The sequence below is a fragment of the Tamandua tetradactyla genome, chromosome 14 (genome assembly GCF_023851605.1).
Source record: "Tamandua tetradactyla isolate mTamTet1 chromosome 14, mTamTet1.pri, whole genome shotgun sequence".
Taxonomy (NCBI): domain Eukaryota; kingdom Metazoa; phylum Chordata; class Mammalia; order Pilosa; family Myrmecophagidae; genus Tamandua; species Tamandua tetradactyla.
In genome coordinates this window covers 23,131,378-23,253,273 of record NC_135340.1, presented here as the reverse complement: position 1 = coordinate 23,253,273, position 121,896 = coordinate 23,131,378, and the positions used below count along the sequence as shown (strand labels likewise).

The 121,896-nt window shown below is 35.6% G+C and overlaps 1 protein-coding gene, 2 non-coding genes and 1 pseudogene across 14 annotated transcripts; 1 reads left to right on the top strand and 3 right to left on the bottom strand.

Annotated features, from left to right (window-relative positions):
- Window positions 1-341: 341 nt before the first annotated feature.
- HECTD1 (HECT domain E3 ubiquitin protein ligase 1) lies at window positions 342-108,705 on the bottom strand. Of its 12 annotated transcripts, none has more exons than XM_077127006.1 (43): window positions 108,376-108,704; window positions 106,742-107,022; window positions 94,492-94,726; window positions 86,189-86,416; window positions 85,153-85,434; window positions 84,762-85,032; window positions 83,884-83,960; window positions 83,703-83,801; window positions 68,043-68,157; window positions 65,802-65,976; window positions 53,101-53,239; window positions 52,722-52,892; window positions 46,696-46,918; window positions 45,875-46,138; window positions 45,702-45,778; window positions 41,523-41,657; window positions 40,859-41,005; window positions 39,618-39,712; window positions 37,799-37,904; window positions 35,723-35,857; window positions 35,026-35,165; window positions 34,263-34,586; window positions 33,357-33,523; window positions 33,078-33,254; window positions 29,056-29,892; window positions 28,163-28,384; window positions 22,445-22,578; window positions 21,578-21,700; window positions 20,083-20,239; window positions 17,880-18,102; window positions 16,728-16,782; window positions 16,326-16,508; window positions 15,742-15,949; window positions 15,573-15,658; window positions 15,241-15,368; window positions 13,451-13,652; window positions 11,614-11,751; window positions 10,689-11,296; window positions 9,810-9,888; window positions 9,590-9,683; window positions 3,723-3,873; window positions 1,816-1,960; window positions 342-1,708 (listed from the first exon to the last, which is right to left on the bottom strand). In XM_077127006.1, the coding sequence occupies exons 2-43, from the start codon at window positions 106,879-106,881 to the stop codon at window positions 1,571-1,573; spliced, it is 7,833 nt and encodes a 2,610-aa protein (XP_076983121.1). In that variant the 5' UTR covers window positions 106,882-107,022; window positions 108,376-108,704; the 3' UTR covers window positions 342-1,570. The 12 variants fall into 12 exon arrangements, with proteins under 12 accessions (XP_076983121.1, XP_076983123.1, XP_076983124.1 ...); XM_077127008.1 differs by having other exon boundaries at window positions 22,451-22,578; XM_077127009.1 differs by having other exon boundaries at window positions 29,056-29,751.
- Window positions 40,580-40,684, bottom strand: LOC143656615 (U6 spliceosomal RNA). Its single transcript, XR_013162531.1, has one exon. It is a non-coding gene; the product is annotated as a U6 spliceosomal RNA (small nuclear RNA).
- Window positions 56,997-57,187, bottom strand: LOC143656674 (U2 spliceosomal RNA). Its single transcript, XR_013162578.1, has one exon. It is a non-coding gene; the product is annotated as a U2 spliceosomal RNA (small nuclear RNA).
- LOC143655681 (protein MAK16 homolog pseudogene) lies at window positions 73,559-74,437 on the top strand (annotated as a pseudogene).
- Window positions 108,706-121,896: the final 13,191 nt, after the last annotated feature.

The window sequence follows — 121,896 nt, the reverse complement described above, 5'->3', positions numbered from 1 at the left end:
GGTAAATAAAAATACCTACTTAAGGCATTGACTGTACTGGGAAATATCTCTTCTAATGCAGAAAGGGAATGTACCTTTGACACTAGTAAATAATGGACAATTTCACAATATGTTTTGGATTCCTACACAGTCTAGTGCCATTTCTTTTATCTATATGCACAGATGTGGTAGATATGGTAATCCCAGGAATTTGGAAAATGGAAATAAATATAAGCCCCATCTTGAAGACCAAAAAATAGCAATCAAAATCCCGGTGATTTCTTTTCACATGGAAATTAAATAAGAAATTATTCCTTTTCATTTTGAATGACACAACATTCAAAAATGGTTCTTGTCACAGGTTTTACAATGATTATATGGATACTTTATTTAAATATGCTTATGGGTAAGCTAACTAAGATATCCATTATTGGTGGGTTCTAAGTGTACTGTTTGTTTTCTTAAAATAAAAATGGTTCTTGTATCTTAAATTTACACATCTTTGTAGATACAATAGTAAGTAGATCTGATGTTTAAAAAGTTAACACAAATACCCTGGTAGTTTCTAGGTAGACTCAAACAAAACATTTGGATCACAATTAAGTGTGTGAACATATATTAGCTTTCCAATGTCTATAATTTCCTTTACCAAGGAAAATACCAATCTCTTCATATAATAATTTCAAAAAGCTAAATCTGAATAATTCAAAATAATTAACTGGTTAAGCTCTCAGGACTGAGGAAATGGCATTGAAACAGTCACATGACACAATTTTGTACGCTGCAAACATTTTAATGATTATTGTTGAGCATACATTTTGGAAATTTTTTTTATTTCAAACTGCAACAAGTTAAATAAATGTTTATAATATACAAAGAAAATACAACCAAAAGTAAAACTTGCTTTAAGTGTGTCTTGCATCTAGACCAGTGTTGTTTTTTTTGCCTTAATATATCTTTATTTTTGAGCTGCACAAACACACTTAAGAATTTGATCTTTATAGTATGGCATTTAGGAAATAAAAATATACTCCCACCTCAAAGAAATAAAAAGGTTGTGCATGATTATATGCCAAACAAAAGAGAGAATGCTAGAATACTCTGATAGTGCAGGCATCATTAAAAAGGAAAAGAAAAAAGCTTGAGATGCTCATCAACTCTCTATGTTTTAAGGAAGCAGGATTTTTGACCAAGTAGCCTAAAAGCCAGCAAAACAGGGATCAGTGATGGCAACTGTAGTGTATGGAGTATGAAATGACAAACTTTACACAAATACACTGTTAGAAATTTACCAGTGAACACTGAAGATCTGAGAAGCTGCTCTTTGGAACAGTCAGGTAGGACCACCTTCCAGTCACATAAGCCCTTGTAGCAACACAGTGTTCTGTGCTATATACTTGCTGGCTGGATAGTTAAAGGATTTGTTTTGTCATTAGCAGCTAACAAACTTATTCCACATTTTCTTAAAGCCTCAAAGGTGGAAAAAAAGGCAAGAGTCATCAGCATGGGATCATATACTTCTTTGCACACAAACACAAAAGGCTTCACTATATTTAAAAAGTCTCTGATGTCTCCCATTGCACTTCAAAGCTCAGTTGAGATGAAAGCCTTTCTCCATTGTAGCAGCTAGCAGGCGCTCTCTCATGATTTCCTCTGAAGAATACTCTGGCAACTTAAGATAATGAACACATGTATTCACTGATGGATAGCTTGCATCAGTAGCATCAACCTACAGAAAGAAAAGTGAAAATAACAGGATCATGACTTTAAATATTTCTTTCAATCCATAAGTAACCAAACGCAATTCTGATTCGCCATTAGCTAGGGAGTTTGTACCTTGCGTACAACCGTGAGCCGGGGATGTAGGTTAGCCAGTCCACCTGGGGGCAGAGTTGAACAACCAGTGGTAAACTGTAGGAATGCTTTCCTTTCATCTGAAGACATGCCACACAAAACCCTCACAAACCTCAAGAAACCAGGGCTAAAAGAACAAAAATATAGTCATACTGAGTTGACAGCAGATTTAAATTAAAAACATTACTATGACTTTGTAAGCCTGAAATAACCCCAAACACAATACCCACATGTCAGAAGAACAGCACGGTCCAGAGAGTCATAGGGCAGTAGGAAGTGGGCTGATGCACTCTACTTTAAAAATATGCTTAAATAATAACTGCCTAAAAAAGGGAAAATGTTCTTTAAAAAAAATCTGCATTGTACCTATAAATGCTAAATACTGAAAAACACTAAGGGAATATGTGGGGTCAAATACGTAATGAAGTCAGCATATCAGAGAAGATCAAGATGCCCTTGCATTGAGTCATCAAAATATTCCCAAAGATGACCTGAAACAATGCATTTTTATTATAGTAAAATAGTTAAATACATTATGATAAATCTGTTTAATGAAATAATACATATAAATGAAATGAATTATTGCTATATACCATAGCATGGATGAATTTCATAATCATAGCGTTAAACAAAAGAAGTCAGGCCAGTAAGAGTGCACACTTATGATTTCATATATTAAAATACAAACACAAGCAAAATTAATCAGTGGATAGTGATTTAACAGCTAGAAAAGGGTATAGTTGGGAAGAGAGCTTCTGGAGTTGTTTTTGTTCTGGGTATCAATGATACAGGTGTGTTTGGTGAAAATTTCCTAAGCTGTGCATGGAATTTGTACATTTTTTGTTATATGTCCAAGTTTACTTTAAAAAAAGGTATATAAACAATGTTACTTAAATTCGAAGTAACTCATATGATACTCTCAATTTTGGGGTACACATAAGACTACCAACTATAAAAAAAAAGGTTCCTTGCCTTATTTACATTAATTTGGGAACTTTATTTTTTTATTAATAGGATAGGGCCTATAGTCTTCAAAACCAGCAGTGAACTGAAAGCCAAAAATCTGAGAAACTGTTCAGTTAGAAAGACATCACAACTGAATGCAATTTCCTGGTGTTATGGAGAAAAAAGTGCTATTAAGAATATACTGGAACAATCAATAAAACTGGAATATGGACTATAGACTAATAGCTAAAGAGTTATTGAACTTGATGGCTAATGTGGATACATGAGAGAGTATGTGTTCAGAAAATGTACACTGAAGTATTACAAAGTAAAGGGACATAACATATTCTCAAATGGTTCAGGAAGAAATAGCATGTGTGAGTACGTACATATATGAATGAAAAATATGTCTAATCATAGAAAATGTGGCAAAATGTCAAATATTGGTGAATCTGGGTAAGTGGTATATATAGGAATTCTTTCAGTGATGCTTGTAATTTTCCTCTCAGTTTGACATTATTTGAAAATAAAAAGACTAATAAAAGCAATATAGCCTAATAGTTTACAATTTGCTCAACTTAAAAAAATACTGAACAATTAAAACAAAAATAAATGACAAAAGGAAGCATCAGCCAAGATCAGCTGTCTTTTTGTTTATCCTCAGCATTATCAATGGAGATTATCATTTGCAGCATGAGATTTATCTGCTTTCTCAATGATTTTATGAATGTAATTCACTGAGTTATATATAGTTCTTTACAGAATCTGTCATTTGATTTTGGGATATAAACACTTTTTTTCCTTTTCTTTTTTCTTCAGTATCTCAGAATTTAGAATTAACAGTTATACCTCCTGTATATATGTGACTGCTGTTTAGATCTTACCATCTAGGACCCTTTATAATAAAAACAATTTTCTTGATCTTAGACAATAACAATACATACCTGTCCCGTGTATAGCCCAACTTAGGTTCAGTATAATTGATAATATCCTCAGCTGCCCAGGAGGGTGACTGATTTCCACAAAGAATCATTTGGACTTCTTCATGGCTGAAGGAACTTAATTTCTCCATTGGAAATACTTTATTAAAACCGTCTACATTATACATAAAGAAGACAAAAACCACAACTCAGTTTCTGTTATTTAAAAAATACCAAATCAAAGTATCTATTATCAAAATGGATAACATATTAATAAACATTCATAAATGCTTATACAACATGAATGAAAACAGCTGAAATAAGCACACTATTTTTTTCTATTATATGTTGAGATTTATATAGCAAACATGCAGAAAATACAGGGTTCTCATATACAACTCTTACACACACACACACACACATAGTGTGTATTAACATGGTATTTTTGTTACTATTGATGACACAGTATTAACTATAGTCCACAGCTTATATCAGCGGTAACTATTTGCATTGTACAGTCCTACTCTTTTAAAATTTTGATTCAGCAATATACAACCTAAAATTTCCCCTTTTAACAAAAATTCAAATATATAATCCAGTGATATAAATTACATTCACAATGTTGTGCTGCCATCACCACCCTCCATTACCAAAATTTTCCATCATCTCGAATAGAAACTCTGAACCAATTAAATATTAACTGCCTATTTCCCACCTCCCCCCAGCTCCTGGTAACCTGGATTCTAGTTTCTGATTCTATGAATTTACTTTTTCTAGTTATTTTATATCAGTGAGATCATACAATATTTGTCTTTTTGTCTGGCTTATTTCACACAACATAATATCATCAAGGTTCATCCATGTTTTAGGTATCAGAACTTCAGTCCTTTCTATGGCTGAATAATATTCCATTTTGTATATATAACACATTTTCTTTATCCATTCATCTATTGGTGGACACTTGGGTTGCTTCAATCTTTTGACAATTGTGAAGGATGCCGTTATGAACATAGGTGTGCAAATACCAGTTCGAGACCGCTGCTTTCAATTCTTTTAGGTATATACCTAGAAGTAGGATTGGTAGGTTATACAGTAATTCTATATTTTAACTTTTTGAGGAACCACCAAATTGTTTTCCACAGCAGCTGCACCACTATACATTCCCACCAACAACAAACGAATATTCCTATTTTTACACATCCTCTCCAACACCTGTTATTTCCTGCTTTTTTTTTTAATAGTCCCTTTTCTAGCTGGTATGAAATATCTCATTGTGGTTTTGATTTAATGTTGATGAACATCTTTTCATGTATGAACTGGCCATTTGTTTATCTTCTTTGGGGAAACGTCTATTCAAGTCTTTTGCATATTTTAATTGTGCTGTTTGTCTTCTTGTTGAATTGTAGGGTTTCTTTATATATTCTCAATATCAAATCGTTATCGGGTATTTTTCAGGCTGTCTTTTTTACTTTCATGAAGTCCTTTGATGCACAAAAGGTTTTTGTTGTTGTTAATAGAAACAAAATACTTTTTGTTATTTTTCCTGAAATAGATGGACAAGGAAGGAAATAGTGCCCAAGAGAGGAATGTCATAAATATACCTTGTGCTTTCTGCCAGGTTTTCTCTAAATAACAAACCCTCATTGGCAGAACAACTCATGCATACCAGAACTGCCTTCCAAAAGCAAGTCAGTTAATTCAGCTGATATAGTAAAATGCATTTTTTTAATCATTATCATAGAAAAGCACTCTTGAGTTTCAAGTTGTTTTTAGTAAAGTCTATTTTGCTTGCAATATCTGTATTATCCTGCTTCCTCTCCCTAAGTTCTATTCTTTATAATACAGATATGCTGTGAAGTGCCATCACCTAAGTCTTGTTTTTCCCTTTCTTCCCCTTGGCAGCACCTGGCCAATGGAAGCCATGTAGGTACATGCAGCTAGCGATATTGTGAGCAATGTAGTACAGACTTTGCATTGCAGCTGGGCTGAGAATGTCCACTTCTGGCTTCTTGTGCTTCTTTATAGACTTACTCCTGTCTTTTCCTCTTTTCCTTTACCTCGCTGTTATCAGGACAGCAGAGTGCTGAGCTGCTGGGCTGACACAGGTCAGCCCAGTATATGCCTCAGTGTTTGCACCAGTTCTCCCTTGAGTGTCTACTGCCCAAATCTAGCCACACTGCACCAGCTTGGCTGCTGCATCTTGTGTGTGCGCCAGACAACAGCTGTGGGAACTGTGATCCCTGGCTCTGCACTGGCCCACCAGTTTTTTTATTTTGATAAAGTCCCATGTATTCATTTCTCTTTTGTTGCTCATACTTTTGGTAGAAATGCTAAGAATATATGCCTAACACAAGGTCCTGTGGTTTCTTTTAGGAGTTTTATGGTTTTGGTTGTTATATTTAGGTGTTTGGTTCATTTTGAGTTGGTTTTCATATATCAGGTGAGGTAGGGATTCACTATCATTTTTTTCATATGGATATCCAGTTTGCTTGGCACCATTTATTGAGAAGTCTATTTTATTTTCCCATCGAGTGGGCTTAGTACCTTGTCAAAAATCAAATTGGCCATATATGTGAGGGTTTATTTCTAAACTCTCAAGTTGATTCCATTGGTCAATATATTTGTCCTTTGCCATGGGTTGTCTTTTTTTTTTTTACACAGGCAGGCAGTAGGAATCGAACATGGGTTTCCAGCATGGCAGGCGAGAATTCCACTGCTAAGCCACCGTGGCCCACCCTGTGCCATAGGGTTTTAATTACTGTAGCTTTGTAGTAAGTTTTTAAATTGGGATATCTTTCTTCTTTTTGAAGATGATTCAGATCTCTTATCCTTCCATATAAATTTTAAGACTGGCTTTTCTATTACTGCAAAAATAGCTTGATAGAATTTTCATTTCAAATGCACTGAATCTGCAGACTGCTTTATAGAGTTGACATCCCGTCTTCCAATTCATGAACACAGAATGTCCTTCCATTTATTTAAATCTTCTTCCATTTATTTAAATCTTCTTTGATTTATTTAAATCTTCTTTGATTTCTTCTAGCAATGTTCTCTAATTTTATGAGTGTAAGTCCTTTACATCCTTGATTATTTTAGTTTGAGCTAGGAGTTACAGTATAAAAGTCTCAGCTCAATGTCACAAATGTGCACAGAGAAAGGATATTCAGTGACTATGATCTAGAAGCCAAATTCTTATACCTGCCCAACCTGGAGCTCACCAATTCTCTGTGTCATACAAGTCAGCAAAATTGTGTTCTCAATTTCAGAACTATGGAGTGACAGTCTAATATAGCTTATTCCCATTTTTATCCAAAGCTCAGGTTCTTTCATGGTTTAATTCATCATGATCATATAGGAGTATAGTATGCAACCTTAATTCCATTTATGAATGATGAAAACGGGAATCGAAGTGCTGCAGCCTGAAAATGTTCCACCAAACTATTCTGAATTCTCCATGGGACCTATCTGGGGGACAAAATCCTTGAACATAAAATGCATTAATTTTGGAAAGCTGCGGAATTCAGCGGCATGGCCACTTTGGGCAGCTCAGCCGCATTTGGGCCACCGCGTGGAGAATGGCAAGATCGCCCTTTTTGTGCCATTCTTTGAGGAAAATAAGTTCTTCTCTAGGAGTAAAGTCTGAACCTGCCAAACAATCCCTTAAGAAGCCAAAGTTACCAGAAGGTCGTTTTGATGTACCAGAGGGTTCCTATTTGGAGAAAGAACCAATGGAAAAATTTCCAAATGATTTTAATACTGTTACCAAAGAAAAGGGTGAACCAGAACCTACTCAATATGGAGACAGAAATGAAAAGGACATTGTACTGACTTTTAAGTCACATACTCTTTTTTTGAATATGTACATCTGAAGTAATTTATTTTTTATTATTTTATTCCTTATGTAGTTTAAGGCATCTGATTTCTATAATGTGTTTAAATATATATATGATGGCTTTAGAAGAAAATATGCCACTATAATTAGGAAAGAAAATATTTCTACATTGTACATATTACTTTAAATTTAAAACTTTTGAGGTAAAGAAGTGATGATGAGAACTGCAAATTTTTACTTCATCATTTTTCAGTTTAATTTAGTAACTTGTAAAATGAAAATAAAATAATTTTTTACACAGTTGCATTTGCCAGGTACTAGATAATAATGGCTTTTTAAATGTGAGTTTTAAATAGTTGGAGAAGACAGTAAGTACAGAAACTCTTTGAACAAGGAGCTGGATTACTTGCTTTGAAACCTGACTCCACTACTTACTAGCCATGTGACCTTGGGTAAGTTACTTACCCTCTGTGTGCATCAGTATACGTATATGTAAGTTGGAAATAATAATAGTTCCCCTTCAAAGGGCAGTTTGAGAGGATTAAATAAGTAAGTATAAGTAAACCACTGGGAAAGTGCATAATATATACCTCTCATTAAATGTTAGCTATCCTTAAATCATAAATATACTTCTCTAGGTCTTTCTCTGTGGGGGAAGTTTAAGAAACAGCAGTTTGAAATACTTCAGCTGGAATTGTTTTATATGAATGCAACACTTAAAAACCATTAGTTGAAAAATAGTGATTATCTGCTTAGGTGAACTGAGCTGAAATATATGTCAGTTTGTAAAACATAAAATTCAGGTACGGAAGACAAATATGAGAAAAACAAGGGATGGAATCTGCCAGCCTAGTCAGATTTGATGACTCAAAAGCTCTTGTGTTATGGCCTCTTTTGATAACTGGGTCAGGAAAAGTCAAGTCCAGTTTACAGATCTGCAATGAAGGAAGGACAGGAACTGCTGGCCTCCCTTAGGTGTCCTTTACTACAGATCCTTGGCTTCACAGTGCAGCAGAGATTGGGCATTCAGCCCAGGCTACTCTCAAATTGCTTAGGAAGAAAGGGTTTGCAGACCCTATAGAAAAAGATGCTCTGAGCTAATAATTGTGTTATATAAATTTGTGATATTATTTGAGTAGATAGTAAGGATATCTATTTGAGAAAATAAATTTTAAAAAGAGTATATTCTACCCAGAAACATAATAACTAGTGTGTGAATAAGGACTATTCATTTGGCATTTATATCAGTTGTATTAGTGTTTATTCTAGTTGCAATTACTGTGTATGTTACTGAGTAACAACCACACTACTTAAAAAATATCCTGTACTTTAATCAGCCTCCAATTAGCTCAAATTAGTGAAGGTTTTTATTAGATTAATTTAAAAATATTACTTAGTTTGCATTGTAGTCTTGCTTCTGTTTTACACTAGTTATCACTACATGTGATAGGGAAAAGATAATTTATATACCTCAAAAGCAGATATAACAACCAGAATTATATTAAGATAATAGAATCTTTAACCTCTGTTAACAGTAATGTATTTCATGACAATTACCAAAACACTTATGGTCTTTATGTCCACCAAACATTAATGAAAAGACTTAAGGACTCTCAATTTGGTACAGAAAAGATGATGTGGGCTCCATGGAAATGTGTTGTTCAGATCTCCTCCTGCAGAAAAAACAGGTGACTGAGAACCCAGCTGCTGCCCTTTGGCATCCATTATTGTGTTCTTGCTAAGGCCACACTTCCCAACCAATGACTGAGCATACAGACTATTAATGCCAGCCCATTCCTTTGATGGGTGAACTTGGCTCAACAACTCCCCATAGGTCTGCCCAAAACTTTTTTAGGACCCTGCTGCAATCCAAGTCTTCCTACCCAATTCTCCTTTTCTTTTTTCTCCTTCACAGTTGTCAGATCCTACTTGCTCCTCCCTTTTATCATTCACGGATATCTCCCCCAATAAATTTCTTTCACATTAAAAAAAAAAGCATTAATTTCAAACATCTCAAAGTAAAAGGAGAAAAATTAAGCTAAAAGTACTTTACACTTACCTCTAAAGGCTTCCATCTGCTTCTGAATACCCATATGCATACAAAAGTCAAACATCAAATCCACATATTCTTCTGCATTATCCATTGTTATCATCTGCAAAGGATAATATTTACCAATATTATTGTTAATATCTAGGAATATTTTAGTAACACCTACTACAATTGGCGTTGTTAAAAATGTTTCTGAACTTAAAAGTATATCGAAAACAAAATATTTTACCTCATCTTCTCCACTTGGCTTGAGATCCACAGCTGTAAAACCATATATTCTTGAGGAAGGGCAGAACTGGAAATTTAAACTGGGAAGACAAAAAGGTTTACATTAACTGAGTTTCATCTACTATGGGTATTTATAAAACTGCTGCCAAAACTATGAGTCCTTACACAACCCCCAACAAATACATCTACCTTGAAACTCTAGGCACATAAACTGATAGGCCAATTGCTATAAAACCTGCCTGGCTTTGCAAAAATTATACGTGACCTTCATGAAACTACTTCCATATTTCACTTCCCAAGTAAAGCACAAAACTATAATGAACTAAAGGTATTCGCTATAAATTTATTAATTTATATTTGCTATAAATTATGGCAGCAACATTTTTACAAGATAAAAAAGAAAGCCTTGTAGTCAATCCAAAGTCACAGGAACTATGTATCAAGGTTATTATAATAACATCTATATAAGTGAACAGAATTTTATCAAAAGATTGGGAACATCTGAAGTTCGCTGATGTGGCCATTGGGGATAAGGCTTACATAAAAACCCAACTATTTTTGAACTTCGCCAAGTAGGCTATATATATTTGCCAACAATGTTTTATGTATTGTTGGCTGTGGACTTTTTTACCCAAGATATATATACATTTATCAAAATTGATACTCGGATAACTTCCCAGAGATTTCTGATAATACACTACATTCTAGCAGTCTGAGTTATTTTTATAATATTAACACAAATTCAAATAGATAATCAACATTTCCTATAGCATACTCTTTTTAACAGACTACATACTTATCTATTGCAAACAGTGGAAATAAACAAAAACTTTAGAACACATTTATCCATTAGGTTGAGGAATGTGTATATGAACCTTACCCTAAGTCCTCTATGCTAAGTGGTGGCCCAGAACCTGAGGGATTCTTCAGGACTAATTCCTGTAATTTTGTGTTCTTTTCATCTTCAGAAAGACTTTTGTTGCTTAAAATCTGGCGCCTCTTGATGGCAAGATCTTTAATTTCTTTTAAAAACCTGGCTCTGTGTGGGTTTACTAGTTCAAAGTCTTCCCAAGTTAAAATTCCATTAAACCAAGCTGGCGGTTTAGGTTTCGGAGGATCAAGAATAAACTCGGATTTTGAATCCTCTTCAAAGCTTCCTACTGAGAGTGAATCATGACCTTCTTCTGTAGAAGCTTCAGACTGACTTTCAGTACAGTGTAAGTCTCTATCACCTCGTGACTCGTAAATAAGTTTACTCATATTGCTTTTAATGTCACCCATACACATGAGTTTAAAGAAAGGTTTAGAGATAGGTAGGTCCACAAGTCTATTGTCTTGAATGCATTTGGCCAAGAAAATTCCAAGGAAATGAAAGAGTTTTGTGATTCTTTCAAGCTCATCACTATCCTGTGGGAATGGTGCTGTGAACAGTCCGCATGATCTCTGCACATAGTATCCAGGAGGTTTCAATCCACCTCCAAGATCAACCTAGTTTTATAGAAGGGGAAATGGAAATAAAATTATGCAAAAGGTAATAAATATGAAAGAACTAAGGTTATCCATTATAATTTTATTCTAAGAAAATTTAAAAATCCATAAACATCTTCCTGATATTAGCAATCTAAAAAATACTTATATACATTTTATTAGTCTTTGGTGACTGAATTTATCCTTTAAAAATATTTTAATAATATGAAGATTATTCAATAAAAGTAGAATCAGAAAATCTGGCTTGTATACTGAAACCACAACCTATTTTTAACACTTTAAACAACTGTAATTGCAACTCAAAGAAGAACTCTTACGTGACGAGATTCATCATCCGGAAAGTTATCATCACAAAGCCAAGCTCCCAAGTCGGTTCTCTGGAATTCTGCTGCGACCAAGGCATAAAACTCTAATGTGGGTCCCAAGCCAGTTCCTTCTTCACCTAAAAATTCAACCTAAAATAACAAATAAATCATGGGGGGAAATGAGCTGAAAGGCTTTAGTTTTTGTTTTAAATAATCCAAGTTTTGCCAAAATTTGTCATACCTGATCTAGAAATACACCTTTTATTATAGTGGCAATATGGTATATTATAAGCAACATAGGACTTTTTTTTTTTTGGCATGGGCAGGCACTGGGAATCAAACCCAGGTCTCCGGCATGGCAGGCAAGAATTCTGCCACTGAGCCACCACTGCACCACCCATCTACACATATTTTTAAAGTGTCCACTATTGAAGCTACTTGATTATTAGCATGAAGAGGTCAAGGTATACCTACATAGGATTTTTATTCTAGGTTTTCCAAAGAAAGGAAGAGAGCATTTGTTGTACACCATTACATACTCATGCACTGTGCTGAGCATTGTTCATGGATTAATTTACTTCTCAAAATAAGCCTGTAAAACAGTTTCACCTTTTAACATTAAAGGAAACCAAAGCTCAGCTTATTAAGAGGTTAAAACATTTGCTCAAGGAAATGATAGAGTCCAGATTTGTATTTGTGTCCCATGTGACACCAAAGCCTAAACTTTTCTCAGTTATCAGTGACTTTAGGCAATCACTTTCAAGGTTTTTATCTATAGTCCACATTGTTTCAAAATATATAGCACATGGCAAAAGAGAGAGAGAAAAACTGGATTATCTAGGTTAGAAAAATATAATAGGAAGAAGAAAATGAAGGCAAAGAAAATATTAAGTGAAAGCTACAAAGCCTTGTACATTTTCCAGAGGTATAGCATATATGGCTTTGAACCTCCTAGAGTCCAAACAGGGAAACATGATCAATTTGTGATCCAAAAGAAAAAAATCCAGCTGATTGTTTGTTATAGGGAAGATATTTCTTCCATTGTTCCCCATATAAGGAATAGTATGTCAGTGGGATATATTCAACAATGTCCACAATAACATCTCTATAGGAAATATATTGAATTTCTTACTGCCATTTGCTATAACATGAAGCACAATTTAAGTGAAACAATACTGTAACATGATAAACAGTGTGCCCCAAATGCAAATAGCTAATAGTATAGCTAAATATAAGGCTTAGAAAAAAAGAGTATCAAAAAGAATCCTTTGTGAGTACTATTTATACAAGTGAGGCTTTAAAAAAATAAAAGTGTGTCCTTCAAATACACCAAGCTCTTTCCCACCTCAAAGTGCTGCTATTTTTTGTTGCTCGGTAAAAGCGCAAGATCCCGACCCTCTGAGGAGATGTATTAACATCCTCTTATGAAAGATGGTCTTCCAGAGGAAAAGACCTCTGCATGGAGGTAGAGAAATCCCTCTTCTATTCTATCTACTGCAGTTTCTAGGCAGTGGAAGGCAGAGATTGAGAAGTGCTGTTTCTGTTCCCTAAAATAAGTCTTTTTTAAAATTTTTTATTTTTTGGTGTTCCAGCAGGCTTTTTTTGAGATAAATCAACAAAAACCAAGATTTTACCAACCATCTTTACTGAACCTTATAAATTTAGGGGAGATTCAGGCCCATATACATATACATACAATATAACACATCCCAACGAAAACAGAGCCCCACTGGAACATCTGCCAATTAACAGAAAGCCAACTTTTCCCCTTCCCCAAATGTTTTCCAAATTTTGAATTCCCACTGTTCACTTCTCAGTGGAAGAAGTAGTCTTATTTTATATGGGGTACCTCAAGAACTGATTTCCGATCTGCATGTAGCTGCATGACATTCTCTGCCCATTCCATCAGTGATTCACCACGTGGAACTTTTACTCTTTCATGCTTGAGACGGCCAACTCGAAACTCCCCAGGATCATCTCGCCTTACACTGCTTGTGGTCCTTGTTCGTTCCACAGTGGCTTCACGTCGGTTTTGTAACCACACTATTGCTCTAAGACAGAAAAATATCTATGTAGCTGTTACAAACAATACCAACCATAGAATTTAAAAATTTAAGAAATCAAAAATTCTTTTACCAGGTAATAAAATATAGCTCTCTTTTTTATCATATAAGTTGTTACTGTTAAAGAAAAACATATAAAAATGCTTTTATTATACTCTGCCTTAAACTGAGAAAGAACTGGATCTATATTTTTCATCTTTATTTTAAAAATTAACAGAGCACAATAAGGGTCTGTGGTCCAAACCCCACATAATAAAAATACAGACAAACATTTCCTAACTATCACAGAAACTTTAAAATGGTTAATCTACCTTTACTCTGATTTTAGAACATTTTCCTCTTTAAAAACGTAGAGATAATCCATCTAAGGTGGGAGAAAGAGCCTGGCCAGTTTGAAAATATTATGTACTCCCAGAAAAGCCATGCTTTAATTCTGATTCAACCTTACGGGAGGAGCTGTTTCTTTTAATCCTCCTTCAGTACTTTGGAAACTTTTAATTAGATTATCTCCATAGAGATATGGCACACCCAATTGTGGGTGTGATTTTCTGATTAGATGGAGATTTGATTTCACCCATTCCAGGTGGGTCTTGATTAGTTTCCTGGGATCCTTAAGAGGAAACATTTTGGAGAGAGTTAGAAGTTACAGAACCAATAGAAACTTCAGAGCAGAGCTGACAAAGATGCTGACACTTGGAGAACAGAGACACGGATGTCTGGAGATGCTTGGAGTCCAGAAGACATTGCCATGAGATGTTAAGCCAGAATGTGAAGAGAGCCAAGGGAAGCCAAGAGATGAAAGCCAGCCCAGGAGAAGCAAAGTGAGGAACCCCTACAGGAACAGAGGCTGAAAGCAACAGAGCTCAGGAGCAAGGGACTAGCAGATGCCAGCCCCGTGACTTCCCAGCTGACAGAGGTGTTTCAGACATATGAACATTCCTTGAACTAAGGTATCTTTCTCTGGATGCCTTAGTTTGGGCAGATGCCTTAGTTTGGGCATTTTTATAGGCACAGAACTGTAAACTTGCAACTCATTAAATTCGCTTTTTAAAAGCCATCCCATTTCTGGTTATCACATTCTGGCAGCTTACAAACTAATACAGAGCCTTGAAATAGAGACTTAAAAAAAAAAAGTTTATAACTAGGACAGTGAACAAAACAGCCAGAAATTCCTGCCTTCATTAAGTATTTACCCAATGGAGAGAGTCAAACAAAAATAAATAAAATATGTACTCTATAAGAGAAAAATAGAGTAAGATATACCTAAATGTTATCAAAGCTATTTGCAACCATTCAATCTGAGACTACAGGGAATTCCAGCTACTAATAACTTATATAAGCTACTAAAGAAAAGTACTATAAATGCTAGCTGACAAAACATTTGATTTAATCCACCCTGCTCCAAGAGGATATATACCCAACTGGAGGTAAAAACGTTTAAAATGTTAACAACCCTTTACAAGATAGAGGTTATTAAGTTCCCTCCACCAGTCTTGACAGTATAGTTGTACATTTTGAGCTTATATAATATTAAAAAATAGACTATTCTAAAAATATGAAAAGATGCACTTCCTACCTTGATGCACCAAATGCTGTACATGTGAAATAAAGCTGTCTTGTTTCAAATGGTATTAGAAAAGGGCATTTGCTAGTTAGTTGTTCACACCAGTCTGGCAGAGCTCCACTTGCCAGTGCTAATGGTTCCTACAAATTAACAGATAACAATGTTTCAGCACTATAAGGTAATTATTTACAAAAACAAAAATACACAGCTCAATACTTAGATATGTAATTAAATAAACCAAATACAAAGGACCATATGGCTCAAATTAATTCATCAGAGGGGAAGGAGAGTTTGAAAAGCCCAACAGTTACAGAATGAAGAGTTCGATTATTTGATTTTATTACCTCAATCTGCTGCAAAATTTTTGTTGTGATTTTTTTGCTAGTGAATTCATCTGGTGGAAAAGTAAACTGAGGCTGCTCATCACCTTCTGTAAAATTAATAGAATTGATAAAATATAAACTGGCTTGACTTAAAAAATGTTCCAAAAACGAAACAAGGCTTTTTACAGACCTTCTTGGGATATTCTTGAATAAGGGTCACTTGCAACTATATACAGAATTCGCAGAAGCTGAAGGACATCTTCTACTCCACAAGAGTTCTGTCCATTGCCTGCTTTGGCCTGAGGTTGTTCTTTTGTCAAATTAAGAATATCACTATTTTGAAGAGTAGAAATGGCCCCCTGGTTTAATCCAGACTTTGTTCCATGCTCACAAAAGTCCTATAGAAACAGTTTGCAAAACCGGCAATTAATCACATTTTTTAAAAAGTGAATATGTCATTCTATTAGTATTACTTTCAAAAAGTTGAAATATTTCAAATAACTGCATTCTTTTTAAATGAAAACACAGTATCCCAAGCTGAAAATCAATGCATTCTAAAACATTAAAATTCCCAAATAAAATATAGCCACTGTAAGCCATAATTAAAAGTGTGTACTTAGATCCAACAACACAAGCCATATTTGAAATTTCAGTATTGGCACATGAACAGTGTTAATTCAACCTCATTTTTAGTACCAATGAACCATTCTTCCTTAAAGATCTTAAGCACAAAGCCATTCTCAATCAAAATAATGTCTTGATGCCAATATATACCTTGTATGCAGCTATAAGCTGAGAACAATTTCTGTTTTTCCTAATACTTTTATTAGTGCCAGTTAATTTCCAGTGGCGCAGGAAAGCAGCGTCTGCATTCTTCTGCAGGTAGGTTATCAAGTCATTCTTTGGTAATTCATCAGTGCCAAGGTACTGTTCCACATGCTCTATAGACCAGCAACCCTACAATAGGAAAAACCAAATGTTGGTCTTTCCTGATTATAACACCTCAGATATTTCACATGCATTACATGAGGTATCTTTAAGGGCATGCATTTAATCTAATCAAAGTAAAGAATTTTCTGTTAGTGATTTTCCCCACAAATGGTCATTTGCAATTTGTTAGTTTTTTTAATTTCTTTTTTTTACTAAATAGCCAACCCTATTTTTAAAAAAACTTACCATTTTCCCATTTTCCTTCTCTTTGTCAGAATCCTTCATTTCTCTGTACATGATTCTAAACATGAAGATATTATTCAAGTTAATTTATAAATCAAATGATTTGTGGTTATTTCTGAGACTTCAAATCTCAGAAAGTATATACATGATGTCATTCATTAGATAACAAATACTGCACTTGAGATATTTTTAAGAAAAAATAAAAACATTAATTTATTACAGGAAAATAGCTGAAATTATTTTCCTGAGTTTTGATTTATAAATTTAGCATCATTGCAAAGAATGTACACATTAAATCTAGACCATTTAAAGATATGAAGCATTATGCTTTATCATGCACTGTGAACTTAAATTGTTAAAAAAAAATGGGATGAGAAGTGGTATGCTTCTGTGTCTAGATGGAATGAAGAATAACTGACAGTTTATGATCATGTAAGGCATTTGAAATTAATTTTTAAATTTCCAATAAAAATTGAAAGGAATGGGAATACCAGGATGACATTCTGTTCTATCTTAAAAGGACTTAGGGTACTTCTAATTGGGCATTATACAAGATTACCAACGATGTTAAGAGAACTTCAGAAAAATATATTAACAAAAGTGAAATTGCACAATGACAGTGCTGATGGTACAATAATAATAATGCTAATAATTATAGATAATACTTACTGGACACCTGCTATGTCCTAGACATTATTAAAAACTCCTGACATATATTAGTTCATAGATTCCTCACAATTTTCATTTTACATATGAAGTGAGGCACAAAACTGTTAAATAAATTTGCCTGAAGACATTGATAATTTGTTGAATGAATGAACGAACAAAGAGAGGTATAAATTCTCTTCTAAAACAAAGAATACATAAAAATTACTTAGTACTTTATGCATGATCCCAGTCAAAGAGTTCAAATTAAACTCTTTACACAATTACTATTTCTTGTAATTTTTAAAACAATTATTATTTAAGGAGCTAGTCTAGGAAGCTAATCTTTCCAGTTCTAAAATTTGATCATTCAATATCAGGAGAAACATTCTTGTCTGACAAATGTAAGAACCAAATCTTTTCTTTTCCTGCAGTCCAAAATACTGAAATGCTTTGTGGTTCACATACCATGAGAACATTTATTTAAAGCACTAAATTAAGATCTCTTACGTGTATGTTGGCTCCCAAATACGCCTAAGTTTATCTGACTTCACACTGCCATTACAGGACAACTGAAGCAATTTTTGTACATAGTAAAAGATGGTTGATCTGAAATTGGTGAGTGGTAATTCAACTTCACGAGTTGTTCCAAGACCGGTTACTTTCAAAGTAAGGGCTAATCGAGGTGATGGAGTACATTCGACTTCTTCCAAGAGCTCTGAATGAGGTGTTCCTAAAAATTTGAAAAGATCTTTTTTAAAAATTACACTAAAATGCTACTTAAAACTCTCCTGGCCTCAACACTTTTCATAGAGTATATGTGTATGATATGGATCTCTCATTTTTATGCTAATTCTATGAATAACTGAGAAACATTTTAATTCTATAAATGAGAAATTTTAAGTTATTCAAAATTCTATAACCAGAGAAAACCATATATTCTGGTCAATTTCTTTTCTTTTTTCTTTTTGAATCTTTTTTTAATTCAACATAACGACATGCAAATACAAACATTCTTACCATATGACCATTCCATTCTTGATATACAATCAATAACTCATAACATCATTAAATAGTTGTATATTTATCATTATGATAGTTTCTTAGAACATTCGAATCAATTCAGAAAAAGAAATAATCTTTTTTTCTTTTTTTACTTTGGTAAATTTTATATGTCAATCTTTTCTTAACATTGCAAGAGGGGTTATAAGGTTTCACATACATGTACAAATACAGTTAGGCTCATAATGTATTTGAATTGTGAACACTTCTTTATGATCTTGTTAAGTTTACATATCATATATTTTCACATATCATGATACAGAGTCTTGTACAATATGATTTTATTCACTGTGTAGCATATTTCTACATCTTAAATTGAACCATATCCCTGACATAACTGAGGTCATTTCCAATTTGACGAAAATACAAATACTCTGTTGCCATCATTGTCTACATACCTGGACGCATAGCAAATATTTCTTTAGTATAAAATATTGGATCCAAAGTTATGAAATATATTGCTCTCTACATATCAAGCAACATGCTAAGCACTTTATATATTTCACCTCACTTAATCCTTATAACTATCTTGTGGTAACAGCAAGTACTATTCTCCCCATGTAAGAGATGAGGAAATTCAGGTTCAGAGAGCTCAGGTCCCTTGCCTAGGGTATTAGTTTCCTACTGCTGCTGCAACAGATTACCACAAACTGGGTGGTTTAAAACAACACAATTATGTTATCTCCCAATTCTACAGGTTAGAACTCTAAAATGGGTTGGCCTGGCTGCCTCTTCCTGGAGGCTACAGGGAAAAATCTGTTGCTTGCCTTTTATAGCTTCTAGAAGCTGCCCACATTCCTTGGCTCCTGGCTCCTATTACTGACCTCTGCTTCCGCTGTTAACATCATCTCTGACTCTTGACTCTTCTGCCTTTCTCTTTAGGGTACACTTGTGATTATATTGGGCCCACCCAGAGTGTCTAAGAAAATCTCCCCATCTTAAGACACTTAATCATATCTGCAAAGTCTTTTGTCATGTTAAAATAACATATTCACAGTCATAAATTCTTGAGATTAGGACACAGGAATCTTGGAGCCATTATTCTGCCTACCACACCCAATAGGAGAGTTGAAAATTATGGAGTTGGGACATACACCAAAGTACAGCGACTCCTGAGGCCACAAGTGAAACCATTAGGCAGTCTTTCAAATTAAAAGTTGAACAGAAATAACTCCTTAGCAAGTATGATTCAACAGAAAATACAATAAAATTTTCCACATTTGCATGAGGCCTTGCTTTAAAAACTGCACAAATACAAAACACATGGTGTTTTTCTTTAAATACCATCCTTTGCTTCTTTTAATACCATAATCTGCTATATTTAGTTTGTCTGGGTTGATAGTTTTGGTAATGGATGGTAGTGATGGTTGCACAATATTATAAATGTTTATTTATCCCACTGAATATCTTTAGAAATTATTAAAATGGCAACTTTATGTTATATGTATGTTAAAATAATAATTTTTTTTAAAAAAACCTGTGTCTTTTTTCCTAGGAACTTGTGACTGATAAACAGCTCTTCCTGAAAACTTTCCCTTATAACCTACATACACAACCCTTATTTATCTAACTTTCACTTACTGTTCTAAAAATAAGAAATAATTGTATTACTTGGGATCTATTAAAATTTAATGACTAAAATATATTGTACCTGGAGGTGGAATTTCAAGATCAGTTGTCTGTTGAACATTAGTACGACCAGGTCTAGGATCAAAAGCTGGAACCAAAGCAGAAAATTGTCGCTTTAGCACATAATCATCATCCCATGTTCTCCGGCGCCCTCCTTTAGTTTCATATTCTTCTTCTTCCTATTGAAATAAAATTCCACATAAAGTCATTAAAAGATAAAGATTTTATATTTTAATGATAAATTTACAAATGAAAATGAAATTTGTAAAAGTGATATGCTAGCTATAAAATTAGGTACATGTTAAATAGTTCTCCATAAATGTTGTACTTCCTTATTTAGCTGTATTTCTTAAGCACAAAATGAGCAAACAAATGCATATGGATCCTTAAATTTCTTAACAAATTAAGTTTATCAAAAGTAGATTGCACTGTTGGTGGTTATATGAATCTACATATGTGATCAAATGTCAAAGAACTATACATACAGAGTCCACCATGCCAGATTCCTGCTTTTGATATCATATTGTATATAAGATACAACCACTGGGATAAATTGGGTGAAGGGCACACAGGACTTCTCTGTACTATCTTTGCAAATTCTTGTGGACTTATAATTATTTTTAAATAAAAAGTTCATTTAGAAAATGTAAGATGTATTAAATATTGAATTACATACAAAATGATATGTCTGGGAATTTCTTTAAATTACTAAGGGGTAGAGAGGTCAAATGATTGACAAAGCATTGATAATTGTTAGAGTCAAATGGTGGGTTCTTGGCAGTTCATTACACTATTCTATACTATTCTTTCTACTTCTGAGCATGTTCGAAATTTTCCATAAAAAGTTTTTCTAGGGAATATTCTATTCTCTCCCTCTTTCTAACAATAAGAGATCAATGAATTAGAAATCTGTAAATTCCTGATGTAATAATTTTTAAGTAATAATATTTACATATATATGTAAGCACATATAATACACACCCTCATGGTTTCAACACTTTACATCTGATACCTATGGAGCCAGAATATCTGGGTTGAATCCAGGATCCAAAATGACTGTGTGACCTTTAGCAAATACTTCTGAAAAATGGACCTAATAAAAACCCTAAATGGGTTGCTGTTGAAAATATGACTGCCACTTAGTGATCAGTAAGTATTAGCTAATAAACTACTCCTCCTCCTCTTCTACCTGTACGATTACTACTACTACTACTACCACCACTATAATCTTAGTTAACAACTATTAAACATTCTGGTCTATCCTTACTTCTACTCAAAGGAGACAAAGAGGTTTAAAGTAAGAAACTCCCGCATGCATTCTGCCATAGCAACTACTGATAGAGTCTATTTGGAATATGGAACCCAAGCAGATGGTGAACTTTTGTTTTTATATCTATTTGGTAGCTCACTCCTCTTTCAAACTCCTCCAACTCATATGGTTCTAGGCATTTTGGTGGGTATTTTACTGTAAAAGAGAGAAAAATACTCCTTAGGGAAGACAGACAGAAGCATATTACCTGCTCCCCAATAGGGCGGCTCCCTGCTCCAGTAGGGACCTGTGGTAGCTGAGAGGTGACAGCATGGTGTGTTACATCAGAGCGGGAGCTGGCTCGACGTTGCAGGGATGGACGTCTCAGAATCTGAAATTTTTAAAAGGAAAAAGACACATTTAATTATTTGGTACATGTCTCTACTGAGCATTGCCCTGAAACCACCAGCCCATATTAATAAAGTTGCCAGGGAAAACCTTCAATTTCATTAGCCATCTTATACTAACCTCCTTCACAAGAAATACAATAATGTGCTATGGGTTTTCTAATAGTAAACATTAAAAGCATTTGTTGGATTTGTTCATTCTGTTAAAACATTGCCAAATTATTTTAATCTAGTAGTATTTCATAAAGAGAAACTAAAAATTTAAAGAGAATTACAATATAAAGTATTTTCAGGCACAGGGTTTAATTTGAAGACAATTATAGTGGGTTAAACATTGGGAGTTCTGGATCAAAGCTTGGGTCCCAACTTTTCTACTTAACTAGTAGATAAATATACCTCTACCTCAGATCTCCGTGTAAAGAATGAGATAATAATGTATACTGCTTACCAAATAAGAACTAAAAAATCACTAACTATAATTATTGTTCAAAAACCATAAAAGTGACATTCTTTAGGATCAGTGCAATTCTCTAATAGTTTTAAATGTTAAACAATGGCTTGTGACATATTTTAATATTTTTCAAACATGACACTTTTTTTAAAAAGAGTCTAAAATTCTCAGATTAAAAGTGTTTTTAACTATATTTTTAAAAAAGGTGCCATTATGTCCTTGCATCAAACTTCAATTCAATTATCTTAGTGAAGAGAATGGGGGACTCTCTCTCTACCATAACCTCCTCGTATTCTTGGTCCTCCTGATTGTCATCTTCATTCTCATCATCTTCTTCATCTGGCTCAGGCAAGTCCTCATCATCATCTAGCTCAGCTAACAGAGTACTGGCACGGCAGCTATCAAGAAAATCTACAAAACAAAACCACACACGTTACTGTGGACCCAATTAACAAAGCATGACAAACTAACACTACTTTATTAGTTTTACAAGTATAAAAAAGTTTTAAAACTACAATCGGTGATGCCATCCTTCTATTACCACACAAACAGGATACTATAAAGTATTACAGAAAACAAAGGATAACAGACGACAAAAAGCTTAATGTGAATCTATAGAATTATAATGCAAAAAGGTCAACCATACGGGCTATGCTAAAAATAATAATTACCCCATCATCATTCTCTGCGTAAGCCACAGGAGGCATAAATATTGTGGAAAGACAATACTTTGGAGTCATTCACTGGGTCTACAAGTATCTACTGAGTACCTACTATGGGCCAAGAACTATATTAGGTGCAGGTATAGCTGTGAACAAAACAGACATGGTCTAAGGTCCCATGGAGTTTACAGGGGAGAGAGGTATTTAACAAGTAAACAAATGAACATATAAATAGAAACTATGAAAGGAGGAAAAAAAAAATTAAGTCAATATGTGAGACCTGGGTTTAACTTCTAACTCTGCCAAACACTATTATACAACCTCGTCGATTACTTAATGATAATGACAACTTAATGATCATTTCCATGGGATTATAGAATGACAGTGTAGCATCCTTCATATTATCCAAACTATCTGAAAAATAAGGAAATTCAAGAAACCTGACTCTTTATTTCCCTCCTTCTTAGTGTCTTTCCCCATCATAGCCAATGAAGACCAGGTCAAATTTAGATTGTTCCACATAAATGGAGATGCTGACAAGCTGTTCCTCACAAGAACTTAAAAAAAGAAGAGGAATAATGGGATTAAAACAGGAGAAATTTTTACTGTATTGGAGGAAAAAAAGCATCTAACATAACACCAACTATGCACAATGGATAAAAGATAGGAAATACTACATATTCCAAAAGAACACCTAACCTAGAAGACAATTTAAAATTATTTAGATACTTTTGAAGGAGTTCTTTGAAGCAGATGTTTTAAATCATTACATAAAACTAACTAAATATTCACTGCTGTTTATTGGACAGCCATTAGAAGAAAGAAGTCTATTTAATTAGTTTCTAAGGTACACATTATTTTTTGTTTTATTTTTTATACTCCCCAGTTTATTATGAAAACAACCTTTTCTGATATATAGCCAAGTGAATTTGAAATTACAGTTATCTCAAAGTACACAGTAATTACCTATAAATGAACAGTGATAAAACAATACAACATATTATTTAAGGATACTGACATGATAGGATTCTCTTTTCAAAACTCCCCCCCCCTTCCTAACTTTTAACATACAAGTGTGCACTCTGGGTGTGTGAATCAAAATACTTCTAATCAAGACTGTCAACTACTATGACTAGGGGGATATGTAACTCAATAAAAGGTCCTGGGGTGAAAAAACTCAGTACTATAGGTGAATAGAAGACATTTGTTCATCAAGTTATACATAGCTTAACAAAGAGTTATGTTATTGGAAAGTCTCAATGGGCTCAGATATTAACTTGGACCTGAAAATGATGTTTCAATTATTTATTAATACCATAATTAAGCATATAAGGTACTATCACTGGATAGTACTTTAAGGTTAAACACTGAAAAGAAATCGTTACAAAACATTATATTCTGTTGTTTACTATTTTGTTTTTTCCCCTATTTTTGTAATTGGAGCAAGAGAAGAGGTCCAATTTGATTAAGAACATTTAATGTACCCCATAAGGTATCTGAATCAAAGAATTTTATTAATTCTCCTGTAAACACAACACTGATTTCCAGCTACAATTTATTTTTTAAGATTAGAAGCAAAAAGTCAATTGAAAAAAAAATTGTGGCCTTGAGCTATGAAACATTACACTTTTACAACACAGACTGACTGAAAAACTTAGAACATCACCATAAAGATGTTAATCAAATTAACCTTCAGCAATAAATGGATGGAGCTTTATTTACTGTGACTTCTCCATAAACGCTGTGCAGCACCTAACACACCGCTGGTACACAGTCTCAAAGTTGGGCTGATTCCCACAATAGGGATCTTCAATAATAAAGTTGTTTTTGTGGATCACAGCTCCCAAGCAGTTCAATTTTTGCACTACCTTTTCTATTCAAATCTCTCAGATGAGGTACACGTTTTTAATACTTTAATGCTCTGAAATGAGGATGTGTCTTATCAGCAATGGCAAATCAGTCTGACTTTTTTTTTAAACTGACATAAAACATTGGTATGTTCAATGGCTTCTTAGATTGAATGGATGAAATATATTACTCCGTACCACATATAAGATATAAATTTCCTGACGTTTAGGCAGTGGTCACTATGGACATAATGTGGTGGTAGAAAAATCAATTCCATATTTGGTGTATTTTGTAAGAAAATAATCTAACTTTATAAATCGAAATTTTATCTCTGTTATATTCACAAGTTTTGTTCTTACACATCTTCCCTTACTACATAAAAGAGATCTTTCTTTCACAGATTTGACAATATCACAGAATCAAATTATGCCTTTTATCACTTTTTTTTTTGGCATGGGCAGGTTCCAGGAATTGAACCTCAGTCTCCAGCATGGCAGGTGAGAATTCTGCCACTGAGACATGACTGTACCACCCTTAATCTGCCTTTTAAAACTGAACGTGGTAAAAGTTTGCATAGAAAGAAGTTTTCTTTTAAACTTGATGTTAATCTGATCCTTCATAATGGCAGTCATAAAGAGGCCTCCAGTTTTAAGAATGTAGAAAATGGAATTTTCATTACCAAAACTAATCTTTAAAAGCTAACCAATAGGCTTAGCCCTTGATTTTGGGGTTCACCCCTATGAAACTTATTCTTGCAAAGGAGAAGCTAAGGCTACTTACAAGTATGCTTAAGAGTCACCCACAAAGAATCTCTCTTGTTGCTCAGATGTGGCCTAAATCAACTCTGCAGGTAAACGCACTGCCTCCCCCCAACAGAACTCCCAGGATGAGCTGGGACCTGGCACCATGGGACTGAGAAAGCCTGCTTGACCAATAAGGGGAAGAGAGAAATGACCAATAAGGGGAAGAGAGAAATGGGACAAAGAGAAATGAGACAAAACAAAATTTCAGTGGCTGAGAGATTTCAAACAGAGTCTGGAGGTTATTTTAATGCATTATATAGATAACCCTTTTTAGTTTAAGATGTACTGAAGTGGCTGGAGGGAAATACCTGAAACAGTTGGTCTGTGTAGCCTTGATTCTTAAAGATGATTGTGTAATAATAAAGCTTTTACAATGTGACTGTGATTTGAAAACCTTGTGTCTAACACTCCTTTTATCCAGGATATGGAAGATGAATAAGAAAATATGGACAAAAAATTAAAAAAAAAAATAATAAAATGGGTAAAAGGCTAGGTACTATTGGTGGTCAATGAGAGGAAGGGGTAAAGGATATGGGATATATGAGGTTTTTTTCTTTTTTATTTCTTTTTCTGGAGTGATACAAATGTCCTAAAAATGATCATGGTGATGGATACATAACTATGTCAATTATGTGAGGATGCTGTGAGCCACTGATTGTACACCTTGTATGGACTATATGTGTGTGAAGATTTCTCAATAAAAATTAAAAATAATTTTAAAACAGCTAATCAGCAGCCCTAACTTTTTATACTCTTTCCCACTAGCATAACAACAACCTCCTTAAACTTCACTTCATCAAGAACTAAAGTTTGAAGTTAACACATATAACAAATGAGTAGGAAGGAGCAGAGGGGCCCCCATAAGAAATACTAAAGTGAAAAATAACTTGTTCAATGAATTTACAATAACTGATATTGTATTATAATCATAAACACTTTACTACACACATTTAAAGGGAAAAGTAGAAGTAGAGAAATCAGATCACATTCTTAACTTGGCTCAGGAGGGGTCACATTCTCAGAAAAAAAGAAGAAAACATGTTAAAAGGGACATCCATAAAATAGTAGTTTAGAATATATTTTCATACAAATTTTCTTTGAAACTACCAAAAAGAATATTTATAAAACACAAGCAATATGATCAAGTTGTATGTTAAATGAAATTCCAAAACAATGCTGATGGGAAAGCAACCTTTCTGGAAGGTATTTCAGCAGTTACTCTTAGGAATTCATCCTAAGGAAATATACAAAAATATAACTCAAGGGTGTATATTTGTAACAATATTTATAGTAATGAAAAATTTGTAACTTAAATATCCAAAATTTATTAAATACGAAAATATATAGTCTAACAGTGGAATATTCTGCAGCCATTACAAATGTTGTAGAAATCTATCTAATACCGTGAAAGTATTTTCACAATGTGAGTGAAAACAACTGACTAAAAGTATATAATGCACTTTTGTTCAGGGAAAAAAAAAGTTAAATATATACTTGACCAGGCAATTTCACTTCTAGGTTTATCCAAAAGAAATGAAAACAGAGAATCAAAAAGATACTTGTATACCAATATCCACAGCAGTATTACTCAGAGGCCAAAAGGTAGAAACAACCCAAAATGTCCGTTGACAGATGGATTTTACATATACACAATGGAATACCACTCAGTCGTTAAAAAAAAGTGAAGTTCAGATATATACTACAACATGGATGAACCTTGAAAACATTATGCTAAGTGAAATAAGCCAAACACAAAAGCACAAATACTTTATGATACTACTTAGAGTCAGTGTCTAGAAAAAGCAAATTCACAGAGACAGAAAGTAAATTAGAGGTCACCAAGGGCTGGCAGGAGGAGGAATGGGAAGTTACTTCTTGAAGGGTATACAGTTTCTGTTTGGGTTGATGAAAGTAAGTCTTGGTAACAGATGGTGGTGATAATAGCAAAACATTGTAGGTGTATTATTAATGCCACTGAACTGTACATTAGAAATGATTAAATGGCAAATTTTATGTTATGTATGTTACCATAAAACTAAAAAAAAAAAACAAAAACATATACATCAAATGACATCAATTTATGGAACAGTAACTATCTAATAGTGAATAGACAGTCACTATTTCAGAGACAGTGACTATTTCTGGAAAGCAGGAATTAGAAGATTTTTATTTCACATTTTCTATAAAGAATAAGTATTACTTTCTAATAGGATTAGAACCCAATTTTAATTGAATTAACTGGTTTTATAACTCTGATTATAGCATCAAGCCGTGATGATATAACTTCCTAAGTAAAAATTAATTTGAAAAACTCAGATTACATAATTAAGGATTTCCAAAAGGTCTTGGTAACAGTGTACAGGAAAATCACTTTACAAAGCTTTTTCATCTATTATATTTCTATTTTTCTCTAACAAAGGTGTCAAATATCCTTTTAATTATGGTTCTTTCAATAAACCTTTATTAATGCCAAAGGGTAAAACAGAATGACACGTAAAAGTTCCTACATCTTTTTTTATTAATAATCAATTTCTTAATAGTTCCTCATATCATTGTGTGTTTTTCCATTTTACATGTGATAACATATTTGTAAGAAGAGGGAATCTTTTCTAATCAAAAGTTAAAAAATATCCCAAAAGAAAATATAAAAGAATCTATATATTTTAATTTTAAACAACTTACCATATAAGGAATACTCTGCTTCTTGACCTGTGTCACTCTCACTGGAGGTTGATGTTAGGCTGGTGGTTAAAGTATTACTTAATGACTGGCCAACTGACAAAACTGTTGTTGCTGTAGCTACATTGCTGCTGCTAGTAACACTGGATGTTGACATGGTCACTGTTGATGTAGTACCAGGTGTGGTCAAATTAGGGAAACTCTGAGCACCCATAAGAGGAGAAGCTAAAGATAAAAAAAAAAAAAAAAAAAAGACCAAATCAGTACAAATATGATTGCATGAACAATAGAAAAACCAGGTTTTATATATATATAAAAAAGAATAAAGCCATGACACATACTAATAATGAAAAGGTTGAAAAGCAACAACTTTGTGAACCCATTTGAAATCCAACTAAAAATTCTTGTTTTTATGTTTTTTCAAAAAATTAATCCTAACAGTCAATGAAAACATTCCCAAGAATATTTTCCAAGGGTATTAATTTAACCCATTAATAGCTCAAATTAGAATTAAATAACCTTAAAAAGCTAAAATCAGTTTAGGACCTAAGAGTTATGACAATGTGATGCTCTGATTTCAATGGACTATGAAAACATTTAATAGTCATTTATTCCCATAAACTTTGCTCAAGCATTTATCATGGAGGAATGAAAAACAGAAGTGCTGTATTGTTTTATACTTTCAGAGTTAGAGGTTCTTTCCCACGCCTGATCTGAATTCTTAATATATTATGATTCTATAGAACTCAACTTCATATTCCTCATGTGCTATATTTATCATCGTTATAGCTAACTTGGTCAATGATCTCAAGCCAGAACCCACTGGCTGCGAGATTCTACTTTGCATTCCGTCAAGTGGAAAAAGCATTGGGTTCCATAAGGAAAAGCTCACTTACTTGCTGTGCTCATCACATTCCTCCCCAAAGTATTAGTGTTGTTATCACTGCTGCTTCGGCTTAGATTCATGTTGTTCGTGGCATTAGTCCGTGCTATGTTTGCCACTCTCCTTACAAAACTCTCCAAGCTAGATGTTTCTCTTGAGGAAAGGTTAGGTACACTTGCACTAGAGCTCATGGGGGCCCCGGCAGCCAACAAAGAACTCACTGACAGTCTGTTACTTGCTGAAGAGCTAAGGGGTCGTTGTGAAGCTGCTTCTTTATTAGTTAATTCAGATACTGAACTAACATCAGGAGAGCTAACACTAACAATTCCCATGGATATTGCACTAGACTCCCCAGGAGTACGAACAGAACTATCAGGGCCTAACTTTCTTTCAGCATTTTCACTTCCCGCTTCCGCTGTTAAGGTGCTGGTGCTTGCACTGGAAGATGACCCTACTTCTGCTTGAGGGACGCTTTCAGCAGATGAAAGAACAACAATTGGTTCATGAACATCAGCTCCTGAAACTATACTGTGTTCCATTACAATTTCTGATCTCCGTTCCGTTTTGGTCGAACCCAAGCTGATGTCGCTGCTACTGGCCACGCTACACACAGAACTGCTGCTTCCTTTTCTACTTGAGGAGCCTGCAGCAGCAGAGGTCTTGTCTGGACAGTTGTTTTTCACCAAGCTGCTCCATGACTGCGTTGTGCCTGAAACAGTGGATGAAACAGGTTTGGGTGATGCCACTGTATCAGGGTCGTACCCTGGTGCAAGCTTGAGGTCAAATTTTCCTTCTGCGCCCATACGGTAAGAGTTTGAGCCACCAGCATCCCAGGTGACATCAATCCAGCCTGGAAAGGGACAGGAGTTTGTGAGACCCAGCAGAAGCAGATAGGAGCGTGTCAGAAAGTAGCTCCACATATGGGATCAGGTTTTCATCAGTGTGGTCTGTCTTTCTGAATTTCTAGTCATTTAAGGTCTGCAACTAAAAGTAAATGTAAATGAAACGTTCTGTGACTACGTAGATTAGGCTAGTTATCTGAGAGCCAGTATTATTTGAATCACCAGTTACACAAAGTTTCTGGGAAACTTTTAAAATTCCACTTTGGATTTCCCTTATTCTGAACTTTTCACTCTGGTAAAATCTAAAAACAATGTAAGGGTCATGTTTACATCTATTGGGTTATAAAAAGCATCTTTTAAACAGAAAAAGTGTTTAAATATTTTTTTAAAGGCTGAAACAAGTAGCAAAATATTGCAACTTCAACAAATAAAGGTGGAACCAAAGCCAAAGTTTTTAAATTGCTAAATATGATTATGTGGTCAGATGGCCTTTCTAGACACCAAAACAAAACAAAACTGGTCACAGTTAATTTCTAAGTTTGAGCTAAACCCTTTAATTGACAACAAAATTATGTATTGTTGTAGAAATTTTAAGTCAATAGCTCAAATAAAGCATTAAGTTTTATTAAAGCAAACATATGGCATTTTGAATATGTTCTCAAAGTTCAATGGTTAATTGATTCATTATGATTAAATTTAATAAATATAAATAAGCACAATCAATTCTAAAAATAAATTTTAAAAAGCATGCTATGTTCTTTATAAGAACCAATATGCTAAAATGAACAAGCCATTATAATGAAAATCAAGATTTACTTATATTTGAAAAATATTTTTTGTTACTTCCCAAAGTAACAAAATATATTTGCCTACTAGAAAGGAAATCAATAGGAATTTTATCATCTTATTTTAGCTTTATAAGCTTACTAATTCAAATAGAAAAGGAAACAAAATGTAATAAAAAACATTTTGTAAAATATTAAAGGGCTACATGAGGTTTAAGATATTTTATTCAAATACACAAATACACACACACACTAACAAGCGAAGTTCATTTATGTATACACTGAGGCTCAGAGGGATATAAGTAATATTAAATTACCTGTGGGAATTATCTGCACATGAGTTCTTTGAGAGGAAAACTGACTGCCCAAAAACTATAAAGGAGCTTAGATGAGATTTCAATTGCCTCAAATTTATTCTGAATGCTGAAATAACCTCTGAAGAACCAACTTTTAACTATCTCTTCTGCTACATAAAAAGTGTGAGAAAAGGCAAGGTTCAAAAACATATTCCATTCCCAAATAAAAACAACATTTATATTTTAACCAAAACTATACTGATAATTTATTTTATAGTACTTATAAAACTTGCAATTATATGCTTATGTTTGCCCCAGTAAGGCAGGGGATCATACTTTTTTGTTGACCATTATATATCTGAAGTCTAACAAAGTACCTTTATATAATATGCACGTGATATTTGTAGAATAAATAAATGGATATTTCTATCAATAGACTTTTTAGAAGGAAACAGATTTCACTGCCATAACATGGAAAAAGACTTTAAAATGTAAACTGAATTTGAGAATGTGTTTAAACCAATATCTAAAACCTTTCTCGGGGAGCTAAGATACATACAATTATGCTATACATAACTGTATAGATTCAAATTCTCAACTCCTATCCCCCAAAAAACATAGATTAAAAATAAATACATAAAGACAATAATGACTAGTTACAAATTAGAAATGGTTGGCATAAATATTTGAAAGCTTAGAACCCTCTCTGACATAGGTCTTAAGGTATGACTTAATGGGAACAGCCATGTCGGTCAGCCAGAACAGGTTGTGCGCCTGATCGCTGAATTCTGCAATTAAGATTCCAATTTTCCTGTGTAATTAATTGCTTCATATGCTTATAGCTCCAGAAAAATAAACTGCACTCACTTAACCCTAACCAACCTCCTCTCTTCAGGCCACACACTTCAAAACTAAAACAATTCAGAGGAGATAGAATATTAGCTGATAAGCACATTAAAATGCCAAAAACAAGAACATTTGAAATTTCTGAGTAGAATCTTCAATACTAATATCATTCAACTATAACGGGCAATTATGAATTTGGCAGTTGCAAGCACACTATTGTAAAACTTGCTATGATTACAATGATTTGTAACTAGCGAATAAATGTACAGAAAATCATTATTAAAAAAAGTGAATTTTGGAGTGTAGTAATTCAAGGTAACAAATCCTAAAAGCAATATAATCAGAGAGTTTATTTAAATAAGTAGGTAAAAATCTTAATCATATAAATTGTGAATATATTAGAATATTAATGCTAGACATTCTCCTTAAGCATTGTCATTTTTATTAGAGCTTTTTAGGTATTTGGTATAAGCTGTGAATAGACCATTTCTCTCTCTCTCTCTTTTTCTCTCTCCCTCTCTCTCTTTTGATACAAAGCCAAATTGATAAGGACCCACTATTGTTTAGGAAAATTATCTGTCGATAAATCAGCCTTACAATTATAAGAAAAAAATTAGTCACTACAGTTGCCTCTAACAGTGATTAATAATTTATTAAAAGGATACAGACTTCCCTAAAATCTACAGTATTGAAGGTAAAAATGAACTTGATTTAAACAATAAGACTCACAAAATATGAAAGTTGTAAATCTCAAAGAAAAGCTGGTAGATTGAAAAACACTGTGAAATATCTCAAAATCTATTAATAGATGAAGAAACTGATTCTTGCTCTCTGCTTTACTGAAAAATTTTAAATGCCAATGCTTTATCTTCTACATGACTTATAATTCAGTAAAACTTATTGCCTGATTTCTGTGACGTTACTGAGAAATACAAAAGCTTAAGTAAATAATATAAAACCCAAAGGAAACCTGTGAGTACTGAACTTAAAAAAAAAATGCAGAAAATGTGTTTTGAGGACATCTAACTTATTAATCACTTGTTTAACTTGTTCAGTACTTCAAAAGCTTAGAAATAAGTTTCTAGACAAAATCCAAGAAATTTACCTTATATTCCTAAATAAATGCTTTTTCCATTATTGTGAAATACATCAGTTTTTCTATATAATACTGATACATTTATGTAATTTATAAACAATCCAAAAAGAAAAAAACTTCATTATTTTTGTACTTCATTTCTATATCGTTAGTGCTAAGCCTCTACTCACCATTATGCAGTTCTCCTGTGACGGTTCCTTCTCCCTGTGGACTGCCATCCTGATCTCGCCATTTCCAATCCAGGCCTCTGATTACACGAGCCCCTGGAACCATGTATTTCAAAACCTGGGAGCGTACTAAACGTCTCTGTCTTCTAAGGTTGGCTTCTGCTTCCTTAGCTGCTTTTCCTGTAAGGCAGAAATTGAAGAAACAAAAATCATGAACAAAAACTTTTTGTAAACACAGTTAATGGTTTAGTAAATTAAGAACACCTCATATCAGTTCTTTACCTAGTTGATCTTCACATACTCCATTTACAGTGCCATAAAGTTCAAACCCAGACAATGAGAGGTAGTGTGTTTGTCCACTAGCATTCTTCCCCATCTGTTTTATTCTCACATGTCGCCACCCTTGTTTCTCATCTTTTGGTGGATCAAGAGGCCAGGTTGCTGTTGACCTGTAAGTGTTTTAAATACACCAAAAATATATTCAAGATGGAGAAGATTTTATACAAAATGAAAAATAAACTAAAACTTTCATATTCAGTCAATAGCTTATTATGTATTCAAATTCTAACTTTTAGCTGTTAATCCTAATCTTAAGAAGCTCCTTCCATAATACAAATGCAGAAAGCAATATAACTCCATACTCTATCTACCCATCAAAATGTGCCACAAACAATATATAATTAAAACTTACAAGCAGTGATTTTTTTAGAAATATAATTGTTTTTTATCTTAAAAAATAACATATGATCAATATATAAAATTTAGGTAAAGAGATACATAAAAATAAAAAAATTTTTAAAGTTAGCAATAATCCCATAACCAGCAACAGGATATTATTAATTTGTTGGAACATACATAAGCTTTTAAATATACAGAGAATATAGTAAAAATCTGATTCCATTTTTTTCTGTTAGTGCGTGCTATACACATATATAGTTAAATATCAATTTTTAAAAATAAATAGGTTCATCTTTCTACTAATGTTCAATCTAAAGCTTTTGACAAAATTTTAATAGTTAATGTTTTAAAACTTTTAATACCAAAATTATAATATCAAGTGATTTGTTTAAGAAAATCTTGCTTCAAAATTTCACAAAGTCATGATGTCCAAGAGCATATAATTATTAAAAAGAAAAAGAAAAAAGCTCTTTATTGAGCTTTCGAATTTGCAAAGACTCCTCAACTAACCCTGGTTCATTGAGACTGCAGTCATCAACATGGGTATACAAAGAAGTCCAGTTCTGTCCATCTTTGGATACCTGGAAAACCCAATTTCTCAGGGCAGATCTTCCATAACCACGAGCGTGACGAAGTGTATATGCTGATGGTATCACCCACAGACCCAAATCTATAGCAAACCAGGCATTCTTATCATCATTGCTATGGCAATTTAAAGCTGAGTTATCACGACTTAATATGTCTTCTAAGCGGCCATAAGGTAGATTTCTTCCTTCTGATGATGTTACTACTACAAGTCCATAAGCAGCTGGATTTACCCATTCATATGCAGTTCTACAGAAATTCAAAAAAATTAAGTTATGTTAAAAAAGCTGCATTTTTTCCTGGACTGATGCAAATGTTCTAAGAAATGATCATGATGATGAATATGCAACTATGTGATAATATTGTGAATTATTGATTATATTTGTAGAACAGAATGATAAGTTGTTTATGTTTGTTGTTATATTTTTTAAAAAATTAAAAAATTAAAAAAATTAACTTAAAAAAGCATTTGTTCACATAAATTTTTTAATTTAAAATTAATTGATATAAAATTCAACAAGTAGTAATTTAGAAATTTCTTCATAAAAATCTGGATAATCTTAAAATTTAATCTACAACACAAAATTCTGTAGGAAACTCAAAAAAAAAGTTCATAAATTTAATCTACTACCTAGAATTCTTTTTCCAAGTGAATGTTGTCACTCTAGATTAAAACAGAATGACTTACTTGGCATTTGTCCCAATCCAGTAAATGATTCCATTCTCATCAAAATCATGCTGATGTCGAAATATAAAATTTTGGCCTTCTCTTAATTTTCGAACAAAAACAAATGAAGATCGGTCAAAATCATACCACTGCTTTGCTACCTAAACCAAAGAAAATATGGAAGATGACAGCCTTAATATTTTGAGGATTATTGCCCATTTTTTTCTCTCATTGCTTTAATATGAAATGCTTTTATTATAACAAATGCTCATTAAAGAATATTCGAAAAAGTGTAGGAAAATAGGAAGTTCACACCAAAACACCCACAATTAATATTGTATGTATTTTTTTAGTCTATCATTCCCATGAAAAGGACAAAACAAAGTTTTGTTGTTACTGTACACACATCAATTATCATTAGTCTTTAAGCATCTTCATAGTATATAACATTCAAGTTAGAAACATTACCTACTTAAACATGCCTTTATTGACTGACATTGAGGTTTTTCTCAATATTTCAGTATTACAAATAAATATAATCAACATTTTTAGATAGAAAGCATTTATTATGTATATAAGATCATATTCTTAGAATAGATTCCCAGAAATGGAACTTACTGGGACAAATTTCTGGATACATATTTCTCAAACTAACTTTCTAAAGGGCCGAACTGCAACAAAGAATGCATATTTCATCATGGCCTTGCCAGATGCTTACCATTTTCAAGAGATACTGTTCTAGAGACTCAACCGTAGCTAAGGGTTCCATTTTCAACATTCTGCCTGTCCGATCTATCAATGCAGTTTCACCAGGTGCACGCTCCAACCGAAATCTTAATCTTCTTGTAAGTATCTACACAGAAATGATCAAAACGCTTCAGGAAATAAACTTTTTCCTTAGAATTGTAAAAACGAGATACGCTACATGAACAAAATAATTGAGACTCATAAAGTATGATTAGAAAGGACCAATGAATAATGTTTTCAACTAAATATTTTAAAAATCAGACTTTCTTAACACCTTCAACTACACAGGCTGCAAATAAAATTATTATAAAACACTTTTAGCAGAAGTATTAAATATCTAACTTGTAACTCTCATTTTCCATTTAAGTTTCAAAGAGCAGTAGTTGAGCTAATTACCTTACTAGTAAGCAACAAGTATGGGACAAGTAAATTTAGGCAAGTTAATTTCTGTACAAACCTTAAGTAATTTTACAGAGGCATTGTAAAATATCTGTATGTACATTCTAATAGCATTTTATACTACAAAACTACCAGAGGGTACATTCCTGGTTGTCCTGTCTTTGAATCTTACACAATCTCCTGAAAATGAAAAGCGTATAATAAAAAATACTGGAGTATAAATACAGTGTAAGAACACAAATTCTCAGTCTTTGAGACTTAATATCCACATCACTTATATAGAGGTATAAAGCATAACAACGGATGGATCAAAGTCTGCTTGCTCATCTATTTCTAAAAAACACAAGGCAGACCTGTACATCTTGTTTAACATTTATACAATGTCATGTACACGAACTAACTAAACTGTAATTCTCTGGACAAGCTCTCTAGGGAGGTCTAATGGCTTCTGAAACACTCCTGTATGATTCTCAGGGATACGGCATGTTTTGTTTGCCTTGGGTAGGCATGCTTAGAACAAACAGGTTCTTAGCCATTTATCCAAGGCTGCATTACAAGAAGCATTCCACGGGCGGGCCACGGTGGTTTGGCAGGCAGGGTTCTCACCTGCCATGCCAGAGACCCGGATTCAATTCCCAGTGCCTGCCCATGCAAAAAAGAAGCATTCAACTCAACAGAGTGCAAGACAGGTTGGATAAAGACAAGATTCAAGGCAGAAGGACCTGCTAGGAATTACTAAAGTTAATGTACAGAAGATATGATGAAGATCTGTGCTTGAATGTGAGCAGTAAAAACTTTTTATCTTATTTGCTTTTTCACATCTGGATCCTGAGTTTAAAACCTAAGAAAAATTGGATGAATAAATGAAACTGTCAACTAAATAATGTCTAGGAAGAAAACAGGCTATAAAATTATGTAACAATAATAGCTTGTCCAAAGGAGAAACAGAAATAAGAAAGGCTGAGACCATCTGATTTTAACCAATGGCATACAGAAAGACATTTTAAAAGAATGTGTTCTAATTTTTTTATGTTGACAAAGACATAGAGACAAAAAAAGGGATTTGACTCATTACTTTAGAACAAGAGAATCTCACCTTCTTCACAAATATAGTATCTTTTTCCAAGTATGATCTATCAAATATATTTCTTACAGTAAATATTTATTAAATGAATAATGCATCACTTCCCACACTGAAGTGATTAAACAAAACAGACTGGAAATACATTCAAGAGTCATTAAAAAGATCAATCAGGGTGGGCCGCGGTGGCTCAGCGGGCAAGAATGCTTGCCTGCCGTGCCGGAGGACCCCGGTTCGATCCCCGGCCCCAGCCCATGTATGGGGCGGGCCGCGGTGGCTCAGCGGGCAAGAGTGCTTGCCTGCCATGCCGGAGGACCCCAGTTCGGTTCCCGGCCCCAGCCCATGTAAAAAACAAACAAACAAAACAAAACAAAAAAATAAAAAAAAAAAAAAAAAAAAACTTTAAAAAAAAAAAAAGATCAATCAAATGATATTTAAACTAGCCTTTAAAGATTAAGCAGAGTGATAATAACTCTTATTTTAATCCAAAATAAAAGGAAGGGATTCTTTTTAAAGAAAAATATAAGACTGAACTGTATTCAGCAACAATAGCTACTGCATTGTTACCTGGAGGTTATATGTGGATCCTGGTGTATCATACAAATGAAGAGGTAGACGCTCAATAGATTCTAGCACAGCTATTAACTTTCGAATTAATGCAACTGCTGGTCGACTGTGAGGAAAAATAATAATTGTCAAAGTTTAATTTTGTATTAGATTACTTGCATAGACAGAGAAACTCTCAAAACTCAACCGACTTCACTTAAGATTTAAATATTTCATTTTTGCTAATAAAATTCTTATCAATTGCATTCAAAACATGTACAATTTATTTTTTAAAGTTTACGCAATTCATTATGTAATATTTGATACATATACAAGACTTCTAGGCAGCAAAGTTTTAAAACCTGTGACAATGTGAATCAAGAACCATTAAAAATTATCTCTAACCTCTGTCACAGTGAGAAAGGATTTAACATAAAAATATATTTCCATTGAGAGAAGTATATTGATAAACGTGCTGGTTTGAAAGGAAGTATGCCCCCTAAGAAAAGCCATGTTTTAATATAAATCCCATTTCATAAAGGTAGAATAATCTCTATTCAATACTGTATGTTTGAAACTGTAATGAGATCATCTCCCTGGATGATGTGACTTAGTCAAGAATGGTTGTTAAACTGGATTAGGAATGACATGTCTCCACCCATTTGGGTGGATCCTGATTGGTTTATTGGAGTCCTATAAAAGAGGAAATATTTTGGAGAATGAGATTCAGAGAGAGCAGAGAATGCTGCAGCACCACAAAGCAGAGAGTCCATGAGCCAGCAATCTTTGGAGATGAAGAAGGAAAATGCCTCCCGGGGAGCTTCATGAAACCAGAAGCCAGGAGAGTAAGCTAGCAGATGACGCTGTGTTTGCCATGTGCCCTTCCAGCAGAGAGAGAAGCCCTGACTTTGTTCGCCATGTGCCTTTCCAGATGGGAGAGAAACTCTGAACTTCACCAGCCTTCTTGAACCAAGGTATCTTTCCCGGGATGCCTTTGATTGGATATTTCTATAGAATTGTTTTAATTGGGACATTTTCTCGGCCTTAGAACTATAAACTAGCAACTCATTAAACTCCCTTTGTTACAAGCCATTCCATTTCTGGTATATTGCATTCCAGCAATAGCAAACTAGAATAATAAATAATAATTTGTAAAGAACTAAAATGTTTATTGCAGGAACTTTTCACTAATTATGCTTTTGTAAAATTCTATTAAAAAGGATAAATAAAAATAATGAAATGAATTACATTTCATTTATGATGAAAAAATCCAGTCACACATATAAAAGTAGTTAATACTGTATAACGAACTACCATCAAACCATTACCCAGCTTCAATAATTATACTAATGGCCAAACTATCTCTTTCTATATCCCCACCCATTTGTCCCTTCCAATATATTTTGAAGATAATGTCAGATAGCATATCATTTCATCCAGAATTATCTTCAGTATATATCTCTAAAAGAGAATTCTTTAAAACAAAACAATACAACATAATCATATCATTATCACACCTAAAAATAATTGTTATTACTTAATATCAAATACTTAATCAGAGTTCAAATTTCCAATTGTATCTAAAACATGCATGTAATTTAAACTAAATCAGTTACATTCACAGCAGACATGTACTTTAAATAAATTTTCCTTTATTTCATTAGATTAAAAAATACTTTTTAAAAATTTCCTTACTATAAATTTATTATATAAGCTACATTTTTATCGGCTAAAAAGGTTCCTATCGTGTATATAAAGACTATATTAACAATATTTTACAGGAAGTATACCATCTGAACAAACATTGAAAACATCAAATTAAAAGAAATTCAGGTCTTACCTTTCATCATCTTCATTTTCACTAAAAGCTGTTTTAAAAACATTTATTCTTTCTACAAGTTGACTACAATCTTGTTTCAGATCTAAATCCATGCTCTAAAACAAAAAAATGGAGGAAGTACAAAAGAAATTTTTTAAACTTCTTACTGGAATTTATCAAAAACTCATGCAAATATTAACAATCTATTTATAAATAAAAGCTGAGTGGAATATTTTTTTCAATTAAAAATCTTATATCACTAATAGACCATAGCTAACTATACAGAGATTTTGCCCCACTTCCAAAGTCAGCATAATTATGTTGCTAAATCAGTGTTCCCCAAAGTACAGTACACAAGATGATTTCACATGTTATATGAATGACATTTTTCATTTTAACAATACTTATTTACTTTAGTGAGTATTAGAAAAAATATAACTTTGTATCAAAACCATGATTTCATAGTTATTACTGAATAATAGAAATGTCATATCACTAACTTCAGTAAATGTAAGTAAATTCAAATGATAAAATTAATGGAGATACCTAAACTGATTATATGATTTCTTTCATTAAAATTAAGGAAAAAACTTCACCACAAGAGGTATTCCAGATGGACTAAACTGAAGAGAAACTTAAGATTATTTATAGAGACATCTGTCAGGTATTCACATAAACTTTCTCAACTGTCAACGTTTATAAATTAATTTTATAGCATATAATTTACATATTCACAAACTACCTATACTGTCAGTGCTCATAAATTTTTTATAGCATGATATTTAGGAGCTTAAGAAGATTTGTAAACTCACTCCATTTTACATACTTTATAAGAAAATCAGAGTAGTGAATAATATTTAATTTTAGGCTAAAGTAAGTGCTTTATTCATAAAAACCTTGAACACTGATTATAATTGGGAAACTTAGAAATCAAGAGACTCAATTACTTAAATCAAGTGGCATGGACCAATGATACCTTTTTTTTTATAATGGAACACGTCACAAATTTGCATATCATCCTTGCACAGGGGCCATGCTAATCTTCTCTGTATTGTTCTAATTTTTAGTATACTTGCTGCCGAAGCAAGCACCAATGACACCATTTAAAAAGGAAAGGTTGGGGAAATTATAAATAATAACATTTATTATTCAATTTTTAAAATATTTCTTGACAAAAACTAAAATTCATTCTGCCATATATGTAGCTACAGACAATTGAGAACTATACTATACTTTTATTCTCTATTAAGCGATAAACTTACATTGTTTAAAACAGTAAGAAGTGCTTGCACTAAGCCACTACTGCACATTTCGTATGGTGAAATTGTGTTCTCATCCTTCAAAAGTACAATTAAGTTTTCTAAAGCAGTCTTCATTAAATCCCTCCAAGTGTTCTCACCCTCAATACACTAAAAGTAAAAAAAAAAAAAAAAAAAATTAACGAAGATAATCAAACTCTAGGTGTTTTATCAGAACAGGAATTATGACAAAAATAAATTAGATAGTAAACAAGATTACGAATTTCAATTTTCTAAAGCAAATTATCTCAAACTTTTCTGTAAAGGGGCCTATAATATTTTAGGCTTTGCAAGCAAGCAATACAGGCTCTGTCACAACTACTCAATTCTGCCTTTATAGCACCAAAGTCACAGGCATAAATATGTAACAAAAGAACACGGTTATGTTCCCAGAAAACTTTATTTATGGACACTGAAATTCAATTTTCATGTCATGAAATACATCTTTTTGCTTTAGTTTCAACCATTTAAAGATATAAAAACTATTCTTAGCTTACAGACCTTACAAAAACAGGTGGTAGGCTGTAGTCTGCCAACCAATAAATCAATCAATACCCAGAATATAAAGGATAGAGCAAAAAAAACAGTAAAATAAGATTCACTAAGATCTATAGGCTATCAGACATACTTGTCTATTTGTATGAAGTTCCCAAGATGACTCCAACTGGGTTGCTATGTTTTTGAGTGTTACCACTACTCCACGAGGCATGCTTTCAACAGCTTTAAAGTGGTCATCATATAAATCTCGAGCCATAGTTCGTACCTACAAAATAAACAAAGCACACGTGAATTTCCACCACAATTAATAAGCCTCTGTCTTGTGCACATTTGTGAATGTAAAAGCTGGTACTCCTGCCTCCCTCCCTTTTCTTCTTTTTTTAAAATTTATTTATTAATTAAAAAAATAAAGAAACAAAATAAAACAACATAATCAGTAATTCACAATAGCATCACTTAGTTGCATATTCATCATTTCTTAGAACATTTGCATTAATTCAGAAAAAGAAATAAAAAGACAATAGAAAAAGAAATAAAATGAACACAGGAAAGAAAAAAAAAAGATCATACCTACCATACCTGTCAGCCCTTGCTTTCATTGATCACTAGCATTTAAACTAAATTTATTTTACCATTTGTTCCCCGTATTATTTATTTTTATTCCATATGTTCCTCTCTTCTGTTGACAAGGTAGATAAAAGGAGCATCAGACACAAGGTTTTCACAATCACACAGTCACACTGTGACAGCTGTATCACTATTCAATCATCCGCAAGAAACATGGCTACTGGAACACAGCTCTACATTTTCAGGCAGTTCCCTCCAGCCTCTCCATTACATCGTGAACAAGATGATATCTACTTGATGCATAAGAATAACCTCCAGGATAACCTCTCCACTCTGTTTGGAATCTCTCAGCCATTGACACTTTGTCTCATTTCCCTCTTCCCCCTTTTGGTTGAGAAGGTTTTCTCAATCTCTTGATGCTAAATCTCAGCTCATTCTAGGGTTTTTCTCAATCCCTTGATGCTGAGTCTCCGTTCATTCCAAGATCTCTGTTCCACGTTGCCAGGAAGGTCCACACTCCTGGGAGTCATCTCCCACGTAGAGAGGGGTAGGGTGGTGAGACTGCTCGTTGTGTTGGCTGGAGAGAGGGGCCACATCTGAGCAACAAAAGAGGCTCTCTTGGGGGTGACTCTTAGGCCTAAATTTTAAGTAGGCTTGACCTATCCTTTGCGGGGTCAAGTTTCATATGAACAAATCCCAAGACTGGGGGCTCTGCCTATAGCTTTGGTTGTCCACACTGCTTGTGAGAATATCAAGAATTCAACTTGGGGAAGTTGAATTTCTCCCCGATCTGACCACTTCCCGAAGGGGGCTTTGCAGATACTTTTCCACTCACTGATCAAATCACTCTGGGATTCACCTTCCTTTTCCTTTAACGTTAGAAACCTGTAAAGACAACCCCCCCCCAACACTAATGGAAGAACTTGAGTCATCTCAGAACCAACCATTAAATGGTTCCAGTACAGTTTCACTCTTTTACATTTGTAAGTTATTTCTACCTATACCCTACTATAGAAATGATAACTGTCTCTTCCTTTCTGCTTATATTTGCTATTGAAATTGCAATGACTTCACTTCCCATTGTTAGAATTCATAAAAACTCTGAACTCCATAGACCAGAGGCAGGATAAATTTTAGGCCTATAGACCATCTGATCTGCTTCAGACCTAGCAATAAACTCTTCCTCTCTCTGAAACCCTGGTGTCACAGGAGTTGGTCATGTGAGAGCATCACGTAGACCCTACAGCTGCTGTCCAGTATCAATAGTGCCTTACCAACTTTCAAAACATGTTACTACTTCTGTTCACATACATCAAAGGCTATGTCAAAGGTTCTAATGGTTCAAAAAAGCACTCTAGTAGATTTTAGCAGATTTTTAACTAAAATAACTCTTATAATTTCAACTTTCAGTTATTTTAACTTTATATTTATACATAAAATAGGTGTTTATTTCACTTTTACTTGTAAAAACACTAACTTGATTCTTTCAGCAAAAGTAAACCATTGAGTGCACAGGTAGTGCTAGTGGTAGAATGCTCACATACCACGTGGGAGACCACAGCTGGATTCCCAACCATTCACACACACTCAAAAAAAGTACACTATTTACAATAAACTGATAAGAAAATACAAGTAAACAAACAGAAGAAAATTAAGCTACTTGTTATTCCATCTATCAAAACTGACCATATTAAGATTTGGGGGGATATATCTTAGATTTCATTTCTTTTTTTAAATTTAATATATTCATCCATATATACTATACATAGTGTTCATATATTTACATATTTCACCATGAGAAAGAATTGCTTTTTGGTCCATTTTGGCACTGATTACCTCTCATTCGAGCTAAAATAAAGCTATTTAAAAAAAGAAACCATACACATACTAGGCTTGGATCTGATGAAATTTAGTACATAACACACTTAAAATGTGTGCTTAGGAAATTAAAACAAGAGAAAAAAATTTTTTAAAATAAATAAGGGGAAAACTGTGTGCTTAGGGTAGATTTAAGATTTACCTTATTTCATTTAAATCACAAAACTAACTCCGGCCTAACTCTCTAATGTAATGAGGGGGGAAAAACGCTCATTAACCTACTTAATACCGGTTCTATCTATTTTGTTATGCTTTCAGACTTAAAAGGAAACAAGTTCTAACTATTGGATAATTTGGAAAAACATCACAAAATAGTTCTAATAAATAAAAACCATTTAAAACTATTAAGATCCTTCTACCTATTTTGATAGATATTGCTTTCATACATGGAAAGAATACCCACTTAGTAACTAAGTTTCTACTGATTTCAGGAAATCAGTAGAAACTCAAGAAATTGAATCGATTATATTTTCTTAAAAAAAATGAAAATACAGGAATGAGACTATTTTCTCAATAATTTAAGGTTCTAATAATGTGAAACTTCAGTTCCCTGTGAGTTAGCCTAGACCTGGTTGGTTAATACTACATATGAGGGATTCCAAGAAATCCCTAAAATAACTGAGGGTTTTCAGCTTTATAAAGTATTACTTAGCTCAGATTCCTTTTAGCATCTAATGTATCTTTATTTGAATGAGATACATCTTTCTTAAATACTCTTAATACATCCTCAACAAGAAGAAATCTCTGGCCTCATACCTTGTTTAAATACACGCAAAAGCCATAATGAGATAATATATTTAGTTATAAAGGCATGATATACTCACAAAAGAAATCAAAGCTATTTTCCTTCCAGGGTTAAAGTATCAGAAAATATCTTTGATGTGAACCAGAACATCATCAACCAGAACTGAAGAAAAGAAGGCTTTCTATAAAAAATAAATTGGGGCGGGCAATGGTGGCACAGTGGCAGAGTTCTCTCTCGCCTGTCATGCCAGAGACCCAGTTTCAATTCCCGTGCCTGCCCATGCAAAAATAAACAAACAAAGTACTCCAAATAAAACCCATTATCATCATTCCTAAATGGTTTTAACACCTCAGCTATAAACACACAAGACTTCTCCCCAATCCCAAACATTTACAAAGCATGTTTTTCATACCATAATTAGAAAAACTACATTATATTACTACCATGGATAAAATAAAGATATACAATATTTGCTCCAGAAACTACTGCATTTAACTAGAGATTAGATATTTTACTTTCTAAATGAAATAACATGCAAGAAATGACATAAACCAAGACGGATATACAGTGATGATATTTAATTGATGGATAGAATTTAAAAAGTAGTATCATGATCTTGAAAGTGAAACCAATAATTTATTTGCTTCTGTTATCTTTAGGAGGTAGCATTTTCAACTAATATGGCTATTAAAATTAAGCACCATAACAATCTAAATCTAGAATTAGGCATTCAAATTTTGGTATCACAAAGTATTAAGTCAGGATTGCAAGGCATAACAATGCATTTTCTACCCCATTATATCTCTAAAACATTACCATCAATAATTTCAGCATGACTGTAAAGATTCTATAATATTGATAACTCAGCTAATTAAAAAGTTAAATGTTATCTCATATTAAGATCAATTTTGATTGCTTTAATTTAATGTGATATTTATAATGTTGCTATTTTATTTTTCATACACCATGGAAAATAAAATATACCAAAAAAGAAAAACTAAATATATGTTGTTAGGATAGCTTATGTTATAAGGCTCAATTTTTTAATGTTTATAATCTACCAATGAAAACGTAACAAGTCAGCATAAAAGAAAGAAAAAGCGTATTTCACATACATACCTTTTGCTTTGTTTTTTCTAACTTAGATTTCAGTTTTCTGCCTCTTTTGCCAGTCCAGCCAGTCACAAATTCTGAACCTTAAAAATAAAAAAGCCATTTCACAGAACATACTTTCTGAAATTTAATATATCCATTTATTCTCACCTGCTAAACTTACATACCTACATACTTACCCAAAGAAGTTTCTGCAGTGAAGGAATGTTTAGTTCCTCTATTAGATTCAAACACAAAACCAGGTAGATCTTCTTTCAATATTGTAGCTTGCTGACCATCTGAGTTATGAATAGCAATTTCTCCTTCTTTCAGACATGTTAGTGACCAGTTGCCTACAGTAAGTTTAGTGGGTCCTGGTGCTGAGAGGATAGGCTGACTTGAAGTAGATGGTTTTACTTGGCCTCGGGCTCTTTGTAACTTCTCTAAGAATTCACTTCTGCTTTCTATAAAGGCAAAATGCTTGTGTTAAAACCTCATTCATTTCAAAACTTCTACATTTTAAAACAAAGGACACTAACCTATTGAAATAGTAACAATTTCATAAAATAAACTTAATTAGTATTAGTAGCCTCCCACCAGAGATTAGGCTATTTAGGTGAGGCATGAAAGCAAATCCTAGAGGTACAATTTTTAAAAATATGATGCTTGGGGGGGGGGGGTAATATATATATATTTTTGTTTATATATATATATATATATATATATGATACTTTGGGAAAAGCTATAACCTGAGACAGCAAAACATGAAATTTGTCCCTAAGTGACAAAAGGCTGAAGAGATTAAAAGTAGATAGAGTTGGAACCCAAAGTATAGCAGTATACAATGCTATTTCTTGTCTTACGATATAAAGTATGATACTTCTTAGCATTTACATTAAAGAAATTAGCCATATACTAAAAGATATGTTAATTAAATGACAGTGCGGCCAAAATAAGAGCAGAAAAACAAGTTGTAAAAACTGCAGAAATGCAGAAACTAGAAAAATCTTTAAAGTATTACCTGAACTATCTGATCCACCTTCAGGACTACCACTTGAATACATGGTGGCAAGTTTTCCATCCAAGATAAATCTGAACCATCCATTACTGCCATTAGATAATTCCAAAGCTGCTGCATCACTCCAGATATACAAGCAGTCCCTTCCTCTAATGATTGACCAGTCTCTCCAATGATATGGTTTACCTTGCTGCAATTCTTTAGCATCTTCCTGTGGTTCATCTTCCTAAATGGGTAAAATTATTCAATGAGATGAGGAGGATAATTTCCACTTAGAATATTGAGAAAGATTTTAATAATATGACCAAAAATCAAATTTAGAGTTAAAACATCTTAGATGTTATATTTAGTTGCCTATAGTTTAAGAAATATTCTAAGACAACTAAATCTTATTAGCCCTAAAAAATATTAAAACATTTCTATAAATAATTAACTAAATTATATCACATGCAAGTGTAATTCTAAAGAAGACTAATGGATTAGCTCTATTCCAAATTAACTCATTTGCTTGTACCTTGGTAGATTCACATCTCTGCACCTAATAGATTTTTGTAAAAAAGATTAAGGAAATAAATAAAATGGAGGTTTTGAGTGAATAATGGTAAACAAACATAATGGTATACCAGAATCACTGAAAAAGATTTTTACAAGTAAATTGTAAGGCCCCATCCTTTTATCCTAAAATGTTTACTTCTGTTGACATTTAAAGGTTAAAAATATTCACCTGAACATGCGGATTATGAACATTTCTAAATTCTAAGGAATTATGCTCCAGAAAAAGATGATTAACAAGGAAAAAGACTTTCTAACCATTGTAAAACAACTAAAAACTGGACAAAATATATGAAAAGAGTGTTTTCAAACACTGCAGAACAGGCAACAGAGTTCCGTGATTCCCAAGGGAAGAGGGAACACAAACAGAACCCAGCAACACGAGCTGAAGGAATGGGGATCACAGTTTGAGGAGGCTAAGTCAACTAGAATATGTGGAGGCTGAGGTTCAGGAAATAAGGAAATGAAGCAGAAAAAGAACTCCAGAAATCTGCAAAGAAGTCGCCATGAGTCTCCACTGAGTACTAGGCCAACTAAGTACAGAGTGAATACAACACTGGACAGAGAACAGCAAGAAATCATGAGATTAATAATTCCCAAGGTTCACAAAAGGTGGCTGGATTTTCACATTCCAACCAATCAGAGCTGAAAATCCCTGTGGATCAACCAGGGCATTCATGCAGATCCCACTCGAGTTACATGTTAGTAGTAGGATGAACTATCCCTAGAGTAAATGCTACTCTAGACCTAAAGCTAGAAGGAATCTAATTTAAAGCATGAATCTAATTTCTCTGCCAAAAAAAAAAAATTTGCAAAATAAATTCAACATTTTTTAAAGGAAGACCACAAAATCTAGACACGCAACAACATTCACAGTATCCAGCATCCAATTTAATAAAATTATCACACAAATGAAAGAGCAGGAAAGTACGACCAATAATCAGAAGAAAAATCAGTCAATAGAAAAACTCAGAAATACTAAAGATGGAGGATGTTGTTAAGAGACATAACTATTTTCAAGTATTTAAGTAAAACATCAAAATAATGAGTGGAGAATTGGAAGAAAAAAGTAAAAAATACAATACATAAACTTCACTAGATGGCATTAATGAATTAGATCAGTGCATTTTTTTTAATGACAATTTTTTTTATTTTTAACTACATATGGTGGGGGGGCATAATCCTTTCACCTTTAATGGCCTTTATAGGAACTATTTCAGCCATGAATATGAATCTCTGTTCTCTTCTGTTCAATATGCCATCTCCATTTGAGTGCCACTAGGCATTACAATATGTCAGAAAAAAATGACATTATCAGTACTTCAGTATTTATTTTGATTTGACGCAAAATGAACACTGATTACAAGAATAATCAAAATTTATTTAAAACACATTTTCAGAATTCCTAATAAATTCAGTGAAACTAAAAACTTCATACACTTCAAATATAAAAATGAAAACTTAGAAAACTTCAAGTGAGATGTATTTTTTTTTAACTTTTTTATTGTATAGTATAACATATATACGATCCTCTGAGATTTTTCCTTCTAGTTGCTTCAGAATATAGGAAACTAGAAGGATGAAATATTTTTTATCATCACAATTTACTTTTTCCCTTTTTTGTGTGAAACATGACATATATTACAAAAAAGCAATAAATTTCAAAGGACTGCACCACAATTAGTTGTAAAACATATTTCAGAATTTGACATGGGTTACAATTCCACAATTTTAGGTTTTTACTTCTAGCTGTTCTAAGATATTGGAGACTAAAAGATATCAATTTAATGATTCAGCATTCATAGTCATTTGTTAAATCCTATCTTCTCTGTGCAACTCCACCATTACCTTTGATTTTTCAATTCCTCTCTTTAGGGGTGTTGGGGCATTTCTAAATCTTTCATACTGAAAAGGTCTGTCACTAATATGGGGTAGGGAGATGGAACTATCTGACATTCTGGAGAGGCTGGGCCCTCTAGGATTCAGGACTTATCTGGACCAGGAACCCATCTGGAGGTTGTAGGTTTCTGGAAAGTTGCTCTAGTGCATTGAAACCTTGTGGAATCTTATATGTACCGCCCTAGGTGTTCTTTAGGATTGGCTAAATGGTTCCGGTTGGAGTTTGGCAGATTATGGCTAAATGTAATGGTTCCAGTTGGAGTTTGGCAGATTATGATAGGTAGCAAGGTCTAACTGAAGTTTGCATAAGAGCATCTCCAGAATAGCCTCTCGACTCTACCTGAACTCTCTCTGCCAGTAATACTTCAGTAGTCACACTTCTTTTCTCTCTTTCAGTGCATTTTTTAAAAAGGTAGGGAACTTGAAAACATCTGCAGAATCCATCAGACAGGAAGCAAAAAGAAAAAAGAGGGAAAAGTCTCAGTAAACTGTGGGACAATATTAAGTAGTCTAACATAAGTGTAATTTGAGCCCCAAGCAAAAAGATGATAGGAGACAAAATATCTGAAGGATTAAAAGCTGAAAATTTTCTAAATTTGATCAGAACTATAAACCCACAGATAAAAGAAATTTAGTGAAACCCAATAGGGGTAATTTGTGTATATACAAACTCATACACACTAAGACACTTCAAGACCAAATGGTGAAAGTCAGTGATAAAAATCTAAAACAGCTATAGGAAAAAAGGATAACATCGTGCAAAAAGGAACAAAGATATGAAAACTGCAGACTTCTCATCAAGAACTATGTAAGACAAGTGACAATAGAACTTCTTTAAAATGCTGAAAATATGCATCCAAAATGAAAGCCAAATAAAGACATTTACAGGAAAAAGAAATTTGAGAGAATTCTCTGGTTTGCTATGCCAGTTTGAAGCTTTTATATAAATCCAGAAAAGGCCATGTTCTTATTTAAAAACAAGAACTTTTTTTTGTATTGTAAAATATAACATATATACAAAGCAAAGAGAAAAAAGCCATACTTTTCAAAGTACACTTCAACAAGTAGTTACAGAACAGATCCCAGAGTCTGTCATGGGCTACCATTCCATCATCTCAGATTTTCCCTTCTAGCTGCTCCAAAACACTGGAGGTTAAAAGGTATAATAATATAGCAATTTAACAGCTATATTCATTTGCTAAACCTCATTTTCAGTTATACCTCCTCCTTCTCCTTTAATCCTTTTCCAATCGATAGGAATACTTGGGGAATGCCTGTTCCTATTATTACACTGAGAAGAGGTGTCCACACTAAAGGAGAGGGGGATGTAATTAACTGATAATCATGGAGATGCTGGTCCTGCTGTGCTTCAGGACTTATCTGACCTAGGAACCCTCCAGGAATTATATGTTCCAGGAAGGCAAACCAGGGCATGAAACCATTACAGAGTCTGAGCTGTAGCCCTAGGTATTAAGAGTCAACAGGACTATTGCTGATTGGGGTTTAGCAAACCATGGCAATTAGCACCACCTAACTGAGCCTTGCCTAAGAGCAGCCTTCAGAATAGCAAGGCCATGCTCTTTCCTTTTTTTTTTTTTTTAATATTCTCACCAATCCATTTTTATTGAAACAACTTTACATAGATTCTGCCCATTTTATTCCTTGTAGATATCTTAAATTTGGACTTAAATTCTGTCTTTCTTCCCTGGCATCTGCTGTTATCTAAAACTTTGATTAGTATACCTCCCTTACCCTGCAACAATTCTTTTGTAATTGGCCTCAAACTCTTTTTGGAACCAGTAAACAATAAAATAACATATCAGTCATTAATATCAAAGGAGGGGAAGTCCATGTTCTTTTAATCCATCCCTGCGGGTGCAGACCTTTTGTGGGTAGGATGTTTAGGTTCAATTGAGATATGACCCAGCCCATTCTTGGTGGGTTTTAATCCCTTTACCAGAGTCTTTCATGAAAGGATAAAATGACAGAAAAAGCCTAGGAGAGAGAGAGCGCAGAGAAGTAAGCAAGGACCCACCAAAACTGAAAAAGCCAGAACCTGAAGGCAGCAAAACCTGGGAGGGAAGGATCAACTGAAGCCAGCCATGTGCCTTCCCATGTGACAGAGAAAGCCTGGATACCGTTGGCATCTCCTCAAAGAAGGCATCATCCTGCTGGTGCCTTAAACTGGGACATTTCCATGGCCTTAGAACTGTAAATTTGTAAACTAATAAATCCCCATTGTAAAAGTAAAAGCTAAACCATTTCTGGTATATTGCATTCTCACAGCTTTAGCAAACCAGAATGCTTGCCTTTTCATTTTCTAAAGTGTCTTTTCTTGGAGGGGGGGGGGGGGCGGGGTATACAAAAGTTAGCAATTTTGATGAAGTCCAACATATTGATATTTTTTCTTTTTATAGTACATTCTTTTTTACATCCTATTTAAAAATCTTTGTTGGACTGCAGGTCATTAAGATTTTCGCCTTTTTCCTCTAGAAATTTTAAAATTTAGCCAAAACATTTAAGTCTATGAATTACCTTGAGCTAATTTTTCTATTTGGGCCAAGTTTCTTTTTCTTTTTTTTTTTTTTTTGGTTTATGCTATCCAACTGTTCAGTTGCCCATTTTTTTTAAAAAGATCATTCATTCTCAATTAATTCTTAGCGTTTTTGATGAAAATCAACTGACCCTATATATGTAGGTTATTAATCCACCTTTATACCATTATCAGGCTTTCTTGATTATTTTAACTTTATAAAAAGCCTTGAAATCCAGTGGTGTACTTCCTTTAACTATGTTCTTTTTAAAGGCTCCTTTGTTATTCATATGCTTTTGTATTACCATATGAATGTTAGATTCTGCATATCAAGTTCTACAAAAAGTCACTAGAATTTTGGTTGAGAAGTACATATGACCCCTGTTATGGTATTCCTGGCAAACGCATAACCTGAATCCAATCATGAAGAAATACTACACAAACACAAAGAGTCACTGTCCACAATAACTGGTCTGAATTCTTCAAAAAATGCCACAGCTTAGGAAGACAAAGAAAGGCTGAGAAACTGTTGCAGGTTATCAGAGACATGCCAACTAAATGTAATGGATTCTCCTGGATTGGATTCTGGACAAAGAAAAAGAAAAAACTACTATGAAGTATATTAGGGACCACTGAAAAAATATGAATATGGTCTCTGGATTAGAAACTAAGTTTACATCTATATCAAGTTTCCTGATTTTGATAAATAAGGACTATTTAAGAGAATGCTTTCTGTGAAAAAAGGGGCTTTTTAAAAAGTTGAAAAAGGGGCTCTCTGTTTTCAGCTTCCTCAAACAGGTTTTTTGAAAAGTCAGTTTGGATAAAGGGTAGTCTACATACATATATATATATATTATATACTATATTTGCAACCTTTGTATAAGTTAAAAATTGTATCAGTAAAATTCAGGGAAAAAAGGCAAAATTTTAAAAATTAAAGTACTATTTCATAGAGTCATTTTTTTTTAACAACCATCACAAATTAGAACTGGATTTTCTCAAAAGAAACCTTATTTCTGGTATCATCACAATTAACACCACTCACTTTTTCTGGTTTTGATTCCTCTTCATTCTCATCATCAGAGGAAGGACCTGCCAAAGTTGACACTTTGCTAATTACACCAAGCCTTGCTAGCTGATCCAAAAAAATATCACCACCTTTATCTACTAAATCTCTTATGATCTGCAAAGCTAGCAAATGGCCATCATCGTCATCCTAAAAAAAAAAAAAAAAAAAAAGTCAACTATGGCAAGGAAATCAAAGGAAAATTAAACTAAATTTAGTTGCCTAAAGTAGACAAATATAGCAATTTGTCACAGGCAAAATGATTTACTGAAATAAGGACAAGACTTAAATTTCTTTATTAAACATTATCAAAATGGAATTAAAGTTAAAGGAGTTTCAAAAAAGATAAGAAACTGACCTCTTGATCAAGAACAGTTGCAGTGATTTCCACAAGTACTGTAGGCAAATTGTGACCAACATCAGAATCACAAACTTCTTTTAAGAGTGCTTCAGAGCAAAAATGAATCATTTTTCTAATTAGAGCAAGACTTGCTTTCCTTGAAAAGAAAAAGAAAAAAAAATGAATCCATGATATGACATAAAGCTAAGATAATCCAAAATGCAACTATGCATTTTACAAAATACAACTAAAAAATTCAAAGTTTTATATACTCTGCTGAAAAGATTTAATAAAAGAATACAAAAATAGAGCAATATTAGTACTATTTCAGATCTATCTCTCTATCTATTTTTGCATGGGCAGGCACTGGGAATTGAACCCAGGTCTCTGGCATGGCAGGTAAGAACTCTTGCCACTGAGTCGCCCTCAGATTTATCTTTGAGGCCACTTCTTTTCTATTAACATATCAAACTCACCTAAAATGACATTTTATAATTTTATCAATGTATTATCCTATTTTACATTTTACCAGAATAATAATTAAGGTCTTCATTTTAGAATAAAAAGTAATAGAAATACTAAGAATATAAATGCTGCCAATTTTAATTAATCTAAAATTTCCTATAACCCAAAATACAAAGCTCTAACAACTTAAAACACCTGATAGTCTAGTAAAACAAATTTTGAATTAAAAGTATTTTTGTACTTTGTCAAATTTAAAACCCATGTTCACGGTAACAATATTCTTATTATACATAAAAAGTAAGGGATCCTAGTAATTTCACGTACCAAAACATTCCCACTGTTAACAACCTCACATGCCTCCTCTCCCTTCTATTCACCCAGCTTTGACGCTTTACTCAGAACACAGGACCTGATATTCAGTGAATTCATACAAACTATTCTCAATTTTATAAAAAGCAACATCTTCTTTTAAAATATATTACACAATTTAAATTATAGTAGACTAAGAGGAAACTGGGCTATCTTATCACAGGAAACAATTTAACAAATATTTTCTGAGCATTTAGCAATATTCTAACTATTAAGGTGAAGAAATCATAACCCTTGAGGTGACTTCCATAAGAGCAGAAAGGCAAAAATCATTACTGCTTTTCAAGAAAGGCATGTGACACACATGTATTAACATACAGTTTCAACTTTATATACCTCCAAACTCTAAGATGAAATTCCTAACACTACATATTCTTTAATTAATCAAATGTGCACTATTATAAATACAAGTATATTACAGAAAAATAGTGGGAGGGATTCAGCAGACTAACCTAACAAGGTTAGTTCCTATAAGTTTCTGTAAATGGCTATTTATATTTGGTTGTAAAACCATTTATGTATACTTGATTTATTTTAATTAGCAGACCATAACAGTGTTTATATGTTAACTATCTATCTATCTGTTATCTGAAGTTATCACATGCTGAGCCCTTCTTATGAGGCAGGAAACTCTTTAATATACATACTTTAAAAACATTACACCTCATTTAATCTACCCAACAAACCCTATGAGATGGATTTTATTATCTCAGTTTACAGGTGTAGCAACTGAGACACAGGAAGGTAAGAAGTCTAACAAGGTCAAAGAACTAATAAATTACAGAGCCTGAACTCAAACTCATCTCTTAACTATTACACTATACATAACGTTCAAAACATAAAACTTTGCTGTTTGAACGCTATTACATAAACTAAATTGTGAATATTTTAGTTTAGTCTTTTGTATTATAAATAGCACTATTTCTGTGGAAATAGCTTTTTCATATTTTTTCAGCAGAAAAGGATTTTTATGTTTAAGAATACCTTTATACATGCCTAGTATTTATCAGTATTGAATCCATACTGATAAACTGATTCCAAAAAAGCTAACAACTTAAATTATCATGATATATTTATGTACTAATTCACCATGATGTTGTTAGGTTTTATTTTTTCAGTTTCTTAAAATTTTAATGGGTGAAATGACATCTTTTTATTGAGGTGCATGGGCTGGGAATTGTCCCACATGGCAAGTAAGTACTCTACCACTGAATCACTTTTTTTGCAATCTTTGCACTGTGCCTTAATGTCACTGGCTAATTCATTTAAATGAGCTCTAAAATTTTTATCAATCTGTATATGCTCTTTTTATAATTAAGACAGTACCTTGGAGGCACCACATACCACTAAAACCTTCTGACCCACCATTTAGAGCTGAATACTGGGGATCCTAGAGTAAGGGAGGGAGTGGAAAAGGGGTGGTTGAGTCAACTGGGCTACATCCACACATGGAATTGTATGCAGAGGTTAGAAAAATAAGATGTTTCGTTTATGTTGACATGGAAAAATATATTGTTATGGGGGGAAGTTTCAGAGCAATATGGCTTATATATTTCCCATTTATGATTAAAAAAAAAAAATCCAGACATCATTCACATGGATATGTATGTGGTGCATGTGTGTGAGTGCATGTCTGTATAAAAAGTCTGGATGATATACCTCAACAACTAATGTTGCAGGGAAAGCAGTGATACTGGTCAGAGATAGGAATAAAGGAGTTTTCCATTTTCTTTCCCTCTTAAAATAAAATCCACCTAGAATTTGTTTTGGTGTAAAATGTAAGATAAAAGTCTAAACTGATCTTTTTTTTTTTAATCAAAGTACAAAGTAGGCATGCTAAAACCATTTACTAAATGATCTTCTCTCTCCCAAATGATTTGGAAAACCTCCATTATAATACTTTCAATTCTTATACATAAAATAGGCTTTATTTGGTGAAGTGGATTAGTGATTCCATTCTATTCAATTTACTCTCTCTACTCCAATGATTTACATATTCTTGTGCTAGTCATCATAAAGATTTCGTTACTAAAGATTTACACTAGCTTTCAGATTTTTAACAATCCTCCAGATTTATTTATTCCTCCAGATGAATGTTGGGATCTGTCAAGTTCTAAAAATAAATTCTGTAGTTATTTTCTTTGGAACTACATAACACAAATTAATTTTGGAAGAATTTCTATCTTTTTACATAAATGTCACCATTATTCAAGTCTACTTTTCTATCAATCAAATTGTGCCTTTTTTTTTTAAATAAAAGGCTCTTCAAGGATCCTTGGTTGCTGAAAACTATGCTTGATCTTTGTCTAGTACTAAACACTAACTCCAAAATCATTTATTTATTATGTAGCCTTTCTTCTAAAACAAAGTGGAGAAACCCTCAGTTTAGTATCTTACAGAAAGAATTTACAAACTATTCCACCGATAGTGTTATTCTCATTTTGAAGCCTTCATGATTTGTTATCTGATTTTTATTTCATGACAATACATAGTGCATAGGCCAATATTAGATAATGGGTAATGTCAAAATATATATGTCCTCCTCTACCTGAACCAGTAATCTGATACAGCAAAAATTAGATTGCAACCTAAACTGATATTGCTAAGTAATACTAAAAAATGAACAACCATTTCCAAATACTCCCAATATATTTAGAACTATGCTAAACACTTAACATGTTAAGCTAATTTTTATCTTCACACCTTGTCATGGTCAGGTTCACATGTCAACTTGGCCAGGTGGTGGTACCCGGTTGTCTGGAACAGTGAGTGCTGGCCTGTCACTAAGAGGACATTTCATGGACTTAAATCATGACCACATTGGCTGCACCCACAGCTGACTGAAAGGGGAGTGTGTCTTCTGCAATGAGTGATGCTTAATCTAATCACCAAAAGGTTTTTTTTGTTTGTTTTTTCCTTTTTAAAAGAAAGAAAGAGAGAGATGAAGAAGAAACAACAGCACAACCAGCTCAGGGGGGAAAACATGAAGAGAGCTGTGGACATCCTGGTCTGGTAAAGAAAAGAAGCAAAGCAGGAGAGCAAGAAAAAGTCAAGTCTGTCAGTTCACACCACAGTTGAGGAGGGGGTGCACTATTTCTGGAAGTACTGCAATACCAGGTCGATGCGTGGAGTGGACAGAGCAAGCTCCTATTCCATCTCCCTGCTCCAAAAATCCATTTAATATATTGTCCTCGGATAGAGAACGTACCAGATATTAAACTGATAAGAACAGATACTACACTTGATCTTAGCCAAAAGGCTGAGAAGCGATACCAAAAGGCTTTTAAGGAGGATTCAGAAGAGACACTCTTGCTGTTTCAGCCAGCCAGCCTCTCCTGAGTTCATTGAGGACCTTCATTGGAGCTGCCAGCTCGCAGCCTGCCCTACAGACTCTACATCCCCATGGTTATGTGAGGACACTTTTAAAAATTTTATATTTACAGGTATTTCCTGAGGATTCTGTTTCTCTAGAGAACCTGAGCTAATATATACCTGAAGAGAATTAAGTATTATTATCCCACTTTAGAGAGGAACAAGTGCAATCAAAAGGTTAACTACCTCGGGTGGGTCACGGTGGCTCAGCAGGAAAGAAAGCTTGCCTGCCATGCCAGAGGACCCGGGTTCGATTTCTGGTGCCTGCCCACGTAAAAAAAAAAAAAAAAAAAAAATAAGAGGTTAACTACCTTATCCAAGGTCACCCAAATAGGAAGAGGCAGGGCTAACATCTGAATCCACTTTGAGCTGACTCCAGATTCTTGGCTCTTAACTAAGACATATGCTATCTTCGTAGCCACAATTAAATATGTCTGCTACTGAGAGAATGTAGCATCAATTGTGCTAAAACTGAAATTTTGTTTAGACAATTTCCAAACATTTAAAAGGACGACAGAAAGTACTGAAACCTACAGGGTCCAGCCTATCCAGAACATCAGTTAGTTCCATCCTCCTATCCCATATTACTGACAGCCCCTTTCAACACGAAAAAGTTAGAATGGCCATAGCCCAAATACCCCCTAAAGAAGTGGGACAGAAAGATCAAAGGTAATGGTGGAGTTAAACAGAGAAGGTAGGGTTTAACAAATGAATACGACTGCTGAATCATTAAATTGATACTTCTTTTAGTCTCCAGTATCCTAGAACAGTTAGAAGTAAAAACCAATAATGGTAGAATTGTAACCCATACCAAACTCTGAAATCTGTTGTACAACTAATTGTGGTGCTGTGCTTTGAAATTTACTGCTTTTTATTGCGTATTGCTATTTCGCACAAAAAAAGAAAAACAAAAAGTTGATTGTGATGATAAAAAAATATTTATTCCTTCTAGCCTCTTATATTGTGGAGCAGCTAGAAGGAAAAACCTGAGAGGATGGTATAGTAGCCCACGACAAACTCTGGGATCTGCCCTGTAACTACTTGTTGAACAGTGCTTTGAAAACTATTTCTTTTTCCTTTCTTTGCTTTGTATATATGTTATATTATACAATAAAGAAAGTTTAAAAAAAAGGATGATAGAAGATAATCATTCAAATAAAGGGACACTGGTACATGATGGCATACTTGATAATTTTCTGATGGCCTTGTCATGATGCAGTTCTACTTCAACTACAAGTTATGATTTTTTATTGGCATGTCAGCAAGTGCTTTAAATTTTTCAGATGAAATTATCTTGTTCAAAATTGAACTTGAAAAAAAGATAACATTATATTTAAAATTCATGGAAAAAAATTGAACTTGATAATTAAAGATGATTCAATTCCTTTATAAAATAGAAAATGTGGCCCCACAAACACCTACACCTCCATAGCTATTTGGAGAGTAAAAAACTAAGCTCTTAAATGTTCACAGTGAATGATTTTTCTGCCACATATTTAAAGCAGACTGCTCACACTTCAAGATCAACTCATAATACTGGTATTTGAAGTACCTGAACCCTTCAAGACTACATGTTCTATAAACTTTCCAAACTTAAAATGACCAAAATCAAATTCTCTTTTACAGAAAACTAAAATCTGGCAGTTCTCATTCACAACTTTTTTTCCTTCAATTCTCATGTCAACCTAGTCACCGACCCCTATACAATTTACTTTCCAACCTCTTAAATTTGTGCCCACCAATCAAGTCTCCCGCCACTGTCTGAAGTTTCTACTGCAATAAAACCTACAGTTGGTCTGTTTCTATTCCTGCCCTCCTCCAGCCTTTTTTTCCATCATGTTGCCAAAGTGATTTATAAATCACAAATCTAATTGTATCAAATTCCCATACAGGTCTTGAATAATCCTTCTTTAACTGGGAGTTAAAGGCCTTCTAGGGTCATAAAAGAGTTCCTACTTAACTACTTAACATTATTCACTACTGGGCTTTCCAAACATATCCTACGTTAAAGAAATATCAAAATACTTGCAATTCTGGACAAACTCATATGAATTCAATCATTCGGTAAATATTTATTAAGGACCCACTAAATATTAGGTCCCATTCTATACTTCCTTGCCTTTGGAGTAATCCAGTGGTATACAGGTTAAACCAGCTCTCACGGGGCTTACTTTAGAGGGGAGACAAACAAATTTAAAAATAAAAAGTAAAGTCAAAGAAAAGTAGGATTTCAAATAAGCTCTGTGAGGATAAAACAGGACTTGAAAGTTGTCTTAAAATGTAATTAGGTAGACAAACTTCAGGGGATATAACACCTGAACTGAGACCTGAATTATATAAAGCAACCAGCCATTCAAAAGATGCGAGGACAGAAAGTTTCAAGCAGAGGGAAAAACTAAGAAAAAAATCTAAGGAATTGATATACTTGGGAGAATTTCAAACACAGAAAGAAGGGGGGACTTCTGGGTCAAGATGGCAGCTTAACAACATGTGCATTTTAGTTCGTCCTCCAGAACAACTACTAAATAACCAGAAACAGTACAGAACAGCTCCCGGAGCCACGGCAGTAACCAAATACACAGCGTACCTCAGTCTGGACCAGATGGACCGGCTGCGAGCATCCCCCAGAACCGTGAGTTCCCAAAGCTGCAGCGGCCAGCACCTCTCCCCCACAGGCCGCTTCTCAGATGGGAAGGGAAAGGAAAGGACTTTACCAGCAGCAGGGACTGGGCACAATCAAACACCAATTGTGGAACTAATTAACAAATTCTGACTACTAAAAATAGGCCCCCAGCTTAGGTGAACCTGATCAAAGTGGAGGTTGCTCATTTTTGCCAAGGCGCCAAGGGGGCAGGACTGACAGAAAAAGGGGGAAAAAAAAAAGAAGGAAACAGAGGTTTTTGTGGCTGTGTTTCTACAAAGGCTTGACTGCCTCTGGATACAGCGACAGGACTTTTCAGGCCGCAACTGCCCCAGGCATAGACAGAAGGGAGCTCTTTTGGGGGTTTGTGCATTCCCCAGGGGAGGGGTGAAGCCCCACCGAGGTGGAGTCCCTCCATCAAGGAATTCAGACACCAGGGCTTGGTAATTTGAAACCATTAAAACCAGCCTACAACCTCTCCTCTGTCTCCACCACGCCCCCAGCAAGGAGAGTCTGCCAAAGTTAAAGGTACTGCATCATCTTATGCTGGTGGGACCTGCAGTCAGACAAGCGCCACATACTGGGCAGGATAAGAAAAACAGAGTCCAGAGACTTCACAGGAAAGTTTTTTTCTCACCCTCAGGGAAAACCGATGCAGGTGACTCTTTCCTCCTGATAGGAGGCCAGTTTGGTCTGGGAAAATCTGGCTGGGGTCTGTAATATCTAAGTAGACCCTCCTAAGGATGAGGAGAAAAAGGCATCATTCAGGTAGGGCAAGAAACAAGAAAACAAGAGCTGAAAAATTCTCCTCTGTTAAACAAAACTTAAGCGAAAGGTCCAGATAAAGCTGAACGGAATGTCAAAGAACAAATAGACAACAAATTCATCCAGCAAGAAAACCCTAGATAAAAGAAGTGAAAGCAATCTCCAGAATAAACTAATTAAGGTATAAATGCCTAGACGCCAGCAAAAAATAACAAATCACACTAGGAAAATTGAAGATATGGCCCAGTCAAAGGAACAAACCAACAATTCAAATGACATACAGGAGCTGAAACAATTAATTCAGAATGTATGAACAGACATGGAAAACCTCATCAAAAACCAAATCAATGAATTGAGGGAGGATATAAAGAAGGAAAGGCAAGAACAAAAAGAAGAAACTGAAAGTCTGAAAAAACAAATCACAGAACTTATGGGAATGAAAGACACAGTAGAAGAGATGAAAAAAACAATGGAAACCTACAGTAGTAGATTTCAAGAGACAGAACATTGGATTTCTGTACTAGAGGACAGAACATCTGAAATCTGACAAGAACAGAAACTATAGGGAAAAAATGGAAAAATATGAGCAGGGACTAAGGGAATTGAAAGACAATATGAAGCGCACGAATATACGTGTTGTGGGTGTCCCAGAAGGAGAAGAGAAGGGAAAAGGAGGAAAAAAACTAATGGAGAAAATTATCACTGAAAATTTCCCAACTCTTATGAAAGACTTAAAATTACAGATCCAAGAAGTGCAGCGTACCCCAAAGAGAATAGATCCAAATAGACATACTCCAAGACATTTAATAATCAGAATGTCAGAGGTCAAAGAGAAAGAGAGGATCTTGAAAGCAGTAAGAGAAAAGCAACCCATCACATACAAGGGAAGCCCAATAAGACTATGCGCAGATCTCTCAGCAGAAACCATGGAGGCGGGAAGACAGTGGGATAATATATTTAAATTACTAAAAGAGAAAAACTGCCAACCAAGAATTCTATATCCAGCAAAATTGTCCTTCAAAAATGAGGGAGAAACTGAAGGAGAAATTAAAACTTTCTCAGACAAAAAAATCACTGAGAGAATTTGTGACCAAGAGACCAGCTCTGCAAGAAATACTAAAGGGAACACTAGAGACAGATATGAAGACAGAAGAGAGAGGTGTCGAGAAGCGCGTAGAAAGGAAGACTATGAGTAAAGGTAAAAAGAAGGAAAATTAGATATGACATATAAAATCCAGAAGGCAAAATAGTAGAAGAAAGTACTACCCACGCAGTAATAACACTGAATGTTAATGGATTAAACTCTCCAATCAAAAGACATAGTCTGGCAGAATGGATTAAAAAACAGGACCCATCTATATGTTGTCTCTACTTAAAGGACACGAGGCCAAGGAAACAAATGGACATTTACACACCAATGTGTATAGCAGCATTATTAACAATTACCAAGAGATGGAAACAGTCAAAATGTCTATCAACAGACAGTTGGCTAAACAAACTGTGACATTTACATAAGATGGAATATTATGCAGCTGTAAGACAGAATAAAGTTATGAAGTATGTAACAATATGAATGGACCTTAAGGACATTATGCTGAGTGTAATTAGCGAGAAACAAAAGGACAAATGCTGCACGGTCTCACTGATATGAATTGACATTAGTGAATAAACTTGGAATATCTCTTTGGTAACAGAGACCATCAGGAGACAGAAATAGGGTAAGATATTGGGTAATTGGAGCTGAAGGGATACAGACTGTGCAACAGGACTGAATATAAAAACTCAGAAATGGACAGCACAACATTACCTAACTGTCATACAATTATATTAAAACACTGAATGAAGCTGCATATGAGAATGATAGAGGGAGGAGGGCTGGGGCATAAATGAAATCACAAAGAAAGATAGACGATAAAGATTGAGATGGTGTAATCTAGGAATGCCTAGAGTGTATAATGATAGTGACTAAATGTAGAAATTTAAAAAATGTTTTTGCATGAGGAAGAACAAAAGAATGTCATTACTGCAGTATGCTGAAAATAGATGGTACTTAATATTTTAAAATTTCAACTAATGTGTGAGACTAGAGCAAAAAATGTTTATTTGGTACAAATCTATACTTTGACTAGCGCATCTCCTAACATAACTTATGTAGATAGTTGAGTGAACATCTTAAGTACATGGAAGTTTGTATAGGACATGAGATTTTGTTGGTTTGTCCAGGTGATGCTCTGATGAATCTCAGAGTGATTTGATCAGTGAGTGGAAAAGTATTTGCAAAGTCCCCTTCGGGGAATGGTAAGAACGGGGGAAAATTCAACTTTCCCAAGTTGAATTCTTGATATTCTCACAAGCAGTGTGGACAACCAAAGCTATAGGCTGAGCCCCCAGTCTTGGGGTTTGTTCATATGAAACTTAACCCCACAGGGGATAGGTCAAGCCTACTTAAAATTAAGCCGAAGAGTCACCTCCAAGAGAACCTCTTTTGTTGCTCAGATGTGGCCTCTCTCTCCAGCCAACACAGCAAGCAAACTCACCACCCTTCTCCTGTCTATGTGGGACATGACTACCAGGGGTGTGGATCTTCCTGGCAGCATAGGACAGAAATCCCAGAATGAGCTGAGATTCAGCATCAAGGGATTGAGAAAAACCCTAGAATGAGCTGAGACCCAGCATCAAAAGATTGAGAAAACCTTCTCGACCAAAAGGGGGAAGAGCGAAATGAGACAAAGTGTCAATGGCTGAGAGATTCCAAACAGAGTCGAGAGGTTATCCTGGAGGTTATTCTTATGCATCAAGTAGATATCACCTTGTTATCCAAGATGTAATGAAGAGGCTGGAGGGAACTGCCTGAAAATGTAGAGCTGTGTTCCAGTAGCCATGTTTCTTGATGATGACTGTATAATGATATAGCTTTCACAATGTGACTGTGTGATTGTGAAAACCTTGTGTCTGATGCTCCTTTCATCTACCTTGTCAACAGACAAGAGGAACATATGGAATAAAAATAAATAATAGGAGGAACAAATGTTAAAACAGATTTAGTTTGAAATGTTAGTGATCAATGAAAGGGATCAGTAAGGGGTATGGCCTGTAAAATTTTTTTTTTCTGTTTGTTATATTTTTCTGTTGTCTTTTTATTTCTTTTTCTGAATTGATGCTAATGTTCTGGCAAATGATCATGATGATGAATATGCAACTATGTGATGATATTGTGAATTGCTGTGTGTATGTGTTTGGAATGTTTGTTTCTTATAATTTTACTTAATTAATTAAAAAAAAAACCAGAAAGAAGGCTAGCAGACTGTAAATGTAATGGGTTAGGGGTGAGATACTACCAAATGAGATCACAAAGCCTGGCAGCACATGATGAAGGCTTTGTAAGCCCGAAATAAGTTGGGTTTTAATCCAAGGCCAACTGGATTCTACTGCTGCATTTAAATTGGAAAGCAATGTGATGTAATTATGACTTAGAAAATAATCCAGCCTAATATGTATGAATAGACTGTAGAGACATGAGAGAAAAAAAAAGGGAGAATGATTAAGAGGCTACTGCTGCCGTCAAGATACAGACAGAGATAATATGGACAAGAATATTGGCAAAAGATGACAAGAAATGGCAAGCTACAGATACGTGGTAGAGGGAGTGCCATCAGGACTTGCTGATGGATTATATAATTATATAATTTCCCCAATCTTTAGGCGTATTTGGGGTATACCCATTTTAACTTTGTAATGTTGGAAAGGGCACTCAATAACATGGGATGGGGATGGAATTAGTTGATGTTCTGGAGAGGCTGGCCCCTCTGGGTTTCAGGACTTATCTGGCCTAGGAACCCATCTGGAGGTTGTAGGTTTCTGGAAAGTAATCATAGTGCATGAAACCTTTGTAGAATCTCAGACAGAGCTAAGAATCCTTTAAACACCAATTTCAATCTCATTTCTACATAAAATCTCCTGTAATTTGCCCATCCCAAGTAGTTTTTAAATCATCTGTGGTGCTGGTTTGAAAGGATGTATGTACCCTAGAAAAGCCATGTTTTAATCCTAATCCCATTTTGTAAATGTAGCCGCTTCTTCTAATCCCTATTTCAGTATGGCATGTTGGAAACTTTCATTAGATTATCTCCATGAAGATGTGATTCACTCAAGAGTGGGAGATATGTCTCCACCCATTCTAGGTGGGTCTTCATTATTTTACTGGAATCCTATAAAACAAGAAACATTTTGGAGAAAGTGGAAGATTCGGAGAGAGCAGAGAACGACAGAGCCTCGAGAAAGTCACAACAGAGAATGCCACAGAACCACAAAGCAGAGAGTCCATCAGCCAGCAACTTTTGGAGATGAAGAAGGAAAATACCTCCTGGGGAGCTGGAGAAGCAGCTAGCAGATGAAGCTGTATTCACCATGTGCCCTTCCAAGTGAAAGAGAAACCCTGACCATGTTCACCATGTGCCTTTCTACTTGAGAGAGAAACTCTGAACTTCATCGGCCTTCTTGAGTCAAGGTATCTTTTCCTGGATGCCTTAGTTTGGACATTTCTATAGACTTGCTTTAACTGGGACACTTCCACAGCCTAAAAACTGTTAACTTGCAACTTATTAAATTCCCCCTTTTAAATTTCTGGTATACTGCATTCTAGCTGCTAGCAAACTAGAACATTTGTATTCCTAGAGAATCCTGACTTCATGTCTTAGGCACTTATCACTTTGTACTGTTACTCATTTGTTTTGCTCACTAGGCTACAAGGGTATAGTAATAGGAAACAAGTCTCATTTGCCTAGGTAACTCCTTCACTGACCATCTAACAATGATCCTACCAATAGGCCTACATAAAGTTTGCTGTACTTATCAACACTTCTCTGCAGGGCTGATATTTAGAAAGCTGCAAAAAATGTGTTAGGAACCTAGTTCTCTTCATTTTGAAAACTATTGTCTTCAGTCAGATCATTAGAAGAAAAAATATGGCTCCCATTTCTAGTCTATTTTTTATTCTTACCATGTATTTTTAATATTAAAATAAACCTCAACATCCTTCTGGAAAAGAGGAATAAACGAATTATATACTTCATACAATTTAACAACTAAAAATAGCAGGAATAACTACCTTATTGAAGGTAGCATAGTTTGCTGAAATGTTTGTGCAAACACTGGCAGTAACCTTTTCAAGTATATAGGTGCCATTTCTGGATCTCCTTTGGGCTCATTACATTCTTCTTCATCTTTGTTTGTATCTTTCTTTTTCTTGTCCTCTCCTTTATTAACTGGACACATCCAATCACCTGCAGACAAGTATTGTTCAATGAAATACTTTTTTTGGAAAGTTTTTCTTTCAAGGAAAAATTGTTAAGATGTATCCATTTCAAATTATAATTACCTCTAACAATAATTAACTGAAATTGGGACCTTATATTCTTAAAAATCCTACAGAGCATTAGTAGTGACAATGAAATGAATCAGAAACTAATGAGACAATTTTAGATATTGTACTTGATTTCAAAATGTATTTCACACAGGCTTGGCATTCATGAACTCAGTGAAAACTTTAAAATTTGTTCAAACACATGAGTAACATAAGATTATCTAAGCTACTAAAGTTAAGTCGGTATCAAATCAAACAAGTATTATATTTTTAGGAGGTTAAATTTAAGCCCCATGGTAATCACAAAGAAAATACCTGAAAGACAAACACATCTTGAACTCCACTTGTTTAGTTTTACTATGTAACTTCTTAAACCCCTTTCGTTTAACCCATGACTCTTAAAGCTACACCTGAACTTTGCACCTACCTTAAGTATTTCTCTGGTCATTAGTTAAGACACTTGTTTACCTATCTCTTCCATTTGTCCACAATGTCATTTTCACTCCCCTATGTTCAGTGTAAACGCCGGCATAGAGTCAGCTACCAATACATGTTTGTTAAATGAATAAATAAATTCATTCCAACCTTCGCACCTTGAACTTCTCCGGAATGCTCCCTTGTTCATCAGTATCTGCATGAGGTCTTTCCTGGACTCTCTGACCACAGTAACTTCTAATCCTATAATCCATCTTATGTGTAAAACTCATTTAAAATTAAAAACTGAACAGATTTTTAATATCCCTGGCCCTGGAAAATATACTCTTTCATTTAATCTTCACCTAGCCACCATGCAAAAAGATTCAGCTCTTTTCCCCACACTACAACTTCCGTCCATCCCATTTCTGGCAAACCTGGAATGGTTGAGTCGGTCAGAATCCAGAACATTCATGTGGCACATTACGGTGCCATGAAAGTAGGACCTTAGGCTTTACTCTTTTCCTCTTGCCTCCTGCATGGTTCCTTGAGGTAAATAAATCATCTTCTTTCTACTTTTTCACCCCGTGTTTCTGAGATGAATAAGTACATCATTTGGAAACCTGCACCCCCTAAAGAGGTACTCCTCAGTAAAATGAGTCTCAAGATTTAGATTTTATAGAGTGGGAAAGGAAAAAGTAAGAGTCTTTATTACAGATCCAAGTCCTAGCCAAATGTTCTACCCACCTTATATCATGAGCTCTTCTAAAGTAGCTCTCAATGATCCACCCCATCATCACCCCAGGATTCACATTCTTGCATAAACCCTACCTCTTTAGATTAGCTGCTCTAATGGTTTGCTTCTAACCAAGACAATATAGCAAAGGTGATAAAATATCACTTTAGTGATTAGGATACATAAAGCTGTTACTTCCACCTTGTTAACAAACTCTCTGCCTTGATGGCTTTAAGGCGAGAGACTGCCATAATGGAAAGGCACTCACTGAGGGTGGCCTCTGACAAAGAGCTAATAACGAATGAAGCTCTCAGTCCAAAAGCCTTTGAAAAAATGAATACTGCCTACAATCACATAAGTGATCTTGGAAGATCCTTCGTACTTGAGCCTTCAGATAACATCCCAGCTTTTGTTCACTTTTTCATTGCAGCCTCGTGAGAAACCATTAATCCGAGGATCCACCTAAACCATACCTGAATTTCTGACCACAGAAATTGTGAGATAATAAATGTGTCATATTTTAGGCATGCACACACCCCCCCACAAATTTGGTCAAACTACCTTGTTTACATAATTATCAACTAATCTTTATCTGACATTCATATATCGAATGACCTTCTGAATTGGTCATTACGTAATCATGCATCCTAATCTTAAAGAATACAAAACACTATACTATTAAAGGTTTACCAATTTTAAGCATACACCTACTTACTAGAATGGACTTCATAAGAATACTTCGTTTATAATGTTACTAGGCATATAAAAAGTTACTTCTATGGAAGTGAAGCTGAAAAATAACATCAGAAAGCTTAAAAAGAGAATTTATTACTCACCCGGCGACTGTAAAATAGATACTACTTCACTATGACCCCTTTCTCGAGCTTTATCTAGCGGAGTTTTCCCATCTTCATCTCTCAGGTCTGGATTTGCACCATGCCGTAACAAAGTCTACAGAGGAAAAGCACTTAATTTGATTATAACAATTAATACCTTATTTTTCCATAATACTAATCAGAATTACATAATCAAGCAAACCAATCCAAAACTCTATCTTTGCACTTATCACTTTAGTAATGGTCTATTCATCAAGTGCTGAATGAAAAAAGTGACTTACAAATGGCAGGTAAACCTCAGGGCATTGTTGCCCACCCTCCCTTCTACTCCCAGATCAACTGAAAGATAGCCTGTGCTCTCAGTATGGTCCATTGCACTGGTTCAGAGGAAGTAGAGTAAGCCTTATACACAAAACTGAAGTTTGTGTATGCAGGTATTACTCTATCTGAACCAGATCACTCATCTTTGGCTCACTGCTGCAGAATTTGTTTTCCATGCAGTAGCAAACTGAAGACACATAAATTAGTTTATGACACAATCAAATTGCAGCAGCATGGGACAATGATTTACAAACATAGACTAGTATGCCCAGGAGAAAAAAGTATTACATGGGAGGAAGTAGAAGCATCCAGATATCTTCATTTGGGGGAATTACTAAAACAACAAACACAAGCCACAAGACACAGGCTCAAAAAAGACCACAGTGGATCCTGAGCTTCTCCCTAGGCTGTTCTTCAAGATGACAATAAGAAAGCTAAGCTCTGAAGGAGAGCACCAGCCAAGTCAGAGCAAATCCGCAAAGATGGTGAAAATCATGTTTGTTGGTTGGTTTATGATACCTCCTGGCATTCAAAGAAATCGTTCTCATGTCCCTAGCGTACACAAAGTTAAGTAAGGAACAAATGAGGGATTAAAATTCCAGTATTATATTAAAATGAACAGTGTGCAATAAAAAACTATAAACCATACAAATAAACAGAAAAGGAAGGTCCACCCAAAGAATAAGATAAAACATCAGAAACCAGCAACAAAGAATACCAAAAATATGACAAATGAGACAAAGACTTTAAAAAAATGGCATTAACTATATTTAAAGAGCTAAAGGAAAGCAGAAACAAAGTATGAAAGGATTTCATTAAAATGATGCATGAGTAAAATGAAAATAGAAATTATAAAAAGAAAGCGGGATGGGAGAAAAAATATGGAACTATTAAACCTTACCATCAGGGAATCTCCTAATACTGTATCAAACTTTAAGGACAACCTAATCAATTGGCCATGCCCTTGATCCTAAGAGTGCTCTTGTGAAGCTTACGTATGTAGCGGAGCTTAGCCTATCTATAGGCATGCCTAAGAGTTACTTCTGGAGAACCTCTTTCGTTGCTCAGATGTGGCCTCACTTTCTCTAAGCCCAACTCTGCAACTGAAATCATTGTCCTCCCCTCTACGTGGGACATGACATCCAGGGATTAAAGTCTCCCAGGCAGTATGGGAGATGACTCCCAGGGATGAGTTCAGTCCTGGCACCATGGGATCAATAATGCCATCCTGACCAAAAGAGGGAAAAAGAAGTGTAACTAATAAAGTATCAGTGACTGATACAGTGACTGAGAGAGTTCAAACAGAATTGAGAGGCTACTCTGGAGGTCACTTTAATGCAAGCTTCAGTTAGACACTGCTACCTATCATAACCTGTCAAACCCCAACCAGGACCATTCCAGTCAATCCTAAAGAACACCTAGGGCAATAATAAGACTCCACAAGGAACCCATGCACTAGAGTGACTTTTCAGAAACCGATGGCCTCCAGATAAGTCCTAAAACCTAGCCCAGCCTCTCCAGAATATCAGATAGTTCCATTTCCCTACCCCAAATTAGTGACAGACCAAGACCTTACCAAAACAAAAAACTGGAATGGCCATTGCCCAAACACCCCTAAAGAGAGGGAAGGAAAACTCAAAGGTGATGGTGGAGTTACACAGAGAAGATAGGATTTTTTTTTTTTTTTTTTTAACATGGGCAGGCACCAGAATTCAAACCCACATTCTCTGGCATGGCAGGCAAGCATTCTTGCCTGCTGAGCCACCTTGGCCCGCCCGAGAAGATAGAATTTAACAAAGGAATATGAATGCTAAATCACTGTGCTGGTTTGAAAGGATGTATGTACCCTAGAAAAGCCATGTTTTAATCAAAATCCCATTCTGTAAAGGCAGAATCATACCTATTCAATACTGTATGCTTGAATCTGTAATTAGATCATCTCCCTGCAGATGTAATTCAATCAAGAGTGGTTGTTAAGCTGGATTAGGTGGAGACATGTCTCCACCCATTCGGGTGGGTCTTGCTTAGTTTACTAGACTCCTATAAAAGCAAAAACATTTTGAAGAATGCAAGAGATTCAGAAAGAGCAGAGCAGAACGACATAGCCACAAGAAGCAGTGTCCACCAGCCAGCAACCTTTGGAGACGAAGAAGGAAAATGCCACTCGGGGAGCTTCGTGAAAGAGGAACCCAGGAGAGGAAGCTAGCAGATGATGCCATGTTCACCACATACCCTTCCAGATGAGAGAGAAACCCTGACCATGTTCACCATGTGCCTTTCCAGTTGAGAGAGAAACTGACTGTGCTTGCCACGTGCCCTTCCACTTGAGAGAGAAACCTTGAACTTCACTGGCCTTCTTGAACCAAGGTATCTTTCCCTGGATGCCTTTGACTGGACATTTCTATAGACTTGTTTTAATTGGGACATTTTCTCGGCCTTAGAACTGTAAACTAACAACTTATTAAATTCTGGTTTTTAAAAGCCATTCCATTCCTGGTCTATTGCATTCCAGCAGCTAGCAAACTAGAACAGATTTTGGTACCAGAACTGGGTTGCAAACCAGAATTTGCAGTTTGGAAATACCAAACATGTTGGAACAGCTTTTTAATGGATAAGGGGATTCTGGAAGAGTTGTGAGGAGCTTGACAGAGAAGCCACAGAATGCTTTGAAGAGACTGTTGGTAGAAACAATTGTGGACTCTAACGATACCTCTGACGAGGCCTCAGGCAGAAATGAGGCATGTGTTATTGCAAAACTGGAAGGAAGGTGATATTGTCTGAAAATAGCAGAAAATCTGGCAAAATTGACTAGTGGCTTTGGCTGGAAGGCAGATTTTGAAAGCCATAAACTTGGGTATTTAGCAGAAGAGATTTCCAAAGTAAATGTGTAAGGTACCATCTGGTTTCTCCTAGCAGCTTATAGTGAACCGCAGCAGGAAAAGATAAGCTAAGAACTGAACTCTTGGGTACAAGGAAACCAGAAGTTGATGTTCTGGAGAATTCTGGGCTTCGTGGAAAGGAGACCCCAGAGAACACATGCCCCATATGAGGACTTGGCCAAACGTGGAACCAGTCAGCCATTTCAGAGAAAGCCAGGATTGGAAATGGAGTTATCCAGGAAGGATTTGTGGAAACTCCTGATGTCTGATGGGCATGATTCAAGGCTACTGCATAGAAAGCCAACAAGAGTGCCACAGGATCTGTATAAAAAGAACCACTGCCAGTCTAGACTGAGAGGCTCAGAGAAGGCATACATTGGAGGAAAAGTAATATCAGAGGCAATGCCATGGAGGCTGAGGTCTGAAGTCAAAAAGCCTCAGGCCTGGAGAGAGAACCATCCAAGCATGTGGAGAGGGTGAGTTTGCCCCAAAGACAGAGGAAGAGTTGTGCTGCCTCAGGTCTTAAGAGAGGGTGAAGCACATTCCAAGAGTCCTTTCAAACCAGCACAATCATTAAATTGATACTTCTTTTAGTCTCCAATATCTTACAGCAACTAGAAGTAAAAACTCAAAATTGTGGAATTGTAACCCATGTCAAACTCTGAAATGTGTTCTACAACTAACTGTTGTGTTGTGCTTTGAAATTTATTGCTTTTTTGTATATATGTTATTTTTCACACAAAAAAAGAAAAAAGTCAAATGTGATGATAAAAAAGTATTTAAGCCCTCTAGTCTCCTACATTCTGGAGCAGCTAGAAGAAAAAATGTTAGAGGATCATATGGCAGCCCATGACAAACTCTGGGATCTCTCCTGTAACTACTTGTTGAAGAGTACTTTGAAAACTATTGCTTTTTTATTTCTTTGTTTATTTGTATATATGTTATACCATACAATAAAAAAGTTAAAAAGAAAAGAAAAGAAACCAAGCACAAATACTACAGTTTAAGGCCACAATAACTGAAATTTTAAAATCCCCTAGAGATGTTCAACAGGAACTGGAACTGGGGAATAAAGAACCATAGACTACAAATAAAAGACTACCGAAATTGTTCAGGCTGAGCAGGGGAAAAAAAAAAAGAAAAGTGGTTTGGGGGACTTCAGAGACCAGACACACAAGGTACACCAGCCAGAAATGAGTGAAAATGTGGTACTGACAAGCCACAGCTGTAAGTAAATCCTTTCATGCTGTGGAGACTAGTGGCCCTCCCATTAAGGCATAGCAAGCTGACTTAGAGTCACTCCCTGGTGGAAAACAAAAGCTGTCTCTACTAGGAACAAGGGAAATGGAGCTCAGCCAGGCTCCAACTGTGGATTGGATTAACAAATTTGGACTACTGAATACAAATTCCAAGCACAGATAAATTAACACTGTGAACACGAGAGAAACAGGGAGTTCTGTTTCAGCATTGCTCCCAGCAGGAAGGAAGGAGGGCTCACAAAAAAACCCAGAGGCATATGGAGTTAGCTGAGCTCAGACTGCTAGAAAAGGGCTGTGCCCCAAGAAAAGGGGCACACAGAGCTAGCAATCAACACTGGATCTTGACTGGGAAACCCAGGGGTTATGAGCACCAGCTCTGAGAACAGCTTTTTTGTTTTTCCATTCTGTTTTAAGCTGCCCATTAAAAAAGCAGCCAGCATTCTTTCTCCGTTTTCAGCCCTTCCCCAGGAAGAGGTGGAAGTAGGTTTGACTGAGAGACCAAGTACCTAGTCAGGTGGAGGAGAGCATTCCCTAAAGTGTGTGCCTTCCCCAAGGAAAGCGGGAGGCAAGGCCTACTACAGGTGGTGACTGTTTCAGATTCTACGAGCTGTGGAAATAAATAGTTTAAGCACAAATTTCTCTTAGCCTATGTCTCAACCACACCATGTCATGGGCAGGGTGTGCTGAGAATTAAAGGGACAGTATCAGCTTAGCACTGTGGGAAGCAGCAGGTCGAGGAGCACAATCTGCTGGGCAGGTCAGGAAAAGATCAGAATCAGGAGGTTTCATAGAAAATGCGTGCACGCTGATGGGTCTCATCCCCAGGGAATCTGCTGGGTCTCATCCCCAGGGAACCTTGATCTATAATCCCCTTCCTGAGTCCTGGACATGTCTTGTCTGGGATAAACTGACTGGGGTACATCCTCCCTGAGGGGAATCTCATCTCAGAATAAGGTCTCCAGGTAAAAGTTAGGAGAAATAAGAAAAGGAATGTTAAAAACATGTAGACACAGGCTCCCGGATCTATTCTGGTGCTGTGCGCTGAGGCACGGCAACAATGTAGTCAGATGATGTTATCTGGAATACACTAGGAAACAAACAATTTTATTCCTTCAAAATAACAGCCAAGACAGAATTTTTGCAGAAATGAATACAGTCTAAGTGGATTGTGCAATCTGTCATCCTGCCCCTGGCAAACAGTCAGTTATGCCACCATCAAAAAAGAAAAAGGACAATGCTACTTGTATATGAAGGTTATACAAGCTGTTTTTCCCAGGCATCTCTGGGAATGGGTTCGGCTCAGTAAAAACTATGAGAAAACACTGGAGCAAACAGATGAAAACCTAATTCACTGGCCCCATTTTATTCAACACAAATGTAAACAGAGATTGCAAAATTATCCAGTACCGAATTTGAATTAGGAACTTTACACTAAAGCAGCAGAGAAAACTTGTTCCTTTGAATAAGAAGGCAGGAGAGGGAAAAAAGGAGAGGAAAAGGACTTGATAACTGCTCAGCTGGACAACACCACTGAAAGGGGACCACTGGAGGGACTGAAACAAGATATGTATGGCGACATCTACACCATTCCTACTCATGCCTTCGACAAGGCCCTCAATAGCAGGAGACAGAGAGTGAATCTCCAGATGCTGAGGAAAAAGACAATGAAGATGAAGAAGATACGAGAAAAAGAGGATTTGTGGAAGAACATAAGGCGAACAAGGGTGGCGTAAGTGGCTTTGAGGACATGGACAAACGACTTTAGCAATGAGAAAGATCAGGAGCAGAGCTCCCCCAGCGAGGAAGAGGAAAAGGCCCTGAATGCCAGACACAAAGCAAAACACCTCTAAAAAGACCTCTGCGGAGAAAAGGAGCCTGTGTAGAGACAGACTATGAGCAGGAGACAAAGCCAGTGGCCAAGGTCAAAACTACATGATTTCTTCTCAAACACTTACAAATAGGACTGAACATTTTTAATTTCTCCCTTTCTTTTTTCTTAAACACATACACACCTTTGATGTTCGCAGTTTCATGTTATATGTAACACAATTTTTGTGATTTCAATAGTAATGCCACTTCTATGGGCAAGAAATCTAGGAGAGAATGGAGGAGATTCTTCAGTTGAATAGAGTACTTTTATAGCCTATATATTAAAGTAACAGCATGAGCCCAAGAAACGTAACAGACAAGTTCTTGGGGCTGGAATGAGATTTTCTAAGCCTTAAATGCTATGTGCCCCTATTTCTTTGATGTCTTTGTTTTTCCTCCTAAATTTTTATATAGAAAATGGCAGAGCTTATCTTTGCAACTCTAACCATTACCCTTCCTGCTACATTGGACAAGACATCAGGGATGAAAGTCTCCCTGGCAACATGGAACACGACTCCCAGGGATGAGCCTGGCCCTAGCATTGTGGAAACAATGCTTTCCTGACCAAAAGGAACAGTAACACATAAGGTTATCAGTGGCTGAAAGAATACAAATAGAAAAACTTCTGATCAGTTAAAGCTGGAGGATAAAAAGTATGACTATACAACTTAGCAAAATCCAGAGAGGACAATGATGGTGGTTAACTGTATAAATACAAAAGACTTCTTACATGAAATAGAACAATCATATGTCACTATTATAAGGTATTAATAATAGGGTGCTATGTGGGAAAAAATAAAATTAATATAAACTAAGGTCTACAGTTAATAGTAACACTGTAATATTCTTTCATTAATTTTAACAAAGGTACTATACCAAAGCTAAATGTCAACAGAGGAGAATTTATGGGATATGAGACATTTTCTTTGGAAGAAATGAGAATGTTCTCATATTGACTGTAGTGATGAATGCAAAACTATGTGATTGTACCAAAAGCCACTGACTACACATTTACAGTGCATTATATTTATGGTGTGTGAACAAAACTGTTAATAAATACACACCTAACAGTTAAGATATTCCCTGATGAACAAAAACTGAGGGAGTCTGTCTGCACTGCAAGTAATGACAAAGGTAATTCTTCAGATCGAAAGGAAATGATAATTGTAACAGATCAGCAGCATAAAGAAATAAAGATCTCCCGCAAAAGCAATTTTATAAAAGGTGTTTATAAAGGTGGGTATTTATACAACCATTATGGTTTTGGGTTTGAATTTTGCAATTTTAAATGAAAGTGCACAAAGAATAATGATAGATCTATAGTTAGGGACACACAATGTATAAAGATGGAATATGTGACAAAAAAAATAAAGGAGTGGGTAGAGGAGAAAAGGAACATAGGTTTATCTATGCTATTGAGGTTAAGTCAGTATCAAATCAAACAAGTATTACATTTTCAGGAGGTTAAATCTAAGCCCCATGGTAACCACAAAGAAAATACCTGAAAGACAAACACAGAAGAAAATGAGGGTTTACAACAAAAGATTAACTAAATACCAAAGCAGGGAATGACAGAATTAAGGGGAAATAAAGGTATAAGACTTGCAAAAACCAAATAACAAAATGGCAGAAGAAAGTCCTGCATTCTACATTATCATTAGTTATTTTAAATGTAAATGAATTAAATTCCCAGTCAACAGGCAGGGATTGGGTCAACGGATAACAAAGAACGGCCTAGCTATATGTTCTTGAAAAACACTCAACTTAAATTTGAAAGACCCAATTAGGTTGAAAGTAAAAAGACTGGGAAAAAAATTCCACAAAAACAGTAAACAAAAGAGAGCTGGGGTGGCTATGCTAATATCTAATTAAAATAGACTTAAGTCAAAAATTCTTAAAATGAAGATGGCAGCTTAACAATGTGCGCGTTTTAGTTTGTTCTCCAGAACAACTACTAAATAACTAGATACAGTACAGAACAGCTCCTGGGGCCACATCAGTGACCAGACACACAGCACACCCCAGTCTAGACCACCTGGACAGGTTGAGAGACCCCCCAGAAGCGTGAGTTCCCCAAGCTGTGGTAGCCAGTGCCCCTCCCCCACAGGCTGCCTCCCAGAAGGGAAAGAGACTTTACCAGCAGCAGAGGCTGAGCCCAACCTAACACCAATTACGGCATTAATTAACAAATCCTGACTACTAAAAATAGGCCCCCAACCCAGGTGAACCTGGTCAAAGTGAAAGTCGCTCATTTTTGCCCTGGGGCCAAGGGGGCAGGGCTGATGGAAAAAGAAAAAAAGAAAAGAAACAGAGGTCTTTGTGGCTGTGTTTCTACAACGGCTTGACTGCCTCTGGATTCAGCGGCAGGGCTTCTCAGGCTGCAACTGCCCCAGGCATAGGCAAAAACAAGCCCGTTTGAGGGCTTGTCTGGAGCCTATTCCTTCCCCAGGGGATAGGTGAAGCCCAACTCAGGTGGAATCCCTCCATCAAGGAATTCAGACCCCAGGGCTTGGTAATTTGGAGCCATTAAAGCCAGCATACAGCCTCTCCTCTGTCTCCAGCACGCCCCCAGCAGGGAGAGTCTGGCAAAGTTAAAGGTACTGCATCATCTTATGCTGGTGGGACCTGCAGGCAGACAAGCACCACATACTGGGCAGGATAAGAAAAAGAGAGTCCAGAGACTTCACAGGAAAGTCCTTTCAACCTGCTGGGTCTCACCCTCAGGGAAAACTGACGCAGGTGACTCTTTCTTCCTGACAGGAGGCCAGTCTGGTCTGGTAAAATCTGGTTGGGGTCTATAATACCTAAGTAGACCCTCCTAACGGTGAGGAGAAAAAGGCATCATACAGGTAGGGCAAGAAACAAGAAAACAAGAACTGAAAAATTCTCCTCTGTTAAACAAAACCTAAGCTAGAGGTCCAGAAAAAGCTGAACTGAATGTCAAAGAAAAGATAGACAACAAATTCATCCAGCAAGAAAACCCTAGGTAAAAGAAGTGAAAGCAATCTCCAGAATAAACTACTTAAGGTAATTAAATGTCTAGACGCCAGCAAAAAATAACAAATCACACCAGGAATATTGAAGATATGGCCCAGTCAAAGGAACAAACCAACAATTCAAATGAGATACAGGAGCTGAAACAATTAATTCAGAATATACGATCAGACATGGAAAACCTCATCAAAAACCAAATCATTGAATTGAGGGAGGATATAAAGAAGGCAAGGAAAGAACAAAAAGAAGAAACTGAAAATCTGAAAAAACAAACCACAGAATTTATGGGAATGAAAGGCACAGTAGTAGAGATGAAAAAAAAAAATGGAAACCTACAATGGTAGACTATGAGAGGCAGAAGGCAGGATTAGTGAACTGGAGGACAGAACATCTGAAATCCAACAAGCAAAAGAAAATATAGGGGAAAAAATGGAAAAATATGAGCAGGGACTCAGGGAACTCAACTACAATATGAACCACATGAATATACATGTTGTGCGTGTTTGAGAAGGAGAAGAGAACGGGAAAGGAAGAGAAAAACTAATGGAGGAAATTATCACTGAAAATTTCCCAACTCTTATGAAAGACTTAAAATTACAGATCCAAGAAGTGCAGCGTACCCCAAAGAGAATAGATACAAATAGACGTACTCCAAGACACTTCCTAATGAGAATGGCAGAGGTCAAAGAGAAAGAGAGGATCTTGAAAGCAGCAAGAGAAAAGCAATCCATCACATACAACGGAAACCCAATAAGACTATGCATAGATTTCTCAGCAGAAACCATGGAGGCGAGAAGACAGTGGGATGATATATTTAAATTATTAAAAGAGAAAAACTGCCAACCAAGAATTCTATATCCAGCAAAACTGTCCTTCAAAAATGAGGGAGAAATTAAAACATTTTCAGACAAAAAATCACTGAGAGAATTTGTGACCAAGAGACCAGCTCTGCAAGAAATACTAAAGGTAGCACTAGAGATAGACATGAAAAGACAGAAGAGAGAGGTGTGGAGAAGAGTGTCGAAAGGAAGACTATTAGTAAAGGTAAAAAGAAGGAAAATTAGATATGATATATAAAATCCAGAAGGCAAAATGGTAGAAGAAAGTACTCACCATGCAGTAATAACACTAAATGTTAATGGATTAAACTCCCCAATCAAAAGACAAAGGCTGGTAGAAAAGGCTGTTTAAAAAACAGGACCCATCTATATACTGTCTACAGGAAACACCTCTTAGACCCAAAGATAAACATAGGTTGAAAGTGAAAGGTTGGGAAAAGATATTTCATGCAAATAACAATCATAAAAGAGCAGGAATAGCTACACTAATATCCAATAAATTAGACTTCAAATGTAAAACAGTTGAAAGAGATAAAGAAGGACACTATGTACTAATAAAAGGAACAATTCAGCATGAAGACATAACAATCATAAATATTTATGCACCGAACCAGAATGCTCTAAAATACTGTGGCAAACACTAAAAAGAGAAATAGACACATCTACCATAACAGTTGGAGACTTCAACTCCCCACTCTCATCAATGGACAGAACATCTACACAGAGGATCAATAAAGAAACAGAGAATTTGAAAAATACAATAAATGAACTACACTTAACAAACATTTATAGAACATTACACCCCACAACAGAAGGATACACTTTTTTCTCAAGTGCTCATGGATCATTCTCAAAGATAGACCATATGCTGGGTCACAAAGCAAGTCTCAATAAATGTAAAAAGACTGAAACCATACAAAAATTCTTAAAATGGACAAAAGGGGCACTATATCTTGATAAATGTTCCAATTAATTAATATGACATAACAAATAAAAATATATGTTCCTATAACAACAAAGGCCCAAATCATATGACGTAAACATTGACAGATTTGAAGAGAGAAACAGATGGTTCAAAACTAACAGTAGGAGACTACAATCTATCACTTTCTATAATGGACATCTAGACTAAAGATGAATAATGAAATACAAGACTTTACTGATATCGTAAGACAAACAGATCCAAAAACATATATATAAACATCTCATCCAACAGCAGCAGAATAGTATTCTTCTCTACATGCCACTGGGTCATTTTCTAGGACAGACTATATGTCATGCCACTAAACAAGTCTCAAAAAATTTGAAATTACTGAAATCATACAACATATCTTCTCTGATCACAATGGAATGAAACTAGAAATCAATACCACTGGAAAAAGGGAAAATTGATTAAAAAATAGAAATTAACCAATGGATCAACAAAAAAAAATCACAGGATAATAAGGAATATTTTGAGCTGAATGAGAAGAAAACAAAAGGCTAAAACTTATGGGATACAGCAAACATACCGCTGATAAAATTTATACCTCCAAATGCTTACATTAAGCATTCAAATCAGATCTAGAAAAAGGATCTAGAAAAACAACAGGAAACTAAACCCAAAACAAACAGAAGGAAGGAAATAAAGATCTCAGTAGAGATAAATGAAAGAACAGAAAATAGAGACAATGAACAAAAGCAAAAGTGGGTTCTTTGAATGCATCAGTAAAATCAAAAAAACTTTAGCTGGAATGACAAAGAAAAAAAAGAGAGGACACGAATAACTAGAATAGGAGGGGTAACATTACTACCAACACCACAGATATAAAAGTATTATAAGAGGATACTATGACTAAGTACCAACAAATTGAATAACCTAGATGAAGTGGACAAAGTCACACAAACAGGCAAGTTATCTAATCTAACTCAGTAAAACAGAAAACCTCAAGGGACCAACAATTAGAAAAGAGATTGAATGAATCATCAAAAACTTTCCAACAAAGAAACGTCCAGGACCAGATGGCTTCACAGGTAAATTTTATCAATCATTCCTAGAATTAACACTAATCCTGCCCAAACACTTTCACAAAATCGCAGAGGAGGAAGCACTTCCTAATTCATTCTATGAGGCCAACATCACCCTCAAACCAAACTAGATAAATATATCACAAGAAAAGAAAATTACAGACCAGTATCTCTTTTATTATTTTTTTACATGGGCAGGCACTGGGAATCGAATCCGGGTCCTCTGGCATCCCAGGCAAGCATTCCTGCCTGCTGAGCCATGGTGGCCCACAGAACAGTATCTCTTATGAACATAGATGAAAAATTCTCAACAAAATACTAGCAATCCAAATTCAATACAGCACATTGGAAGAATTATACACATGATTAGTGGGACTTACCTTAGATATGCAAAAGTTATTCAACTTAAGAAAATCAATTAAAAATTTAGTAGATTGAAATGCTAGTTATCAATGAAAGGGAGGGGTAAGGGGTATGGTATGTATGAGTTTTTTTCTGTTTCCTTTTTATTTTTTTTCTGAATTGATGCAAACGTTCTAAGAAATGATCATGATGATGAATATACAACTATGTGATGATTTTGTGAGTTATGATTATATAACAAAAATGGAATGATCATACAGTAAGAACGTTTGTGTTTGTATGTGGTTATGTTTCATAAAAAAAATGATGATGGTGAAGAATACACAACAATGTCATGATACTGTGAGCCACTGATTGTATACCATGTATGGACTGTATGTTTGTGATGATTTGTCAATAAAAATACCAAAAAAAGAAAATCAATTAATGTAATATATACATTAACAGACTGAAGGGAAAAAAACACGCTATCATCTCAACTGATGCAAAGAAGGCATTTGATAAAATCCAGCACCCCTTCTCAACAAAAACACTTAGATAACTAGAAATAGAAGAAATTTCTTCAACATTATAAAGGACATTTATGAAAAACCCATAGCTAACATCATACTTAATGTTAAAAGACTGAAAGCTTTCCATCTAAGCTCAGGAACAAAATAAGGATGCCCACTAGAACCAATGTTATTCAGCATTGTGCTGGGAGTTCTGTCCAGAGCAATTAGGCAAGAGAAAAGAAGTAAAATGCATCCAAATTAGAAAGGAAGAAGTAAAACTTTCCCTTTGTGCACAGGACATAATCCATTATACAGAAAACTGTGAAAACTCCACAAGAAAGCTCTAAGAGTCAATAAATTCAGCAAAGTGGCAGCGTAAAAGGTCAATAACAAAACTCAGCAGTGTTTCTATATGCTAATAATGAAGAACTGGAGGAAGAAATAAAGAAAAAATTCTATTTATAATAACAACTAAAAGAATCAAGAATGTAAAGGAACTGTACACAGAAAACTACAAAAAACTACAAAAAGAAATCAAAGAATACATAAATCAATGAAAGGACAGTCCATGTTCACAGATTGGGAAACCAAATAAATACTGTTAAGATGACAATTCTATCCATAGTGATTCAAGATGTAACACAATCCCAATAAAAATTCTAATAAACTTATTCACAGAAATGAATTTCAATCATCATTTATATGGAAAGGTAAGGGATCCGAACAGTTAAAGCCATTTTGGAAAAAAAAGAAGTTGGAGGATTCATATTTCCTGATTTTAAAACTTATCACAAACCCATAATAACCAAAACAGCATGGTATATTCACAAGGGCAGACACAATGATCAATGGAATTGAACCAAGAGTTCAGAAATTAAACCGCAACTGATTTTGACAAGAATGCCAAGTCCACTCAATTGGGGGTAAAAAGTCTCTTTGGCAGATGGTGCTGGGAAAACTGAATGTCCAGGGGCAAAAGAATGAAGGTGGACCCCTATTCTACTACTTAAAAAAAAAGTGCAAGATTTGAACAGACCTTTCCCCAAAGAAGAGATACAGATAGCCAAAAGACACAGAAAAGATGCTTAACATCTTCTAATACTTCACAACGTATGGCATGCACACACCATGGAGTGCTATTAAGCCATGAAAAGAAAAAAAAATTTTTGAGGCATGCGACAATATGGTTCAACCTTGAAGACATCATGTTCAATGAAATAAGCCAGTCACAAAAAGACAAATATTGTATGATCTCACTAATATGAAATAATTAGATAAAGCAAATTCCTAGAGTCAGAATCTAGAATATGGGTTACCAGAGGCCAGGGTGGGGGTACGTGTATTGAGAGTTAAGGCTTAAAATGTACAGACTTTAAGGGCACACAAAGGTTTTGGTAAGGATGGTTGTGATGGTAGTACAACATTGTGAACGTAATTAACAGCACTAGTTATGTATTTGAATGTGGTTAAAAGGGGAAATTTCAGGTTGTATACATGTTATGAGAAATAAATTAAAAAAAGAAACAATCCATGGGACTGCACAACACAAACAGTGAATCCTAAGTTAAACCACGGACTATATAGCTAATAGTACAATTATAAAAATGTGCCTCCATCAATGGTAATAAATGTGTCACATCAATGCAAGGTGTTAAAATGGAGTGGTCAATGGCAACCCTGTATTTTCTGTATAATTTTTCTGTAAATTCACAATTCTCTTTAAAAACAAAACAAAACAAGATAATGATTAATTCTAGGCAGTTGAACATTCACTACAAATTCTTGCAACTCTGATGTATGGTTAAGTTTTTCCATAATAAAATGTGAGCCACTGGTTGTATACTCTAGATAGACTGTATGCTATATGAATACATCTCAATAAAATTGCATATAAAATAAAATGCTGGAGAACTATGCTCAACACAGACAAAAAAAAGACAACGGCCATAAAAGGGGAAATATTATATGATCCCACTCACATAAAATACATAGAATAAGCAATTTCATAGAGACAGAAAGTAGAATAGAGGTTACTAGAGGGTGCAGGTATGGGAAAACGGCAAGTTATTGCTTAATGCCAAATTACTTCACAATAGGCAGATACTAGAGACCCAGATCTTACAGTTGGTACAACCCTCATCATCTGACCCAAGTTGTCTAAAATTTTCTGTAAAATGAATTCTCCTTTCATTATTTGTTAGTCTAAGAGTCAAAAATACTTCTTCTGCACACAGCATGTATGTTCTGTTGAAAAATAGAAAAGAAAAGACATAGGTATAGTTATTTATTGCCAAGAATTAGATACAGAAAGAACCAAGTGTTCAGCAATAGATGACCTGGTGGAATAAACTTGTTGTACAACCACATGGCATAAATATGCATATATAAAAAAGAATGAAGCTCTCTATGTACTAATAGACAGAGGTCTCCTATATTAAGTGAACAAAGCAAAGTGCATATAATTATGTTTTGTATAAGAAAAGGAGGGAAATAAGCATATATACTTGTTTTTACTCACATTTGTAATCAGAAACACTGAAAAGATCAAAATTAATAAAAATTTTTATATCATGATGGTTGTGGAACCATGCAAATGTTAAAAACTAAATAATAATTTTAAAACGTGGATTTTTACCTTTGCTACTTGAGGCCTTCCAAAACAAGCAGCATAATGTAATGATGAGGACCTCTGACCCCTATTAACATCAGCACCCCTCTCACAAAGAAATTCTACCTGTAAAATGACAAAGCATCATAAAGTTGCCTTACTGATATTTCCATCTCTGATTTAAAATACCAGATTTTATGCAACTTACCATTTCCTGAGTTCCAAAAGCAGAGGCCCAGTTTAATAGCGTTTGACCCACATCATCCATAAAATTAACTTCAAAGGCTGGAATTTTGAAAAAGAAATCTTGTTTTTAAAAGCCAATCAAATAAAACTGACTTTTTCTAATGTTTGAATCATTTAATGAATTTTATTAATAACCACTAAATACAGAGGAAAGAGTCTGTTCTAAACATTCAGACCAACTATAAAAGAGTAAATAATCAGCAAATCTAAGTTCTTCTAACAAAAAGGATCCTAGAATTTGTAAATCACTGAGGAGTCACAAGATGTTAAGACTTACATACAAATGAAGTAAACATGAAACAAGAAAGAGAAAAAACTAAAAATAAAACATAACTCAAAGTACTGGTTGCCATAACAGTGCAAAAGAAAACTAACCCATTCCTATAATTCAAATAATATAAAGGAAAAAGCTGATGACCCAGAAATATCTTTCATCAATTTACATTTGCTCATCATCTATCTAGCAGTCTAAAAAAAAAATTATGTATTTATAAAGATCATTCATGTCAGTTTCCATCAATTCTTGAGAAAACATCCTTAAATTTACTCCACAATTCAGCTTAAAATTGGCAGGATCTCCTTTTGGTGATAAAACAGGTAAATTTCAAGTATTATAAAAGCTTTACTCATTTGACAAGCATTTACTGAAGTCTTACCATATACCAGGCTAACAATTATGCAATACTACAAGGGGAGAAAATAAGGATACTGAAGAAGATGGCCATTCTGTTATCTGGCACAACAGCTGAAAATACTATCCGAAGACTACATATTGCCTATATAATTCTTTATCACACAGATTTTTAAATTTTTTTTTATTTTTAAGAAATATTTTCCAACCTCCTGTATCAATTGCATCTATAAGTGCATCCGTATCTTTACTTCGAATACAGTCTATAAGCTGCCGGTGTGAGCGCTCCCCAGAACTATCTAGTCTCCGAAGTCCTGGGATTCTGCCTGTAGATCCAGCACTAGACTTTGGCAAAGCCTTTCGTCCTTCAAATAACAGCACCAAGAGAAGGTCAACCAAACGCATGGTATCAAGCACACATCTTTCATCGCCTTGCAAAGCACTTTCAATTGAATCTGGAAGCTCTGACCTCAGGAGATCCTATAAAGAGAATGCAGGTTGGGGGAGAAAGGGGAAAGGGTTGTTAACATACCGCATCATAGGAAAAAAAAAAACCTTTTCTGAATGATCAAAAGACAAAGGATTAAAAAACATTCTTACGTGAGTTACAACTGGAGAGCCTCTGCAAAGTGTTGAGAGCAGACTTACAATTGTTGACACCTGGTTACTCAATTTGGAATCTGCAGCTGTGGAAGGAGCACCTGTGGTGCTACGACCTGGTTTGCATGCTGAAGATGGCCCTGATGCAGTACCACCAGCAGCAGCCATTCGAGATAACAGCTCCTCAGTTAATCCATGTTTGGCTAATGGAGCTGGGTCAACACCACGACGGGTAAATCGGTCAGCAAGTGATGCAAAACATCTCAGAGCTCCATCTGAAACCTAATGATAATATGCATCTGGATAAAATTCTCCAAAGTAGGGTTAATAATGACAATTTCAACACTGAAATGTTAAGAACGGCAGTGTAATAAAGAGGTGAAGAGTATAATCTCTATCTCGATTTGAATTCTGGCTCCAGATCCTGTGTGACCTGAGGAACTGACTTAATTGCTCAAGGCCTCAGTTCTCTCATCTATAAAATAAGAATATTAGTACCTACATCACATACATACATATCACCTTCAATGAAATGATACATGTAAGGAACCTAAATACTTAGTACAAATTCAATAAATGCTAACCATTACTATTATGGACAACTTCACAGAGATAGTCTATAAAAAAATTAATAAAAAAAAATTAGAAGTCAAGTTTCATTTTCTAAATTATGCTAATAAAAGTTAACACATATAAGGCTCTAAGTACTTGATTCTTCTACTGAGACCAGTTTTTTATGTTGAATCAACAAAATTAGGGGAAGTGGAGAATTTCTACAGAGTGCAAGTGCAATTTTAAAAATGCTTATGCATACCTACATTTAAATTTTAAGAATACATGTCACTTTCATAATTTAAAATGTCTCACTGCAAAAAAGAAAAGATTACTATACAGAGATAGAAAATGAGAAAAAGAAAAGATGGAATTATCACTACTTCATCAAGTAAAAACTTCAAATTTCAATTATCACAGTTTTAACTAGAAAACACTACAAAATCACTTTTTGAAAACCCACAAGTATGCAACAGCAATTTACCTGATGATCTTCATGTTTTAACAAACTAGACAGAGATTCTACACAAATTTCTAATGAAGAATCTTGAGGTTCCATTTTGCCACACAGTCTTGATACCACAGCCATAGCAGAGTGTAAAGTATCTTTATGAACCAGGTGTCCACTGTCACGAATGAAGGTCAGTACACAATTCAAACCACCAGCCTCAAAGACTGCTCCTGATTCACGAGTACATATCAGCTCTAACACCTACAACAGTAAAACAAAATTAACAAAAGAATACACTAAAAAGGCAAAGTGAAACAGATGAAATCAATTAATTGTAATAATTTAGCCCAATTTATCTAAAACATCATTTCAACATGTAATAAATTTATGAAAAATGGATATATTTTACTTCTTTTTTAAATTGAAGTCCTCGAAATAATGTATTTTATGCTTTAAACTTATCTAAATTTGCAGTAGACACATGTGAAGAGCTCAAAATTCATACATGGCTACTATACTGTACAGTTACATATTAGATAGTAAAACCCGCATGGTAAGCTAAGGGACTACAAATAATTTAACCAAAAACTTTTAAAGCTCCTAGACCTATAAAACAGCTCAATAAATGGTGGCTATTACTATTATTAATCTTCACAATTAATATTTGAATACCAAAAAAATAAAAAATCAACTTTTATTTTCTAAATTATGTTTGTGTTTAAGGTGTTAAGGTAAGTCTAAAAAGATAAACAAGTCCACAGACCATACAGGCATATCAGAATTTAGACTTTCTCAGTAAGCAAGAAAACTGCTTCAAACAGAGATATAGTATGAATGGATTAATAACAATTCAAACTACCAGCTTCAAAGACTGCTCAGTTAGTGGGCATGTTGCTTTTTTCCTCATTTTAGGGGAAAAACATAATGTCTTTCTCAACTGAGTACAATTTTAGCTGTAAAACTTTTTGTAAATGAATAGTATTTTTCTATTCCTATTTTTCTGAGTTTTTGAAAAAAAATCAGGATTGGATGTTGGATTTTATTATGTCTCTGCATCTACTGAGATGATTACATGACTTAGTTTACTAATACCATGAAATACATTGATGAATACTGAATGTTAAATTAACCTTGACTATCTCAGATAAGCAAACTTGTCCACGTCCTATCATTTTTACATGGGCTGGCACTGGAAATTGAACCCAGGTCCTCTGGCATGGCAGGCAAGCATTCTTGCCTGCTGAGCCACCATGGCCCACCCCGTCCTATCATTTTTATACACTGTTATATTAAACTTGAATTTTTTTCCACTTAATTTTGTATTATGTCCATGAAGATTATGTCCCGAAGATGGATATAATCTTTCCATGTAATAGGGTCATCTGATTTTCGTATCAAATCAATTCTGGCCTCATGGAATGAGTTGTGGGATCTTTCCTGCTCTTCACTTTTCTGGAGGAATTCTGTAGAATTGACGTTGTTGCTTCCTGAAATGTCTGGTGGAATTCACCAGTGGAGGCATCTGTTCTGCAGTTGTTTTTTTTTTATGGAAGTGTGTATAAATATAAATTAAATTTCTTGTATAAATATGACACTAACCTAGTTATCTATTACTTCTTGAGTATACTTTGTTGGTTTATCTTTTAAGTAATCTGTCCACTTCATCTAAGCTATAAAATTTATCAGCATAAAGCTTTTTATAACATTCTCTTATTACCTCAATATCTAGGAATCTATAATGAGTTATTCATTCCTGAATACATTTAATTTGTGTATTCTTACTTTGCCTGACCAAGTTGGCTCAATGTTTATAATTGTACTGCTTTTCTCTAAAAAAAAAAATTAAAAAAAAACCAAACTGCTCAGTTAATAGCAGAGTGGAGAACAAGAGACAGAGATGAGTTTGGAGGTAAGTGCAAACATTCAAGCACGAATGTTCAAGAGAAAATAAGGGCTCAATTACGGAAATAACAGCAGGGACCAGCAGGTGGAAATAAACTAGAAAAAAGCAGTTGGCATTTCCTAATATAGCTTATGTAGACAGCTTAATTGGACACCATAAGTACATGGAACCTTGAGTAGGGCATGAGATTTTGTTGGTTTGTCCAGAGTGATGCTCCAATAAATCCCAGAGTGATTTGAACGGTGAATAAAAAAGTATTTGTCATGTCCCCTTGGGGGAATGGTGATAAAGGGGGAAAATTCAACTTCCCCAAGTTGAATTATTTATATTCTCACAAGCAGCGTGGACAACCAAAGCTATAGGCTGAGCCCTCAACCTTGGGGTTTGTTCATATGAAACTTAACCCCACAAAGGATAGGTCAAGCCTACTTAAAATCTGGCCTGAGAGTCAGCCCCGACGAACCTCTTTTGTTGCTCAGATGTGGCCTCTCTCTCCAATCAACACAACAAGCAAACTCACCACTCTCCCCCTGTCTAGGTGGGACATGACTACCAGGAGTGTGGACCTCCTGGCAACGTGGGACAGAAATCCTAGAATGAGCTGAGACTCAGCACCAAGGGATTGATAAAACCTTCTCAACCAAAAGGGGTAAGAGTGAAAAGAGACAAAATAAAGTGTCGATGGCTGAGAGATTCCAAACAGAGTTGAGAGGTTATCCTGGAGGTTATTCCTACGCATTAAACAGATATCACCTTGTTAGTCAAGATGGAGAGGCTGGAGGGAACTGCCTGAAAATGTAGAGCTGTGTGTTCCAGTAGCCATGTTTCTTGAAGATGATTGTATAATGATACAGCTTTCACAATGTGACTGTGTGATTGTGAAAACCTTGTGTCTGATGCTCCTTTTATCTACCTTATCAACAGATGAGTAAAACCTATGGAATAATAATAAATAATAGGGGGAACAAATGTTAAAATAAATTAAGTAGATTGAAATGCTAGTGATCAATGAAAGGGAGGGGTAAGGGGTATGGTATGTATGATTTTTTTTCTGTTTTCATTTTATTTCTTTTCCTGAATAGATGTAAATGTTCCAAGAAATGATCATGAAGATGAATATGCAACTATGTGATGAAATAATCAATTACTGATTATATATATATATAGAACAAAATGATCATTAAGTTAAGAATACTTGCTATGTATTTTTTTTAATTTAAAAATTAATAAAAAAAGAAAAAAGCACTTAATTCTCGACTACATGTGAAGAGAATGTGCATATAAACTATATTGAGGGAATATATCAGATTGTTTAGGCAAAGAATATACAGTTTGAAGAAAACAAAAACAAACCCTTAGGAAATATTTAAAATGAAGTAAGAAAATCTGCAAGGGAAACAAGAAGAGAGAGCAGGACCTGACAGAATCTAAAGTATAAAGTTTCAGGGCGGGCCACGGTGGCTCAGCAGGCAGAGTTCTTGCCTACCATGCCAGAGACCTGGGTTCGATTCCCAGTGCCTGCCCATGCAAAAAAAAAAAAAAAAAAAAAAAAACAAATAAATTATAAGGTTTCAAAGAGAAGTAATGGTCAACAATGTCAAACATCACCAGGATCAAGTAAGTTAAGGACTGCAAAGAGTCCATAAAAGTGATGTGATCAAGAGAATATAAGAGGAAAAAAGCCTTTGACAAGAAAATGAGTATCTCTCATTCTGAGGTGAAACGAAAGACAAAAATAAATCTATAGGTTCAGAAGCAGAAAATCAAGGACATTAACATCTAGAACAGAAGTTCTCAAACCATGGTACAGGGGCCCTTCAACCCCAAGACATTTACTGATTCTTTTTTTTTTTTCCAATCATAACATAGTTGTGTATTCTTCATCATGAACATTTTTACAATATTTGCATCACTCCAGCAAAACAAAGAAACATAAAACAACTCATACATACCATAACTGTTACCCCTCACTCTCATTAACTACCAGTATTTCAATCTACACAATTTTTATCTTTTATCTCCCCCATTATTTATTTTTTATCTTTTTTTTTTTAAATCATCTGTCCATACCCTGGGTAATAGGAACATCAAGTTTTCACAATCACACTGTAAAAGCTATATAGTTATACAGTCTTCTCCAAGAATCAAGGCCATCACATGAAAAGATGCTCAACTTCCCTATTAGGGAAATGCAAATCAAAACCACAATGAGGTATCATCTCATACCCACCTGAATGGCATTATCAATAAAACAGAAAATGACAAATGCTAGAGAGGATGTGGAGAAAGTGGCACACTTATACACTGTTGGTGGGAATGTCAAACAGTATAAACACTGTGGAAGGCAGTATGGTGGTTCCTCAGGAAGCTAAGTATAGAATTGCCATATGATCTGGCAATACCATTGCTAGGCATCTACTCAGAGGACATGAGGGCAAGGACACAAACGGACATTTGCACACCAATGTTTATAGCAGCATTATTTACAACAGCCAAGAGATGGAAACAGCTTAAATGTCCATCAACAGACGAGTGGCTAAACAAGCCATAGTATACACATATGATGGAATATTATGCAGCTGTAAGACAGAATAAAATTATGAAGTATGTAACAACGTGGATGGACCTTAAGGACAATATGCTGAGTGAGATCAGTCAGAAACAAAAGGACAAATATGGTATGGTCTCACTGATATGAACTGACATTAGCGAATGAACCTGGAGAATTTCAGTTGGTAACAGAAACCATCAGGAAATAGAAATAGGGTAGATACTGGGTAATTATAGCTGAAGGAATACAGATTGTGCAATAGGACTGATTGTAAAAATTCAGAAATGGATAGCACAAAACTATAATACAATGTTAGAATACTGAATGAAGCTGAATTTGAGAATGATGGAGGAGGCCTAGGGACAAAAATGAAATCAGAAGGAAAGATAGACGATAAAGACTGAGATGGTATAATCTAGGAATGCCTAGATGTATAATGATAGTGACTAAATGTGCAAATTTAAAAACGTTTCTGCATGAGGAAGAACAAAGGAATGTCAATAATGCAGGGTGTTGAAATTTGACAGTAATTCATATTTTAAAACTTTAACTTATATGTGAGACTAAAGCAAAAAATGTTTATTTGATACAAAATTTATATTTTCACTAGTGCATTTCCTAATATAACTTATGTGGACAGCTTAATCGAACACCATAGTACTTGGATTCTTGAGTACGGCATGAGATTTTGTAGGTTTGTCCAGAGTGACGCCCAGATAAATCCCAGATTGATGTGAACACTAAATAGGGAAGTATTCGCAGTTTCCTTGGGGGAATGATGAGAAAGGGGGAAAATTCAACTTCCTCAAGTGGAGAATTCTTGATGTTCTCACAGGCAGTGGGGACAGCCGAAGCAATAGCTCAAGCCTCCAAGCTTGGGGTTTGTTCATATGAAACTTAAACCCGCAAAGGATAGGCTAAGCCTACTTAAAATTAGGCCTAAGAGTCACCCCCAAGAGAACCTCTTCTGTTGCTCAGATGTGGCCTCTCTCTCTCTCAGCCAACATGACAAGCAAACTCACTGTTCTCCCCCTCTCTACGTGGGACATAACTCCCAGAGGTGTGGACCTTCCTGGCAACATGGGACAGAAACCCTAGAATGAGCCAGGACTCAGCACCAAGGGATTGAGAAAATCTTCTCGACCAAAAGGGGGAAGAGAGAAATGAGATAAAATAAAGTGTCAATGGCTGAGAGATTCCAGAGTCAAGAGGTTAGCCTGAAGGTTATTCTTATACATTAAAGAGATATCACCTGTTTAGTCAAGGTGCAATGGAGAGGCTGGAGGGAACTGTCTGAAAATGTGGAGCTGTGCTCCAGGGGCCATGTTTCCTGAAGATAACTGTATGATGATATAGTTTTAGCAGCGTGACTCTGCGGTTGTGAAAGCCTTGGGTCTGATGCTCCTTTTGTCTACCTTATCAACAGACGAGTAAAACATATGGATTAAAAATAAATATATAATAGGGGGAACAAATGTTAAAATAAATATAGTAGATTGAAATGCTGGTGATCAGTGAAAGGGAGGGTTAAGGGGTATGGTATGTATGAATTTTTTTCTGTTTTCTTTTTATTTCTTTTTCTGAATTGATGCAATGTTCTAGGAAATGATCATGATGATAAGCACACAACTATGTGATGATAGTGTGAGTTGATTATATATGATCAAGAACAGCATGATCATACAATAAAAATGTTTGCATTTGTATGTGGTTATGTACCATAAAAAATTAATTAAACTAAAAAAATATAATGCAAGTAAAAAAAAAAAAAAGAATCAAGGTCATGGAACATAGTCCAACAGTTTCAGGTTCTTTCCTCTAGCCACTCTAACACACCATAAACCAAAAAGGAGTATCTATATAATGCATAAGAATAACCTCTAGGATAACTTCTTGACTCTGTTTGAAATCTCTTAGCCACCAAGACTATTTTGTCTCACTTTCCTCTTTCCCCTTTTGGTCAACAGGACTTTCTCATTCCCATGATGCCACGTCTAGGCTTATCCTTGGGAGACAGGTCCCACATTGCCAGGGAGATTTACACCCTGGAAGTCACGTCCCACATACAGGGGAGGGTAGTGAATTCACCTGCCAAGTTGGCTTAGAGAGAGAGGCCATATCTGAGCAACAAAAAAGGTTCTCTGCAGGTAACTCTAAAGCAAAATTATCAGTAGGTTTGGCTTCTATTATGCAGGAATAAGCTTCATGGGGGCAGGCCCCAAGATTGAGTATTCAATTGAATTGGTTGTCCCCACTGCTTGAAAGAAAGGCTGTCAGGAATTTCCCAGATGGGAAAGTTGAATATTTCCTCTTTTCTTCCCAGACCCTCAAGGGATCTCCCCAGTCCCCCAAGGTAATTTTTCAAAGACTTTTTTATTCTCTGTCCAAATTACTCTGGGATATATCAGGGCACCACACTAACCTGAATAAACCAACAAGATTTCATGCCCTATTCAAGATTCCATGTAATTACAGTGTCATTTTGAGGTATTATTGCAGTAGAAACCTTTTACTCTTTAATTTTTTTATTAGAAAAGTTCTAAATTTCCAGAAAAATCACACATAAAATAGAGTACCCATATACTACCCTAATATTAACATATTACATTAGTGTTGTATAATTCTTGCAACTGAAGGACTAACATTTTTATAATTGTACTACTAACCATAGTTCCATGGTTTACTCTAGGTTCAGTTTGTGTTGTACAGTCCTATGGATATATATATATTTTTTACATTTTTATTCCACTTATATATATATATATATATAACAACCTAAAATGTGCCCTTTTAACCACATTCAAATATATAATTCAGTACTGTTAATTATGTTCATATTATGCTACCATCACCATATCCATTACCAAAATATTTCCATCATCCCAAACAGGAATGCTGTATAATTTAGCATTAACTCCCCATTCCTTTCCCCAACTCCTGGTAAACTATTATAGTTTCTGACTCTGAATTTGCATATACTGATTATTTAATATTAGTGAGCTCATACAATTTTTGTTCTTCTGTGTTTTGTGTTTGGCTCATTTCACTCAAAATGATGTCTTCAGGGTTCATCCATGCTGTTGCATGTATCAGAACTTCATTTCTTTTCTGTGATGAATAATATTCCATTGTATGTATATACCATATTTGTTTATTTATTCACCTACTGATAGATATTTGGATGCCTCCACCTTCTGACAGCTGCGAATTATGTTGCTATAAACATCATGTTAAGTATCTGTTTGAGTCCCTGCTTTCAACTATTTTGGATGTATACCTAGAAGTGACACTGCCAGGTCATATGGTAATTCTATATCTAACTTCCTGAGGAACCACACAATTGTCTTCCATGGCACCTGCACTATTTTACATTCCCAAGAACAAGTGTTTCCATTTCTCCTCAAGTTCAAAATCTTGACTCTGCTTTCTATTTATGCCTGAATCTTTTTCATTTGTAAGACAAAGGTGACATTTACTGCGCCAGCCTCACAGAGTTTTCATAAAGATTAAATGAGCAATACATTTTAAGTGATTAGAATAAAGCCTAGCACTGGTGGTCAGTGCTCGTTGTTACTATTTTCATACACAACCATTTTGGACAAGAACAAGGATAACCCATTGCAAAGTGTTAGTGGCCATCAGGAATAGCAGAAAAATGAAGTAGTACAGGAGAGCACACAGTGACCTAGAGTTTTCCTTGAAAGATGAAGCTGTTATTTCCAAACTCTATGGGATCTCTTTTGGTGCCACCACTGATTTCCATTGTTCTCAACCACTCTTAATCAAGTAGGACTGATAAAGAAAAGAATTAATTTTTTAGCAAAACATATTTGTTATTCTCTAAGTGATGTGCAAACATGTCAATAAATAATAAAGACTTACCTTTACACATTGTTCAGCTAAGTCTCTGCTAGTTCTGTTGTTAAGTTCAACTACAACCAAACGATTACAAAGTGCCTTTATAGCTCCATCTACCCCAACAATCCTTCGAGTGCATTCTGCAGATACATCCAGGTAGTAAGTTATGGCACGAGCTGTCACCTCTAAGACATTGTCTGGAGCACTCTCATCAAGAAAAATTTTGCAGAGGGCTGGTAAGAAAGTACGAGGAGGACATCTGCAATGAAAAAAAATCATATTAGGCCTGGGAATATGAAATTCTTAATACTGAAATATTAATAAAATAATAAGATAATAAAGAGCTGTAATATAACATTGTGCTCAATACTGTGTTTGAATGTTTACTAGACAACATTGCTTTTCATTCCATAATACCTATAATCTCCATATTTCATGATTCCTCAGTATATCAAGCTGAAAAGTTTAAAGTATTAGGATTAAATTGAAATTTTAAGAAAATCTCCTTCCTGACCAAAGGGGGAAACAGAGAAATAAGACAAAATAAAATTACAGTGGCTGAGAGATTTCAAACAGAAAGGTTATTCTTATGCATTATACAGATAGTCCTTTTTAGTTTACTGTATATTGGAGTGGCAAGAGGGAAGTACCTGAAACTGTTGAGCTGTGCTCCAGTTTAGCCTTGATTCTTTTTTTTTTTAACTTTTTTTATTGTATGATATAACATATATACAAAGCAAAGAAAGAAAAAAACAAGAGCTTTTAAAGCACTCTTCAACAAGTTGTTACAGAACAGATCCCAGAGTGTGTCATGGGCTTCCATATCATCATCTCAGATTTTTCCTTCTAGCTGCTCCAGAATATAAGAGGTTAGAATGAATAAATATTTTTTAACATCACAACTGATGTTGTGTGTGTGTGTGTGTGTGTGTGTGAGAGTGAGAGAGAGAGAGAGAGAGAGAGAGAGAGAGAGAGAGAGAGAGAGAGAGAGAGAGAGAAAAGTAACATATATAGTAAAAAGCAATAAATTTCAAAGCACAGCACTACAATTAGCTGGAGAACAGATTTCAGAGTTTGGTATGGTGTGCTTACAATTCTACAATTTTAGGTTTTTAATTCTAGCTGCTCTAAGATACTGGAGACTAAAGGAAACATCAATTTAATGATTCAGCCATCATATTCATTTGTTAATCCTATCTTTTCAGATACTCCACATTACCTTTGATTTTTCTCCCACTCTTTAGGGGTATTTGGGCTATGGCTATTCTAACTTTTTCATGTTGGAAAGGGCTGTCAATAACATGGGGTAGGAAGATGGAACTAGCTGATGTTCTAGAGAGGCTGGCCTTCTAGGTTTCAGGACTTTTCTGGTCCAGGGATCCATCTGGAGGTTGCAGGTTTCTGGAAAGTTGTCCTAGTGCATGGAACCTTTGAAGAATCTAACATATTGCCCTAGGTGTTCTTTAGGATTGGCTGGAATGGTTTCAGCTGGGGTTTAGTAAGCTATGATAGGTAGCAATATCTAACTGAAGCTTGCATAAGAGTGACCTCCAAAGAGCCTCGACTATATTTGGACTCTCTCAGCCACCGATACTTTTTAATTACACCCTTTTGATCAGGATGGAATTGTTGATCCCATGGTGTCAGGGTCAGACTCATCCTTGGGAGTCATCTCCCATGCCACCAGGGAGGCATCCCATGACATCCACCCTGGATGTCATGCTTGCCTTGATTCTTGAAGATGACTGTATAACGATATAGCTTTTATATGTGACTGTGTGACTATGAAAACCTTGTGTCTGATGCTTTTATCCAGGTTATAGAGAGATGAGTAAAAAAATATGGATAAAAACACATAAATAATAGGAGTGATAAGGGGTAAAATAAATTGGGTAGACTGAAATACTAGTGGTCAGTGAGAGGGAGGGGTAAGGGGTAAGGGGGGTATGGGATGTATGGGTTTTCCCCTTTTTCTTTTTATTTCTTTTTCTGGAGTGACACAAATGTTCTAAAAATGATCATGGTGATGAATACACAACTGTGTGATGATACTGTGAGCCACTGACTGTACACCATGTAAGGACTGTATGTGTATACAAAGATTTATCAACAAAAATATTAAATAGATAAATAAATAAACATTTAAAAGGGGGAGATAAAGGGTAAAAATTGGGTAGTTTGAAATACTGGTGGTCAATGAGAGGGAGGGGTAAGGATTATGGGATGTATAAATTTTTTATTTCTTTTACTGGAGTGACATAAATGTTCTAAAAAATGATCATGGTGATGAATATCCAACTATGTGATGATACTGTGAGCCACTGATTGTGCACCATGTATGGAATGTCTGATTGTTAAGAATGCTTGTGTTTGTATGTTGTTTTATCAATAAAAATATTAAAAAAAAAAAAAAGATTCTTCTCTTACAGAACAAGTAGACAGAAAATCAACAAGAGGGGATGCAAGGGTAGTTCAGTGGTAGAATTCTTGCCAGCCATGCGGAAGACCTGGGTTTGATTCCCAGACTGTATTCCAACCCCCCACCAAAAAAAAAAAGAATTCAATAAATGGTGCTGTAGTAACAGGACAGTCACATGGAAAAAGAATATGTGTCTCCTACCACACTGCATACAAAAAAAGAAAATCAGCAAGAATATAGAAGACATCAACAACTCTGTCAACTTTTTCCAACTGACACTTGCAAAGCATTCCCCCAATAAAAGCACATTCTTCTCAATTGCATGGGGACCATTCATCAAAAACAAACCTTAACAAACTTAAAACCCTGAAGTAATATAAAGTATGCTCTCTGTCCAAGATAGAATTAAACTAGAAATCAATTAACTGAAAAATATCTAGAAAATCCCCAAATATTTAGAAATTAAACAACATACTTCTAAATAACCCATGGGTAAATCAATAACCTATTTCTATATTAAGAAACTAAGAAAGAAGCAAATTTAACCCAAATACGAAGCAGAAGGAAATTTTAAAAGAAAGCAGAAATCACTGGAACTTAAAACAGAAAAAGAGAGAACAGGGAATGAAACCAATAACTACTTTTTTTTTTGCACAGGTAGGCACTGGGAATCAAACCCGGATCTCCTGCATGGCAGGTGAGAATTCTGCCTGCTGAGCCACTGTGTCCCGCCCCAATAACTAATTATTTTAAAAGACTAATAAAATTGATAAATCTGTAACCAGAATGCTCAAATTTTTATGAGTCAAAAATGACCAGTATCAAGATAGAAAGAAGGATCATTACATACCCTACAGACATAAAAATAATAAGAGAATACCACAAACAACTCCATGTTCATAAATTTTAATTTAGATTAAATAGGCCATTAACTTGGAAAACATACTATTAACAACCTCTCAAGAAGAAATGCATAAAAACCTGAATGGTTCCACATCTTTATAGAAAGTAAACTAGTACTAAAAGCCTTTAATGTAAGAACAATTTGTTCTTACATATCAGGATTTTGCTGTTTTATTTCAGAAACCTTTGCTGCACCTAAGGTCACAAAGGTTTTTAGGTTATACATTAACACCTATATTTCATTTTGAGTTTATTTCTATATATGGTGTGAAGTATAGATGAAAGTTACATACTTTTTTTGCATAGGAATATCCAACTTTCCCAGCACGATTTGTTGAAAAGACTATCTTTGCACTGCACTTTTGTTTCTGTGTCAAAATTATTTGTCCACATATGTGAGTCTACTTCTGGACTCTCTATTCTGTTGTCTCAATCTATTTGTCTCATATCAATACCACATGGTCTTGATTACTATAGTTGTATAACAAGTATTGAAATACAGTAGTATTAGTTTTCCAACTTTGGTCTTTATCAAAGTTTTTGGCTAGTCTAGGTACTTTTCCTTTTCGCATGATTTTAAAGTCAGTTTGTCAAAGTTCACATCTTCTCAGATTTATCCCTAAGAATTTCAGAAGTGAAAACTCAAGTACACAAAAATCTATAAGTCAATGTTTATAACAAATTTAGCCATAATCACCAAAACCTGGAAACAACCCACATATCCTTCAAGAGGAGAATGGATAAATCAACTGTAGTACATCCATACAATGAAATACTACGCAGTAAATAATGGGAAGGGACTATTGCTACATACAGTAGTATAGATGAATCTCAAATGAAATATATTAGGTGAAAGAAGCCAGAATCAAAAGGCTACATACTGTATGTATGATTCATTTATAGGACGTTCTGAAAAAGTCAAATTTCTAAAGACAGTGAACAGACCTGGTTGTTATAAGTTGGGGTGGGGGAAATGTATGACTTCAAAAGGGACAGCACTTGGGAATTTTTGAGGGCATGGAACTCTTCTGTATTTCAATTGTGGTGGTGGTTACATAAATCTATCCATTTGCAAAACTCACAACAACAAAAGGTTGTTTACAATAAGCAAATTAAATAAATTTAAGAAAAAGTTAAGTATAATGCATAGAATAATTACAGCCATCCCAAAAAACACTGATGTATTCATCTGTAACAAAAAATTTTAAAACAATTAAATTGTTGATAGGAGGACTGAACATTAAAGGAAAGCACACTAGCCAATGCAAAGCCAATTTGCAAACTGTAAAAGGTGCTTTTGCATTGGTGCGTTTGGTTTTTCTAGCTCCTGAAAATATGTCATATCACTACCTGCATATAAGCTCAAGAAGCAGACAGCTGGGGTACTAATTCCCAGAGTTAACATTTTTAAATATTAAAATATAGAGTGTACAACAAAAGACAAGCAAAGAACAGAAAATAATGGTATGTGACATAAGAAAGACTTTTTAAAAAAATTATCAGCAGCATGTTCATGCAGATGAAAGAAAATAAGAGGAAGCATTAAAGGATATCAAGAAAACAATGAATGAACAAAATGAGAATCTCAATAAAGAAACTGAAATTTTAGAAAGGAACCAAACAGAACTACTGGAGTTGAAGCCAACAATAACTGAAATAAATGGGAGAAAATATTTGGAATCCACATAAACAGTAAGAGTTAACATCCAGAATATATAATGAAACCCTACAACTCAACCCAAAAAAAGACATATAACCCAATTAAAAAACAGACACAGGGCTTGAACAGACATTTCCCCAAAGATATACAAATGGCCAATAAGCACATGAAAAGATACTCAGCCCTTAGGAAATACAAACTAAACCAAAATGAGATGTCATCTTACACTCATAAGAATGGCTACTGTTGAAAAAACAAACAGAATAAGAAGTGTTGGAGAGGAGATGAAGAAACAAGAACACTGATTCACTGTTGATACGAAAAAAAAAAATTATGCAGCCTATACGGATAACAGTTTAGCAGTTCCTCAGAAAATTAATATAAATCTACTATATGACTCAGCAATCCCACTTCTAGATACATACCCAAATGAACTGAAAACAAGAATTCAAACAGATATTTGTACAATGATGTTCATATCATTATTTACAATTGTCAAATCTTGGTTGACTGGAAACAACCAAGTCCATCAACCAAAGAACAGATAAACAAAATATGGTAATACAAACAGTGAAGTAATATTCAGCCCTAAAAAGGAATGACATTGTTTGATACATGCAATAACGTGGGTGAATACTGAAGACAACACGTTGAGTGAAATACGCCAGACACAAAAGGATAAAATTGTATGAGCTCACTGACGTGAAATAATTAGAATAAACAAATTATTCAGAGTCAGAAACTAGATTGCAGTTTATCAGCGGCAGGGGTGGGGGTAGGGAATAGGTAATCAATCCTTAAATTGTATAGTTTCTATTTGGGATGATGGAAAACTTTTGGTAACGGATGGTGGTTGAGGGTAGCACAACATTGGGAACATAATTAACAGCTCTGAAATATATATTTGAAAGTGGTTAAAATGGGGAAATTTTAGGTTACATAGATGGTATTAGAATAAAAATTTAAAAGAAACTACCCAGGGACTATGCAACACAGTGAACCCTAGCATAAACCATGGACTATATAGTTAATAGTACAATTAGTAAAATGTTCATAAATCAACTGCAGCAAATGTACTACACTAATGTAACATGCAAATAATATGGTAATACAAGGGAATACAGCAATATATGGTAACCCTGTACTTTATAAGTCATGTTTTTTATAACCTACAATCTTCCTAACAAAAAAAAATTTTTTAACCTACCTTTGGAAATTTTCATTGTACTTTTCCCATTGAAACAAGAATAGTGTTGTTTTTAACTTTCATATTTTTTGATTTTATGAAAACTACTTGAAGCTCATCTATGGACACCCTGAAGTCCCAAGAACACTGACAGAAAATACTTCTCCTCTTCCAACACTTCTCTCTGATGTTCACTGATGTGAAGCACATACACAGTTGCAGTCTATTTATAGAAATTCACTTGTCAACTTTTCAGGATTATATGTATTTAATATATAAATGAACATTCCCTATTCGGGAAAGGATCAGCTGGTAAGACTGATACAACAAAAGTACTTCACTTCTCTATTTCTCTGGCAGGGGATAGAAGAAAACAGGGGTCAACATGGAAAACACAAGGGCATTAACACAAGGGGGAAGGGAAAGTACATTTAGACGTTATTACTGTTTCTACTACAGAGTAGAATAAACTATTCTTCCTCTAACATACCACTCCCTCCACCCACTTGCACTACTCCAGAAATTCTTTCTATGGGCATTTTAGGCATAAATGGAAAATGGGTCCAAAATATCTGGAAATTAGCTTTTGTGTGCCAGGCACTACACTTGGCAATGTGAAAATAATGTATCAGTTCATAATCTAGTAGAGGATGCAAAATAAAATAAAGTAGTAGTAGTAGTATGTATGTCATGAGGCTAGAGTGGTATTTGAAGGCATTTAGATTTTATCCATTAGGTAAAAAGCCCAAAAGATTTTGAAAAGGGGAGCGATATGATCAAATCAGTATCCTAAGACTATAACCCTGGTTACAGTTAGCTTAAAGGTAGTTATGAAGCTACTAACACCATATAAACATATTCATTTCCCACCCCAATCCCAGATGCTACTAACATTCTTTATTGTAATTTTTTTTTAATTAGAGAAGTTGTAGATTCCCACATTCATCATTAACACCTTGCGTTTGTGGTAAATTGTTACAACTGATGAAAGAATATGATCGTAACTGTACTATTAACTATAGTACATATTTCACATTTGAGTTCACTGTGTTGCACAGTCCTATGCTTTTAAATTTTATTCTGATAACATCTATACAACCTGAAGTTTCCTCTTTTAGCCACATTCAAATATATGATTCTGTGCTGTTAAATAAGTTCTTTTGTCATCCTCTTTAATTTTTTACCTCAGGGAGCAAATACAAGTCATCACAGAAAAATCCGTTCAACTTCTTACCTTCATTCCTAAAATATCTGCATGTAACATCTCCACCCTCCCTATGTTACAATAAAGGGGATGGGAACTGAGTAGCCAGGAGACAGGAACGAAGCTTACTTTTTATTCCTTTGTGCCTTCAAAATTAAATAGTTTTTTTTGTTCGCTTGTTTTTTGTTTTTAACAGAGCCTGCCAGTATCTAAAAGCACTATCCCTAATACTACATTTTCTAAATATTCTGGGGAGATCTTCTGGGATTTCTCCTAGAAGTTATGCCTTTTAAAATACATTACCTTAAGATTTAGTAGCAAGATCTATTAATGCCCAGAAATTATATACCTATAACATTAAAACAATGATCACTTTTTTTGAAGTGAATGCAAAAATGCTCACTAGCTGATAATTTATATTAAATTTTAGAGCTTAATCACAAACAAAACTAACTTTGAGTCCATTCCATACTTTCTAAAGCATTATTTTGTTAAGTTCAGGCATAAACAAGGAGCATCCCAGGTTCACAGAAAATGTATCTTCTTTAACTCAAAAAAGGTAGTCAAAACTAGTACCAAAAATGCTGAACTACATGCAATATGTACTAAGTTGAAAGAACAGAAACATGTAATGACTCTCTATCACGTGAAAAGCACTGTGCTAGACATTTCACCCATACTACCTCATTTAATCTCCACATTAACCCTGCAAGGATATGGAAACAAGCTTGAAAAACAATCACAAAGATTCAGAGGTAAAGGGTAGATACTTGATAACTTAAGTATATCTCATTCTAAAGCCACTATTTCTACCATCCCATTCAGGCAGAAAGTATCTATATTTGCATACTGATGTTCATGCTGCATTATTCACAATTGCCAAAATATGGAAGCAACACAAGTGTCTATCAACTGATGGACTGATAAATGTAGTATAAACATACCACAGAATATCATTCAGTCATAAAAAGGAATGAGGTCCTGATACATGTGACAACATGGATCAACACTGAAGATGTTATATTAAATGCAAAAAGCCAAAATGTATGATCTCACTGATCTGAAACAACTGTAATAAGCAAACTCAAGAGTCAGAATCTAGAATATAAGATACCAGGATAGGAATAGAGAATGGGAAGTTAAGGCTTAAAATGTACAGGGTTTTCTATTCAGAATGATGGAAATGTTCAGGTAATGGGTGGTGGTGAAGGTAGCACTGTGAATGCAATTAACAGCACTGAAATGTATATCTGAATATGATCAAAACGGGGAACATGAGATTGCATACATGTTAACAGAATAAAACTTTTTTAAAAAATCCAGGAACTACATTATATAAACAGGAACCCTAAGTCAAACCATGGTCTTTAATTAACAGAACTATAAAAACATATTATCATCAATTGTAACAAATGTTCCTCACCAATGCAAGCTGTTGGTGGTAGAGGCAGTATATAGGAATCCTACATTTTATGCATGATTGTTTTATAAACCCACAAGTTCTCTCTCTCTCTCTCTATATATATATATATATTTGTTTTATTCAATATAACAGGACTAGTTGCTACTATCTTATGCAACTAATCTACTAAGGGAGATTTCTAGCTAATTTTCTAAATAGGTTTTCACCTGCCTTATTTGTTGACTTTCAAAGAACCTAAAAAGACCTTCCAAAAATCAATCACTCTTTCATGAAATAAAATCTCAAAATAAAATTCAATCTTGGATATTTAATAATAATATTAATGAGCCCACTTTACACAAAATAGCTTTCACAGACATGTTCTCCTTTAGTTCTCATCACAAGCAAACTCACTGAAGTGACTGTTGCCATTGTACAGAGAACGAAAGTAAGGTTCTCAGAGGCGAAATAACATGCAGCAGGGACCAATAATCTGAACTTAGGTTTCTGGCACCAAAACCCATTCTTTCCAACATGCCATGCTGCATCTCCAGATTAAAGAAGGAACCAAGACAATTTTTCCTCACGAGAACAAGAAACTCTGGCTGTTGAATTAAGAAGGCACACTAGGGTTTAAAAACAAAACTGTCAAAAAATCTAAATCAAATGTCTATTTTTTGAAAGTTCTGGTACACTACACGAAAGAGGGCTAACCATTTCAATCCGAAATATTCTTCTATACTCACTTGGTAAATCATATCTAACAACTTTAATTTCTTCTTAAAATTATATTACACTAGATATCACACAAATAAATTATTCTAAATATTTGTGTAATATTAAAATACATCACACAAATAAAGTCTGGAAGGAAACATGGAAAATTTAGTTATGTTAGAACAGTAGGAGTTATAAGGGATGAATTTTAACATTTAAACACTTTCCTTTAAAATGTTTTAATATGATAATGTTTTCTAAAATGTTATTACACATGCCTCTACTGAATATTAGCACTAACAGAAGATATGAAATGATAGCAGATTTGAATGGCAAATGTGACAATTTTTAAAATACCAAAATTAATTATCAGATTAATGAAGACTCCTTAATGAAATCTATTAGTACTCAAAAATCTACTTCATTTTTCTATAACTTTTACTAATGTAAGTGTCAATGGGGGGGTCTAAATTATTCCTATGTACTCAACGTCTATCAGGAACAAAAACTAGTTGAAATAAATATCAGTTTTTAACTGTCAGTTAAAAACTTTCATAAGGATTTTTACTGTAATAGTACTGTTTTAGTGGAATTTAAAACCAAGATTTTAAAAACAAAAATACTACATCAATTTAGTAATCAATATAGCCTTTATTTCCACCTCAAAGAAACTAAGAAAATTATAGCAAATTTTACATGAACACTCTAATGCTTTGAACTAATTCCCTCAAAATGGCATTAAAGCTAGCATATCCTAGTTTTCAATTACTTATGACTAAAATTGAAGATAGTAAATACAAATGTAAAATAAACAGTATAAGCCAAACACGGACTCAGCACTCAGCAGAAGGATTAATCTGGCTGGGCAAGTATTTATAGAAAGAGTTCTATAAAAAATAGCTTTAAGAACCTATCTAGTCTAAAGCAAAAAATGTTTATTTGGTACAAAATTTATATCTTGACTAGTACATTTCCTAATATAACTTATGTAGATAGCTTGGTTGAACACCAAGAGTACATGGAACCTTGGGTAGGACATGAGATTTTGTTGGTTTGTTCAGAGTGATGCCCTGATGAGTCCCAGAGTGATTTGATCAGGGAGTGGAAAAGTATTTGCAAAGTCTGCTTCGGGGAATGGTGAGAACAGGGGAAAATTCAACTTCTCCAAGTTGAATTCTCGATATTCTCACAAGCAGTGTGGACAACCAAAGATATAGGCTGAGCCCCCAGTCTTGGGGTTTGTTCATATGAAACTTAACCCCACAAAGGATAGGTCAAGTCTACTTAAAATTTAGGCCTAAGAATCACCCCCAAGAGAACCTCTTTTGTTGCTCAGATGTGGCCTCTCTCTTCAGCCAACACAACAAGCAAACTCATCACCCTCCCCCTATCTACGTGGTACATGACTCCAGGGGTGTGAACCTTCCTGGCAATGTGGGACAGAAATCCTAGAATAAGCTGAGACTCAGCATCAAGGGATTGAGAAAAACCCTAGAATGAGCTGAGACTCAGCATCAAGGGGTTGAGAAAACCTTCTTGACCAAAAGGGGGAAGAGGGAAATGAGACAAAGTGTCAATGGCTGAGAGATTCCAAACAGAGTTGAAAGGTTATCCTGGAGGTTATTCTTATGCATCAAGTAGATATCATCTTGTTATTCAAGATGTAATGGAGAGGCTGGAGGGAACTGCCTGAAAATGTAGAGCTGTGTTCCAGTAGTCATGTTTCTTATGATGACTGTATAATGATATAGCTTTCATAATGTGACTGTGTGATTGTGAAAACCTTGTGTCTGATGCTCCTTTTATCTACCTTGTCAACAGATGAGTAGAACATATGGAATAAAAATAAATAATAGGGGGAACAAATGTTAAAATAAATTTAGTTTGAAATGCTAGTGATCAATGAAAGGGAGGGGTAAGGGGTATGGTATGTATAATCTTTTCTTTGTTTGTTTTTGTTTTATTTCTCTTTCTGTTGTCTTTTTATTTCTTTTTCTGAATTGATGCAAATGTTCTAAGAAATGATCATCATGATGAATATAACCATGTGATGATATTGTGAATTACTGATTATATATGTAGAATGGAATGATCATACATTAAGAATACTTTTGTTGGTTTGTTGTCAATTTTTTTTTAAATTACTAATAAAAAAAAAGAACCTATCTAGTAATGAATTCTCTTACATTTTTGCACAAATTTTACATTATGACCTCTGGATAAAATTTAGATTCTCCAAACTCCAAAATCTGTCTGTGCTATTTCAAAAGGTATGCTATATGGGAAACATTCAGTTTATTTCTTCTAAAGTGAAAACTACAAACCAATGGTTTGCTTAACAAAAGTAAAACGTCAAATGCCTCAATACTAAGAAGGAATGGGCAGTTCTAAATATATGTTGGTTATTATCTATGTTATTCTATAAGTCAATTTCATGGTGCAGAAATAGCTTTCTTAACAAAAGTATCTGTATTTTCCCCAGTTAACAACATATTTTGAAAATGAATCAACCAAGCTATGGGTTAAAATTAGGTTCCTCTACTAATTCCCATTCATTCAGCAAGTAAACATGGACATGTGTCATCATAATTATCTTCACTAGAGTTACTTCACCTACCAATTCTATTTCTCTGAAAAGTGTAAATGCAAAATCCTGCAGGAACTTTTAAAAAAACATTTTTAAAATTCACTAGAGAAATTTCTACACAAACTTAAGTCAGCAAATGGTTGAAAACACATCAATACAATAACCCCAAAGGAAGATGATGAAGGGATGTACTTACGTTTCAAAACAACGATCCACGTTGTCAGACATCAAAAGCAGCATGCATAGCTGTTCAAGGGCTATTAGTTGCATGTCCCTTTCATCTCCCTGTCCCATCTGTAGCCATTCCAGCAATGTATCCGGATCCACATCTGCCATGGTTTTTTAAAAGCCTCTTTGCTTAAATCAAAAAAAAAAAAAAAGTAAAGAGGCAAAGTCCTTTAAATGTCCAGGACTGATCTGCTCAGGTTTAAAAATTCTCTTTTACATCGGCTAGAACCAAATTTTCGTGGGGTCCTCCTAGGAATTAGAAAAGACTAGTAAGTATTTATGTTTGGATAGAATGCTATGCAGTGTTTCAACTTTCCTTATTCTTCAGGTTTCAAGTTCAGATAGCACACTATACTAAATAAAAACCAGTTTTGCAAAAGGTTATAAGCTGATTAGGTTGCTGCTTAACTAGAAACCAGAGCTGCCTTGGTCAAAGACAGTCAAACAGGCTTCGGATCCCACTAGTGTTATCGCTGGCGTCTATGCCAAAAAGGCAAAGAACACCTACTAAAGGTTCTTTCCTTTTCCAGAAAACTTCTTCCCCCTCCGCCTTCCAAAACGGATCTTTACATAAAGGTTAGATACAGTACTTTGAGGAGATTCTGAACACTTTGACCCAATTCTCCTCTTCAAGGTGAGTTTCTCCTTGAAAATTAACTCCAATTTTACAAAATCAGCTGACTTCTTAATTTACTCGCCCCTATTCTAAAGATGTCCAAATAGAAACTATAATTAGATACAAGATCTATCTATGAATAAAGACTTGGTTAGGAATTTTGGCAGTCTTGACAACTGTTCTTAAAACTTTAAAAAGAAATGCTAAAAGTAAACGCAATGGGTTTACACATTAGGGATCAGAATACAGGCCAACCCAGGGCTCTCTTTTTCCTATTCCCACAGGATGGGACAGTTGGTAAAAACAAAACAAAACAACAACAACGAAAACAGAAACAGCTCAAACAAGCAAGTCATTAGAGAAGCTCTTCGTAAGCGCCCTGACCGGAGAACAGCCTTAGGTCCCACGTAGCCCCAGCTGCAGGTGTGTGAATCCACCGGCAGGTCCCGATGGGCACCCAACGGCGGCGACCAGCGGGCCAACCCCACACGCCGGGCCAGGCCGAGCTCTGCACCGAGGGGCACTGCTACCGTACGTGCTCAGCTTTCCCGGACTAGACCCTTGCAAGTTAGCCACCCGTCGGGGTGAGGGTGGGGGTTGGATAGTTCTGGAGGAGAAGGCGCAAGCCTCGGTCTTGAGAGGAGGCCGCCGTGCCGGGCTGGGCGGCGGGCCTGCCTGGAGCGGCGTCCGGAACTCCGAGGCCCGGCGGGACGTTCCTCGCCGCGGCCGGGAGGCGAAAGCTTCTCAAGGGCAAGGGGGGGACCTCCTTGGGCTCCAGCTCGGACCGGGTAAGCCGGGCCCCACCGCGGACAGGGTGGGGGGAGGGGAACAAAGAGGCCAAGCAGGGGAGTCGGCAGCAGACCCGCCGGCCTCACCCAACCCTGGGGTCGCTCCCAATCTATGGCCAGCGCCCCGGATCTCGACCCCCGTCCCGGCCATTCGGACGGCCGGAGGAGCTCCCGCCTCCCTTTTCCGTGGGCTCTTACCCAGACTTCTCGTCCCAGACCGTTCCGGTCCGGCTCCAAGCAGGCCGCGGGCAGAGCCAGGCCCGGCCGCGGCCCTCGAGTTCCCAGGAAGCCGCAGGCCGCGCAGGTCGACCCAGACAGGCGGCACAGGAAAAGCCGCGCCTCGTCCCTCCCCTTCCTCCGCGGGGACCTGGTGACAGGGAAGCGAGAGGTCCCTCCGAGCGGCGGCAGCCAGCGCAGGCACCTTCCCGGACACGCGGCTCCTCAGGCCCTACAGCTCAGAGGCCCGCGCGACGCTGCCGGCGGCGGCGCGGAGAGGCCGCGTCCATCGTGATACGGGAGGGGGAAGGGAGGAGGGTCGAGCGAGAGCCGGGCGGGGAAGCTGCGGCGGGCCGCCGAGCCGCGCGGGGGCGGAGCGACTGGGCTCTCGCGGCGCCGACCCCGCGAGCGGCCAGCTGGGGCGCTGCGGGGACTTAGGGCGGCCCGCGGCGGCGCGGGGGAGCTAATCAGGGGCCCCGGGCAGCCCAGCGCGTCGCTGCCCCTGTCTCGGCGCTGTCGCCCACGGGGCCTCGGCCTCCCTCGAGGTGCCTGTTACCGCTTTTCTATCTTCGCCCTGGTGCCCTTTTCACTACGTTGTCAAGCCGAGCCCTCTCCCGGCACCGAGCGCACCCTCGTGCCCGCGCGCTCAGCTGGCTTTGCGCCGCGTCTGCATACTCGGCGCCCTCCTGCCCAAGGCCCCCCGCGCTGCGCGTCAAAGCTGCAACCCAACCTGTGCCCATGGAGTCTTCCGCCCCGGCAACCCTGAGCTTCCCCGTCCCCTCCAGCCACCCCGCCTTTCGCACGGAAATGCTCATTCTGGGCTAAAAGATAGAGCTCAGCTCTCCGGCCCTAGTGGGAGGAAAAGGTTAGGCTTTAGGGGGCAAACCGAGCGCTGTTCGCCAAAAATGAAACCTTTCACTAGCCCGAGAAGGATCTGTTATCAAGTATTCTCTCCATTGTAGGGATGAGCGAACTGAGACTTCAGGAAAGCGTGAATTCACATCCAGCGTCCCTATTAAGCAGCAGCACTGAGAGTGGTCTTTTTACTTCTCCTGTGGCATGTGGTCACTCGAGTATGTCCGGCGTTATTTCTCTTCAAACTTCTCATTTCATAGTCCTGATTATAGAACGTATTTGAACATATTTGGTTCGTGAGACAATAAACCCCATGCCACAGAGTCCTACCATACTTTATCATCTTTTTTTTTTCCATTTTTTGATTTTAATGAAATTATTTTCATTAGAATCAGTTTTTGGTTACAAAAATTTTACCAGGAAAATTTGACTTATCAGTTTTTTTTTAATTAATTAAAAAAATTAACTAACACAACATTTAGAAATCATTCCATTCTACATATGCAGTCAGTAATTCTTAATATCACATAGATGTATGATCATCATTTCTTACTACATTTGCATTGATTTAGGAAAAGAACTAGCAAAACAACAGAAAAAGATATAGAATGATAATATAGAGAAAAAAATAAAAATAATAAAAATGAAAAATGAAAAAATATATAAAAAAGGAAAAAGAAAAAAAAGCAAATACTTTATCATCTTTTAACAACAACAAAAAAAGGATATTTCATAATAGTATTTGATACCTGTTCCTTTTGGCAATCCCAGGAGCCTCTACAGATGCTTGTAGAACTGGTACTTTGGAAATTACAGATTTGCGTTTCAGATAGCTGTAGGCCCGTGTCCCACTGTGGAAAGTAATGGTAGGTTTCTTATTAACAAATCCAATCGAGAGAAAAGAGTAGAGGATTCCACTCTCTTTTCGCAAATATGACACACAATAATACTTATTTGTGACATGGAGCTGCCAGGAAAATATTCAAGAAGACTTCTGAAGGGTACAATGTGGACACTGAAAGAGAGGGAGAAGGATACCAGCAAAACCTGATAGGTTCCAAGGAGAGGAAAGACCACCTGAGTCCCCAGCAAAGAACCACCATTAAGCCATGGAGTTGGGGTAGTGGGCGCGGGATGGGGGGAGGAAGATTGGGAACAAAGAAGGGAGGACCTCGAAAGTGAGATGCAGAAATTTGGCATAAGGTAACTAACTAACTAGTTCTGGGGTAGGATGCTGATTTGAAAAATTAGAGTTTTAGGTAAGATTTATATGGCAAGAGTATTCAGAATGGTTGGAAAGAGCTTTGTAGAGAAGTAGATTAGCTGGAAGATTAGTTGGTGGGCGTAGGTGAGTGGAGGCTAGTTATTGGCAATAAGAATGGAGAAGTAAATGGAAAAAATATTTCAAAGGATATATAAGAATTTAGATGATTAACTTCAATTTTTTTGATCCCTCACCTGAGATTTGGAGGCCAGGAGAATGATGATACTATTAACAGGAAATGAAAAAGTTAGTAAAAGAACTACACTTTTACTAAATTTTTAAGATGTATTTTGCTTTATTCCCTCACCATCTCTACCCACAGACCTCACTTCCTATCCTCCAAATTAATGACTGTACTATGCTTTAAAGAAATCTCATCAGAAAAAAAAAATTGTATGACTTTTATTTTGCTTTTTCTATCATGCTTTTTTTTTTTTTTTTTGGCTTTTAACAAGGGGAATTTAATGAGTTGCTGGTTTACAGTTCTAAGGCTGAGAAAATATCCCAATTAAAACAAGTCTAAAGAAATGTCCAATCAAAGGCATCTAGGGAAAGATACCTTAGTTCAAGAAGGCTGATGAAGTTCAGGGTTTCTCTCTCAAGTGAGAAGGCACATGGCGAACACAGTCACAGTTTCTCTCTCGGCTGGAAGGGTACATGGCAAACACGGCATCATCTGCTAGCTTACTCTCCTGGCTTCCTGTTTCATGAAGCTCCCTGGGAGGCATTTTCCTTCTTCATCTCCAAAGGTTGCTGGCTCGTGGACTCTCTGCATCTCATGCCTACATCATTCTGCTCTCTCTGAATCGTCCTCTCCAAAATGTTTCCTCTTTTATAGGACACCGGTAAACCAATCAAGACCCACTCAAATGGGTGGAGACATGTCATCCCCTAATCCAGTTTAACAACCATTCTTGACTAAATCACATCAACCAGGGAGATGATCTCATTACAGTTTCAAATATACAGTATTGAATAGGGATTAGTCTACCTTTATGAAGTGGGATTTATATTAAAACATGGCTTTTCTTAGGGGGCATACTTCCTTTCAAACCAGCACATTCCACCCTCTGGCCCCTAAAAAAGACATGTTTTTTCTATATGCAAAATACATTAATTTCATAACAATATCAGAAACCTTAAACCTTTCAGTAGCAATACAATGAAGTACAAAATTAGAGACAGTATAAAATCTCATCAAGTCAGTTACAGGCATGGTCTGTCCTAAGGCAAAATTCTCTCCATTTGCTCTAGACCATTGAAAACTCATAAATTATTTGCTGCCAACATACAAAGGGGGAACATTCATAGGATACATATACACATTTCCATAGGGAGGAAGGAACACAGGGGTCAAAGGACCCATATAGTTTCGAAAACCAGCAGGGCAAAGTCCATTAGATTTCAAAGTCTGAGAGTCATTTATCCTCAGGGCTTTAGAAAGTGGCAGTCCCATCCTTTCCAAATGCTTACGCCTGCCTCTCTCTGAATGCAACCTTGGGGGATATTGGGGAGACCACCCTTCTCTAGGCTCCACCCTCTCCAAGCATTGGGGCTGCACCCGGGCTCTCTGCCATCTCCGGGGCACACGCTCAGCCCCTCCATATGGTGGCAGCCAGGCTCTCCCCAAACCCCAAGGAATGTGCTTCACCTTCTCCAAGGCCTCAGGCGGCATGACTTCCACTGCAATGAGGTGGAAGGCCCATTCTCTGCCTTTGGGGCAAACTCACCCTCTCCATGTGCTTGGGTACATCTGCTCTCCTTGCCTGAGGCTTCTTGACTTCAGATCTCAGCCTCCATGGTTTTGCCTCTGAAGGTACTTTTCCTCCAATGTGTCCTTTCTCTGAGCCCCTCAGTCCAGACTGGCAGTGGCTTTGTTTTTACAGGTCCCAGAGCACTCTCGTCTGCTTTCTATGCAGTAGTGTTGGATCATGCCCATCAGACATAAGAAGTTTCCAAAAATCTTTCCTGGTTAACTCAATGTCCAATCTTGGCTTTCTCTGTCAAGTGAGAAGGCACATGGCAAACACAGTCACAGTTTCTCTCTCGGCTGGAAGAGCACATGGCGAAAACGGCATCATCTGCTAGCTTACTCTCCTGGCTTCCTGTTTCATGAAGCTCCCTGGGAGGCATTTTCCTTCTTCATCTCCAAAGGTTGCTGGCTCGTGGACTCTCTGCATCTCGTGGCTACATCATTCTGCTCTCTCTCTATCGTGCTTTTTAAAAGTTTTGTTATTATTTTAAATTCAAATATGAAAAAAAATTGGAAATGCGATCACAAAATGGAAGCATAACTAAAAGAAGTTAGTGAAGCTCTGAAGCAAACAGAAGATCCAGATGAAGGCAAGAGACCAAACTCAAATATTTATCCCAAGAAACTAGAAAGTGCTTAAATCCCGACATTTCACCATGATGCCCAACTCTTAAGAATCATGAACCACTGAGAATTGCTATATGCCAGCACAGTATAAGGCCCAGTGAGTAAGTCACAAACCTTATCCTGAATAAACTACAAAAGTCTTGTATTCACCTCTGTTGTAGTACTTAGCACATAATGTCATCAGGTACACTCTGAGAACCTCAAGGATGTGTGCTGGTTTGAAAGGATATGTGTACCCTAGAAAAGCTATGTTTTAATCCTAATCCCATTTTGTAAAGGCAGCCATTTCTTCTAATCTCTATTCAGTATTGTAGGTTTGAAGTTGTAATTAGATCATCTCCCTGGAGATGTGATTTAATCAAGGGTGATTGTTAAACTGGGTTAGGGGAGACGGGTCTCCACGCATTTGGATGGGTCTTGATAAGTTTCTGGAGTCCTATAAAAGAGGACACATTTTGGAGAATGAAGGAGATTCAGAGAGAGCAGAATGACATAGCCAGGAGAGGCAGAGTCTACCAGCCAGTGACCCTTGGAGATGAAGAAGGAAAATGCCTCCTGGGGAGCTTCATGAAACGGGAAGCCAGGAGAAGAAGCTAGCAGATGATGCCATGTTCACCGTGTGCCTTTGCAGAAGAGAGAGAAACTCTGACTGTGTTTGCCATGTGCCTATCCACTTGAGAAAGAAACCCTGAACTTCATCGGCCTTCTTGAACCAAGGTATCTTTCCCTGGATGCCTTATATTGGACATTTCTATAGACTTGTCTTGATTGGGACATTTTCTTGGCCTTAGAACTGTAAACTAGCAATTTATTAAATTCCCCTTTTTAAAAGCCATTCCATTTCTAGTATATTGCATTCCAGCAACTAGCAAACTAGAACAGGAGGTAAGAGTGTTTTGAAAAGCTTCAAAAAAGATCCTTGAGCTAGGTTGCAGATGTTGAGTCAGAGCTGGCCAGTCATTAGGAAGACCATGTGTAGTAGCCTAGAGGTGTGAAAAGAGCCCCTGGTGGGCAGGGTGGGTGGGAATGGGGGTTGGGGGTCGGTAGGATGGCTTTTGGCTTAAGCCCTACTTTCATAAGGGATCATGCACACAGTCCCTGGACCTACTCATATAGGACCAAAAGAGGAAGATATTCTTCATACAGATCAAACTCTTATTCCACTGGCTAATGTGTACTGTGAATTAATTTTTAATATAAGTCCTGTAATTATCTTATGACTAGCACAATGTTTTTACGTAGTAAAAACATTTCTTTGATGTAAACACTTGAAATTTGCCACAAAACATGCCTGCTTGGGCATTTCTTCAACTTTTAACTGGAAATGGGAGTGTCCTTGACTTTTCTCAACTCCTAAGAGGCTCTGGGTATGAAGAATTTTGTCTGGAACAGTGGGATATGAATTTGGCTGGAACATAGGGAGGTGTAAGTAGGGTGAGAAATGCAATGGGTAAAAGAGACCAGTGAGATTAAATTGGAGCCAGTTTGCTGAGGGTCTTAAACACTATGCTGAAGAGTTTGGACTTTGGACTTTGGTCTTTGGGCAGCGGGTAACCTTTAGACATTTTATACAAGGAAGTGCTATGATGTGATGTAGGTTTTTGAGAAGATAAGCCATCTTTAGATTTAAGCTTAACAGTTAGCAAGATATGTTAACATTTATAATTATTTAATTCTCACAACTACATAAAAAATGACTGTTCTAGTTTGCTAGCTGCCGGAATGCAATATACCAGAAATGGAATGGCTTTTTAAAAGGGAGAATTTAATGAGTTGCAAGTTTACAGTTCTAAGGCTGAGAAAATGTCCCAATTACAAGTCTATAGAAATGTCCAGTCACAGGCATCCAGGAAAAGATACCTTGATTCAAGAAGGCCGATGAAGTTCAGGGTCTCTCTCCCAAGTGAGAAAGCACATGGTGAACACAGTCAGGGCTTCTCTCTCAGCTGGAAGGACACATGGCGAACATGGCGTCATCATCTGCTAGTTTTCTCTCCTGGCTTCTGGTTTCATGAAGCTCCCTGGGAGGCGCTTTCCTTCTTCATCTCCAAAGGTTGCTGGCTCGTGTACTCTCTGCATCTTGGTGCTGCAGCATTCTCTGCTCTCTCTGAATCTCTCATTCTCCAAAATGTTTCCTCTTTTATAGGACTTCAGAAACTAATCAAGACCCACTCAAATGGGTGGAGATATGTCATCCCTAATCCAATTTAACAACCATTCTTAACTAAATCACATCAGCCAGGGAGATGATCTCATTACAGTTTCAAAGATACAGTATTGAATAGGGATTATTCTACTTTTATGAAATGGAATTTATATCAAAACATGGCTTTTCTTAGGGGGCATACTTCCTTTCAAATCAGCACAATGACCTAACAATTAGCATAGGTATTATCTCTATTTTACATAAGAGGAATAACTCAGAGAAGTTAGATAACTTGTTCAGAGTCTGGTAAGTTCAGAGCTAATAAGAAACAGGTCTGTTATTCAAACCCAGGCCTTGAACTCTTTTTTTTTTTTTTAATTTTTTTATTAATTAAAAAAAATTAACTAACACAACATTTAGAAATCATTCCGTTCTACATATGCAATCAGTAATTCTTAATATCATCACATAGGTGTATGGTCATCATTTCTCAGTACATATGCATCGATTTAGAGAAAGAAATAGCACGACAACAGAAAAAGAAATAAAGTGATAACACAGAGAGAAAACAAAACTAAAAATAAAAAGTACAAAAATATATAAGAGAAAAAAAAAAAACTATAGCTCAGATGCAGCTTCATTCAGCGAGGCCTTGAACTCTTAATTGTATAGTCTTTGACTCTGAAGGAACATTAAATACAATCCATGCTACCTTTCCTTATCCTGTTGCTGAGAGTATTCTGCCTGTACCATTCTTAGCTTGTTATTCAGCCTCTTCTGTGATGTTTCCAATGTTGGGAAAATCGTTACTTCAAGAGGCAATGAATTTCACATTGATGTACTAGCTCCAATTGTTAAAAGGATATGGTAGAAAGAATATAGCATGAGAGTCAGTAAAACAAAGTTTGAAACCCTGTTCCTATCTTACTTCTTGTAGGTAGCTGGCAATCCATGGCATACCTTGGCTTATGGCAACATAACTCAGTCTCTGTCCTCTGTCACATGTCATCTCTCTCTCTGTATGTATCTCTTTCTATATCTTTCCTCGTTCTTATAAGGAAATTTGACTAATCTAACATGACTAATCCAGTCATTTTGAATTAGGTTCCACCCTAATCCAGTTTGGCCTCATCCTGTTTACACATAAATTCTCATTCACAAGACTGTGAGTTAGTACTTGAAGTGCTAAATTAGTACTAGTTGTTTTGTGGGAAACAGAATACAATCCATAACAAGAAATGCCAGCTATTAGTATTATTGCATTATTCTTCTACATGTTCCCAGGTCCCTTCTTTTCCAAGTAAATTAAGTCCAGTCCTTTTAGTTGGTTTACCCTCTGTGACATGTCCAAGTTTCTCTGAATGTTCATTAACTAATTTCTAAGCCCAAAACAGTGCTTCAGATGTGGTTAAACCAGGAAAGATTGGTGCAGGCTTCTGCTGCATTGGTTAAGGAGGATGGTAATCACATAACAGTTTTGGCTCTCTCTTTTGGTAAACTCATTAGAGTTTGTAGTAAACTAAAGCCCTCACCTTGTGTTCCCTGAACTACTAAGCCACGTTTCCTTCACTCCTTTCATTCAGCAAAAATATTTTGCCCTTAATATGTAGACATAAAATTCCATCATGTTGGTTCTGATTCCATGCTTCAGCCTATGGCAATCTCTTTGAATCCTGATGGAATAGAGCAGTATATTAGCCATCCATCCATACTCTTGATGGTAGCCAGTTAGATAAAGGTGTTAAACAGACCATGGCTGAAACAAAGGCTCTGGCATATCATCACAAATCTTTCACCAAGTTGTTATTCATTTAGTAAGTAACATTCTGTGGGTATAGTTCTTCAGATAGTTATGACTTCACCTATTTCTCTCCTTGGCAATGAGAATTTTATATACTTTTATTTAAAAGGTGACAATATTACAAGCCTACTTAAAATTAGGCCTAAGAGTCACCCCCAAGAGACCCTCTTTTATTGCTCAGATGTAGCCTCTCTGTCCAGCCAACACAACAGGCAAACTCACCACCTTCCCCCTGTCTACATGGGACATGACTCCCAGGGGTGTGGACCTTCCTGGCAACATGGGATAGAAATCCTGGAATGAGCTGGAACTCAGCATCAAGGGATTGAGAAAATCTTCTCCACCAAAAGGGGGAAGAGTGAAATGAGACAAAATAAAGTGTTGATGGCTGAGAGATTCCAAACAGAGTCGAGAGGTTATCCTGGAGGTTATTCTTATGCATTAAATAGATATCACCTTGTTAGTCAAGATGTAGTGGGTGGCTGGAGGGAAGTGCCTGAAAATGTAGAGCTGTATTTCAGTAGCCTTGTTTCTTGAAGATGATTGAATAATGATATAGCTTTTATAATGTGACTGTGTGATTGTGAAAACCTTGTATCTGATGCTCCTTTTATCTACCTTATCAACAGATGAGTAAAACACATGGAATAAAAATAAATAATGGGGGGACAAATGTTAAAATAAATTTAGTTTGAAATGCTAGTGATCAATGAAAGGGAGGGGTAAGGGGTATGGTATGTATGAATTTTTTTCTGTTTTCTTTTTATTTCTTTTTCTGAATTGATGCAAATGTTCTAAGAAATTATCAGGATGATGAATATGCAACTATGTGATGATACTGTGAATTACTGATTATATATGTAGAATGGAATGATCATTAAAAAATAAAACATGTCAATATTAAAATTAGAATAGTAACCTTTATTCTTTTTTAATTTTTATTGAATTATAATAAAGAATATACATATTTGCCTCCAAGATTTTAAAGAAAAATTTGTCAAATGTCTTCTGAAAATTCACGTACATCAACTAGGACATCCCCTGTCAAAAAAGACAATGACAACATTTAGGGAAGCTGTGTGAAGGGTATATGGGAGTTCTTTCTACTACTTTTCCAACTTTCTGTACAAATTTGAAGTTATTTGGAATTAAAATGTTTTTTAAAAAAGACAGTAAATAGCTACAGGCTGAGCCCCCAGTCTTGGGGTTTGTTCATATGAAACTTAACCCTGCAAAGGATAGGTCAAGTCTACTTAAAATTTAGGCCTAAGAGTCACCCCCAAGAGAGCCTCTTTTGTTGCTCAGATGTGGCCTCTTTCTCCAGCCAACACAAGGAGCAGTCTCACCACCCTACCTCTCTCTACGTGGGACATGACTCCCAGGGGTGTGGACCTTCCTGGCAACATGGGGCAGAGATCCTGGAATGATCTGAGGCTCAGCATCAAGGGATTGAGAAAAACCCTAGAATGAGCTGAGACTTAGCATCAAAGGATTGAGAAAACCTTCTCGACCAAAAGGGGAAAGAGGGAAATGAGACAAAGTGTCAATGGCTGAGAGATTCCAAACAGAGTTGAAAGGTTATCCTGGAGGTTATTCTTATGCATCAAGTAGATATCATCTTGTTATTCAAGATGTAATGGAGAGGCTGGAGGGAACTGCCTGAAAATGTAGAGCTGTGTTCCAGTAGCCATGTTTCTTGAGGATGATTGAATAATGATACAGCTGTCACAATGTGGCTGTGTGATTGTGAAAACCTTGTGTCTGATGCTCCTTTTATCTACCTTGTCAACGAAGGAGTAGAACATATGGAATAAAAGTAAAAAATAGTGGGAACAAATGCTAAAATAAATTTAGTTTGAAATGCTAGTGATCAATGAAAGCGAGGGGTAAGGGGTATGGTAGGTATAATCTTTTTTTTTTTTTCTTTCCTGTGTTTGTTTTATTTCTTTTTCTATTGTCTTTTTATTTCTGTTTCTGAATTAATGCAAATGTTCTAAGAAATGATGAATATGCAACTAAGTGATGATATTGTGAATTACTGATTATGTATGTTGATGTTTTATTTTGTTTCTTAATTTTTTAATTAATAAATAAATTTTAAAAAAAGACAGTAAGTTTATCTTGACATGGCATTCTTAGTAATGCTGCTTTCTAAGAATCACTGCTGCTTTCCTAAAGATTTTAGAAATAATGTCTTCAAAAATAAGCTCTAGAATTTTGACAGGATTTATTACATGATTTGCTGTATCCACCAAATAATAATTGTAAAAGTTTTTTATCTTCCATCTAGTTCTTATTTCAAGGTTAAAAACAAACAAAAAAGTCTTCTATAATTGCTCATTCTTTGTAAACATCCTGCTCCCTTTATCTTGAGAAAAAATTAATCTTGCAAATAAATTAAAAGGTTGCTCCCTTGCATTGACATACTTGGATGCAAAATAGTTAGTTTTGTTGTCTTATCTAGTGGGAAAATAGGATGCAGTATTCAAAAATACATTCAATAGAACACTTTCAAGAACCTAGCTTGTGTAAAGAATTGTTTTCTTTTACAGATCACAAGATGTATATTAGGGGAAAATGCTGTATGATTACTATATGTTTTGAACTTTATTCTGCTGAATATTTGATATTAAGGGGTTATTGTTAATTGCTTTTAATTACGATAATGGCATTATAGTTACCTTTTTCAAAAAAGAGTTCCTATCATTTAAAGATGCATACTAAAATATTTACAATGAAATGATACAATACTTAAGATTTGCTTCAGAATAATTTGAGGGGACAACAGAGGAAACACAATTGGCTATATGTTGATGGTAACTATTAAATATTGGTAATGAGTACATGGGGTTTCATTGTACTACTGTCTATACTTTTGTGTATCTTTGAAAATTCTACAATAAAACAACTTTTTCAAAATATGGAAGGATTAAGAAGATAAAGGAAGCAATATTGACAGAGTATTTTGAAACAATCTGATAGAAATATTTCTTAATTAAGTTATAGCATCATTTAACCTAATAACAATGAAAAGAGAGCTCATTACAGTTATTTACTTAAGGTTTTTTTTTTTTTTTTACATGGGCAGGCACCAGGAATCAAACCTGGGTCTTCGGGCATGGCAGGCAAGCACTCTTACCTGCTGAGCCACTGTGGCCCACCCTAATTAATTTTTTTTTTTTAACATGGGCAGGCACCGGGAATTGAACCCAGGTCCTTTGGCATGGCAGGCAAGCATTCTTGCCTGCTGAGCCACCGTGGCCTGCCCTACTTAAGGTTTTTAAAACTCAAGAGAACTTAAGTATATTCTATATTCACTTTGTTATATTATAACTAAAGAGGTAATTTTATGCAAGGGGAAAAAGAAAGGATTGCAATTTTTAAATTTAACCGAGAAAATGTATGCAGGGCTTACCATGTGCTAGGTTCTTTACCATTATCAACTCATTAATCATCTTCACACCCTGCAAGGGAGGTAATGTTTTCATCCCCATTTTACAGATGGGTAGACCAAGCACTAAAGAGATAAGTAATTTGTGCAAGATCTCATGGCTGGTAGACAATAGAGATGTGTTTTGAATCCAGAATGCCTGGCTGCAGAACCTCCCAGGCTTTATGGTGCGCCATCTCTCTGGGTTAAGTGATTTTCCCCTTGATGTAAGAAGTAACACACTTTGAGTAATCAGACCTATAAAAATGATAGTATGAGTGCAGAAAAATAAATATACTAGGATGTTTATTGCGGCATTTTTGTATTTATTGAATATAAGAAACAGCCTACATGTCCCATCAATAGCAGAATGGACAAATACGGGACATTCATCTAATCTGTGCACGTGTTAAAAAGAAGCTGATTTAGAAAAATTAAAAATATTTTAAACTAAAATAGAAACTTGCAGAATCATAAACACATTAAGATCCTATTCAAGCATCTCTATGTATAGTTTGTATAAACATAAATGGGAAGTTTAAAAGGATGTACAGCAAACTGTTAAGTGATCTCCTCTGAAAGGTGGATTAGAAGAAAGGGAATGAGGGGGAGTACTTTTTTAATTTTATATCCCTCTTTAGTGTTTGATTGTTTTAAAATCACTTTCACGTCTTTTTTTTTTTTAATTAAAAAGCAATACAAAGGTGCACGGGTAGTTCAGTGGTTAGAATGCCCACCTTCCATGCGGGGGGACCCGGGTTCAATTTCTGGACCATGCACACACATCCCTCCTCACCCCCCGCCAAAAGGAAAAAAAAAAGAGAGAGAAAGACAAAAAAAAGCAATGCATAGAAACAGTGGAAAATTGGAAAATTCAAATAGAGTACATAGAAAAAAAAAACAATTAGAATCACCTATCACCATGAGATTATTATTACTAACAATTTGAAACATGACTATTACTTTTTTCTAGGTGTAAATAGAAACATATGAAATCATGTACTTTAAAAACTATGATGATATTGTTAAACAACCTGAAGCCAAGTCCTAGGACTTTTTCTTCAGCTCCTTTTATCACCAAATTCCAAAATTCACATACCCATCACCATCCAACCCAAAATGTAAATCCAAACTTTTTTCAAGGAGTCATTATCCCTTTTATTGCTAACTAAAGAAGCCTGAGGACCAAACTTTGACTGGCTGAGCCAAGAAAAGTAAATGCTTTGCTTTAACTGTGAGGATTAAACCCCTACTCACAGAGATCAGTGTATCTATGAAACCAGAGTTAAAGAAGTAAGCATTTAGTCAATAAAGCTGCTTAGGAGAAAAACCCATTTAGATAATTCAGAACCCAAATTATCTTTTACTTCCCAGGAGATCATTTGCCATAGATTTATCTGAATCCTTACCTGTCAGACCAAGGTTAAGTAAATCAGAATTTAATATAAACTTAGAGTCCTGGGAATAATGTTTGATATACCAGATAAATGGCAATAGGCTGATAACACCTGCGCACTTCATGTATTATTAACATGGGAATGAGGATTTGCTAAGATAGTCAAGTGATTAAAGCAGGGTGCTTCTGGACCGAGGAAATTAACCATCGAGCTTTCAAGGAACTATTATC

Coding starts and splice junctions, on each gene's coding strand:
- HECTD1 (XM_077127006.1), bottom strand. CDS start 106,881: ATGGCAGATGTGGATCCGGATACATTGCTGGAATGGCTACAGATGGGA. Junction 46,919..52,721: donor AGGAATCAAAACCAGAAAAA/GTGAGTGGTGTT, acceptor TTACCCATTTAG/GAAGATGAACCACAGGAAGA. Junction 33,524..34,262: donor TGCAGTCTCAATGAACCAGG/GTTAGTTGAGGA, acceptor AAACACTTACAG/GTCAACAGCAACCTGGCCTC.